Source organism: Toxorhynchites rutilus, chromosome 2 (genome assembly GCF_029784135.1).
Source record: "Toxorhynchites rutilus septentrionalis strain SRP chromosome 2, ASM2978413v1, whole genome shotgun sequence".
Classification (NCBI taxonomy): Eukaryota; Metazoa; Arthropoda; class Insecta; order Diptera; family Culicidae; genus Toxorhynchites; species Toxorhynchites rutilus.
Window position 1 is genome coordinate 189,088,124 of NC_073745.1, and position 119,973 is coordinate 189,208,096.

General features: G+C 38.9%; 2 protein-coding genes and 1 long non-coding RNA gene across 7 annotated transcripts; 1 reads left to right on the forward strand and 2 right to left on the reverse strand.

The window, feature by feature from the left end:
• Positions 1 to 16,563: 16,563 nt before the first annotated feature.
• LOC129771439 (TBC1 domain family member 31) lies at positions 16,564 to 82,270 on the reverse strand. The gene is made up of 9 exons (XM_055775073.1): positions 82,093 to 82,270; positions 44,265 to 44,378; positions 44,059 to 44,207; positions 42,528 to 43,741; positions 28,021 to 29,113; positions 17,615 to 17,817; positions 17,289 to 17,477; positions 17,050 to 17,160; positions 16,564 to 16,662 (listed from the first exon to the last, which is right to left on the reverse strand). Exons 1-9 carry the CDS (start codon positions 82,188 to 82,190, stop codon positions 16,585 to 16,587), a joined length of 3,249 nt encoding a protein of 1,082 aa, XP_055631048.1. The 5' UTR covers positions 82,191 to 82,270; the 3' UTR covers positions 16,564 to 16,584.
• On the forward strand, positions 82,265 to 113,402 carry LOC129771444 (uncharacterized). The gene is made up of 3 exons (XR_008742375.1): positions 82,265 to 82,314; positions 112,498 to 113,011; positions 113,075 to 113,402. It is a non-coding gene; the product is annotated as an uncharacterized LOC129771444 (long non-coding RNA).
• LOC129771441 (uncharacterized) lies at positions 86,919 to 105,807 on the reverse strand. Of its 5 annotated transcripts, none has more exons than XM_055775077.1 (6): positions 105,664 to 105,804; positions 105,186 to 105,596; positions 87,913 to 88,040; positions 87,562 to 87,849; positions 87,374 to 87,497; positions 86,919 to 87,300 (listed from the first exon to the last, which is right to left on the reverse strand). In XM_055775077.1, exons 2-6 carry the CDS (start codon positions 105,226 to 105,228, stop codon positions 87,155 to 87,157), a joined length of 729 nt encoding a protein of 242 aa, XP_055631052.1. In that variant the 5' UTR covers positions 105,229 to 105,596; positions 105,664 to 105,804; the 3' UTR covers positions 86,919 to 87,154. The 5 variants fall into 5 exon arrangements, with proteins under 5 accessions (XP_055631052.1, XP_055631054.1, XP_055631053.1 ...); XM_055775079.1 differs by having other exon boundaries at positions 105,186 to 105,334; positions 105,664 to 105,803; XM_055775078.1 differs by having other exon boundaries at positions 105,186 to 105,367; positions 105,664 to 105,803.
• Positions 113,403 to 119,973: the final 6,571 nt, after the last annotated feature.

Below are 119,973 nucleotides of genomic sequence, written 5' to 3' on the forward strand. Positions count from 1 at the left end.
ACCAAATACATTTGATTTCGTAATTTTTCAATCAAGTGTAATTAGCTGGAGAGCTTCTGAAGATTATTCTTTCCCATCAGTAGGATATTTTCGTATCCAATATTGTATGCGCGCGCAACGGAAAATGTTTCGTATCGCGAAAATTATATAATTTTCAATCGATTATTGCTCAGTCGCCAAAATTTTCCTACTCAGAGAGTTCATTCTCCTCTAGTTTGCCTTCCAAATTACCACACCTTCTCTCGATTCAATCACGCACGAAAAGCATACTAAAATGATATTCTAGTGGTGAAACCCATTCATTTTTCGTGAGGCGTCGTGCACAAATTACGTAACGTGATAAGGGGGGAGGGGGTAGATGTTGCGTTACTTTCTGTTTATTAGAGATAGGAAATTGCGTTACGTAAGGGGGGGGGGAGGGGGTAGATGTTGCGTTACTTTCTGTTTATTAGAGATAGGAAAGTGCGTTACGTAAGGGGGGGGGGAGGGGGTTCAAGATCCGAATTTTTAGCGTTACGTAATTTGTACACGACGCCTGAGGACATCGACAAGACAACATCGTTACTGAACGAGCTGAATGGCGAGGGATCGAGGGATTCATTACCTGGCCTGACCTGACCTGAAATGCAATCAGTTTGTTTTAACTGTGAGGGAGCGCAGAAAAGCCGATCGATCAGAAGCAGAAGAGAAGGTGACCAAGAGAGTATCAGCATCGAAATACGGTTCCTCGGGAAGACATCGAAGCAGCCGCCACACACACACACATACACGTGCGCAACTCTTTTCATTTGCTGGTTATCGAGAAGAAACCTGGAAAGAAATGATCGTTGCTGAAAAATAATCTGCCAGTTCCCCTGGAGTTACATTTTGGAATTGAAAATTACATTCAAGCGAGTTTATTTTAATGTTTTCTTTCCATATAATACTGCGACCACATACATTTGGTTTTGTGATTTGTCAATCAAGTGCAGTTAGCAGGAAAGCTTCTGAAGATTATTCTTAAGAACAAGGTTTTTTGTATCCAATATTGGATGCATAAAACCTTGAGCCTCCAACGTAACGCTCTCGTTTTTGAAGTCACCCAAATATTTATTTATTCATTCATTCAGGATGGATTTAGATTCAACTTCAAACAAATGATCTCTAAATCAACGATAGTCCTACGTCATCCTTGCGGTTATACCATAGATATAACCCACTTCCTGTTTTTTTTATTCTTTATTTGAGAGGCTTTCAGCCTCCTGGGCTGGTTCGCCTCTGTAGCGAGGTGCACTCCACTTTGCTATGTAGGCAGTGTCAGTTCGTTCCATCACTCAGGGAATAAGTGATAGTCGCACCAGGACTTGGCATATCCCCCCACGAAGCTATGACTTCCTTTATGAAGTTCCTTACCTGTTTTGGTTCAGCAGACCAAATCTCGTTAGGCATAAGATTGCCCTATCCAAGAATTCGCAGTCTTCGCTGAATTAGTGTACAGCATTGACACAGTAAATGTTCCGAAGTCTCAACTTCGAAATTGCAGAAACGACAGTTATCATCTGCCAGTTTTCCGATTTTGACGTAGGACTACGTCTTTCATTTCTATACCGGGGTGTAAAATCAAAGTTTCGAAAACGAAAGCGTTACGCCGGAGACCGAGATTTTGAGCGTCAATAGCTCTTAAACAACTGACCGAAATGGTATGATAAACACTTCATTCGAAAGATAAAATGTCTACGCGGTATATACTTGTTACTTTTTCATCCAAAAACTTGTTTCAATTGCCTTAAAATTGCTTTCAAAACAGGCTATTGAAATCACCAATCGGTATATAAGCGAGCGCCGCTCGGAAATCCACTCAGTTATAATTGAACAGCGATTGGAGCATGTTGTCGCTGTTCTGGTGAAGCTGACTTCGTTCATCATGAAAGCGCTGGTGCGCTTATCACCTGACCTGACCTGACCTGACCTGACCTGATCTGACCTGACCTGACCTGACCTGACCTGACCTGACCTGACCCTATGTTTTCTAACCATATAACACTGCGACCAAATACATTTGCTTTTGTGATTTTTAAATCAATTGCAATGAACTGGTGGTTATCGAGTTAGCATTAACCACTGGTGGGCTTCGAGTATCGAAGAGAATCTGGAAGGACGTTATCGTTGTTGAAAAATAATCTGCCAGTTCCCCTGGGAATTGAAAAAAAAACATTCAAGCGAAAGAGTTTATTTTGATGTTTTCTATCCATATAACACTGCGACCAAATACATTTGGTTTTGTGATTTTTCAATCAAGTGCGATCAACGTAAGACCACGTCTTTCGGGATGTTTACCCAACAATTTCTCAAAAGAGAAATGGGTGTTCTGAGAAAGGATGAGCGAACTCAAAAATAATGTAGACTAATTTGATGCAACAGATATTTTGTCTATTGGAAATGTAATACAAATCACATCACAATACAAGCAATGTATTATGCATTATACAACTTTCGTGTGATTGCTTTTTTTGACGTAGGATTACGTCTTTCGGGAACATATTGGGGCACAAATTGAAAATCGAAAATCGAGCACATCGTGAAAATTGTCCAATTTTAAACGCTTATTGCTCGGTCATTTCATGATGGATTGATAAAATTTTCGCGTCAATCGATTACGGCACTCCATAACAATTCTTTATATTGAAGAAAATAATATATGTCATGAAACTAACTATCTAACAATTGAAAAATCTCAACCCTTATCCTAACGGAAATACCCATTTCTGATTGGTCGAAATTTACGACACATGCGGCGGGTTCCTAACATAGCCATCAAAACCGAGCTGCCTGGGGGAATTCGGCATTGCAAATACATAAAAGTAAGGGGAGCTTTTGCACCCACCGAATTGTATTCCCTAACAAAGACATCAAAACCAAGCTGCCTGGGGGAAATCGGCATTGCAAATACATGAAAGTAGGGGGAACTTTTGTTCCTACCGAAATGTATTCCCTTACAGAAAGCTTTCCCCCAGGCATTTGACTTTAGCGTCTGATCCCTCCCTCGCAACTACCAACGGAGGTTCTTGCATCGATCTGACGTTCACCAGGAATGCGCGAGTGGAATGTAAGAGATATTGCTCATACTTCTCATACCACAGACCTATTCTCACAGTACTGGAAACATAAAATTGTGGTATGTTTTACAACTTACACAAAGAAATTACTGTTTATTCATTCATTCTCCGTATATATTTTCATTATCTCATACATACAGAACGCAGGAGCTCGTTCAGGCCAACAGAAGGCGGATTCCAACATATTACATTCCACTATCGTGATATCGAATCACCCAAGGACTAATCACTGGTGGAGTGAACAAACAATACCTAACAATCAAACAAAACGGCTCTTTTCAGAGCCACCAAATCATTATCAAAGAGTTTAACAATAAAGTTTCTCAAACGTATCCAAAATCAGCATGTGGCAGATAGCCTAACGTAATCCTACGTCAACTATGCGGTCGTGTCTCAGACACAACCCTTCTGTGACTTTTGCTAAATATTGTGCCTTCAACGTAACGCTCTCGTTTTCGAAGTCCCCCAAATATTCATTTATTCATTCATTCAGAATTGATTCAGATGCAACTAAAAACAAATGATCACTGAATCAACGATAGTCCTACGTCACCCTTGCGGTTATACCACAGATATAACCTACTTCCTGTTTTTGCATAGCTTCTCCCTTAGCGCATATGATCCCTTTTCATGCGGTCGATGTGAGTTCTGTGTGTTTTTCTCCGGTTATCTGATTCGAAGCAGCAAGAAATATTCACTCTATGCTCTCAGTCCGAGAACCATCTGTTTTTGACCTATACGGATACGGAAGTTACCTGAACGAAATCAGCTTGCAAAACTTTTCTCTCCCTCCATTTAATTTCTTTCGGTCGTTTGGATTTTTTTATGAGTGATTTAGGCAACAAAATGTGAAAAATAAAGAAGTTACCCATTCAACAATCCTAAGGCTTCAAGAAAACCGGCGAAACCACTCGTTGGATGTTTACCGAAACACACATCTGCAAAGGATATAATGATGTGTCAGAGATAACGTAAATATTGCTGGATTAGTATAGTTACTAGAGTGTACATTTGGGAAATACGGTACCTCATCATTTGCATGTGGACTTTTACAGCAAGCAAAAATGAAAAAAACTACCACCTACATTCTGTCAATTATATACGGGAAATTTGTGTTTTTAAAGAAAATGCATCATCTAAATTTATATTATCTTCTGAAGCAATACAATGAACAGTCCAGTCATTAAAACACTTTTCATAGCTGTATTCAGAGATTATCTTCACTTAACGCAGCGAATTCGTTTTTGTCTACAATGCTGTCAAAAAAGGGTCCCACGAAGCGGTAATTTGAATTTCGAAAATATGAAAAGTCACACCCATGTCTCGTCGCCAGTAATGCTTTGGATGAACGTGGAATAAGAACTTGATCGTTATAGTCTCTTCAGCCACTTGATTGCAATGAAATTTTTGAAGAACACTAGTCGTGCTGCGACTTTTGTCATCTCCAAAACATTAAACAAAATCTGACGAAAAATCGTGAGAGATATTAAATTCACGGGCTAGCTCTCAAACTTCAATGACGATTTCCGAGCACCATTTAATTTATTTTGTTGATGTATTCATCAGTTGAAGAGGTGAATGGTCGCTTCTAACGTGGCAAATCGCTTATCTCTTCTTGGCCGTCTTTGAATGCCCGTGTTTTCAACATAATTAAATCACCAAATGTATTTTGAAATGTTTTCAACGTTTCGACACAATAAATTCTGTTTGCAACACAAGATTTCACACAATATCTTTAACCAATACACTCTGTCCAACTTCTATAAGACCAGGTGATGATCTTGCTGATTTGTGCCATTGTAAACAAACAATGCTTCAATTTATATTCTAGTGTGTGACTACCATGACTACCATACATTGCATGATTTTCATATGTGTATGTGCAAGCACTGAGTGTAAACGAATGTTTTTGCATTTTTCAAGTGTCAAGTTTCTATAAGACCAGTTACATGTTCGGTTATTTTAGTTGTTTTGATAAATAAATCTGGAAAATGCCGAAGGAAAAAGTGCTCGCGAAGAGACAAGAAAGACAAATCGATGCATTTTACTTGCTCGTCGAATTGGACGATTCCATCAAGTAGTGCTCAATTATTTGACGAATCCTCAAGGAAGGAGAGAGCTCCACGTAATTCGAAGCTCTTTGACCGGAACAAGCGGGAAATAGTTAGAACAGTTTCGAATACCTCAAAATCGCTTATGAAAATAAAGCAATATTTCAATGACGGGTTACAATTCTCATGTTTTGGTAAAAAATTCTCACGTAAAGAGGGCTTGAGAGGTTAAAGCTCCAAATGTTATACCATCTAACATTGGGAGACGTCTGAGTTTTGTCAAAGCTCACATGAAACAACAGTGGGACATGGTATGTTGTGACAGAGAATGTTTCCAAAAGAAAACATTTTGCTATATACCATAGCGAAAAGTTTTTCAATGTATAGGTTACCTTCACTGACGAAAAAAAAATGGTATGGTCCTGATGGTTTCAACGAATACTGCCGTAATTTACGGAAGAAGGAACAGTATTTTTCAGCTAGAAATTTTGATGGAGGCTCGTGTATGGTTTGGGCGGGGTTCTGTGCAACCGGAAAGCTCAAGATAGCTTTCACATCATTCAAGGATTACATACATGTTCTGGAATCCTCTCTCCTACCGTTTTTACGTGGATATCTTCACAAAAAAATTCATATTCCAGCAAAACAATGCTACTATTCATACCAATAAGGAAACTAAGCAATGGATTAAGGACCAAAAACTTTTTTTAATGGCCGGCTCGCCCTATAATTTTTTGACGTAGGACTACGTCTAACCTTTCAATATTTCGCCCATTTCAATATTTCGATGTAAAAAAGTGTTCAGTTTTTGAACGTTAATACCTCTTTAATTTAACGATGGATTTTGGTTCCTAATACACGAATTAATAGGAAATATCCTCAGCAATTTTTGTATGCTCTACATTACTATTTTACAGTTCATTTAAAGCTCAAATTGATGAAAATTGGAAGAAAGAAATCCCTACTTTCCCATACATTTTGTCTGCACTACCGCAGCAAACAGCTATTCTTTACAAGCTACCACAGGAACGGGCGAAACGCAGGGACAAGATGCAGACGAGTGGGGAACGTAGAAGAGATTGTGTATATAGGCGGTCGCTACAACTTAGACTATATGACTATATAAAGAAAGCGATGATGGTGCTTCGAGATGGAAAATGAAAGGTGGGAAGATTTTTAAATCTGTGACGTAACAGATTTTGTTTATGCATGTTACTTTTCTTATAATAGTCCACTACATAGGAAAAGTGTTGTTATTAAAAGTAAAAATAAGCAGATGAAATGAACGAACTAATTTTTTTTCTCTTAAATCAATGTTAGCGTTCAAAATCATAAAAGCTGACTGTTTCAGCAGAAACTGAAATTTCAGTATTATTGAGATATTCTAATCTTAATTTCAAATCAATTTTACTTCTCGTTCATCGAACAAAAACGTAAATGAACAAAGTCAGAGTCACAGAATCTTTTGTTCCTTTGACGGAGAAACATTTGACAGTAGATGGGAAAAAAGGTTGCAAGTTTTTTTTCATGTAAAATGCGCCTGAAAAATAAATTTAATGGACCGTATGACCTAGATTGAGGCGAAAAGTTTTCCGCTTCTGTCTTAGTTTTAGACGAATGAAGTGTTCAGCACCCTAATTGTGAAAAAAGTAATTACAATTGCTGACAATAGAAAAACTTCCATGAAGTTGCTCTAAAACCCAAACAGTGTAGACAATAGAATACTATTTCTGATATAATAAGAAATCAAAGAGAAAAATAAACATTTTAGTTCGTGACATGTTCCGGTTTTTTTTTAATGCGAAAAAAGATGGGTGGGTAATGTCGGGGACATAACCGGAGTGACGTAGGACTATACAAAGGGGACAGCTTTTGTTAAATATATATTTTAATAATATTGTTTTATTTTCTTCTCCTACGTGAATACCTACCTATCTACCTGAAAAATGGATTAGTTTACTGTTTACTCTTTATGAATATGTTGATATGAAAAGAACCTTTGGTGTTGTGTTTTTGTTATCACTCGATATTCCCATCTTATTCGGTTAAACCTTCCTGTTTAGCTATTGCGTTTGCCACTCGCCACAGCTTTCACAGTTGGAAAATTTCTTCCCATCCAGCTTGTGACATGTTGTTCAGTAAATTACATTTAATGCGACGTGCCGGAGAAACACTTTGCCACTCACTGAAACTAATTGTTGCCTTGATGAGCGCCGAACCGAAGCTGCTCTGTTCTTGATGCGGGTTTTCTGATTGTCGTGAGCAGCTTTGCAAGCCAACTCGAGCACTCCGACGGCCGAAGCTCTATAATCGCTGTTAGGTATACTGGTGCTCCGGGACCAATCCGTTCGGCCTAGTTACTCTTGCGGAGCAATCAGTGAATGCGACCAACAGGGAACTGGAGAGAGACTTTGCCTTTCCCTTAACTTGTCCTCCTTTGTTACGTCCACGATGCCGATGCCGTACAACCACACGGGTTTACGGTTTGAAAGAAAATAAGATATTTTTTTGGGGTCCGCGTGTTTTATACTCAAGCGGTACACACTCACAGGATAGAGACAAATCGGCAGACTCAGCCAGAGGGGCGAGTCCAACGAGACGAACGAATGAGCGTTACAAGGGAGCGATGGCAAAAAAATACATTAGAGGCGAATGAACTTCAAAGTTTAAAGCCTCTTAAAAACAAAGAAAGAAAGAAAGAAAAATACATTCATTACGATTTGTTCGCTCGTTGGATTCACATGCAGGTTCCTTTTCAGGATCACAAAATTATTTTCAATCTAAAGAGTTTATTGTTTTGGTATCACACGATATCCCCATCTTGTTCGGCTAAACCTTTCTGTTTAGCGATTGCATTTGCCACTCGCCACAGCTTTCACAGTTGGAAAATTTCTTCCCATCCAGCTTGTGACATATTTTACAGTAAATTACATTCAATGGCACGTCGCATTAACACCAGTATCGGATTGGAGGTAATTTTAACCTGTAATTGAACATTTGCACTGTCATCGCAAATGTTCAATTACAGGTTAAAATTACCTCCAATCCGATACTGGTACAGTGTCGACTTTCAATGTGGGGTCATAATTTGGACCCCGAACTCTATGTTTACAAAAATGTCCAACTAAATATGTCGCATTACAGGTCCGTCCAATTAGCTAAATGTCGAGATAAGTGTAAATTACTGTACTTTCAATCTAGAAGCAATTTAAGAATTGGTGAAAATCAATAAGCTCAGAACAACTGCCAAATTCACATACTCATCATATCCTGGCAAACAAATTATGAAAAAAACCAATTTGTGTTTTATTATTATTTTGGATATTGTTTTAGAAAGCATTGAACTGTATTTCATAAACTCTTTTTTGGGAGGTTTAATGGCCCTGAAAAGCGCCTTGTTTTATGGAATGGTTCCAATTTAGAAAACTTAGTACTCGTGGTTTTGAAAAAAAACATTTCGAACGCCCTCGATGCCGCCTTGTTCTGGATTTGTTCTGGATCAAAGCAGTTTGTATAAAGAACAAACTTTTTTCTTCTGCTACCTGATGCCGTTTTGCGATTGCGTTTGCAACTCGCCACTCGCTGCAACTGCCTGTTGTCTTGATGTCCACCGAACCGAATGTGTTCTGTTCCGAATGCGGGTTTTCTTATCGTCCCGAGCAGCTTTGCCAGCTAACTCGATCACTTCGGCGGCCGAAACTATATAACGCCGGCTAGGTGGACTGGTGCACTGGTACTAACGTGCTCGGCCTAGCTACCCTTGCGGGGAACTCCAGATCAACACGGTTCGAGCGGGATTTTGCCTTTCCCTTCATTTTCCTCCTTTACCATGTCCAGACATGGCTGCTTGGGTTGGTTTGTTGATGTGTTCTGATGCGAAATGATGTGGTGTACGGTTTGAATGAGAATGATCGTTACGGCAGCGGAGCGGGGATTTTTAAGCTGACTGGCTGGTAGAGAATTACGCATGTGTGAGACTGCGACCAATGTTTCGTTCATTTTTTTCTTTTTCCTTTCCAATCGTGCTTCATTCTATTTCGCTGCTGCTCTGGTTGCCCGTTTTGGCCGGTACGATTTGAGGAACACAAAATGGACCAATCAAAAATGGGCAAATAGTGCATTTTGACAATGCTTGATATTTTACAATTATTCAATTATTTATCTCAAGAAAAATGATATGTTATTCGTTATGATAGATGCGTAGATATATTTCCTATCAATTGATGCAAAAACTTTTGCGATCTATTGAGAAATGCTCGAGTTATAAGCGTTCCAAATCTTCCTTTTTTTTCCTACTTGTTCAGTGCCTTGATTTCCATTTCACCCCCTATATCTTCCGGTTAGACGTAGTCCTACGTCAAAAATATATTTTGGAAATATGTAATTAGTTTCTGTATATCCTCTTTCACATTTATTCGCTAACACACTCAATGTTGTAACATTTGAGTAACTTGTAACTCTTAGGATTTGGGATAGGGCTCTCAGGGTCGCTTATTCATTAGCCCAAAGAAGCCACCTGCTAAGCCCACGAGCCGCTCTAGCTCAAAGGCTAGGCAGTGTCAGCACACCTACTTCCAACTAAATGAGGACGAGGGCTGGCGACTCCTTTTGAGTCCGGAGGACGACAAGGTTCACGGGATAGTCGTAGTGGAGAAAAACAATTATAGTTTTTTCTCAGACTATACAACCTTAAATTTATTTTATTCTTACACCCCACTCTTTCTCTTCCTGTTTTTACTATTTCCTCATTATTTCCTATCTTTCTTTAATTTATTTTATACGTGACGTCACATTCGATCATGCATGATACTTGCGGTAACTGTGGTGTGGGCTCTCAGTGTATCCCTAGGGGTATGGGTTTAATGGTGCAGCTGTCTCGTGAACAGACTACAGATGTTACACCATCTGCAGGTTTTCACCAGCGTCTCCCCGCAATGGCGAACAGGACAAAGATGGTGGGGTCCGCGTGTGCCTCTGGTAGCCGATGACTGCTGCAGCTAAACAGCTACGAAATAAACCGCATAAAAAAAAGTCCCGCTGGACGGACCTGTCCAGCGTATTAAAGCGTTTAAAGAGACACCAAACCACAAGTTACCTTTTTTTTTGCTTCTTTTTTCCTTCTCTTTCTTTTTTCTCTGATCTTTCTTTCTCTCGTATAATTTACTGTGAAACAAAACCAACTGTTACTAACTTTTTCTACTTTCATATTTCGATTAACCTACTATTTCATCTATCAGTAATCCTTCACCACTTCCTATCACTAGCTTCAAAATTTAAAATTTGATTTGTTCCGGCACGCACTTCTAACTTCCTCAAATGTTTTAAGTCGTTTGCCGGCACTGGTCATTTACCGAGCTTTTTCTTTTCCAGCTTTTTGTGTGGGGAAACAATCGATTTCTTTTTCTCTGCCCAGTTGGCAACCCCGTTTGATGACGGTAGGTCAACTGGACAGTTTAACGCGGTGGGTATTGCTTACCCAGGACTCAAACCATTTGTAAAAGGGTTAAATACTCACAAGTAACCGGCAATTAGGACTGAATGTAAATTATTTCCTGTTTTCTGGATTTGGGTGGAGCTCAAATGGCGCTTGGAATCAACGGTTATAAACTGACTGGTATGCCTGATATGTGAACTTCCAATCTTTCAGGCTACTAATACAATCAAAGTTTAACACAACCAAAACCCGTGAATTTTTCCACCTTCTATTTTTCATCTCGATGGTGCTTGGCCTTATTCTATCGCCGGACGCTGATAGTTACCAATCAATTGCATTAATTCAACATGCACAAAATGTTATGGCTGCGATATAATATTGAATGTAATGCAAAGTGTCCGCATTACTGTAAAAGAGAGTTGACTCGACTGAAATTTTTTCAGTTTGGCCTTCAGAAACGAAATTAATTGGAAGAGAACCGCATAATGCATAGACGTGAGTGTGAGCTTTCCCATCTCACATTCCAATAAGATTAACGGGTTTCCAAGTGGGCGCGCTACATACGGATACGGATGATTTTAATAACCTGTTTTCAAAACTATTGAAACAATTTTTCGAGTCAATAAATAGTAATCATATAACTCTTGGACATTTTATCCTTTGTATGGATTGACTATCATACTGTTCCGTTGATCCGAAACAGAAGTATTAACGCTTAAAAAAGAAATGAATTCTTTCTTGGAATTACTCAGCAAAAATAATGCCCTTTCCCGACAATTAAAAACGACAAACGGTTGCGGCATTCGCACACAAATAATTTTATAATGCAGCTTTCATTAAAGTGATTTCTTCTATATGGGGAAGTATCCACTAGCATATATTTCGTATTCGTCATTATCAAATCCATAGTCGATGGCACCCATCGGTATCGAATTATCATCGACACCACGATTTTCGCTAATAACTCCTTTCAGTTCGGTCTGCAGAAACTTTTCTGAACTCTTAATTCATCAAATTTTGTGTCCCTGAAAAGGGCCGTCGATTATAAGCTAAGGTAATAAAGACGAAAGCGGAAGCACGACTGTTTAAGTACGCTCTCCTCGGATACGACGAGCCAGCTGGATGTCCTTGGGCATGATGTGACGCGCTTTGCGTGGCTTAGCACACAAGTTGATATCTTCGAACAGACCGATTAAATATGCATCACTTGCCTCCTGCAGTGCCATAACGGCGGAAAACTTTAGAAGCGCAAGTCGGGTTTGAAGTCCTGGGCAGTTTCACGAACCAAACGCTGGAAAGATAGTTTGCGGATCAGCAATTCGGTCGACTTCTGATAGCGACGAATATTACGCAAAACGACGATTCCCGGTCGGTAGCGTTGTGGCTTCTTCACACCTCCTGTGGCTGGTGCACTTTTCCAAACTGCTTTCGTGGCTGTTTGAGAGAAAATAATGACGAAAGGTAAGGTAAGGTATTGTATTATAGAGACTTTAAACTTTTGCAGTTCATTCGTCTCTAGCCTTGAGAAAGGCTCTTTGAAAACTCTACTCTACTCCAGCGCTACCACCTCCACCCTCTTGCCTTGAGAAAGGCACTCGATTCCTCGCAGTCCAGCTCGTCCAGCAACGATGTTGTCCAGTCGGTGTCCACACAAAGAATGTGATGACGAAAGGAAGGAAGGAAGGTCTTGTATTATAGAGACTTTAAACTTTTGCAGTTCATTCGTCTCTAGCCTTGAGAAAGGCCCTTTGAAAACTCTACTCTACTCTATTACTCTACTCCAGCGCTACCACCTCCGCCCTCTTGCCTTGAGAAAGGCACTCGATCCCTCGCCGTCCAGCTCGTCCAGCCACGATGTTGTCCAGTCGGTGTCTACACAAAGAATGGATGACGAAAGCAAAGGAAGCGTCGGTTTTATTCTGAGATAGAGTGGATCGTATACCCGACCCTTTTCACATTCTTTTCATTGTGTTTGTAGCTCAACTCCCATCATATAAAAGAGAGCGGTGGTTGTGCTTGGCCTTTCATCAGAGACAAATGAACTCACAGAGTTTAAAGTCTCTCTTATTCAACATCGTCATCGTCGTCACTTGGTCTCACATAGTGATGTCTAAATTTTTCATTTATTCGATTATCGATTAATCGTTCGGACATTTTTCAATATTCGATTAATCGAGCGAATATTTATTTCTTGTAATAACCACGTATCACTTTGTCATTCTGGTCGCGTGGTCTATCAGGTTGTCGATGATAGATGGTTGGATAAAAGAACTATATAGCCTAATTCTTAACCTAAAAATGCATTAGTCTTGAGAAAAATTCTTTCATTCATTAATCGCGATTACAGTGGCAATTATTCGATGTATTCATATTTTGATTTTAAATTATTCGATACCAAATTACTCGATTATAATTTCAGATATTCGATTATTTGAATTAATCGAACGATTAACCGACGTCTCTAGTCTCACAGTGCTACTGACATCCAACCGAGACGGTCATGTTTTTAGCGCCTTTCCGAAAGAGATTCATAGAAAATAAAGTTTTCCCTTAAGGCGCGTCCACATTATGCCGAATGATACTGATCGGCCTGTACCAGGCGGCATATTCGGTTCGTTATGTAATGTGGACGCCACATCGGGTGCACGAAGCCGAAGCCCCATCGGATGTACGAAGCTGTCACGAACACACGGAGCACAATGTCGTCAACGCTAATTTACTTCGTTTTGTTTTGGTTCGACTTTCTCGAACCGGACCCACTTGTTTCGGGTTGAGTTCGGTTTGTTTCGAGTCGGTTTTTAGCACGTCGGCAAGCCCGGGCGGTACGTCCACATTTAGTCGGCTTTACCGGGCGGCCAAGGCCGCTCGGTGTAATGTGGACGCGTCTTTACAACCGATGAACAGCTTTTTTCAAAGCTAATTTCGGTCCTAAATACAGCGTTACTTTTCAGCAACAGTTCGTTCGGATACCAGGAAAGGAGGAGGCCGCCTATAAGCCCCTTAATGGCAATTAAGAAAGTTGGTCCGGTTAGATTGGCCGCTTGGACCAGCAGTTTTTTTATCTCTTGTGTATCTCGCTGTTCGCAGTTTTCTCAGCATCGTTTTCCCACTACTGTCGCACGATATTGGCGCCATTTTTTCGCTCTTCAGCCCGCATCAGAATATGAGGTGAGGAAAGAGGATCTTCTACTTCGCTTCGTACAACCGCTGTAGCGGCCTTGAAGCTCGCGCTGTCGGCGTTTCCGTTTTGGGGCACTTTACCTGGCCCCTCTGCTTTTTCATTGCCGGACTTAAATCGATGCCTGAAGGTTTTTCATTCCCCCGCCACCCCGCTGCCGTTGAGTGGTGCTCACTGGAGAAGGCTTGTTTTGCCTTCGGTAAATAAAAAGAAATTTTTTCTTCTTCTGTGCATAGGAGTTAGCAAAAGCCAGGACGCCCAGAGGCCATAGTTTAGAGATTTTTCCAGAACATATCCTAAACAAGTGATTGATATTTTTAATACTTTAGTGACATTTTGTGCACAAGTGACATTTTTTATACCCAAGTGAAATTCATCAAATGATTCTCAGCAAGTGCTTTTCCGCCAGTGAATTTTCCATTGCTCTTCCGCAAGTGTTTTTTTTCCGCCAAGTGATTTCGGTGTTCGATTTGGTAGCTGCGTCAACTTTGTTCCCCGCCGTTACTGTTCTCCGCGTTTTCGTCCCCCGCTGTTGTCATCCCCCGACGTCCAACGTACTTAGTATAAGCGAATTCAATTTTTTTCCACCTGGCTGTACTTCGGTATAGCCAGCCTTTTATCATGGCTTCCAGCAGCTCCGGCGCCGGAAAGCCAACCAACATTTACAATGGTGTTCCCATCACCAGCACTTCCCCAAAATGGGCTGATCCCTTTGGAGGAAACTTACAAATTTTATTGCTAAGAGCAACTGAGGATAACATTCTTCCACCCAACCCTTTTGTTGTCTCGAAATCGATCAAAAGTGTGATCGGTGATAAATTCATGGATGCTAAACCACAGCGTGACGATAAGAATCGTCTTCAATATATCCTCCAGATACGTGATGTTAAACAAATTGAACTTCTAATGGGTATGAAGTCGTTTTCATGCCAGAAGAAGACCTTTTTACTGAGCTGTCTGAACAGAATGTGATCGGTGTCAAAAGAATTTTTAGATACGATCCAATTAAAAAAAAAGCTAAAACACAACTCCAAAGATTCTTTCCAGAACCACCAACATGCTCATAAAGAGTAAACAGTAAACTGATCAATTTTCCAGGTAGATGGGTATGTATTCACGCAGCATAAGAAAAAAGAACAATATATTTAAAGATATATTTATCAAAGGCTGTCCGCTTTGTATAGTCCTACGTCACCCCGGTTATGTCCCCGACATTACCCACCCGTCTTTTTTCCAATGTTCAGTTGGACCGCGCAGAAGCCTCGTTGATACGAAGCTTTCATTTTTTCCAGAAATGCTACAGAAATAAGAATTCATCATAACCACAGAAGCGTGTCAGGAGAACACTTATATCACATAGAACAGTCATTCCAGTTTTACATCAAAATACGAAATCAGGTATTTGAAAACGGGAGTAGAACCCCATGTATTGGGTTGGGAGATAAGTTTTGTTATGAATTGTTATGAAAACTTTCAAACACTCACGTTTTCTTAATAAGCGAACGTTCAACGTTCTAATTGACCCTTTACAATTTCCTTTTACTATAAATTTCCTAGTACTTCTACCAAAACTCGTCATTACAATATTCTGGTTTTTTTTTATTTTTTCGTGATGAATTTTAGTCTGATGTCAATGTAATGGGAACGACGTCTCCATCTAATGGGGATAAGGAACCGAGGCTGCCAGGCAAGGCAAGCCAGGTCGGAAGTGGCGGCCTCTCGTAAACAAACCTGTGCCATCGATTGTCCAATTAGTTTGAAACATAGGAGACGATCTTCAGTCAAGCCCGACCGAGCGTTAGCTAGCGTCGGACGGCATACGTTTGCCTTTGTGGTCTTTACTATGGAATATATCATTCATATTTCAATGCAAAAACTAATAAAGGAACTTTTCTATCGGGTTGTGTTCAACTGGTTTTAATTCATTTTCAGAACAATTACCAAAATTTCTATTCTGTTTTGAATATTTATTTCTTCCTCATTCGGGATTATTTACCATTCGGGTAAATTTCTGATCCAAATAAAACGTATTCGAGTGACCTTGCTCCTCGTAAAATAATATTTTTATCTCCTTCCATTATCTGTTCTTTTTATTGTTTTTTATCATATTTCAATACCTCATTCTATAAATTTTATTGCGACCGCTTGAAATTGACAGCTTTTTTCTACGTGTATGGTCTACGTGATTCAAATGACTGAATGATGTTTAAAATTTATACAAAATTAATAAAAAAATATATAAATATTTTCATAACATTGAAAAATATAGTACGCAACGCCTTTTATTCTCTTTTTTGCTCTACCCACGAAGTATACTAGTTTTTGGATATCAGTTAATGTATGAATGTGCTCATTTTGATAAGGCTTATCATCGTAAATCTGAGTTGATTTTCAAAACAAACAAATTTTCCACTGAATTTTCACTTAATCGAGTTCGGTGGTCTGTGAAAATTAATTTTAGGCAACTATTAGCAACAACTACAGAACTAGTAGAAAATTTGATTACTAGTCTACATCTGGAAATTTTGGAAAAATTGTTGGAAAATCAAGGAATATCGGGATTTTTTCGGCTTTCGAGTAGATACCCTAATAGAGTTTCTTAGTGATTTCATATTTCCAATCGTGAAACGATACTCTTTACAGGCTGAGAAAAGAAGCTGATACGGCTTCGAAGTATAAACACAGATGCATAAAATTTATGGTTGCAGACTAATAGATAGGTACAATAGCCTCCCTAGAATCTGAAATATAGGGCAATGTGACGGAAAAAAGAAAAAATGTGCAAATCATTTTTTTATTTCATTTATTCTGAGAAAGATCATGTCATCACGTCTCATCTCGTTCAGTCACACGAAGTAGCGTTTCCAATTGGGATTCCAGATCTTTTATCTTTTTTTCGTAGTGCTGCAAAAAAAAAACAATATGTAAACAACGCACGCTCGTAGAATGTTCTTAGTTTTGCGAATTTCAAAACTACATATGAAAACCTGATCAAACGGTTTGCACGGAACATTTAGGATTACCACGTTAAGTCTCTATATGAGATGGAAAAATTCACTGTAGCGTTGATTTAAAATTGAAGAACCCCACTTTTAACTTGCTCCACTTTCAGTATCACCATACGGTGCAAAATTAAATTTAGTTTCATCTAGTAAATAGTATAATAAGCATTGTACCCAGTAATACGAATACAGAAATAAATCATCTAATCTAATTCTCATTTCTAAACAAAAAAAATTACAACCACATTTAAAACAAAATCTAATATTTCAAAATAACGTTTCAACAAACCTGCATTGATGTCAAGTTCGACGATGAGTTCATCTCTGATGCGAAACTGGATGCACTAGGGCTTTCATTCACATGGTTAATTGTATACCTGTTTGACTCGCAATTAGATGCCTGTGAGTACAATATAAGGTAAATAGAAATTAAATTTAAAAAATGTATCACTTGATCAAATTGGCAACAGTAATTGTAACTTTAGACGAATACCATTTTTGTCAATGAAAAGAATTTTTTTTTATTACCTGTCCGATATCCTCGTAAAGTATCTGCTTCCGTCGTTCCAACTGTTGAATAGCTTGTTGGTATCGCTGCTCTAGTGGACGATCATCCATCGATTTCACATTCATTTCAAACTTCCTGGACAATAGGTCCATTTCTTGCAGCTTTATGCCCTCTTGGGCAAACAATAGGTCAGTGTCATCGTAGCGCTTCTGTGGAAAAAGTGGATAAATTTCTAGTTGAAGCTAAATTTTACCACATAAACCTTCCCAATCAAAAACTGATTGGGATGTTTTATCATATCACGTTTCCAATTTGCGACCCTTTAACAAACTTTCAGACCACTTACCCCCCGTTCTATCGTTCTTAACAATGCCTCCAATTCTGACTCCCGCGCGGCAGCACTTTTCCGTAGCATCGCGTGGCGCGTTTCCAGCAGCATCTCCTTTTCCTGCTCCCGCAGCTGCTTTTTGTGCAGGAGAAGCAGCTTTCGTTGCAACTCAATTCGTTTTTCTTCGTCGGCAATAGCTTTCTCGAATTTCCGCTCAACCTCTGTAATATGAATGTAAATTATCATCAGCATGCAGATACGGGTATCTGAATCTATCGAAATATGTTTATTTCTGCTACATAACATGATTAGTATACAATGTTAGTGCAGCTTTACACCACATTCATCAAATACGTATTTTCCACGCTTACACATTGTTTATCAGAACTTGAACTTGATGGACTGAACAATCCTCAGTTATAGTGGGATATCAACATTCCAGGATTAGCATAAATGTACCGTTTATATACCGAACATTCAAAATTTAGGTTGTATAGTTTGTTAAATGATTGTCGTGTAGACTAGGTCACAATTAAAGCAACAATCAGCCATATTCGACATCTAAAGATGTACGTTTTATGGTAACCTTCAACGGAAACGATTATTGTGATTTCACAAACAAACTGAAGTGTTGCGCAAATTATAGCAAGGGAAAAATTAATGCCGAAAGAGAACAAACCAAACACGTTAGTGTTCAAAAAGTGGCGGTTTGGGGGACTCATCAATAATTTATCAGGAGTGAGTATTGAGTGTGTATTCGTAAAATTTCATATGCGATTCGTAAACATAACCACGATGGATCGATAAAAACTTAATCATGAGTATTCGATTAACGGCTGGCTCGCGAGCATGCATATTTAACGTTTAATTGAACAGGGGTGTCTGAGACAAAAAATGTTAAGTTGCAGCATTTGTTTATGTTCGAATAATCATTTTCATTAACATGAAATTTCATATTAATAATTTAACGTTGAATAAACCTATATTCCATTCATTAAGTAACGCAGGTTCTTCAAATCTTGTAGGGTTCTTGGACGGTTCACATAAACGCGGGATTTTAAAAAACCCCATAGAAAAAAATACGGGTGGGTAATGTCGGGGACATAACCGGAGTGACGTAGGACTATACAAAGGGGACAGCTTTTGCTAAATATATATTTTAAATATATTGTTTTATTTTCTTCTCCTACGTGAATACCTACCTATCTAACTGAAAAATGGATTAGTTTACTGTTTACTCTTTATGAACATGTTGGAGGTTCTGAAAAGAACCTTTGATGTTGTGTTTTTGCGTTTTTTTACAAACTTTCTCAATTTTTTCTCACTATCTTATAGTTGTTTCTTGATATTTTTCAGAAGGCTTTGTACTTATGAAATGTTCAACGCCGGGCATCTTTTTGGCGTAATTTAAAGCCACTTTTAATTCGGAAACCATGCATGGGTTTGTGACAACTAAACGATCAATTTAGAAGACCCCAACCACCAATAAGTTCATAAACACAATAAATCAGTTCATATTATGTCACTTTAGAATGCATTGACATTGTTAATAACTTTTAATGGTTTAATGGCCCTGAAGAGCGGTTTTGCCACCAAAGCAGTCTGTATAAACAAACTTTTTCCTTAGCGTAAGAACACACTGGACGGCTCTCCCGCGCGGATTTCGCAATGACAGACCGCCGCCGGGCCTCGATAATGGAATGTAAATGATATAAAACACACAAGGCGGGGCGGGTGTGTACGGTTCCAAAATCACTGTTGTACGGTTCCTCATTCGCTGTGGTGGCTCAATGGAGATGATGCACCGCAACGGTTTTGTGAGAGTATTAGTGTTTATGCGCTTTTGAAAGGTGTAAATAAAGCAAGGCATTAATAAATGTACCCTCAGGTGAGCCAATACATAAAAACCACTCTGCGGTCATGTAGCTGCGAATACTCGAATTCCATCCAAACTGTCGAGAAATGCAATATTTCAGACGTCTGTGATCAACTTCTCTCTCTCTCTCTCGCTCAAGTAAATATCCCCTCTTCCGTTTCCCACCATTCTGTTTTCATATACCGCCCCTCTAATCCGCTTACTGACCAAACAGTTGTACCTTGTACCATAGACTCGTCTTGCATGCGTCTATAAAAATATAATAATGGCAGATAGTAAAACCGCCGAAAGCCGCTGAATGTGTTCTACATCAAGCTCCTGCTGCGACTTGTCATTGCGAAAATCGCGCGGTAGAGCCGTCTAGTGTGTTTCCACGCTTATTCTACCTGCTGCCGTTTTGCGATTGCGTTTGCCACTCGCTAGTTGTTGCCACCGAACCGAATGTGCTCTGTTCTGTAGGCGGGTTTTCTTATTGTCGTGAGCAGCTTTGCAAGCCAATTCGAGCACTCCGGCGGCTAAAACTCTATAACCGCTGTTAGGTATACTGGTGCTCCGGCACCAATCCGGTCGGCCTAGTTACCCTTGCGGAGCAATCAGTGAATGCGACCAACAGGGAACTACAGACCTGCACGGTTCGAGTGGGACTTTACCTTTCCCTTAAATTGTCCTCCATCGTCCACGATGCTGCTTGTGTTGCTTTGTTGATGTGATGCGATGCGATGTGAAACTATACCATACAACCACACTGGTTTACGGTTTGAAAGCAAATGAGATAATTTTTGGGGTCCGCGCGTTTTGTACTCTAGCGCACAGGTTAGAGACAAATCGGCAGACTCAGCCAAAGGGACGAGTCCAACGAGACGAACGAATGAGCGTTAAAAGGCAGCGATGGCAAAAAAATACATTCATTACGATTTGTTCGCTCGTTGGATTCACATGCAGTTGCTTCTAACAAACACGAAGGCACCGAAGACTGGTGGAATAGCGGAAAAGCCGCCAAAAAGTTCGGAACGGCGCAGAAGAATATCTCGGAAACCGACAAGAAGGAGAAGGAATCATATGCTATCTACATCATAAGGTGCTGAAGCAGGTTCATTTCGACACCGGTTTCTCATCGAAGGCGATAAGCGTCATGAGCTTCGTCAATGCATCTTTGAGTGTATCGTAGCGGAAGCCTCGCGTCTGACCCACTACAATAAGCGGTTAACTATTTCGGCGTGGGAAATTCAATCAGTCTGTTGCTGCCCGGTAAACTTGCATGCGGTTTCCGAAGGTACCAAAGCGGCGACGAAGTATACCAGCACCAAGTAAAGAGCGTTTTCCGACTGCTGATTCGGAAGCAAACCCTAAAAAAGGTCCTTTTCAGGACCACAAAATCATCTTTAATCTAAAGAGTTTATTGTTTTGTTATCACTCGATATCCCCCTTGTTCGGCTAAACCTTCCTGTTATCGATTGCGTTTGCCACTCGTCACAGCTTCCACAATATATGGACATAATATGGACCCCGAACTCTATGTTTACAAAAATGTCCAACTAAATATGTCACATTACAATTCCGTCCAATTAGCTAAATGTAAATTACTGTACTTTCAATCTAGAAGCAATTTAAGAATTGGTGAAAATTGAATAATCGGGAAAGTCTCCAACCAGAATCGGGAAAGTAAGCTCAGAACAACTGCCAAATTCTCATACTCATAATATACTGGCAAACAAATTATGAAAAAATCAATTTGTGTTTTATTATTATTTTGGATATTATCTTAGAATGCATTGAACTATATTTCGTAAACTCTTTTTTGGAAGGTTTAATGGCCCTGAAAAGCGCCGTGTTTTATGGGATGGTTCCAATTTATAAAACTTAGTACTCGTGGTTTTGAATAAAAAACCTTTCGAACGCCCTCGATGCCGCTTTGTTCTGGATTTTCCACCAAAGCAGTTTGTATAAAGAACAAACTTTTTTCTTATGCTACCTGCTGCCGTTTTGCGATTGCGTTTGCCACTCGCCACTCGCTGCAACTGCCTGTTGTTGTCTTGATGTCCACCAAACCGAATGTATTCTGTTCTGAATGCGGGTTTTCTTATCGTCGCGAGCAGCTTTGCCAGCCAACTCGATCACTTCGACAGCCGAAACTATATAACGGCGGCTAGGTGGACTGGTGCACTGGTATTAACGCGCTCGGCCTAGCTACCCTTGCGGAGCAATTGGCGGATACACCTACGGGGAATTGCAGACCAACACGGTTTGAGCAGGCTTTTGCCTTTCCCTTCACTTTTCCTCCTTAGTCATGTCCACACATGGCTGCTTGTGTTGGTTTGTTGATGTGATGTGATGTGATGCGAAACGATGTGGTGTACGGTTTGGATGTGAATGATCGTTACGGCAGCGGAGCGGTGATTTTTGAGCTGACTGGCTGGCTCGAGAATTACGCATGTGTGAGACTGCGACCAATGTTTCGTTCATTTTTTTTCTTTTTCTTTTCCAATCGTGCTTCATTGTATTTCGCTGCTGCTCTGCTTGCCCGTTTTGGTCGGTACGATTTGATGAGCACAAAATGGACCAATCAAAAATGGGCACATAATGGATTTGGACAATGCTTGATGTTTCACAATTATTCAATTATTTATCTCAAGAAAAATGAAATGTTATTCGTTATGATAGATGCGTAGATATATTTCCTATCAATTGATGCAAAAACCTTTGCGATTTATTGAGAAATGCTCGAGTTATAAGCGTTCCAAATCTTGCATTTTTCCTACTTGTTCAATGCCTAGATTTTCATTTAACCCCCTATATCTTCCGGTTGAACGTAGTCCTACGTCAAAATGGAATAGAATGAAACCACAGTTGCGAGCGAGCTGGCAAGCACAACACAATGAGTGAACATCATTAATACCTAAGGCGGCGGTGACACTGGATGCAGAAAAGTGGTCGTACGAATTGTATGCAATATTGAAAGTAAACCACTACATTGAGTTGTATTGGTGTGGTTACATTGCTTCCTCCTTGCTTCGTTCGAATTCGTCAGCTTCTATCGAACAAAATTGTTTGTTTCTATTCATACCATCAAATTTTCGTGCGTACTCCGAGCAAATGTCACCTTACCCTAATGCTGATTTCACACACATATACACACACAGCTCGATTTAAGAATGGAATGAATGGAAGATATTGCAGGGCAATTTCTTTAACATTCACTACGCCCTCGAAGAAGAGGAAGCCCTCTATATCAAAGTGTGCTACGACAAAGAAGGTGCCAGCAGCATACGGGAAATGTTTGTGCTAATGTGGATGTGGAAGAGTATCCAGTATTTTGGAATATGAACATACAATGCATTTATTTAAATACAACGTATCATTCATGAAAGTATGCTTTCAAATCCCAGCAGTAAAACTTCACCGTTGTATTTCTATCACGAGTTTGGGAAGCGAAAATGACTCTACTGAATTTTCAGTTGGAATAAACACACATTCAAGACGAAAATTATAAATGGAAAATAACTTTTCTGTATCTAATATGTAGGTCTACAGTGAGTGTCTGGTAATGATATCCATTTAGCGAGGCATATTATTCTTTATAAGTTTACCAGGCCCGAAAGCAGTTTTAACTTGTTCAAATTTGAAAGGAAAATTTTTACTTCTGAAGTATTCAAAAAAAAAATAACTAAAACGTTATTTAAAAAAAATCGATGCATTCTAAAATAATGTCCAAAGCAATGTTGCCACACGTACAGATTTATCTGGAATGGTACATATTTTTTCGTTATTTTTGATACATATTATGTACGGTACATAGTACAGATTTTCGTCAAAAAGTACAGATTGGTACAGATTTTTTCCATTTGTGGAATTTCTTACATTTGCACAAGGAAATATTGAGATACATGACGACTTTTACGCCGCAATATCGCTTGGTGCTGCTGATCTTAAAAGCATTAACAATGCTGATTGATCAGTTCCATAAAGATGAAATTTCTTACAAGGATCGTCTGAAAGAACTCGCGTCGGACGGTGCTTCGTATGTTTTTCCCCAGATCAACAGATTGAATCTTTTGTTACGGGCTGAAAAACCTGAATTCACGATGCTACATGAAGAGCTGAAAATTTTTCAATTTTATCATTCTCACTAATATCTGCGAGGAATCTTACGTTGTTTCAATGTCCAATGCTATTAAATATGAAGATCAATTGAAAAGCGACAAGAATTTTCGGTTGGAATAGAGGCCGAAGAAATTATCAGAACAACGGACAGTGAAAGGCAGATCATTTCAAAGGATATTTGTCGCAGGTTTTCCGTGGAGCTGATCAAACAAATGAGAAAAAGATTCGATTTCGATGATTCTACGCTCAAGTCTACAACAATGTTAAATCCCAGAAAATTTTCCAAATTGACTAGCATTAACGTTGTGTTAGAAGCGTTTCCAGGATTCTACAATGGGAATGTACAAGATGTGGAGGATTATTCTGTAGCATAAAAATAAAATTAATCCGTAAGGAAATCACAATTTCAGAAAACGAGCATGTGCAGGATTGGTGGACAAAAATTGGATGTCTAAAAAGAATTGTCGGTTCGCTCGCCTTTTCGGCGCTTCGATGCCTTGTTTGTAACGTTCTCACTATGCCTCACTCCTCATCAACTGTCGAGCGATTTTTTCTGAATATAATCAGAACAAAAATAAGCTTTGAAATCGGTTCAGCAACGATACGATGAACGCTATTTTGAGATCAAAGGATTTGGTCAAACATCGTGGTGGCAGCTCGAAAATTTTAAAAAATTATAATATACGATCTAGATTCAAAAAAAAAACTATGTATAAGCATCATCATACACACGAATGACTTGCAAATGTAAATGTAGTATTTGAGTGAATGAATGAGTATTTTTGAATGCTAATAAAAATTTTTTTCTCTACAACGAATATTTTTGATGGTACAGATTTTTGGGGAAAAAGTACAGATGAGAAAGATTTTTGACCCCTCTGGTACTGATTTAAATGTGGCAATATCGGACGAAAGTGATAAACAAACGGATTGAATAATATAATTCCGTAGTTCTACGTCGAAAATGCGGTCGTATCCTAGATACAACCCCTTACATTTTTTTATTACGCACAGAAGCTAGCCGAAAACAGTGCCAATTCAATCGGGAAGAAGTGATACAAGTAACTTCACGGGTAATGTTGAAGAAATCAATGAATAGAGAACAAATCGCTGCTATGACACTGTGTACACATTAGATAACGCTAAAAATACGGATTTTGTACCCCCTCCAGTAACGTTACGCAAGACATCCCCTAACACATTGTAAGTAACACAGCCTCGACCCGTGACTACTTCATTTATTGAACATCATCATATCTTTATTCAATGAACATCAACATATCTTGTTCGAAGATACTTAAATTCAACATTCAACAACTATGGTAACGTAATGCTACATCAACTATGCGGTCATGAATCGGATATAACATTCCAAGTTTCTTGTTTCTCGAAAACAGGACATATAAACAAACTTCAAATGAAATTCAAACGCAATTCAATTCTTTTCTTTATTTTTTTTCCAAAGAAATCAGGAAGGTCTGAGCCTAGAGACACGGACGAAAACTTGACGTAAGACTTTTAAGACAATTGCTACAGTTTTTGTAACTGTTCAGAGATTCGTAAATTTAACTCACTCGAAACTCCAAATGGTGGCCCTAGACCGTTTGTTATATGAACTAAAATGAACTTCAAACAGGTTGTAAGGTTGGTAGTGATAGCAAAAACGCGGAACCATTAATTAATAATACTTTCTATTTGCAATAATAAACTCATGAGGAAAATCTCAGATGGATTTTCCAACATCAACACGAAAAACTCGACATTCTCTAGTTTTCTTGTATAGATGTTCATAAATGTCCATAAAAATTCTTATTTATAGGAAATCGGGGGTTCAGAAATTTTTTTTTGATGCAAGATGTCTTAAATTTGCATGAAACGTCGAGATCTAGTGTCACCTCGAAAAATTTTTTCGTCACAATTCGACACTCTGGGACTTCGACACTGGTTTTTTTTCGGAATACGAAACGAAAAGTTTGGTTGTGGGGGTCAATAAAAATAGTTATCTCGATTTTTCATTCGGAACTTGCTACGAAATATTGATTTGCACGATAATATACCCAATGCTCATTCGGACTTCATTTACTGGTGTACAAACGTTAAAATTTAGTTTTTTTTTGAAAAACAAAAAATCACGCAAATCGAGGTTTAAAAAAAATTGATGCCAAATGTCTTAAAATTACATTACTCGTCGTGATTTACAGCTATCTCAAAAAATGTTTTTTTGGCACTTGGCCGTTTTTCCGTCTGAAAAATCGGTTTTTGAAAAAAACCATTTTTTTAGATAACTGTAAATTTAAGACATTTGGCATCAAATTTAAAAAAAAAACCCGATTTCCGGTGATTTTTCGGTTTTCAGAAAAATCAAATTTTAACATCTGCGACACCAGTAAATGAATGCATACGAATACGAATGAGCTAATATTTTGCATAGGGTATATTATTGTGCAAATCAACATTTCGTAGCAAGTTCCGAACGAAAAATCGAGATAACTATTTTTATTGGCACCCTAAACCATACTTTTCGTTTCGCATGCTGAAACAAAACTAAGTCCCAGAGGCCGATATTTTACTAGATCTCGACGTTTTATGCCATTTTAAGACATTTGTCATCAAAAATGTTTTTTTCGAAAACCCCGATTTCCTTTATTTTCCAATTTTTATTTCCCTTGAGTGATTTTCGAGTTTCAAAAAACCCAAACTTTAACCGCTTTGCCCACTCTCCCTTAAGTCCGATTGAGCTGAAATTTGGCATAGGATGTTTTTTCGAGGTTGTGAACATTTTGTATAGGGTAACTTTTTGAAATTTAAGGGTCGATTTTTTCCCATACATTCATTGGCACCCTAACGTACACGCATTAGACTTAAAGCAATAGAGGCGAATGAACTGCAAAGTTTGAAGCCTCTCAATAACAAAGAAAGGAAAAAGAACTCAAAACAACGACAAAAATGATTATGTGCCATAACTTTCACTGGTTAATTAAGTATTTAGAATTATTATTTTATTAACAAAGTTAAAGTAAATACTGCTAATAAATTAATGTAGTCAAACCATGTTTTTAATTATGTCTCAAAAATTTCAATGAGTTATTTTGTTATAAACCAAGTTTTTTTTTTACGCGTGGGATACATACCTCTTAAAAAAAACCACGTTAATTGGAAAATCCGCGTAAAATAAACCGCGTTAATTCGAAAATCCGCATAAAAAAACCGCGTAAAAAACCGCGTTAATTGGTATATCCGTGTAAAAAAACCATGTCACCTAATGATAGATATCAAATGGGACTATCCTTACGTAGAACGGAAGAAAAAAGTTGATTGTTACTCGCTTCCGAAAACGCGTAGTTTTTTTTCCTGCAATTTCGTTGGTTACTGGTAGCTATAGTTCGGTTTACCTCACGAATGAGGACATCTGGTAGACGGCGCCAGTGGTTGTGCGGTTAACGTAACAGCCTCACAATCCGATCGGTCTGGGTTCAATCCCAGCTGGCGTCGTTGAGATTTTCTGAGGCGAAAAATCTCTGGTTACGTCTTCCTTCGGAGGGGAAGTAAAAGAAGTTGGCCCGGCTCATGAGTTGTTGAGTCTGATAGGTAGGAACAGGTGGAGTCGCCTCCTTGATGTCGGTGATTGGCACTGAAGTGGTGGAAATAGGCCGACGAAAAATAAGCGAAGATAAAAAAAAATGAGGACATCTGCTGTTGCTAGAAGATTCCTGTGTGATGTGTACACTCTACTGCCGAGGCACGTGCAGTACCACTGTTGGGCCGTCCAGAGCTAAGTAGACAGGGAAATCCATTCAAGAATCGCTGCCCGTAAAAACCCCGCCCCGTTGTACAGCCCGCTGAGGTACCCGTTACCAAATACCTAAAATCCACGTAAGAATCGTAGTAAGATGCAGCACTAATTTCTTTCATAAGCGCTAAGCTCCGTTACAAGCACTAATTACTATAATATGCTCTGTTAATTGGAAAATCCGCGTAAAAAAACCGCGTTAGTTGGAAAATCCGCGTAAAAAAACCTCGTAAAAAAAATTCCCGCGAAAAAACCGCGTAAAAAACCAGGGTGTAATTTATATTGCTTTAATGAGAAATTATTTATTTTTCTAATATTCGATATCCGGCCGGATAGTAGGTCACTATCCGGTATCCGACCGGATAGCGAATATTGCTCGGATTAGCCCGAACCGGATAGTAACCGGACATCCGTTTCATCTCTAAATTTTATACAACAAATACCACGTATATATTTGTATTCAAAAGAAAACCAAAATAGTATAACTCGAATGGCCACTCTTTGGGTTTCAAGTATTGTGGTGCCAAAATACATCAAATCCATTCTTCAAATATCCTAAACGATGAAAAACCAACTCAGAAGTACTAATAATCCAAGTAGATCGCTTACAACTATTGACCAATTAATTACCTAATATCGAGTGAAAGCCATACCCACCTTTCATGCGTTTTTCATGCTCCTCCTCCACCAGACTGTCCCTCATTCGGGCTTTCAAGAGGTGCTCCAATTTCTCCATCTCGACAATTTTAGTTTCAAGACGCTGTTGCTGTGCCTTCAAATCGGTTACCTCTCCTGCCTTAACATCAATAAGATGTCTGGGAAAGTTGCTAAATTTGCTGTACGTGCTCCTGGCGAGTTTTTCATCACGATTTCCAAGCTGATTGAGTTCGTAGTACTGATACGATGATTTATTGCGTCCGTCTAAATTAATATTTTTGTCCAGTTGTGTGGCACTGCTGAGTGGAACGAACGATTTCATATAGTATTTGGGATGAACGCTCTCGGCACATTGTTCCATTAAATTGTATGAACTTTTCAGCAGTCTATTGATGGCTATCAGTGCTGGTTCGTGGAAAAAAGCGCCAATATCTTTTTCAGTGGCGCAATTCATAATTGTTGTCCTATGGCTGGCATTGTACGCTACGACGAAAAATATCATGAAAAACGATTCGTTCGAGAGCAGATGATCCCAAAGCAGTTGCCACTGATTGGCGTCGAAATTTTCCGCAAATGCTGTCTCCATCATCGTTAGAGCATATACCCGCGATGAAATATTGCGATCACGATAGAAATTCATCAACATGGGCTCGTACTCGCACAGTATATTTTCTATCATGCCTAAATAATTGAACGGCTCCAGTGGAGCAAACTCGAACCACAATTGGCAATGGTTAAGTAAAATCGTGGCCACGATTTCGAAACAACTAAGCGAATCGCTCTGATACATCCTAGCGAAAGGCCACACGAAATATGGAATGAAATCGCACTGTGCGAAAACTGCTGACCAATAAGCAAGACAGGATACTATTTTTTTCAAGTTCCGCACCGTACGTACTCCCAGACGGGCAAATTTATGATCGTAGTCCGCCACGCAAGAATGGTGTCCCTGCAGTACCAACGCATTGAAGCAATCAATATTTTGTGGCAATACCAGCAGTGTGCGCCAAATGGTGTTCCGATGCTTCTCCGGATACTCGCCGAATTCCTTCAATATGGGAAGCAATCTATTTTTACCAAGAGTTTTGGAAATCTGAAAAGAAATCGATCCATCAATTCGTTATAGATGATTTATGAGCGATGTCTTTCGTTTGCTTCTCAATCCAATTAAACCGGAAAGACGTTTTGATTTTTAATTCTTACATTTCCACAGGATAGTTTGGGTATGAACGTTACGACAGAAGGTCCGGATGGGTCGAACACAATTAAATTCCGGGACCCAAACTCTTTTCAATTTGTTTCACCTCTCAAACGGTTACTGGAGAATGTCATATGAGAATATTGACAATTCATGACCAATTCGATCCGAGTATCACCATCCATAAAGATGGGCTATTCTACACGATACTGTGTCGAGTCACAAGCAGAGATGCCAACCTTTCTGATTTTTTTTAGGATTTCCCAGGTTTTTTGGCACGATCCCTGATATCCTGACAAACACTTAATTTTACCTGATTTTAATGAAATGGTCCTGATTTTTCCTGATTTTTGTAAATATAATGGGAATCCTGAATTGAAACTGTCATAATAGCCTACAAAAAAAGCTCTCCGGTCCGTTTTTGTAAATTGCTTACACTTTCTTTAGTGTATTATCTATCTATGAGAATATGTAATAACGTTTGCATTAAAAAAATGGACAAAAATTGCCGATTGTTCATGGGTTTACCTTCACACGCACTGACGAAATTACCCACACAGCATCAATCATAGTACCCCATGAGTCAGCAGGAAAAATTTGACAGCTCTATCAGTCGAACTCTAACCGTGATGGCGAAAACAGTGAAGCTACTTCGTTCAGAATTGTGCGCGTTCAAAGAACGGTACCCCGCCGCGTCGAAAACGGACATCGTGCGGCACTTTGTGGACGCCGGATACGCCCGTTCTACAATACCTTGGCACTATTGGACAACAATCAGAGCATCGAAAGAAAGCCCGGTTCCGGACGTCCGAAGACCCTGAGCGACAAGAAGCTCCACAGGATACTGAAGAAGAAGATCGAGGGAAAAATGGCTACATCGCTACGTGCGTAAACAGTGAAAAAGTACTTGGCGAATATGGACATACATGTGAGGAAGCGGAAGTTCCGTCTCGGAGCTGCAGACAATTACGCAGTGGCAACGGCTGAATAAGATGGCCAGACGTGTTGCCATCCAGGGTGAGACGTGTCTCACCCTGGATGGCAACGACTGGCAGAGCACTTCGTGTTTTACTTCCCCCACGAAGGAAGTGAGCTCCGAAGTGAAGCGAACCCGCCCGACGTCCTCCAGATGCGTCCCATCGAGAATTTCGGGGCAACCCTGAAGCGTAAGATGTACTCCAACAATTTAAAGGCGAATGAACTGGAAAGTTTAAAGCCTCTTTAAAACAAAGAAGGTAAAAGGTCCAAAAATTTGGTCGCGAAAGCTGAGAAGGAATTGATTTGAAAAAAACGAAGAAATAACTCGAAAATATTCCTATACGCATGTTTTCGTCCGCCATGGCAAATGTTCCGTTTAACTGCCGGAAAGCCGCTCGCAAGGGCGTAGATTTTTTTGATGGTAAGCTAATATAATTACCTTCCATACGAAATTTATCAAACTCAATTATCTGTCTTAGTTTTTTTTATCACCATCCGAAAAAAGTCCTTGTTTTAATGCAAACGTTATCTAATACAGGCCATTCAGAATTAACCAATGTTTCATCGCCGTGTTCCATCAGGGTAATGTAAAACTTCATGTGTCTTCGTCAACATGACAAATTATGGGGTCTTCGTAGCGTTGGTTGCGCGTTCGCTTAGTAAGCGATCGATCGTGAGTTCAAAACTCAGGGCCCTCATTGACCATCTTTGTGTTGTTACAGAATAACTACGTCCACGCAGCAATCATCAGCGATGGAGATCGATCCACGGTTGAAATAAGATCGTTTCACTCATGCAACTGCTCTGCTCTGCAAGACACATCGAGCTGCTGTTCTATAAATAACTCAACAATGATCAATCAACTGTCTCCGCTGTCCGGTCTAACTGGATAATGGAAGAACAGAAGGAAACCTCTTACGCCTGAATGGCTGTGTAAATGTGTACCATATGCAATGGTATAGAAGCGAATACTATAACGCCGAAAAATGGCAACTGTGTAATGTAATGTGCTAATTATAGATATGATAAACATGTGACATGTACACGATTGAAAATTCGGCTCTGTTACAGCTAATGATAAAAAAAACATGACAAATTATTTAGGAGTCTGATTGGGAGGTGCCCCCTCATAAGCTAAACTATCCGGATATTGCACCTTCAGATTATCACAGTTTCAGGTCCCTGCAAAATTCTCTCAAGGGAAAAAAGCTTCGACTCTACACCCTAACTAGCGTTGATAGAAAGCATAGCATCCTTGGCAGAAAAGATGCTTTTCCGTTAGCTACAGGGTAAAATGCACAAATGTAAGTATCTGTTTTTAAGAGTATTGAAATGTTTGTATGCATGGGAGCAGACACCTCATTCTCTCAGACTGAATGGCAGTTAGGAATTGTAAAAAATTATAGAAAGTTGTGTCCAGGATACGACCGCATTGTTGACGTAGAACTATGCTGTTATTTTCAATAACTATTTAGTAGAATGAATGATCGCCCTGAAATGATTTTTTTCTATTGTGGAATCAGTTGACGATAATTTATTGATGATTCATTCTTGCCCTCGCAGAACAATACACTAGCTGATGCGACTATTTGTTTCATGTAAATGCATTGAAAATTTACCTCGAACGCTATTCTGGTGAACTTTTTCAAAAATGACATAGACTCGGCTACAGTCGATTATATACTTGTTGCACCAGCACCATTATTCCACATATCATAACTACATCAATGTATCTCTGGCACCACATGGAAACAACATCAATGACGTTCGCCATAGCATGAATACAGAGCTATACATTAGTGGCTTGAAGCTACTAGGAATATAAACACTTGCACTATTCTCAAAAGAAACGCTTCTGTTAATATTACTGGCCTCGAAAAAAGTTGCATTACTTTCTCATGCTCAAGATAAACGCAGCCTTCATCCTTAGTAGAGAAAGGTTGGCTACTGGCAAGCGAAACCAAATCCAGTGTTGAAAAAAATCATCTTCGCTAAGCTCAAATGCATAGATTTTCGGGCTAGGTTGCATCGAAAACATATATATTCCAAACGAAAATCAAAATGACAGATCCAGACAACCAGCGAATATGAGCAAATGAACTTGTGTTCTTCAATATGTTTTGAAGTTTATTTTTCTACCTAGTGTCCTTTTCATCTTAATTCTTCAAGATGCCATAATTGAATATCATTTTATCAAAATGAATACCAGCTGTTGTTTACTTTTAACATGAGGCAGCCGTGTGCGGTTGGTTTTTATTTATGCTGTTGTAACCGTCTCGCCAAACAAAATCATGCTCGGTTTCTTGCAAAGTTTGTTTCATCGAACTCTGGCGTTTTTGTTCTCTAAATGGTCCAGCTTGACTAATTTTTTGACGTGGGACTACGTCTAACCGGAATATATGGAGGGTAAAATGAAAACCTAAACACAGAACATGCAGGAAAAAATGAAAGATTTCGAATGCTTATAGCTCGAACATTTCGTACTGGATAGGAGAGATGTTTGCATCACTTGATAGGGAATATTTCTACGCATCTATCGCAACTAACAAAATGTTGTTTTTCATTAGATAAACAATTGAATAACTGTAAAATATTAGGTATTATCTAAACGCCCTAACTGCATCGTTTTGATTGACCCGATTTACGGTTTCCCTAACACAGCCATCAAAACCAAGCAGCCTTGGGGAAATCGGCATTGCAAATACATGAAAGTAGGGGGACTTTTGTTCTCATCGAAAAATGTTCCCTAACACAGAATTTAAAACCAAGCAGCGAAATCGGCATTGCAAGCACACGAAAGAGCCTAGAGGCGAGTGAACTGAAAAGTTTAAACCCTCTTAAAGCCAAAAAGAAGAAAAAGAACACACGAAAGTAGAGGGAGCTTTTGTTCCCACCGAAATGTGTTCCCTAATAGAGATTTCTAAACCAAGGTGCCTGGAGAAATCGGTATTTCAAATTCATGCAAGTCGGGGGTATTTTTGTTCCAACTGGAATGTGTTTCCCTAACACAGACTTCAAATCCATGAGGCGTGGGGAAATCGGCATTGCGAATTCATACAAATCGGGGGTATTTTTGTTCCGATTGAAATGTGTTTCCCTAACACAGACTTCAAAACCGAGGTTTCTGGGGAAATCGGCTCTGCAAATAAATGCAAACTGCGAGTACTTTTGTCCTCGCTTGCCTTTGTGCAGAGTGGAATATGTCTGTCCTAACATGATCTTCTAAACTTAGGAACATGGGAAAATCGTGCAGCCACTAGAAGCGAATGAACTTCCCAGTTCCAAGCAAATTCGAGATTCGAGAAGTATGTACACTTTTGGGATGTAAACTTCAGAGGGAAATGTAAAATAAAATAATCGTTTGATAATTATTTTTTTTGTCTTTATTGGAAAGATTTTCAGCCTTAGGCTGGTTCATCAAACGTTTGATAATTCTTCCGTACATATATTTTGTTCTAGTCATCATACCAAACGTAAAAGGTCCGTCATTAAATTTACTTGTAACGAAGAACAATCAATCACAATAAATGAATTGACTTTACACGACATTTGTTCATTTTTTTCACTCACAGAGCAAATATATTGAACTCAATTGAATTTGGAAACTGTTTCATTCAATCAAGAATTTAATCAATATAAACGAATGATTGCTAAGCTAAGGTAGTTCCACGTGAACCTTGCGGTTATATCATAGATATAACCCACTAATTTTTTTTTTATTTTTGAATTTTGACTCAAAATAAATGCCAGAACGAATATCGTTTTGAATGTGATGAATATAAATTTGTTGCTTTTGATATTCAAAGTATAAATAACAGCGAAGGTATGAACCCCACTCAATGCCGCATACATTCATTATAGCAAATTTGTTCATGCATCAGCGATGTGAACAAAATGAACTCGTTATCAATATAATGAGGGCAGTGTGATTCAAGCTGAAAAAAAATCATTTACACTTAAATAAAATCATATTCGTTACTCGTGAATATTTGTTGATATTCTAAGACACTGACCAAATCCAGAACGACATATACTTTTCTGTTAATATTGCCTGTCTAGATTAACTTAGCTCTCATCCTTTGTGGAGAGTTTTGCTATCGTTATGCGAAACCAAATCACAGGCAAAATTCTAGAACATTTATTTTCTAGGTGAGCCTTTTCTTCATGTCCTTTGTTCACGGAGCCTTTGAATCTTACGATTTCCCCTTCGTTGCTCGTCGATTAGTTGCTCGTTATTGACGGCAGGGGTAGAAAAATTCACAAATCAGCAGAACAAATGTATGGGAAAATGGAAACGCTTATAGTTTTCATGGATGCTAACCATTTGCACAACAGGGGATTGTGATGTATAGCATATCAAACAAATCTTAGGGAATTTCCGATTCCTTGGTATGTAAATCGCCAAAATCCGTTCGCGGCAAAAATAGTTTCTAACGTTAACTTTATTTCATAAAAACGTTACCGGTTTTCTGATATGGCACCCCTAATGAAAGACGTCGTTCTACGTCAAAAAAAAGTCACAGGAGGGTTGTGTCCGAGACACGACCGCATAGTCGACGTAGGATTCCGTTAGGCTATCTGTTGATTTTGGATATGTTTGAAGAATTACATCGTTAAACTCTTTGATATTGATTTGGTGGCTCTGGAAAGAGCCGTTTTGTTTGGTTGTTGAGTATTGTTTGTTCACTCCACCAGTGTTTACCGAATGATGATGACAGAAGGATGGTAAATAGTCGTTGGATGGTGCGTATCAGATAAAAGATACCGAAGTGGAACGAGATATGATGAAAACCGCCCTCTGTGATCCTAGACAAAATGCATAGATGAAATAAAAAATAACTCACCAATATAATATAAGGTAGTTATTGATACCGAACACAATTATCAATATTTCTCATCAGTAAAAACATGTTACTTTAATATAAAATAAATTTGAAATGGAAAGGTAATTTTCTTTTATAATTTCTACTTTCTGAGTGTTTATTCAACCCAATGCGAATTTAAATTGGACTAACAATAATGCTATACTATATGTAGAGCATATGGGAAATCACTTTTTCTAATATTTCTTTACTTTTCGAATTTTTCTCGCCGTATAAAATTTGCTTGGGTGAAAATGAACACAACAAAACAGACAGCTTAAACCAAACAACCCGTTCTCAAGCGGGAACACCCCTTGTTTTTCATTATGAAAATTGAAATAAATCGTTTCATATATTAAGTCATTTTTAGCGCAACTGCTTCCCTATGCAATTTTACACTTACACGATCGGTCATTGATATGAAATTTCAAGAAGCAACAAACATCAAAGTTCCAAATTTGCATTTTATTTGCTAGAATTAATCGTATCACTCACCTTACTTGCAATACCAAGATGCCCCCGACTTGCATATATTTGCATGCCGATTCCCCCAGGCAGCTTGGTTTTGATGTCTCTGTTAGGGAATACATTTCGGTGGGAACAAAAGTTCCCCTTTCTTTCATGTATTTGCATGCCGATTTCCCCCAGGCAGCTTGGTTTTGATGTCTCTGTTAGGGACCCGCCGCATGTGTCAATTTCAACCAATCAGAAGTGGGTATTTCCGTTAGGATAGGGGTTGAAATTTTTCAATTGTTCGTTAGTTAGTTTCATGACATATATTATTTTCTTCAATTTAAAAAATTGTTATGGAGTACCGAAATCAATTGACACAAAAGTTTCATCGATCCATCATGAGATGAATGAGCAATAAGCGTTTGAAATTGGACAATTTTGACGATGTGCTCGATTTTGGACTTTCAATTTGTACCCCAATATGTTCCCGAAAGACGTAATCCTACGTCACAACAAAAAATGCCAAACAGGGATTGAACCAATGCCGGCTGGGTTGTAAAGCTATTCCTCACAACTACGCTATCCACATGACCTCTGGTGCTGTCATACCGATGCTTGCGAATATTACACCACATTATTATGAAATTAAATTGTGACTTGTAAGCGGAAGAGAGTTATTTTTTGCTGAAAGTAAAACGGAGAGCGTATTTTAACGTGCAACCTCACCTGCTGATTTTGGAGCATAGGACAACTATGCGTAGAACGGCAGTATATATTATACACAAACTCGCCTCTCGCTTGAGTAAATAATGTACCAGTATGGGTAGATATCATTTTTATGATATTTTTAAGCTCATTTAATGATGTTCCAGGATGTCAAAAAATGTGCTAAAAATTAATTTTTGTGACAACATAAACTAGTTTTTATGTAGCATTTTTTAGTTTTCGATGAGAAATCACATTTTCTGTGCGGAAATTTAAGCTGCGTGAAAGATTGCGAAAGATTTTGGAGCAAAATAAAATTGAATAAATGTAAGTCTGCCTATAAAAAAAGATGATTTTTTTCTAAAGATGCTTACTAATGCTTGAATTCATGAGTTCAATTCTCACTCCCGACATTCTTCCAAAAATGGATGAAAAAAATGACGAATTCTCCGAATGTATGGAAAAAGTATTTCGCCTTTCATGTTTTCGAAAAAGGCTAAAAAAATGAAGGATTCGCCGCAGAAAATCGGAACATGGATTCAAAAGCAGATTCACGAAGAGGCTTCCGTTCATCAGCAAAGTTTATAAAGTTAAGCGCTTAAAATTTGCTCGGTCCTGGAGACGTATCTATTGGACCGACGAGTCAAAATTTGAACTTTTTAACAAGAAACGGCGTGAACGGTGGTGACGGAAGGCTTAGGGGTCGTCATTTGCAAGCTACGATGAAGCATGGAGGTGGTAACGTGATCGTGTGGAGGTGTTTTTCTTCGTCTGGAGTGGGCAATCTAGCTCAAATCGCCGGTAAAATGACTGCTGACGTCTACATTGACATCCTTAACCTTCCTATACTCACGCATAGGTCTGACAGATCGAGAATCAATAAGGTGGCTGAATTAAAACTGAATGAAGTCAAAAAAAAAATATTTCCCGGAGTTTTTTCATTCAATTGTATCTTTTACTTTAAACAAATACCAACCTGGTTTGTAATATTTAGGTATGTACATCTTCGTAATTTCATAAAAGTAGGGGAACAGGCTTGAGAACTTATGAAAACTAACGTTGAGATTAGTAAAACTTAACAATTTATAATTTTCCCATAATTTCAGGAACGGGCGGCGGCAATCCAAATAATCCGAATTAGCGCTGCCGGCGCCAAGCGAATATTTTTTTACGAAACGTGCGAACGTTAAAGTGTTAACAATTTATTAATCCTCCCATCATCATGCACATTACGATTACCATCTACCTCGTCCGTCCCTTACAGCTTTGTATACTGTAGTCCTCACATAGATTTAGTTCCGCAATTTCATGCACAAGTCTAAAATCCAAGTTCGTGTTTGTATTTAGAATATTCAACTCAAATAACAGCTTGATCAAAAAACGATAGGTGTGTTAGAATGTTCTCCAAATGTCTTAAATAGTGTGAAGCGAAGCGAACCTCATTTTCTGCATTTCACATTTGGGTGACACTACCAACATAAGCAGTCGACATAACATATTTTTGGTTGCCGGAGACAATTAGCTTTGAAGTAAAAAATGCAGCTGAGGAATGTCCTTTGCGCGTAAAGAAAGCCTACGGCGAACATGTACCATCGAAGACTATTTATGAAGATTGATTTACATTTGCTTCATATATTTCGAATGAATCGCTGCAGAAATCTGAAACAACTGTTGATGAATGAAGAGCTTAGGGTCTGTCCACATACCACGTGAACAACTTTTAGGGGGGTAGGGGGCAAGAAAACGTCCACACTTGTCCACGGAGAGGGAGGAGGGGGTTTAGACTGAGTCCACGTGGACAGGAAGATTTTTTTTTCAAATACAATTACCTATACATTAAAAATCTAATTAAATAACACATATTCAAGAATATCAAAACTCTCCGTATTTATCATAAAACCGCCTGCCCAGCCAAACGATCATATATTTTTTCTCATATCGTTGATCTTCTCCTGTGAAATCTGTATTATAAAAATATCTCACGTAAAATGTGAATGACCAAGCTATTTACTATGATCGAACTTTTATAGTTACGGGGTACACACAGACCCTCATAGCCCAAACCAGTTAAAATTCAACAATTCCGTTATGATTGAGATTTCTCGATACGCGTAAATGATTTTTCATCGAATGTTATTTTCTATACAGTTCGTTATATCTCGAGAACAGTTAGTCTTCGGTTAATATGTCTGTGTAGTTTTTCATACAGAATTCCAAAGTATTTTAATTACATCAACTTGTAGGAATCAATATTTACATTTTCATGAGTCGTCAACTTAAAACAATTGAGCCAGTATTCTGATAAAAATATACGTGGAATTAGGTATCTGATTCGGAATATTTCAGGAGGTGATATAGGATCATATTTGAAGGATTTTTTTCTTCTACGCACATGGTTTATTCTCAGCTAGCACAGCTTTCTTGAGTTCTTGAGATTTTCTGAGCCCTAGTTTTATTCCTTGAACTGGCTCTAAATTAGAAAGTACGCTACTTTGAATGATTATGCTGCTCATTTGAAAGATTTTACTGTTTTACTTGTATACTGTAGTCCTCACATAGATTTAGTTTACAAATATGTTAGTTTTAAGAACTATTTTCAATAAGAAGCTCCAGATATGTTGTTGCCTATTGGGGATGGTACACAAATTATCTCACACGCAAAAAGGGGAGATTACAGGGTATAACTATATTGCAGACACGAGAAAGTGGGAGTAATTTTTGGACCAATTTAGCTTGATCCCTTTTTTGACATTCATTTTGCTAAATCCTTTGCCGTTTCTACATAGGGTAAATGATCTTGGTTTGTCCAGTTTAGGGTGTTTTTACGCAACTAGTAAATGCAAATCGATTTTTCTTCATGAAAATCACATATAATCAATACGAGTTTGAGTTTGTTGAAAAGCCCCAAGTCTCTAGTTGCTAATACTATCATAAAGCGTTGAAATTATTCAAATTTTTATGTTTTTTTGCAATTTTTTTAACGAGAAATTATTATCATGGTTTGACCACCTCTAATAATAGTTTGTCCAAAAAATGATCATGGTTTGTCCGGTTTTAGAAATCACTGTTTTTGAATGAAAAAAATCGAATTTTCAAGTAGATGTTGCATTTATCATTGTTTGAGTTTACTGTCATCATATTGATCCGTTCATAATTTAGGCTTTCTTCAGAATATTGCCTTTTATTGGGCATTTTAAAAGTATTCACCTCAACACATTCAACATAGAGAAACTTTATTTCTGCCATGTGCGAAGGACACAATAAACAAACTGCAGCGCGCCAAGCGGTTGCCATAGAAATCATGTGAACAAAACAACATTAATTAATTGGACAACTCATGATCAGAATTGAGGTCATCGAAATGCGTTAATTTAATGGTTTGGCTATGAAAATCTGATACAAATGGTGTGCAAGCCTGATGTTTACAATATTTGTGAGTGTTATAATCCAAAAAGGGCTGAATACGTGCCAAATAATCATGTGGTGATTGATTAAAAGTTAGCTCAAATGAGGGGCGCATTGGCATCAATAGAAAGTCTTTTTTATCATTTTTTAAAACATGTAAATCCGTAAAAATATACTATAAAACTACTGTAAATCGTGGAAAAGACTATTTTATTTCTATGTTTTGAAACATTCGAATACCTGATTTGACAAAGGTGTGCTGAATTAGAACATTCAAAACAGTGGACAAACCATGATCGTATTTTCGACTCGACAAACCAAAATCATTTACCTTACAAGCACAAGGCATACGACAAACGTTGTTCTGAACTAAGACAAGACGTGACAACTGGCTTCTTACTCTTCTTTCTGCATTTTCGTCGACCAAGTGCTAGATAACAGGAAAGCAAGATGTGAAGGTTGCCAAATGTTATAAAATTTTGGAAGATTATTTTCCAATGAAAAACATGTGTTCTTCATATCATGTACTTTCTGAGCTGCACCATTTTTTTGTGTTAATTCTTCAACCGAATGTCACATATTTCAAACAATAAGTACTTTCCTGTTATTTTGGTATGCAAAAAAATTGAATGTGAAGAGATAAAGAAAACTAGAAAACGTAGATTTGATAGTAGGAGTATATGTTGAAATACATGAATTAAATTCATAGTTCATTTTATTTATCAAGAGATTATGGGCCTTACCGTTTACACTTCACGATGAAATCGAAATGAACGACGCGCCATTAAATTTAGTTTCACGAGTTAAAGAAAATTATGGGTTTTCAGATAGAATGAACCCTTTTCAAATAGAAATTATGAATAAAAATTAAATTTTCCGTATCAAATTAGTATGAATGTGAATGTGAATGGAAAACTTTGCTTTCTTCATTTGGTGAAATAATCTCGTACAAAAATTGTATTTGAAGATAATTTTATATTATAATGATAAGTTTTAGTGAGAATATCGGAAAGTGTATAGAAAATAGGTCAAGTTAAGGAAAGAAAGACGTGCTTCAAGTAAATAAATAACGCCAAGTAAAAATGTTTATTCAGATTTTAGCAATTTAAAAGTGCCTTCGGACTGAGTAGTAAGGCTTGTTAAAAACTAATTTCGTATCCAGATGTCGGCACCGTATCGTTGTTATTTGTTATTTGATCCTAATTTTATTGCTAACTGCTTTACTGTTGGAAAATAATTGAATGTTCTTCTCTGCTAGGCCGCTGCTATTATGCTATGCTAGATGGCAAGAGAATCACAAAAAGATGTAGGGTGGAAATTCCGATGCAATGTTTCCCTCTCTTCAGGAACTGAGCACCGGACGTAACAGAAACGAAAATATACAAAGAATCCATAATAGAAAATTTCGCTAAAATGAAATGTGAATGCAACTATTATTCAATTTTGAATATATTTGGCAACACTGTGAAAATGTTGGAAATCCCATTTTTGTATATTTATCTTTGTCAATTGTTTTCCTCATCAACCAATCAGAAGCCGAGTTGCAAGTGGTCCGAGTTTGACAGAAGAAGTGGTCCGGAATCGGCCCCCTATTGTCATGTCTCGTCTCAGGTTCTGAATGGTGACGACATGCATCAATCGCTGACTAATCATGTAATAGAATTAAAAACAGGTAGGGGAGGTGTGGGTAAGACGGACAGTGGAGGTAAAATGGACAGGTGGTGATTTGTACAGTTACATTATGAATTTAAAATTTCTTTTAATAAACCCTTTCTACAGTTTATTCTATCATAAACTCTATAATAAACTAATGAATACTGATCAAAAGTGGAAAAGGGAAACAAAAAAATTGATCTGATTTCTGCGGCATCGATATTAAGCATTTTGAGTAGTTTAATTTCAAATTTCAATTCACTGATGATTATATTTCGGTTTGTAACTTTACAGAGAAGCGATATTAGGTATGTATAGAAAAGTAAATTCATTTTTGAGTAGAAAATTTAAATTATTGAAGTAATTGTACTGGTGGAATTAAACGGACAGTTGCCTGTGGGAGTTAGATGGACTGTAAAAAGTCTGTTTATTCAATTCTCAAAGAAAGCCCTGCGTCTATAAACAGAAATTAAATTGCCAAAGGTAGACTGTCTAGAAGCTGTCTACAACCAAAAGCAAAATATTCGAGTTTATGTCCGTTTATACTGCTGAAAAGCACAATATCGATTCTAGGTGGATTAATTCCATTTTTTCACATTTGTGATGAATTCATACCTTTGTTGATTGAAATTATTTCTCTCACGAGCGATAAACTTATACGCTCCATAAATTACAAACCTGTCCATATTCCCCCCAATATATGTCCATATTACCCACATTGAACAAAATGTTCTACTTTTCGGTCTATTTTAATTTAAGTAAAAAACATTAAAAGCCACTTTTTTGTAAAACATTTGGCCGATTATTTCGAAAAACAGTATGTTGAATTGTAATAAACTGCATTCATGTTTTGGGAAACATGGGTTTCCAACGATACAATTGAAGATCTTCTTAACATGTCCGTCTTACCCCATTTTCCCTAACTTTTTTTATATATTTTTGGAAACGCAATAGTTTGCTTTCAAAGAACTTTTTCAACGATATAAAAATGTTTTGGGATCAATAAGTAATAAACATATAAATCGGACACATTTTATCTCTCGAATGATGTCGTTATCATACACTTTCAATCAGTCGGTAAAAAGTATTAACGCTCAAAACATTGTCAAACCTAATGCTCTCGTTTTCGATACTTCGAACTTACACCCCAATACAAAAATGAAAGACGCAGTCATACGTCAAAATAATAGTATTTTCCTAGAAACGCATATTTCGCATTGCCCAAAATGCCAAAAAAAACTCAATGGAATTACCTTGTCATGAATCTCCCCTAATCGCCTAGCAAATTTTATTTTGCTGTTCCTCCGGTAAATCGACCAGCTTGGTCCAGTTGTTCCCGATGTAGAAGAAGCAACCGTGAGTGGTGGCGTGTATGAAGAAGTAGTAGGTGATAGTGTTGTGAAATTATCCTTCGACAGAATCTCTCCTGTTAGCAGTTGTGTAGACAAAGTTCGGGAAGCTGTGCTTGTCGGACGCGAATGTGTTTTTCCTGTTTCCTTCGTTGTCAAATGATGTAATTTATTCACATTCGCGACACACGAATGGCATTCCATACTGTGCAAGAAAATTTCTCCACTTTTCAACACCTGAGCTAGCATTTTACCATTGCTAGAGAGCCGAAATTTATAGCATTTGTTTTCTGAACTGTGAGCAATGTAACTTCTGCTGCCATCCTCCAAATTCATTAGCAGCAAATCACTCTCAACCGTTTTCGCCACAACACAGAACGATGTTTGGGAAACCGAATACTGTTCCATGTGTATGATTTCGAATTGCGTGATGAAGAGACTAGAATACGCAAATACTTTACATATTTGCCACACATCGCTGGAAACTACGATCAAGGTATTGTCAACGCAATTCAACAAAATAAACCTTCCGTTTTTAGTGAATTGAGCCGATTTCACATATCCTTTCGAATGCTTGTCGCTTGTGATAGTTTTAATAACTCGATTAATTTCATTGTTGGAATTAATTTCACTGTCATAAACATTCTTCCCATATATGTCCGAATCAATAAAGTTTATTTTGTGTTTTTTCAAATAATTATCCTTCATCTTTCTCAGATCCATCTGTTTCACAAGTGTGAAGTCACTCTTCCAAACCCTAAGCTTGCCGCCCATTCCGCAGCCCACTATCAAATCCGATTTTGGAACCCATTGTATCTGAACGATGCGTTCCAGTGCATCTGTCGCTCCATAATTCAACTGATGCACTTCTACGAAATTCCGCATCTCATACAACTTCGCACACTGTGAAGTTGCCACCAGGAACAGCAAGGTTGCGTTCGTGCTCGATTTAGCCTTTTTCAGCTTTTGTTTGCCGATCGATTGAACTGATATCGACGGTTGGCTCTTTCGCTGCTCTTTCAGATGCTGTTGATAGTGCACCGCACGCTGAATTGAGAAAGATATTCGCTCGATACACGTGGAATGAGCTTTAATGCGGATCAATTCACTGCCAGTGTCTGTGTAGAAGTAAATGATAAAAAATCAATCAATTTGAGTGCTACATAAACAACTGCTTCAAATCGAAACGCTGCGTGGCTCAACAGCACTCGGGCATCCATATAAAATCTTAAAGAGATCCTGAACATAAATATGTGACTATTTTACTCTCTCTGCTAAACCATCATAATCACATTTGTTAAGTATTTAATTGTGAAACGTAAGAGAAAGTTGATTGAATTTAGAATAAATTGATTATAGTAAGTTTATAACTAATTTCAATGTTGAAATCTAAGGATGTGCAGTGAAAGCAAACAACTCACAACACTTTACTTACCATAGTTTATAACAAAGAGATATCCTTCCTTATTCCCGAGAACTATGTCGGTTGTTCCCGGAACACACTCCACAGCGGTGATATCTTTGAAACGCTGGTGTAATAGCCAATATTTGGTCTCCGCGAGATGAAAAACAAACAAATTTCCTCTGAAATATAATTGTACTGACCAAATGCTTCGGAAGTGTAAGTGTTGTTCTCCAAACCTGTGATCAACTGCAGTAAGGTATTCATTCTCGTGAGAAAAGCAAACGTTGGTGAACCTTATCCGCAAGATTTTCCCATTTTGAGAAATGGTGTGATGAATGTTCAGCAACAATCTGTAAGTAAATGAGCCAATAAAATACAAAGTTCACATCCGCAATTTCATGCACAAGTCTAAAATCCAAGTTCGTGTTTGTATTTAGAATATTCAACTCAAATAACAGCTTGATCAAAAAACGATAGGTGTGTTAGAATGTTCTCCAAATGTCTTAAATAGTGTGAAGCGAAGCGAACCTCATTTTCTGCATTTCACATTTGGGTGACACTACCAACATAAGCAGTCGACATAACATATTTTTGGTTGCCGGAGACAATTAGCTTTGAAGTAAAAAATGCAGCTGAGGAATGTCCTTTGCGCGTAAAGAAAGCCTACGGCGAACATGTACCATCGAAGACTATTTATGAAAATTGATTTACATTTGCTTCATATATTTCGAATATTTCGAATGAATCGCTGCAGAAATCTGAAACCGATTGAGAACGCCAATCTACAACAACTGTTGATGAATGAAGAGCTTAGGGTCTGTCCACATACCACGTGAACAACTTTTAGGGGGTAGGGGGCAAGAAAACGTCCACACTTGTCCACGGACAGGGAGGAGGGGGTATAGACTGAGTCCACGTGGACAGGAAGATTTTTTTTTTCAAATACAATTACCTATACATGAAAAATCTAATTAAATAACACATATTCAAGAATATCAAAACTCTCCGTATTTATCATAAAACCGCCCGCCCAGCCAAACGATCATATATTTTTTCTCATATCGTTGATCTTCTCCTGTGAAATCTGTATTATAAAAATATCTCACGTAAAATGTGAATGACCAAGCTATTTACTATGATCGAACTTTTATAGTTACGGGGTACACACAGACCCTCATAGCCCAAACCAGTTAAAATTGAACAATTCCGTTATGATTGAGATTTCTCGATACGCGTAAATGATTTTTCATCGAATGTTATTTTCTATACAGTTCGTTATATCTCGAGAACAGTTAGTCTTCGGTTAATATGTCTGTGTAGTTTTTCATACAGAATTCCAAAGTATTTTAATTACATCAACTTGTAGGAATCAATATTTACATTTTCATGAGTCGTCAAACTTAAAACAATTGAGCCAGTATTCTGATAAAAATATACGTGGAATTAGGTATCTGATTCGGAATATTTCAGGAGGTGATATAGGATCATATTTGAAGGATTTTTTCCTTCTACGCACATGGTTTATTCTCAGCTAGCACAGCTTTCTTGAGTTCTTGAGATTTTCTGAGCCCTAGTTTTATTCCTTGAACTGGCTCTAAATTAGAAAGTACGCTACTTTGAATGATTATGCTGCTCATTTGAAAGATTTTTTTTTTGCGTAGAATGCAGTTGTAAAACATTGAAATTAATGGAACCAAGTAACAATTTGAGGCAAAGAAGAAACTTAAAATTTTGTATTCTTAATGAGATTTTTATGAATTTTCCAAAAATGCATGATAAACAGGATTGTTTCTATCCCCCAAATTGAAGCTCTCCAACCACTCTACAATTCCTTTCTTGACTCCACACCTTTATCCTTCCACTAATCTAAATGTTTCACAACAGAATTTTTTTGCAAAGTTTCCTACAATGAAAGCAATTGAATCGTGCTCGTGCAGTGTACTTTTTTGGATTAAAGTCAATTTAAGGCAAAAAGGCGGATAGCAGGTTTCAAAGCTAGTTTTTTTGAAAAAAATGAGCAAATTAAAAAAAATGGGGTTGGTCGGTCAGCGGCTGATTAGTTTGGCGTTGAATTGCTCTCTAGTAAACTGTTCGAATTTTATAAGTGATGTTTCGATAAGGAATTAGGAACTATATAAAACGATTTCAAACAACTTGATAAAATTCTCCCGACTCATGTCCAATCACTGTTCGTTAGATGCACTACTCTTCCGTTTCAATCTTGCCAGCAGCAATCTCTGCGTTTGTGGCCAAGGTTATCACGACATCGAGCACGTTGTTTGGTCGTGCGAGGTGTATTTGGTCGCCAGATCGAATTTAGAAAACTCCCTTCGGGCCCGAGGAAGACAGCCCAATGTGCCGGTGAGAGATGTGTTGGCTCGGTTAGACCTTGATTACATGTCCCATATATATATTTTCCTTAAAGCTATAGATCTTCGTGTGTGATTGTCCCTACATCCTTATACCCTCCTTTCCTTCCTTTGCGGGTAATTCGTCCCCTTGCTATAAATAGAATAAGTTGAAATGTAAATAAACTATAGATATACGAATAGATTTAAGAATTGAGTGTTCATCAACATTGTTACCATTTTCCTTATATCCCATCCTTCTCCTAAAAATATGTCACCCTTCTAAACTCGAGTACACCGCGAGTAATCGGTTTTCCACCTTACTAACCATAGATGTACGAAAATTGTTTATATACATATAGTTTTAAAATTATATTTAAGAATTCGGCTCCTTTAAACTTAAGTAACTGAGCCTGTAAAAATAAACGAATTAATAAAAAAAAAACTTGATAAAATTCCATTCTGTATTCCGTTTGAGTTGTTTTTGCAGGTTTCTTTTATTTTCTGTTCTGTTTGTTTTTGTGCGCTTCAAAAACTCGAAAAGTTTGGCACTAATGACACTCTATTATGACACAATATACACTCTACTTCAAGGATAGTTGTTGCTACTACCAATATCTCAGGAAGCTTTAAGATTTGCAGATGGAATAAGCACACTTCTGAAATAGAGCTGTAAACGTAAATAAACACAAAAAACTATGCCTAAAAAATTATAATACGTACAAAATTCGAGTAAAACGATGAAATGTAGGAAATTATTTAAACTTTCATTTAAAAATGCCAATTTTTTTGAAAAAAAATGTCTCTGAAAAAAAAATTTTAAATATTAAATTCATTTTTCTCAAAAACGTATTTTATTTAATTCTCAAAAAAATAGATATGAATAGCTCAACAAGTCACCCATACATCGGAAGATGGGCAATATGACAGGGAAAAAGGTTTTCAGACAACAACTTTTTCATGTTTTTCTTTGAAAAATTACCATTAATTCTTAATTCGTAACATTTTTATATATAAGCTAGCTGACCCGGCAAACTTCGTCCCGCCCAAAATTTGTTTTTTGTTATGAATACCTTCAAACATTCACGTTTTCTTGCTAAGCGCACGTTCATGAGTCCAATCGCAGAACTGTTCATTGATTGATCTTCTAATCGACCCCGTTGAATTTACCTTTCACTATAAAATTCCTAGTGCTTCTACCGAAACTCATCATTATAATATCAGATTGTTTTCAGACACAATAACATGTTTTTCCGTTACATGGAATAAATGTTTGATACAGAAAATATGATAGAATAAAGACAGACCCCTCCCCTCTTTCCCCCTTAGAGAGGAGGGAGGAGTGTTTATTCACCACAGACGCAGAGAATGTCTGAAAAAATAAAATAATGGTCGATGGGCAGTGTTTCAATGAACCCTAGAGCATAGTATATCGCACCCATTTCTGCGACATACACCGAACAAGGATCTTTGAGTTTGAAAGAGGCACTGGAATTTTCATTGAAGATGCCGAAGCCAGTGGACCCGTTTATGTATGAACCGTCAGTAAAGAACATTTTATCAGATCCAACTTTCCCATATTTTTCCGAAAATATCGACGGAATAACATTGGAGCGTAGGTGATCTGGTATTCCATGGATTTTTTGACGCATTGACAGAGAAATGACTTTTGTCAAAAATTTATTACTTTTAAACTACTGAACCGATCTAGATGATCGGCATGTCAAATTAAAGCCTACTAGCTAGCCTTTTTTGAAAAAATAACACACTTGCCAATTAATTGAATTATAGTCACATACATCCAGTCTAGTGACATAGAAATATTGAACGAAAACTGAAAACATGTTAACTTTGAAAAATCATAACTTAAAAATGAAAAATAACACCTCTCTGGTATTCGGATATAATATGTGAAAAAATCTCAGCTTTCAGGAAAAAATATTAAAAATATGGCGCCCTTGGTCCCGAAACGATGTAAACTATAAAAAACAAATATAATCAATAATTATGAAAACAAAATCCATTTTTATTCAGAGTGTAAAATTTTTTCAAACAAGACTAGCTCATTGGCTTTAATTTGATATATCGATCATCTGAATCGGTCTAGTAGATCAAAAGTTATGATTTTTTGTTGTGGAAAAAATGGGAAAAAATGATTTTTTGAACCACAGGTTAACTTTGAAAAATCATAACTCAAAAACGGAAAAAATGCCTTCCTGATTTCGAGATATGTTATTTGAAAAATCCTCAGCTTTTCATAAAAAATATAAAAAAAATAGCGCCCTCGGTCCCGAGACTATGAAAACTATAAAAAACGAATACAATCAATAACGACAAAACCAAAACCTGTAATTTTTGCAATGAATGACTAGCTAATTAGTTTTAGTTTGATATGTCGACCGTCTCAATCGATTCAGTAGTTCACAAGTTATGAATTTTTGAAAAATGTCATTTTTGGAAAAAAGTGGAAAAAGTCGATATTTCGGATCAACCTAAAATAAAAATGGGCACCCTAATAAAAAAATAAAAAAAATACGGGTCTAATGTTTTGCGATAAAGAACAAAACTACCACTTTTCACGAAAATCTGAGAACCACTATATCGGTTTGCCATGGAATGGCTGTATTTTTAGGCGTTATTTGTATTTTTTTAAATAAAAAAGATACAGTGATTTACCTCTAACTGGACATACCGAGGCACAACTCAGTGTCACATTAGAGACGATTGTGACCTATAAGTGGGCATATCAGTAAACACAACACAATGTCAAAAACATGTTAAAACAGGATAATCATTGGAAATCTAGCAAATAACAACTAGAAAAGTGTGCAAAATACATAACCTGACTTGAGTCCGTGGTAAGATTGACAGTTAAAGAAACAAAAACAGGTAGTAAAATATAGAAAAAACAGGAAGTGGGTTATATCTATGGTATAACCGCAAGGGTGACGTAGGACTATCGTTGATTTAGAGATCATTTGTATGAAGTTGAATCTGAATTCAATCTGAATGAATGAATATTTGGAGAACTTCGAAAACGAGAGCGTTACGTTGGAGGCACAAGGTTTTATGCATCCAATATTGGATACGGAAATATCCTACTGATGGGGAAGAATAATCTTCTGAAGCTATCCTGTTAATTGCGATTGATTGAAAAACCACAAAACCAAATGTATTTGGTCACAATGTTACATGGATAGAAAACATTCAATTAAACTCTTTCACATGAATATATTTTGAAAATTCCCAAAGGAACTGGCAGATTATTTTCAGTAACGATTAGATATTTCCATATTTTCCTCGATACTGGAAGCCCACCAGTGGTTAATGCCAACTCGATAACCACCTGTTAATAGCACTTGATTGAAACATATTTGGTCACAGTGTAACATGGATAGAAAACATTCAATTAAACTCTTTCACATGAATATATTTTGAAAATTCCCAAAGGAACTGGCAGATTATTTTCCAGCAATGATTAGATCTTTCCGGAACTTTCTCGATGCTGAATGGCATCCTAACGGAAAGAGTTCTGCGCGTGTATGTGTCGATCCTTCGCCGTCCACCTCCTCCAGCACGTTAGGCAACGATGTTGTCTTGTCGATGTCCTCACGAAAAATGAATGTGTCTCACCACCAGAATATCGCTTAAGTATGCTTTTTGTGTGTGATTGAATCGAGAGAAGGTGTGGTTTACGATGGCAATTTGGAAGGCAAACTAGAGGGGAATGAACTCTCTGAGCTCGGAACTTTCGGCGACTGAGCAATAATCGATTGCGGGCGCATACAATATTGGATACGGAAATATCCTACTGATGGGGAAGAATAATCTTCTGAAGCTATCCTGTTAATTGCGATTGATTGAAAAACCACAAAACCAAATGTATTTGGTCACAATGTTACATGGATAGAAAACATTCAATTAAACTCTTTCACATGAATATATTTTGAAAATTCCCAAAGGAACTGGCAGATTATTTTCAGTAACGATTAGATATTTCCACATTTTCCTCGATACTGGAAGCCCACCAGTGGTTAATGCCAACTCGATAACCACCTGTTAATAGCACTTGATTGAAACATATTTGGTCACAGTGTAACATGGATAGAAAACATTCAATTAAACTCTTTCACATGAATATATTTTGAAAAATCCCAGAGGAACTGGCAGATTATTTTCAGTAACGATTAGTTATTTCCACATTTTCCTCGATACTGGAAGCCCACCAGTGGTTAATACCAACTCGATAACCACCTGTTAATAGCACTTGATTGAAACATATTTGGTCACAGTGTTACATGGATAGAAAACATTCAATTAAACTCTTTCACATGAATATATTTTGAAAATTCCCAGAGGAACTGGCAGATTATTTTCAGTAACGATTAGTTATTTCCACATTTTCCTCGATACTGGAAGCCCACCAGTGGTTAATACCAACTCGATAACCACCTGTTAATAGCACTTGATTGAAACATATTTGGTCACAGTGTTACATGGATAGAAAACATTCAATTAAACTCTTTCACATGAATATATTTTGAAAATTCCCAAAGGAACTGGCAGATTATTTTCCAGCAATGATTAGATCTTTCCGGAACTTTCTCGATGCTGAATGGCATCCTAACGGAAAGAGTTCTGCGCGTGTATGTGTCGATCCTTCGCCGTCCACCTCCTCCAGCACGTTAGGCAACGATGTTGTCTTGTCGATGTCCTCACGAAAAATGAATGTGTCTCACCACCAGAATATCGCTTAAGTATGCTTTTTGTGTGTGATTGAATCGAGAGAAGGTGTGGTTTACGATGGCAATTTGGAAGGCAAACTAGAGGGGAATGAACTCTCTGAGCTCGGAACTTTCGGCGACTGAGCAATAATCGATTGCGGGCGCATACAATATTGGATACGGAAATATCCTACTGATGGGGAAGAATAATCTTCTGAAGCTATCCTGTTAATTGCGATTGATTGAAAAACCACAAAACCAAATGTATTTGGTCACAATGTTACATGGATAGAAAACATTCAATTAAACTCTTTCACATGAATATATTTTGAAAATTCCCAAAGGAACTGGCAGATTATTTTCAGTAACGATTAGATATTTCCACATTTTCCTCGATACTGGAAGCCCACCAGTGGTTAATACCAACTCGATAACCACCTGTTAATAGCACTTGATTGAAACATATTTGGTCACAGTGTAACATGGATAGAAAACATTCAATTAAACTCTTTCACATGAATATATTTTGAAAAATCCCAGAGGAACTGGCAGATTATTTTCAGTAACGATTAGTTATTTCCACATTTTCCTCGATACTGGAAGCCCACCAGTGGTTAATACCAACTCGATAACCACCTGTTAATAGCACTTGATTGAAACATATTTGGTCACAGTGTTACATGGATAGAAAACATTCAATTAAACTCTTTCACATGAATATATTTTGAAAATTCCCAGAGGAACTGGCAGATTATTTTCAGTAACGATTAGTTATTTCCACATTTTCCTCGATACTGGAAGCCCACCAGCGGTTAATACCAACTCGATAACCACCTGTTAATAGCACTTGATTGAAACATATTTGGTCACAGTGTTACATGGATAGAAAACATTCAATTAAACTCTTTCACATGAATATATTTTGAAAATTCCCAAAGGAATTGGCAGATTATTTTCCAGCAATGATTAGATCTTTCCGGAACTTTCTCGATGCTGAATGGCATCCTAACGGAAAGAGTTCTGCGCGTGTATGTGTCGATCCTTCGCCGTCCACCTCCTCCAGCACGTTAGGCAACGATGTTGTCTTGTCGATGTCCTCACGAAAAATGAATGTGTCTCACCACCAGAATATCGCTTAAGTATGCTTTTTGTGTGTGATTGAATCGAGAGAAGGTGTGGTTTACGATGGCAATTTGGAAGGCAAACTAGAGGGGAATGAACTCTCTGAGCTCGGAACTTTCGGCGACTGAGCAATAATCGATTGCGGGCGCATACAATATTGGATACGGAAATATCCTACTGATGGGGAAGAATAATCTTCTGAAGCTATCCTGTTAATTGCGATTGATTGAAAAACCACAAAACCAAATGTATTTGGTCACAATGTTACATGGATAGAAAACATTCAATTAAACTCTTTCACATGAATATATTTTGAAAATTCCCAAAGGAACTGGCAGATTATTTTCAGTAACGATTAGATATTTCCACATTTTCCTCGATACTGGAAGCCCACCAGTGGTTAATGCCAACTCGATAACCACCTGTTAATAGCACTTGATTGAAACATATTTGGTCACAGTGTTAGATGGATAGAAAACATTCAATTAAACTCTTTCACATGAATATATTTTGAAAATTCCCAAAGGAACTGGCAGATTATTTTCAGTAACGATTAGATATTTCCACATTTTCCTCGATACTGGAAGCCCACCAGTGGTTAATGCCAACTCGATAACCACCTGTTAATAGCACTTGATTGAAACATATTTGGTCACAGTGTTAGATGGATAGAAAACATTCAATTAAACTCTTTCACATGAATATATTTTGAAAATTCCCAAAGGAACTGGCAGATTATTTTCAGTAACGATTAGATATTTCCACATTTTCCTCGATACTGGAAGCCCACCAGTGGTTAATGCCAACTCGATAACCACCTGTTAATAGCACTTGATTGAAACATATTTGGTCACAGTGTTAGATGGATAGAAAACATTCAATTAAACTCTTTCACATGAATATATTTTGAAAATTCCCAAAGGAACTGGCAGATTATTTTCAGTAACGATTAGATATTTCCACATTTTCCTCGATACTGGAAGCCCACCAGTGGTTAATGCCAACTCGATAACCACCTGTTAATAGCACTTGATTGAAACATATTTGGTCACAGTGTAACATGAATAGAAAACATTCAATTAAACTCTTTCACATGAATATATTTTGAAAATTCCCAGAGGAACTGGCAGATTATTTTCCAGCAATGATTAGATCTTTCCGGAACTTTCCCGATGCTGAATGGCATCCTAACGGAAAGAGTTCTGCGCGTGTATGTGTCGATCCTTCGCCGTCCACCTCCTCCAGCACGTTAGGCAACGATGTTGTCTTGTCGATGTCCTCACGAAAAATGAATGTGTCTCACCACCAGAATATCGCTTAAGTATGCTTTTTGTGTGTGATTGAATCGAGAGAAGGTGTGGTTTACGATGGCAATTTGGAAGGCAAACTAGAGGGGAATGAACTCTCTGAGCTCGGAACTTTCGGCGACTGAGCAATAATCGATTGCGGGCGCATACAATATTGGATACGGAAATATCCTACTGATGGGGAAGAATAATCTTCTGAAGCTATCCTGTTAATTGCGATTGATTGAAAAACCACAAAACCAAATGTATTTGGTCACAATGTTACATGGATAGAAAACATTCAATTAAACTCTTTCACATGAATATATTTTGAAAATTCCCAAAGGAACTGGCAGATTATTTTCAGTAACGATTAGATATTTCCACATTTTCCTCGATACTGGAAGCCCACCAGTGGTTAATGCCAACTCGATAACCACCTGTTAATAGCACTTGATTGAAACATATTTGGTCACAGTGTTAGATGGATAGAAAACATTCAATTAAACTCTTTCACATGAATATATTTTGAAAATTCCCAAAGGAACTGGCAGATTATTTTCAGTAACGATTAGATATTTCCACATTTTCCTCGATACTGGAAGCCCACCAGTGGTTAATGCCAACTCGATAACCACCTGTTAATAGCACTTGATTGAAACATATTTGGTCACAGTGTAACATGGATAGAAAACATTCAATTAAACTCTTTCACATGAATATATTTTGAAAAATCCCAGAGGAACTGGCAGATTATTTTCAGTAACGATTAGTTATTTCCACATTTTCCTCGATACTGGAAGCCCACCAGTGGTTAATACCAACTCGATAACCACCTGTTAATAGCACTTGATTGAAACATATTTGGTCACAGTGTTACATGGATAGAAAACATTCAATTAAACTCTTTCACATGAATATATTTTGAAAATTCCCAAAGGAATTGGCAGATTATTTTCCAGCAATGATTAGATCTTTCCGGAACTTTCTCGATGCTGAATGGCATCCTAACGGAAAGAGTTCTGCGCGTGTATGTGTCGATCCTTCGCCGTCCACCTCCTCCAGCACGTTAGGCAACGATGTTGTCTTGTCGATGTCCTCACGAAAAATGAATGTGTCTCACCACCAGAATATCGCTTAAGTATGCTTTTTGTGTGTGATTGAATCGAGAGAAGGTGTGGTTTACGATGGCAATTTGGAAGGCAAACTAAAGGGGAATGAACTCTCTGAGCTCGGAACTTTCGGCGACTGAGTAATAATCGATTGCGGGCGCATACAATATTGGATACGGAAATATCCTACTGATGGGGAAGAATAATCTTCTGAAGCTATCCTGTTAATTGCGATTGATTGAAAAACCACAAAACCAAATGTATTTGGTCACAGTGTTACATGGATAGAAAACATTCAATTAAACTCTTTCACATGAATATATTTTGAAAATTCCCAAAGGAACTGGCAGATTATTTTCAGTAACGATTAGATATTTTCACATTTTCCTCGATACTGGAAGCCCACCAGTGGTTAACGCCAACTCGATAACCACCTGTTAATAGCCGCGCGTGTATGTGTGTGTAGCGATGTCTTCCCAGGGAACCGTTTGTGGCATCACTCTCCTCCTGATAGATTCCCTTCTGGCCTAGGGTGCACAAACAGGCTCTTGGTGACACCGTTCATCCGCGCTTTCATGATAAATAAAGAGCTTCACCGCAACAGCGACAACATGCTCCAATCGCTGTTCAATTAGAACTGAGTGGATTTCCGAGCGCCGCTCGCTTATATACCGATTGGTGATTTCAATAGCCTGTTTTGAAAGCAATTTTAAGACTATTGAAACAAGTTTTTGGATCAAAAAGTAACAAGTATATAACGCGTAGACATTTTATCTTTCGAATGAAGTGTTTATCATACCATTTTGTTCAGTTGTTTAGGAGCTATTAACGCTCAAAATCTCGGTCTCCGGCGTAACGCTTTCGTTTTCGAAACTTTGATTTTACACCCCGGTATAGAAATGAAAGACGTAGTCCTACGTCAAAATGAATGTGTCTCACCACCAGAATATCGCTTAAGTATGCTTTTTGTGTGTGATTGAATCGAGAGAAGGTGTGGTTTACAATGACAATTTGGAAGGCAAACTAGAGGGGAATGAACTCTCTGAGCTCGGAACTTTCGGCGACTGAGCAATAATCGATTGCGGGCGCATACAATATTGGATACGGAAATATCCTACTGATGGGGAAGAATAATCTTCTGAAGCTATCCTGTTAATTGCGATTGATTGAAAAACCACAAAACCAAATGTATTTGGTCACAATGTTACATGGATAGAAAACATTCAATTAAACTCTTTCACATGAATATATTTTGAAAATTCCCAAAGGAACTGGCAGATTATTTTCAGTAACGATTAGATATTTCCACATTTTCCTCGATACTGGAAGCCCACCAGTGGTTAATGCCAACTCGATAACCACCTGTTAATAGCACTTGATTGAAACATATTTGGTCACAGTGTAACATGGATAGAAAACATTCAATTAAACTCTTTCACATGAATATATTTTGAAAAATCCCAGAGGAACTGGCAGATTATTTTCAGTAACGATTAGTTATTTCCACATTTTCCTCGATACTGGAAGCCCACCAGTGGTTAATACCAACTCGATAACCACCTGTTAATAGCACTTGATTGAAACATATTTGGTCACAGTGTTACATGGATAGAAAACATTCAATTAAACTCTTTCACATGAATATATTTTGAAAATTCCCAGAGGAACTGGCAGATTATTTTCAGTAACGATTAGTTATTTCCACATTTTCCTCGATACTGGAAGCCCACCAGTGGTTAATACCAACTCGATAACCACCTGTTAATAGCACTTGATTGAAACATATTTGGTCACAGTGTTACATGGATAGAAAACATTCAATTAAACTCTTTCACATGAATATATTTTGAAAATTCCCAAAGGAACTGGCAGATTATTTTCCAGCAATGATTAGATCTTTCCGGAACTTTCTCGATGCTGAATGGCATCCTAACGGAAAGAGTTCTGCGCGTGTATGTGTCGATCCTTCGCCGTCCACCTCCTCCAGCACGTTAGGCAACGATGTTGTCTTGTCGATGTCCTCACGAAAAATGAATGTGTCTCACCACCAGAATATCGCTTAAGTATGCTTTTTGTGTGTGATTGAATCGAGAGAAGGTGTGGTTTACGATGGCAATTTGGAAGGCAAACTAGAGGGGAATGAACTCTCTGAGCTCGGAACTTTCGGCGACTGAGCAATAATCGATTGCGGGCGCATACAATATTGGATACGGAAATATCCTACTGATGGGGAAGAATAATCTTCTGAAGCTATCCTGTTAATTGCGATTGATTGAAAAACCACAAAACCAAATGTATTTGGTCACAATGTTACATGGATAGAAAACATTCAATTAAACTCTTTCACATGAATATATTTTGAAAATTCCCAAAGGAACTGGCAGATTATTTTCAGTAACGATTAGATATTTCCACATTTTCCTCGATACTGGAAGCCCACCAGTGGTTAATACCAACTCGATAACCACCTGTTAATAGCACTTGATTGAAACATATTTGGTCACAGTGTAACATGGATAGAAAACATTCAATTAAACTCTTTCACATGAATATATTTTGAAAAATCCCAGAGGAACTGGCAGATTATTTTCAGTAACGATTAGTTATTTCCACATTTTCCTCGATACTGGAAGCCCACCAGTGGTTAATACCAACTCGATAACCACCTGTTAATAGCACTTGATTGAAACATATTTGGTCACAGTGTTACATGGATAGAAAACATTCAATTAAACTCTTTCACATGAATATATTTTGAAAATTCCCAGAGGAACTGGCAGATTATTTTCAGTAACGATTAGTTATTTCCACATTTTCCTCGATACTGGAAGCCCACCAGCGGTTAATACCAACTCGATAACCACCTGTTAATAGCACTTGATTGAAACATATTTGGTCACAGTGTTACATGGATAGAAAACATTCAATTAAACTCTTTCACATGAATATATTTTGAAAATTCCCAAAGGAATTGGCAGATTATTTTCCAGCAATGATTAGATCTTTCCGGAACTTTCTCGATGCTGAATGGCATCCTAACGGAAAGAGTTCTGCGCGTGTATGTGTCGATCCTTCGCCGTCCACCTCCTCCAGCACGTTAGGCAACGATGTTGTCTTGTCGATGTCCTCACGAAAAATGAATGTGTCTCACCACCAGAATATCGCTTAAGTATGCTTTTTGTGTGTGATTGAATCGAGAGAAGGTGTGGTTTACGATGGCAATTTGGAAGGCAAACTAGAGGGGAATGAACTCTCTGAGCTCGGAACTTTCGGCGACTGAGCAATAATCGATTGCGGGCGCATACAATATTGGATACGGAAATATCCTACTGATGGGGAAGAATAATCTTCTGAAGCTATCCTGTTAATTGCGATTGATTGAAAAACCACAAAACCAAATGTATTTGGTCACAATGTTACATGGATAGAAAACATTCAATTAAACTCTTTCACATGAATATATTTTGAAAATTCCCAAAGGAACTGGCAGATTATTTTCAGTAACGATTAGATATTTCCACATTTTCCTCGATACTGGAAGCCCACCAGTGGTTAATGCCAACTCGATAACCACCTGTTAATAGCACTTGATTGAAACATATTTGGTCACAGTGTTAGATGGATAGAAAACATTCAATTAAACTCTTTCACATGAATATATTTTGAAAATTCCCAAAGGAACTGGCAGATTATTTTCAGTAACGATTAGATATTTCCACATTTTCCTCGATACTGGAAGCCCACCAGTGGTTAATGCCAACTCGATAACCACCTGTTAATAGCACTTGATTGAAACATATTTGGTCACAGTGTTAGATGGATAGAAAACATTCAATTAAACTCTTTCACATGAATATATTTTGAAAATTCCCAAAGGAACTGGCAGATTATTTTCAGTAACGATTAGATATTTCCACATTTTCCTCGATACTGGAAGCCCACCAGTGGTTAATGCCAACTCGATAACCACCTGTTAATAGCACTTGATTGAAACATATTTGGTCACAGTGTAACATGAATAGAAAACATTCAATTAAACTCTTTCACATGAATATATTTTGAAAATTCCCAGAGGAACTGGCAGATTATTTTCCAGCAATGATTAGATCTTTCCGGAACTTTCCCGATGCTGAATGGCATCCTAACGGAAAGAGTTCTGCGCGTGTATGTGTCGATCCTTCGCCGTCCACCTCCTCCAGCACGTTAGGCAACGATGTTGTCTTGTCGATGTCCTCACGAAAAATGAATGTGTCTTACCATCAGAATATCGCTTAAGTATGCTTTTTGTGTGTGATTGAATCGAGAGAAGGTGTGGTTTACGATGGCAATTTGGAAGGAAAACTAGAGGGGAATGAACTCTCTGCGCTCGGAACTTTCGGCGACTGAGCAATAATCGATTGCGGGCGCATACAATATTGGATACGGAAATATCCTACTGATGGGGAAGAATAATCTTCTGAAGCTATCCTGTTAATTGCGATTGATTGAAAAACCACAAAACCAAATGTATTTGGTCACAATGTTACATGGATAGAAAACATTCAATTAAACTCTTTCACATGAATATATTTTGAAAATTCCCAAAGGAACTGGCAGATTATTTTCAGTAACGATTAGATATTTCCACATTTTCCTCGATACTGGAAGCCCACCAGTGGTTAATGCCAACTCGATAACCACCTGTTAATAGCACTTGATTGAAACATATTTGGTCACAGTGTTAGATGGATAGAAAACATTCAATTAAACTCTTTCACATGAATATATTTTGAAAATTCCCAAAGGAACTGGCAGATTATTTTCAGTGACGATTAGATATTTCCACATTTTCCTCGATACTGGAAGCCCACCAGTGGTTAATGCCAACTCGATAACCACCTGTTAATAGCACTTGATTGAAACATATTTGGTCACAGTGTTAGATGGATAGAAAACATTCAATTAAACTCTTTCACATGAATATATTTTGAAAATTCCCAAAGGAACTGGCAGATTATTTTCAGTAACGATTAGATATTTCCACATTTTCCTCGATACTGGAAGCCCACCAGTGGTTAATGCCAACTCGATAACCACCTGTTAATAGCACTTGATTGAAACATATTTGGTCACAGTGTTACATGGATAGAAAACATTCAATTAAACTCTTTCACATGAATATATTTTGAAAATTCCCAAAGGAACTGGCAGATTATTTTCCAGCAATGATTAGATCTTTCCAGAACTTTCTCGATGCTGAATGGCATCCTAACGGAAAGAGTTCTGCGCGTGTATGTGTCGATCCTTCGCCGTCCACCTCCTCCAGCACGTTAGGCAACGATGTTGTCTTGTCGATGTCCTCACGAAAAATGAATGTGTCTCACCACCAGAATATCGCTTAAGTATGCTTTTTGTGTATGATTGAATCGAGAGAAGGTGTGGTTTACGATGGCAATTTGGAAGGCAAACTAGAGGGGAATGAACTCTCTGAGCTCGGAACTTTCGGCGACTGAGCAATAATCGATTGCGGGCGCATACAATATTGGATACGGAAATATCCTACTGATGGGGAAGAATAATCTTCTGAAGCTATCCTGTTAATTGCGATTGATTGAAAAACCACAAAACCAAATGTATTTGTTCACAGTGTTACATGAATAGAAAACATTCAATTAAACTCTTTCACATGAATATATTTTGAAAATTCCTAAAGGAACTGGCAGATTATTTTCAGTAACGATTAGATATTTCCACATTTTCCTCGATACTGGAAGCCCACCAGTGGTTAATGCCAACTCGATAACCACCTGTTAATAGCACTTGATTGAAACATATTTGGTCACAGTGTTACATGGATAGAAAACATTCAATTAAACTCTTTCACATGAATATATTTTGAAAATTCCCAAAGGAACTGGCAGATTATTTTCCAGCAATGATTAGATCTTTCCGGAACTTTCTCGATGCTGAATGGCATCCTAACGGAAAGAGTTCTGCGCGTGTATGTGTCGATCCTTCGCCGTCCACCTCCTCCAGCACGTTAGGCAACGATGTTGTCTTGTCGATGTCCTCACGAAAAATGAATGTGTCTCACCACCAGAATATCGCTTAAGTATGCTTTTTGTGTGTGATTGAATCGAGAGAAGGTGTGGTTTACGATGGCAATTTGGAAGGCAAACTAGAGGGGAATGAACTCTCTGAGCTCGGAACTTTCGGCGACTGAGCAATAATCGATTGCGGGCGCATACAATATTGGATACGGAAATATCCTACTGATGGGGAAGAATAATCTTCTGAAGCTATCCTGTTAATTGCGATTGATTGAAAAACCACAAAACCAAATGTATTTGGTCACAATGTTACATGGATAGAAAACATTCAATTAAACTCTTTCACATGAATATATTTTGAAAATTCCCAAAGGAACTGGCAGATTATTTTCAGTAACGATTAGATATTTCCACATTTTCCTCGATACTGGAAGCCCACCAGTGGTTAATGCCAACTCGATAACCACCTGTTAATAGCACTTGATTGAAACATATTTGGTCACAGTGTAACATGGATAGAAAACATTCAATTAAACTCTTTCACATGAATATATTTTGAAAAATCCCAGAGGAACTGGCAGATTATTTTCAGTAACGATTAGTTATTTCCACATTTTCCTCGATACTGGAAGCCCACCAGTGGTTAATACCAACTCGATAACCACCTGTTAATAGCACTTGATTGAAACATATTTGGTCACAGTGTTACATGGATAGAAAACATTCAATTAAACTCTTTCACATGAATATATTTTGAAAATTCCCAAAGGAATTGGCAGATTATTTTCCAGCAATGATTAGATCTTTCCGGAACTTTCTCGATGCTGAATGGCATCCTAACGGAAAGAGTTCTGCGCGTGTATGTGTCGATCCTTCGCCGTCCACCTCCTCCAGCACGTTAGGCAACGATGTTGTCTTGTCGATGTCCTCACGAAAAATGAATGTGTCTCACCACCAGAATATCGCTTAAGTATGCTTTTTGTGTGTGATTGAATCGAGAGAAGGTGTGGTTTACGATGGCAATTTGGAAGGCAAACTAAAGGGGAATGAACTCTCTGAGCTCGGAACTTTCGGCGACTGAGTAATAATCGATTGCGGGCGCATACAATATTGGATACGGAAATATCCTACTGATGGGGAAGAATAATCTTCTGAAGCTATCCTGTTAATTGCGATTGATTGAAAAACCACAAAACCAAATGTATTTGGTCACAGTGTTACATGAATAGAAAACATTCAATTAAACTCTTTCACATGAATATATTTTGAAAATTCCCAAAGGAACTGGCAGATTATTTTCAGTAACGATTAGATATTTTCACATTTTCCTCGATACTGGAAGCCCACCAGTGGTTAACGCCAACTCGATAACCACCTGTTAATAGCCGCGCGTGTATGTGTGTGTAGCGATGTCTTCCCAGGGAACCGTTTGTGGCATCACTCTCCTCCTGATAGATTCCCTTCTGGCCTAGGGTGCACAAACAGGCTCTTGGTGACACCGTTCATCCGCGCTTTCATGATAAATAAAGAGCTTCACCGCAACAGCGACAACATGCTCCAATCGCTGTTCAATTAGAACTGAGTGGATTTCCGAGCGCCGCTCGCTTATATACCGATTGGTGATTTCAATAGCCTGTTTTGAAAGCAATTTTAAGACTATTGAAACAAGTTTTTGGATCAAAAAGTAACAAGTATATAACGCGTAGACATTTTATCTTTCGAATGAAGTGTTTATCATACCATTTTGTTCAGTTGTTTAGGAGCTATTAACGCTCAAAATCTCGGTCTCCGGCGTAACGCTTTCGTTTTCGAAACTTTGATTTTACACCCCGGTATAGAAATGAAAGACGTAGTCCTACGTCAAAATGAATGTGTCTCACCACCAGAATATCGCTTAAGTATGCTTTTTGTGTGTGATTGAATCGAGAGAAGGTGTGGTTTACAATGGCAATTTGGAAGGCAAACTAGAGGGGAATGAACTCTCTGAGCTCGGAACTTTCGGCGACTGAGCAATAATCGATTGCGGGCGCATACAATATTGGATACGGAAATATCCTACTGATGGGGAAGAATAATCTTCTGAAGCTATCCTGTTAATTGCGATTGATTGAAAAACCACAAAACCAAATGTATTTGGTCACAGTGTTACATGGATAGAAAACATTCAATTAAACTCTTTCACATGAATATATTTTGAAAATTCCCAGAGGAACTGGCAGATTATTTTCAGTAACGATTAGTTATTTCCACATTTTCCTCGATACTGGAAGCCCACCAGTGGTTAATGCCAACTCGATAACCACCTGTTAATAGCACTTAATTGAAACATATTTGGTCACAGTGTTACATGGATAGAAAACATTCAATTAAACTCTTTCACATGAATATATTTTGAAAATTCCCAGAGGAACTGGCAGATTATTTTCAGTAACGATTAGATATTTCCACATTTTCCTCGATACTGGAAGCCCACCAGTGGTTAATGCCAACTCGATAACCACCTGTTAATAGCACTTGGTTGAAACATATTTGGTCACAGTGTAACATGGATAGAAAACATTCAATTAAACTCTTTCACATGAATATATTTTGAAAATTCCCAAAGGAACTGGCAGATTATTTTCCAGCAATGATTAGATCTTTCCAGAACTTTCTCGATGCTGAATGGCATCCTAACGGAAAGAGTTCTGCGCGTGTATGTGTCGATCCTTCGCCGTCCACCTCCTCCAGCACGTTAGGCAACGATGTTGTCTTGTCGATGTCCTCACGAAAAATGAATGTGTCTCACCACCAGAATATCGCTTAAGTATGCTTTTTGTGTATGATTGAATCGAGAGAAGGTGTGGTTTACGATGGCAATTTGGAAGGCAAACTAGAGGGGAATGAACTCTCTGAGCTCGGAACTTTCGGCGACTGAGCAATAATCGATTGCGGGCGCATACAATATTGGATACGGAAATATCCTACTGATGGGGAAGAATAATCTTCTGAAGCTATCCTGTTAATTGCGATTGATTGAAAAACCACAAAACCAAATGTATTTGTTCACAGTGTTACATGAATAGAAAACATTCAATTAAACTCTTTCACATGAATATATTTTGAAAATTCCTAAAGGAACTGGCAGATTATTTTCAGTAACGATTAGATATTTCCACATTTTCCTCGATACTGGAAGCCCACCAGTGGTTAATGCCAACTCGATAACCACCTGTTAATAGCACTTGATTGAAACATATTTGGTCACAGTGTTACATGGATAGAAAACATTCAATTAAACTCTTTCACATGAATATATTTTGAAAATTCCCAAAGGAACTGGCAGATTATTTTCCAGCAATGATTAGATCTTTCCGGAACTTTCTCGATGCTGAATGGCATCCTAACGGAAAGAGTTCTGCGCGTGTATGTGTCGATCCTTCGCCGTCCACCTCCTCCAGCACGTTAGGCAACGATGTTGTCTTGTCGATGTCCTCACGAAAAATGAATGTGTCTCACCACCAGAATATCGCTTAAGTATGCTTTTTGTGTGTGATTGAATAGAGAGAAGGTGTGGTTTACGATGGCAATTTGGAAGGCAAACTAGAGGGGAATGAACTCTCTGAGCTCGGAACTTTCGGCGACTGAGCAATAATCGATTGCGGGCGCATACAATATTGGATACGGAAATATCCTACTGATGGGGAAGAATAATCTTCTGAAGCTATCCTGTTAATTGCGATTGATTGAAAAACCACCAAACCAAATGTATTTGGTCACAGTGTTACATGGATAGAAAACATTCAATTAAACTCTTTCACATGAATATATTTTGAAAATTCCCAAAGGAACTGGCAGATTATTTTCAGTAACGATTAGATATTTCCACATTTTCCTCGATACTGGAAGCCCACCAGTGGTTAATGCCAACTCGATAACGACCTGTTAATAGCACTTGATGAAACATATTTGGTCACAGTGTTACATGGATAGAAAACATTCAATTAAACTCTTTCACATGAATATATTTTGAAAATTCCCAAAGGAACTGGCAGATTATTTTCAGTAACGATTAGATATTTCCACATTTTCCTCGATACTGGAAGCCCACCAGTGGTTAATGCCAACTCGATAACCACCTGTTAATAGCACTTGATTGAAACATATTTGGTCACAGTGTAACATGGATAGAAAACATTCAATTAAACTCTTTCACATGAATATATTTTGAAAATTCCCAGAGGAACTGGCAGATTATTTTCAGTAACGATTAGATATTTCCACATTTTCCTCGATACTGGAAGCCCACCAGTGGTTAATGCCAACTCGATAACCACCTGTTAATAGCCGCGCGTGTATGTGTGTGTAGCGATGTCTTCCCAGGGAACCGTTTGTGGCATCACTCTCCTCCTGATAGATTCCCTTCTGGCCTAGGGTGCACAAACAGGCTCTTGGTGACACCGTTCATCCGCGCTTTCATGATAAATAAAGAGCTTCACCGCAACAGCGACAACATGCTCCAATCGGTGTTCATTTAGAACTGAGTGGATTTCGGAGCGCCGCTCGCTTATATACCGATTGGTGATTTCAATAGCCTGTTTTAAAGCAATTTTAAGACTATTGAAACAAGTTTTTGGATCAAAAAGTAACAAGTATATAACGCGTAGACATTTTATCTTTCGAATGAAGTGTTTATCATAACATTTCGTTCAGTTGTTTAGGAGCTATTAACGCTCAAAATCTCGGTCTCCGGCGTAACGCTTTCGTTTTCGAAACTTTGATTTTACACCCCGGTATAGAAATGAAAGACGTAGTCCTACGTCAAAAACGATAGAATTGTACATTAGAATTCACAAAAGAAAATATTGTATTGATTAAAATAATTATTCAAGCGGTATGGGAGATCCTATCCTAATTGTGGTGAGGACAATTTCTCATAGTCGTAAGAGTTCGACCCACGATTTTGACTACACAAAGAAGGACTAAACGTGAATTGATTACTTTAGCATACTATGTTTTCTAAAGTCAAATGTATTTCAAGAAAATAATAATAAATCGTTTCACAAACATTTTTTATTATCATTTTGAAAAGCATCCCGTCCGGTGGTCTATTGGCAATTTACAACAGGATGTTTAAAAAAATGTCCAAGGATCAAACATCCAATTATTCGTGTCGCATTAACACGTTAAGCCTCACGTCGGTCCCTGGGGACTGACACTGAAATGTTCGCCTTTTTTGCGCCGATCTCACCGGGCTGACAGCAGACCTCTCGTTCGGATAGTGTCGTCATTGGGAACGGCAAAAACAAAGTTCCAAATGATATTTAGTAAAGGCCACTATCGTTTCTCTGGGACCACCACGGGCCAGACGAAAAGTTCATTGTCGGTCCCCTATTTCGGTCGGAGCTTAACGTGTTAAAGGTCTCCCAAATTCTCGTATGTGAGACAGAGACTGTTAGAGGGTAATTTGATAAAAAGTAGTTAATACTAATAAATATGCAATGACAAATTATTCTATAAAATAAAAATGACTATCGGTTACTGAATAATTGATTAGTAATACTTAATTTTCTGTAAAATTTCATCAATCAATCTCGTCATTTTTTTCAAAATTGTCATTTATGAACATAAAAAGCATTTATTTTCCATAAAAATACACCCAAGATGATCATTATATTCCTCAACTAACTAGAAGTATAAAAACCATCTATTGGAAATATTGGCCCCTATTATGTAAATTGAATCGAACAATCAATTCGATCCCTATAACTTTCACACAGAACGAATTTTCGTATTTTCTAAAACGATAGAATCTTATTTTTCAGGCTTTATTGGCATTTATTTTAAGAAGAGGGTATTTTTTTTTTCCAAAATATATATTTTTATAAAGGCTCATATGGCGTTAGCCTCACGGGGCCGGGAGTTCAATACAATTTTTCTTATTATCTATGTTAGTAATATGTAACCGATTACTCGCGGTTGGCTCGAGGTTAGTATTACAAGTGTTTTCGTAATTCGGATGTTGCTGTCTCCAATGCTCTGTACGTGTGCCCGACACGGGATACTTCCTATTGGGATGCAGCTGACCATTAATCAGCAACGCCCCCCTAGTCTGTACCTCATATCTAGCGTGGTGCGTCTTTCTCGACTCGAGGAATCCAGGATAGAATGGTCACTAGCCGGCGCAATCATCAGTTCGTGTAGAGTTGTCATGAGCGGTACAACCTTTGGCTCTTGTTGAATGATCAGTGGACTGCACAACCTTTGGCCCGTGTGTCTGTAAAGAGTGTGTGTATGTATTGCCGCGACTAAGTAAAAGTTTATCGATCGGATAGGAGGGATATGAAACAGGGACACAACGAAGGAAACATCATTAAACGTTGACATCGGCGTTTCTGAGGAACAGGTATAGATGAAGCAGAAGATCAGGATCACGGCTACCTAAGATATCCCGGACGGGGATATCCGATTGTCTGCCTTGTGCTCTTAGTGCTCTAGAGAGCTGAGAGCGAGCAGCATGGAACCGGATACACGACCAGACAACATGCTCGATGTCGTGGTAGCCATCGCCACAATCACAAAGATTGTTTGCTGCGAGTCCAATGCGATAGAGATGCGCGTTTAGGTTGTAGTGATTGGACATAAGCCGAGATATCACGCGAATGAAATCACGACCTACATTCAATGAGAGGCAATGAGAGGGAACCCATGCTAAGGTAATCTTGAATAATTTTTCGACCAAAACACTCAATAATTGTCTTATTCTTGTTAGGAAATAAGATGAGCGTTTATCAACCTTCATTGAGCGGATTGCCTCTAATGAGCTGAGACTGTCTGAAAAAATAAAATAGTGGTCGATGGGCAATGTTTCAATGATCCCCAGTGCGTAGTATATCGCACCCAGTTCAGCAACATACACGGAACAAGGATCTTTGAGTTTGAAAGAGGCACTGGAATTTTCATTGAAGATGCCAAAGCCAGTCGACCCGTTTATGAATGAACCGTCAGTAAAGAACATTTTATCAGATCTAACTATGCCCCCATATTCTGCCGAAAATATCGGCGGAATAGAATCTGAGCGTAGATGATCTGGGATTCCATGGATTTTTTGTCGCATGGACAGATCAAAAATGACAGAGGAATTGCAAAAGTATGGGAAGCAAACTTGGTTGGAGATGCCTGGTGAAGGGTGCACGTCGTGGGTAAGGTACTCATGGTATAAAGACATAAAACTTGACTGAGGAGTCAGTTGTAGTAGATTTTCGAAGTTATCAATCACCAATGGATTCATGATCTTGCAACGGATGAGAAATCTGTAGGATAATTCTGTGAACCGAAGAGTAAGCGGGGGTACTCCTGCCAAAACTTCGAGACTCATCGTATGTGTCGAATGCAAACACCCCATTGCTATACGCAAGCAACGATATTGTATTCTCTCCAGCTTGAGAATATGAATCCTGGCAGCTGATCGGAAGCAAAAACTGCCATATTCTAACACTGATAATATCGTTGTTTTGTATAACTGAATGAGGTCTCCTGGATGGGCACCCCACCATGTTCCGGTTATTGTTTGGAGAAAATTGATTCTTTGCTGGCATTTCTGTTTCAAATACGCAATGTGTATTCCCCAGGTACATTTAGAGTCAAAATATACTCCAAGGTATTTGAAAAACATCGAGTGCTTGATCGTTTTGCCGGATAGGTGAAGCTGGAATTGGGCGGGTTCGTGCTTCCTAGAAAAAACGACCATTTCGGTTTTCTCCGTAGAGAATTCGATACCCAGCTTGAGAGCCCACGTGAACAGGTTGTTCAGGGTATCTTGCAAGGATTTTTGCAGAACGGCGGGATTAGTACCCGTGATGGAAATAACTCCATCGTCTGCAAGTTGTCTCAACGTGCAGTCTCTAGTTAGACAATCATCTATATCATTGACGTAAAAACTGTACAAGAGGGGGCTTAGGCAGGAGCCTTGTGGTAGGCCCAAAAAACTGTATCGAGAAGATTTCAAGCTGCCATGATTGAAAAACATGTGCTTTTCTGACAGTAAATTGTACAGGAAATTATTCAGAATTGGTGAAAGTCCACGATTATGAAGTTTCTCTGAGAGAATTTCCATGGAAACTGAATCAAATGCCCCTTTGATATCGAGAAAAACGGAAGCCATTTGTTCTTTGCGAGCAAATGCGATTTGGATTTCAGAAGATAGCAGCGCGAGACAATCATTTGTCCCTCTACCTCGGCGGAAGCCGAACTGCGTATTTGACAGCAAATTGTTTGTTTCGACCCACTTGTCCAAACGAAGTAGAATCATTTCTCTAACAATTTACGAATACAGGATAACATTGCAATCGGCCTATACGAGTTGTGATCGCAAGCCGGCTTGTTGGGTTTCCGTATGGCTATCACTCTCACTTGTCTCCAGTCATGCGGGACAATATTCAGCTCCAGAAACTTGTTGAACAAGTTCAGCAAACGCTGTTTCGCCAAGTCGGGAAGATTCTTCAACAAGTTGAATTTAATCTTGTCCGACCCAGGAGCTGAATTGTTACATGAGAGGAGGGCAATTGAGAATTCTACCATCGAAAAATTCTCATAATCGCATTGGAGCGGAATGTCGCGTACGACGTTTTGTGCAGGAACGGAATCGGGACAAACCTTTCTTGCAAATTTGAAAATCCAAAGGTCAGAGTATTCCTCACTTTCATTTGTATGGTTCCAGCCACGCATTCTCCTAGCCGTATTCCAAAGAGTGCTCATAGCTGTCTCCCTTGACAAACCATTGACGAATTTCCGCCAATATCCACGCTTTTTTGCTTTAATCAGACCTTTTAGTTTGGCTTCTAGAGCTTGGTACTTTCGAAACCATTCCACTAATCCAGTTTTCCTGAATTTTTTGAAAGCGGATGATTTTTCAAGGTAGACCTTTGAACACTCCTTGTCCCACCAAAGTGATGGAGGACGACGTCGGAAAGTGGTAGCAGGAACACGTTTCTTTTGAGCTTGAAGTGCGCTTTCGTAAATCAAACTCGATATAAAGTTATACTCTTCGAGTGGAGGAAGTTCATGCATTGAAACAAGTGCTTCAGATATTGTTTCTGCAAATTTTCTCCAGTCAATATTTTTCGTGAGGTCATACGCAATATCGACTGACTCACGAGAACCTGATTCATTGGCGATCGATAAAATTATTGGCAGGTGGTCACTACCGTGGGGATCTTGGATTACCTTCCACGTGCAATCCAGAGATAACGAAGAAGAGCAAAGTGATATGTCTAGCATGCTTGCCCGTGCAGGAGGGTTGGCTATTCTAGTTGCTTCCCCAGTATTCAAAACTGTCAATTTGAAGTTGTCACACAGTGACAACTAATATTAGGGTAGAAGAGGGTATGATTGAATGAAAAAACTCAAAAAAATATGTTTTCTTCGTCTTTATTATGTTTTAATAGTCATCTAATTCACGAGCAGGCATGTATCAGACGAATAACGAAGCAGACCAATGCGCGAGTATAGGAGTGTTAACAAGCAAACTAAACAGCTGGAAAAATATGTCGAAAGCTTTTATCCGACTGTTTCAAACAGCAAACTAGAACAAAATATGTAGATCTAACGAGCCAAATTTTGTTCAACCAGAATTACATAATAGGGCCTAATTAAAAAAAATAGTTTTATTTATTTTCGAAGCCTTTTGCCGGATGTTTCCAGAATTTTCAATTGGGCATTTAACAAATTATATGCCTGGATATAACATTAATTATTTATTTATTTTTTGTTACAATCAGATTGAAAATACTAAAACGGAAACTTTAATGAAAGAATATCTGCTCTTACAACGACTATGTTTTATTGAGGTTAGCATATAAAACACTTTATAAAATGATCACGGCAAAAGGTAGAATCCATTGTGTTTGGAGGTGACACTATCCTAGACCAGCTGGCGGGTACCTGGAAATACCTACGCGGGCGACCGGTAGACCGCGGACTACCGTTTGGCCATCCCTGGTCTATAAGCTTATGAACATTCGGTTTCGAACAAAAATACCTTCCACTACGATAAGAAACGTTGGTCTTAATACGTTTAAAAATTTCCATTGAGTAGCTGTAAAACCGTGGTACTCAACGTGTTAAACACAATTCATATTGATAAAAATGGATTAATTCAATATTTCACTACGATTCTGAATTTCCACCGTAGTATCAAGATGTTGATGAATTCATCATAGTCCACCGACTTCGGTGAACGTGAACGTAAAAATAGTCGAGAATTTAGACGTCAAAATATTTCCCCGTTCATGTTCACGTTCGAATGTCCCACGGCATTCTGGAAATTGTTCCACCGTGAACTGTAAAAGTATATGTTAAGCAACTCTCGCTTTTCAGTGAATATTTCCATATGGATGATATTTCATTTAATCGGATCTCTGCACGGGTTGAAGAACTTCGTTGCTTCGGGTTAATTCGTGAACAACTGCATATTTTATCCGAATTACTTTATTGAAGCTCGATGTTTATTTACTTCACTTTAACTGGCAAATTTTTAATATGAACGTGAACGTGAACAAAAACATTCTATTCATCACGATTCGCAATGTGGTCCACCGTAAAATGATCGTACCATTCCACCACCTGTTCATGTTTACGTTCACCGGAGTTCCAAACTAGCCTTAAGCTGGCTGAGCCGTTTGAATTTTCAAGAAAATCAGTCAATCAAATGAATGACTTCGTTATTGGAATTCAGTTATTGGGAACCTTTGAAGAAAAGTTGAATATCAAAACAAGACAGCAGGTATATAGAAAATCAATATGGATATCTTCCCACTGTTTGAGACAGAAAAATGTTGAGTTGTGTTATACAGTTTTGGCTCGTTCACCATCTTTCGTCATCGTTCACGTCACTTGAAAATCCCATCATCGCCGAACTTCTTGTTTTCTTGTCAAACAACTGGGCAAGGTGCTTTTTGTGCTTTCCAATGAGTTGAAATTCTTGCACTTCAATATTTTTTCCTGCGCTTTGAGCAAATAATAATCTGAAAATGCAATATCTGATAATATCGAGTGGAGTAGCACATCCCAGCCAAACTTCACGAATTTTTGCCGGGATGAAAATGAAACATGATGTTTGGCATTATCCTATTGGAACAGGCCGCCTATTATGTTGGTTTATTTTGGATGTTTATTCTGGAATGCTGCTTTTGATTCGTTCAGTTGCGGGTACTACTTGTTGAAATTTATTGACTGATTAGTTCATAGAAATTCATAATATGTAATTCCTTCCCAATCCCACCAGACACAAAGAATTAGTTTCTCTGAGTGAAGAACGGCTGGGGATAGATAATGGTGGTTCATTTTGCTTGCTTCAAAGATCTTCAATATATACAACATTTCAATTTAGCCCATATCGTACCAAGTGTTCGAAATATCGAACAGCAGCTTTAATAATTTATCATGGCTTCGTAAAATACCATATGGTTACTTTGTATCAAATGTTTTGGCATCAAATGATAGCTTAGTTTATTAGCTACCACTTACCATCAATTCCATTCAATTTTGTATAACTTTACTGGACAATAAATTCGATTTAAAGCAACTATGTGTGAAATGTCCATAACCTAACATAATCAAACAAATAACACCCAATAAAACACAAAAATATGTAAACTTTTCTACAGAATCACTTTGATAAAAGAACACACATTGGGATGTAGGAGAAAAACCATTCAATTGAACCTACTTCTACAAATAAGAATATTGCAGGTTTTGGCCAATTTTCGATTTTTACAGTTTTCAATTTTTCGTCATTTCCCGTAAAATGGAAGATTGAAAAACAAAATTTTGAACTATGGGGTTTCTTTGATGCCAGTAATCAAAATTATACCAATGTCTTTCGTGAAAGGACTATTTTTACAGCTGGGTACGAAATGGGTTAATATTACATTTACATTTCAACGAAGAGAATCACACACATGATCCTTTAAAACCAACAGAAATAAATCAATCGCTCTTAGTTAATGTTCGTTTCTCTCACAATACAAATTTCAGATTAGAAGCTCAACGACATGGTAAAATATGAAAGTCTGTTTTTATTGAAAATAATTATTGAACGTGTCCACGTGGACATTATCTATACCCCCTCCACCTGACAAGCGTGGATATTTACGTAACCACTACCCCCCTAAAGTTGTCCACGTGGTGTGTGGACAGCCCCTTAGTACTCGCGGTATCGCCCTGGAACCATAAAATCAATCGACCATAAAACAATTTTAACCAATTTGCACAAAGCTGGTTTCAAAAAGAAGCTCTATGTTTGGATGCTACATCAATGGCCATCAAAAAACATGGTGGATCAAATTTTCATCTGAGAAATCTTGGGCGAACGATATGAAATCGACCCAATGGATGGTGACTGAGGATAAGAAATGGGTCACATACGATGAATATTGTGTGAAAACGATCGTGGTCAAAGCGTTGTGAAGCAACTAAAATGGTGACCAAACTAAGATTAACCATTTAGATTCGAGTGTCGCCTGTAGACGCCATCCGCGCGATGAGCTGTGTGTACGAGCGTCATCTATAGACGACATCAGGGTGATACTGTATATCGATCACACCAGCGCGATGTGCATACTTTTCGGCGCAGTGCTGTGTTACTGCCGTAAAGAAAGGGTTAAAGGCGAGAAAAGTTCTTGTTGTAACGCTCAATGTAACGCATGAGTGAACCCACTGTCTGAAGCGATCATGATAGTTCGGCGATCTGTGACAATTGTGATCCCGATGACAGATTGTTTTGAAAAGAATAGAAAGTGAAGAGTAATTGTTGTTGTAAACGGAGAAATTGCGAGTGAAACTGAAGTTATTGAAGGTTTATTTGATAAATACTTACCAGGTTTTGAAATATAAACAATACTTACCTGTATCTGGTGTAGATTCCGTGCGGACGGGACTGCCGAGTCAGACGCTGGATTGTACACAGCTTTCTAAAGTCTTCGCTCATATACAAAAGGACTTTCTATTGTCAACTATACTGACGTAAGACCAGGGATGATTATCGGACTGGATCATGTCCGATTATTAACCACGTTGAAGTTACGAGAAGGAAGTTGCAATGATCCTGTCGCAGCTAAGACGCGCCTGGACTGGTGCGTATACGGAAGATTCCGTGGTAGTGCGAATTCGATCGAACAATTGAACTTTCACGCGTGTGGCGATATGAGCAACAGCCAGCTACATGACGCGATGAAGAAGTTTTTTTTCTCGTGGAAGAGGCTGCAGTGACCAAAAAACTGGAATCAGAGTCTGCAAACGGGCGCTGCAAATCCTAGAGCAGACAACAGTTCGAAAGGAAAACCGTTGTGAGACGGGACTGCTTTGGATAATGGATAATCCGATATTTCCAGAAAGCTTCCCGATGGCGATGAAAAGGCTGTTGCTTTGGAGAGAAAACTGACACGAGACCCGGTGCTTTAAGCGAAAGTAAAGGAGCAAATCAGAATTTATGAGGTGAATGGGTATGCACATCGAGCGACGGTGGAAGAAATCGAGCGAATCAAATTCGAAGCGGGTTTGGTATCTACCATTGAGGGTAGTAACCAGTTCAAAGAAACCCGAGTGAATTCGTCTGATGCGGGACGCAGCAGCTAAAGTCAATGGAATATCGTTCAACAACATGGTTTTTTGAAAGGTCCAGACTACCTCACTTCTTTATTTGGTATCCTACTGCGCTTCCGTGAAAGAAACATCGCGATGTGTGGGGACATTCGCGAGATGTTCCATCAAATATTAATTCGCAAAGAGGATAAACGGTTGCAGCGATTTGTATTGATGATCCTTCAGAAACGGCACAAATTTGGGTGATGGATTTCGGTGCTACATGCCCTCCATCGATAGCACAGTTTGTAAAGAACAAGCACGCTCTCCAGTATTCCGATTCCTTCCCGAGGGCTGTAAACATTACAGTGGACCATTACGTGGACGACTGTCTCTTCAGTGTAGACACAGTGGTTGAAGCAGTTTGCAGGCAGCGATGTTGGGAGCTCGATTATTGCAAATGGTATGTTCAGCCCTCACACTAAACGTTCTGTAAACGTATTTTGTGGACAGATTCGGCAACTGTGCTAGCGTGGCTTAAATCTGAAACTCGGCGTTATCATCAATTTGTGTCATTTCGAGTTGGAGAAATCTTGTCGCTCACCAAGATGGACGAATGGCGTGGGGTTCCGGACCAAGTTTTGACCCAAGTAGCCGGTGGTTTCAAGGCCCTTCCTTCCTGAGTGATCCTGAAAAGCAGTGGCCGATCATAAACAAGAATATTTCATCTGATACAACAGAAGAGCTCCGCGAAGTAGTCCTACACCACTCGAGGGCTGAAAAAATGATCATAGAGGTGGAGCGTTTATCGAATTGGCATCATCTATTAAGAGTGATGGCTTTTGTATTCAAGGTTGCGTCGGTCAGCAAGAAAATCTCCAGAGACAACGGTGGTTGCTTGAATGGAGAAGAATTGAGTAAAGCAGAAACAGCATTATGGCGTCAAGCCCAATTCCAAGCGTACCTAAATGATGTAGAGTGTTTGTGCAAGAGACAGGGACTAGAGAAATCAAGCTCCTTCTACTCGTTTGCACCATTTCTGGATGAAGAGGGTGTTATCAGGGTTGGAGGTCGTATAGGAGAAGCGTCACTGATTCCGTACTCAACGCGTTACCCCGTAATTTTACCGAAAGGCCACCGGATTACCATTCTCATCATTGACGGCTACCACTGAAAATTTCTCCACGCGAATAGCGAAACTGTATGTAACGAAAACAGGCAAAGTTTTTACGTACCTAATCTGCGTACACTTCTCCGGAAAGTGAGCCGAAGTTGTCAGATGTGCAAAGTCAAAAAGGCGATACCTGCTCCACCATTAATGTCTCCGCTTCTTTAATTCGACTGACTCCGTTCACACGCCCGTTCACCTATGTGGGTGTCGATTACTTCGGACCTTTGGAGGTTAAAGTTGGGCGGAGCGTTAGCAAAAGATGGGTGTGTCTATTACATGTCTCACCGTACGTGCGGTACACTTGGAAGTCTGTCACAGTTTGTCTACGAACTCTTGTGTGATGGTTTTCAGGAGGTTCGTGATAAGACGCGGAGCGCCACTAGAAGTCTACAGTGATAACGGGACCAATTTTGTAGGAGGCAGTCGTCAGTTGAAACTGAAGTTAATGAAGGTTTGTTTGATAAATACTTACCTGGTTTTGAAATGTAAACAATACTTACCTGTATTTGGTGTAGATTCCGAACCTGCAAAAACCTGCAGAAGACGAAATAATTGAAAAAATGGGTGGGTTATATCTATGATATAACCGCAAGGTTGCGGGGGACTATCTTAGCCTATCGTTTGTTTGTATTGATTTACTTTTTGATTGAATGAAACAATTTCCGAATTGAATTCAGTTTATTTGCTTTGTGAGCAAAACGATTGTATAATGTCATGTGAGGTCAATTCATGCATTTGGATAGATTATGTTCTTCGTTACAAGTAAATTTAATTACAGTCCTTTTACGTTTGGTATGATGACATCTTGGTTTTGAAGTCTGTGTTAGACAAACACATTTCAGTCAGAACAAAAATGCCCAAGGAATTGCATGTATTTGCAATGCCAATTTCCCCACGCTCCTTGAATTTAAAGTCTGTGTTAGAGAAACATACAGTAGAACCCCGATTATCCACTAAATAGTCGGGCTAGATCACCGCGTATAACGAAAATCGCGGATAACGTAATAAAGGACTAAAATGAGGTACAAACACGAAAAAATATATTTCAGCATGAAAACTATGTTTAATCAATACAGAAATTGTTGAACCAAACCCAAAACGGTAACGGTAACGGTATTGAATTAAAGAGACTTTAAACTCTGAGAGTTCATTCGTCTCTAAAAACAAAAGAGCAAGACTCTACCACTCACTGACAAATTTCGGGACGGTTTATAGAATTACTAAGGAACTCGGATTCGCGGATAATCGAGGTTCTACTGTATTTCAGTCGGAAGAAAAATACACCCGACCTGCATGAATTTGCAATACCAATTTTCCCAGACACCTTGGTTCAGAAGTTTGTGTTGGGGGAACACAATTCAGCCGGAACAAAAATGCCTCCGATTTGCATGTATTTGCAATACCAATTCCCCCACGCTCTATGAATTTGCAGTCTGTGTTAGGGAAACATATTTTAGTCGGAATAAAAATGCCCCCAACTTGCATGTATTTGCAATGCTAATTTCCGCACGCTCCATGGATTTGAAGTCTGTGTTAGTAAAAACAGATTTCAGTCGGAACAAAAATACCCCCGACTTTCATGTATTTGCAAAGCGGATTCCCCCAGGCACATTGATTTTGAAGTCAGTGTTAAGGAAACACAGCTCGGTTGGAACAAAAATACCCCCTACTTGCATGTATATTTGCTAAGCGGATTCCCACAGGTACATTGATTTTGAAGTCTGTGTTCGGGAAACCGTAAATCGGGCCAATCAAAACTAAGCAGTTAGGGCGTTTAGATAACGCTAGACATTTCACAGTTATTCAATTGTTTATCTAATGAAAAATAACATTTTATTAATTGCGATAGAAGCGTGGAAATATTCCGTATCAATTGATGCAAACATCTTTCCGATCCAGTAAGAAATGTACGAGTTATAAGCATTTGGAATCTTTCGTGTTCTGTGTTTAGGTTTTTATTTTACCCCCCATATACTCCGGTTAGACGTAGTCCCACGTCAATAGCGCGTACCTGTAAAAAAGACGGGTAGGTAATGTCGGGGACATAACCGGAGTGACGTAGGACTATACAAAGAGGACAGCTTTTGCTAAATATGTATTTTAAATATATTGTTTTATTTTCTTCTCCTACGTGAATACCTACCTATCTACCTGAAAAAATGGATTACTTTACTGTTTACTTTTTATGAACATCTTGGGGGTTCTGAAAAGAACCTTTGGTGTTGTTTTGCGTTTTTTTTACAAAATTGATTCTTGATTTTTTTCTGAAGGCTTTGTACTTATTAAATATTCAACGCCGAGCATCTTTCGGCGTATGAACATATCGTACAATCAAAATGATGGATGTGATAGGGAATGCATAGATGGTCATCAGCTCATTCACTATCATATATTTCACTATTGAGCACATAACCGTACCTTAAACTGTGGTTTCGGAGACGAATGAATTGTAAGATTTGTAGTCTCCGCAAACAAAGTAAATAAAAATGAAAAAGAACTGAGGTTTTGGAGACGAACTCTACGATCTGTCGAGAAATAAACGAGCTATAAGCGTTCTGAAAAACCAACAGTAAATACAGGGACGGATGACCTTTGGATTAAAGTCCTTTAAAATAAGAACAGAGCAGCAGGAAATACATAGCTCATCATGTTGCTCCTTAGTTATTTTTCTATACAATGCAGATGTAACGTCAGTCAATTTTCAACATCAGTTATCAACCAAAGAAAGCAGTTCTTGCTACCGAGAAAATTCGTTAATGCCATCCTGCATACCTCCTGCATGTGAAGCCACTTTTAATTCGGAAACCATGCATGGGTTTGTGAAAACTGAATGATCAATTTAAAAGACCCCAACCACCAATAAGTTCAAGAACAAGCATAACCAAAATAAATCAGTTTATATTATATGTCATATTATGTCACTTTAGAATGCATTGGTATTGTGAAAAACTTTTAATAACTCTTCTTTGAAAGGTTTAATGGCCCTGAAAAGCGCCGTGTTTTACGGTGGCTGGTTTTGCCACCAAAGCAGTCTGTATAAACAAACTTTTTCCTTCTTCTACTTGCTTCACTCGCTGAAAATAGGTGTTGCCACCGAACCGAATGTGCTCTGTTCTGTAGGCTGGTTTTCTTATTGTCGTGAGCAACTTCGCAAGCCAACTCGAGCACTCCGGCGGTCGAAATTCTATAACCGCTAGGTATACTGGTGCTCCGGCATCAATCCGTTGATGCGATGTGATGTGAAACGATGCATATACAACCACACTGATTTACGGCTTGAAAGAAAATGAGATATTTTTTGGGGTCCGCGCGTTTTGTACTCTAGCGGTACACACTCACAGGATAGAGACCAATCGGCAGACTCAGCCAAAGGGGCGAGTCCAACGAGACGAACGAATGAGCCCTAAAAGGCAGCGATGGCAAAAAAATACATTCATTACGATTTGTTCGCTCGTTGGATTCACATGCAGGCTAAAAAGGGTCCTTTTCAGGATCACAAAATTATCTTCAATCTAAAGAGTTTATTGTTTTGTTATCACTCGATATTCCCATCTTTTTCGGCTAAACCTTCCTGTTTAGCGATTGCGTTTGCCACTCGCCACAGCTTTCACAGTTGGAAAATTTCTTCCCATCCAGCTTGTGGCATATTTTACAGTAAATTACATTCAATGGCACGTCGCATTACCACCATTCAGTGTCGGATTGGAGGTAATTTTAAACTGTAATTGAACATTTGCGATGACAGTGGTACAGTGTCGACTTTCAATGTGGGGTCATAATTTGGACCCCGAACTCTATGTTTACAAAAATGTCCAACTAAATATGTCGCATTACATGTCCGTCCAATTAGCTAAATGTCGAACTAATTGTAAATTACTGTACTTTCAATCTGGAAACAATTTAAGAATTGGTGAAAATTGAATAATCAGGAAAGTCCCCAACTATCAATAAGCTCAGAACAACTGCCAAATCCACATACTCATCAGATCTTGGCAAACAAATTATGAAAACATCAATTTGTGTTTTATTATTATATTGGATATTATTTTAGAATGCATTGAACTGTATTTCGTAAACTCTTTTTTGACAGGTTTAATGGCCCTGATAAGCGCCGTGTTTTATGGAATGGTTCCAATTTAGAAAACTTTGTACTCGTGGTTTTGAAAAAAACCATTTCGAACGCCCTCGATGCCGCCTTTTTCTGGATTTGCCACCAAAGCAGTTTGTATAAAGAACAAACTTTTTTCTTCTGCTACCAGCTGCCGTGAAACGTTTGCCACTCGCCACTCGCTGCAACTGCCTGTTGTCTTTATGTCCACCGAACCGAATGTGTTCTGTTCCGAATGCGGGTTTTCTTATCGTCGCGAGCACCTTTGCCAGCTAACTCGATCACTTCGGCGGCCGAAACTATATAACGCCGGCTAGGTGGACTGGTGCACTGCTGCACTAACGCGCTCGGCCTAGCTACCCTTGCGGGGAACTCCAGACAAACACGGTTCGAGCGGGATTTTACCTTTCCCTTCACTTTTCCTCCTTGGCCATAACCAACCATGGCTGCGTGTGTTGGTTTGTTGATGTGATGTGATGCGAAACGATGTGGTGTACGGTTTGGATGAGAATGATCGTTACGGCAGCGGAGCGGGGATTTTTAAGCTGACTGGCTGGCTCGAGAATTACGCATGTGTGACACTGCAACCAATGTTTCTTCATTTTTTTTTCTTTTTCCTTTCCAATCGTGCCTCGTTGTATTTCGCTGCTGCTCTGGTTGTCCGTTTTGGTCGGTACGATTTGAGGAGCGCAAAATGGACCAATCAAAAATGGGCACAAAGTGCATTTGGACAATGCTTGATATTTCACAATTATTCAATTATTTATCTCAAGAAAAATGAAATGTTATTCGTTATGATAGATGCGTAGATATATTTCCTATCAATTGATGCAAAAATCTTTGCGATCTATTGAGAAATGCTCGAGTTTTTTTTTTATTTTTTATCCCATTTATTTATTTAAGGCTCATTAGCATTTTAGCTGTAACAGAGCCGAATTTGAATCGTGTACATGTCACGTGGTTATCATATCTATAATTAGCACATTACACAGTTGCCATTCGCCAGTATTCCTTCTATACCATTACATATGGTACATTCACACAGTAGCCATTTAGGCGTAAGAGTTATTCTTTCTGTTCTTCCATTATCCAGTTGGACCACCGGACAGCGGAGACAGTTGATTGATCATTGTTGAGTTATTTATAGAACAGTAGCCCGATGTGTCTGGCAGAGCAGAGCAGTTGTATGGATGAATCGATCTTATTTCGACCGTGGATCGATCTCCATCGCTGATGATTGTTGCGTGGACGTAGCTATTCTGTAACAACACAAAGATGGTCAATGAGGGCCCTGAGTTTTGAACTCACGATCGATCGCTTACTAAGCGAACGCGCAACCAATGTGGCTACGGAGACCCCCCTAATGCTCGAGTTATAAGCGTTCCAAATCTTGCATTTTTTCCTACTTGTTCAGTGCCTAGATTTTCATTTCACCCCCTATATCTTCCGGTTAGACGTAGTCCTACGTCAAAAGAAACTAAAACACTAAATATATTAATTACCTGTAAAAGAAATTAAATCGAATAATTAATTACAGCTTTGTAGCTGCTAAGTGAGCAACTGGAGGAAGGTGTTTTATTTCACCGGGTCGCGGGAACAGTTCTACTGTGTATTTGGTGGGACTTGAAAGGAATGGTTTGTTATGAGTTGCTTCCGTATGACCAAACGTTAAATTTAGAACTCTACTGTCAACAACTGGACCGTTCGAAGCTACCGACTGATCAAAAACGGCCAGAGTTGGATAATAGAAGAGGTGTTGGATTGTGACTGATTGTTGTCCCAACCTAATATATGGATGGTCTTATCATTATGAAAAACACTGTAATATCAGTTGAATACCAATGAAATTATTGAGGGAATGGAGAAATTAAGACCCTTGTGATCACACTATCTCTCTTGCACGAATCAGCCACTAATTAGCACTTAGTGACCTGACGGGCTCACCTAGTACCATAGACCCGCCTTGCTTTGAATACCAGAAATACTTTCAACTTCATTTCACAACCTCCTATGTTGTGAAATAAAATTAAGAATGTATGAGTCGCTTATTGATCAATATTGAATCCCCTAGACGAACGATTATATTGCACAAACCAAAATATTGCGCCATAATATCGAACGTCTATGGGCCGCTTAACACAAGTTACTCTAACATCTCACATCATTCGCCGCACAGAATAAGGGGGGAATACTTTTCTATTAATCTTTTTAGTAATCAGCATAATGATGGCTCAAGTGCATTAAAAAGCCATTAAATCTGCAGGTACCAGCAGAGTAGCTGATAACTCTGCAAAAAGAATTCACATTCTTTTTCAGAATCCAAACACATTTAAGATAAACCTTGTCTAGATTCATTCAGTTTAGCTAGTTAAGAATGATTCTTTCTTATGCTGCATCTATCAGCACCTACCAACGGATGGCGCAGACACAACTTGCTAAGCACAGGCGAAGAACCCCCTGTCATTAAATTATTTCAGGACCCATCCAGACCAACTAAAACTTGAATATATACAAAGTGGAGTACGACTATTACCACTTGTAACATATTCTAATACAGCATTTAAGGAGCAAAACCATTTCAATCATTGTTTCTCGGTTACTTACCCATCATTATTATTACTGAAGGAAAATTTCTGTTTTTGAATAGCGAACTTTTGTTTTGTTTTTAATTGCATTGCACTTTCATTGTCACAAATATCCATTTTTAATTTGAAACAATATCAAACCCTTATGGAAACCACTAACCGATTCGTATTTAAACTTTCCTTTGCTGCACAGAATTGCGACTGTCACAGCAGTGTAGCGTCTGTTGCCATGGTAACAAAGGTAGGTAAACGCATACGGCCATAGATGCATTTCGAATTCTTATAAGATAATGTAATCATGCTTATATGAAAGAGACAGTGGGACAGGTGAGATTCAATTCTAGAAGTATAACAAAAATTAATAGTGATTTATTTTGTTATAAAAGACCTTCACCCTCTGACAAACAGGGCATCCTCTCGGGTGGAGATAACGTTATGTTGAAAATATATCTTAAATTCCTTTAAACAAATAATACTTCTTTTTTACGAATTTGATGCGTAAATTCTTTTCAGTTCAGTTCATGTTTTTAACCTTCCTATACCCGCACATAGGTCTGACAGACCAAGCATCAATGATGTGGTTGAATTAAATGACTATTAAAACTGAATGAAGTTAGAGAAATAAAATATTTAAACAGTATTGACACTATTGAAGACTTCGTGTTCATATTGGAATCAAACTAAACTTTCCGTGATTACATCTCTTCCCTCATGATGTGTATGAAACTCATAATTTTATTTTTCGTATCACGAAGCAATTCAAATCCTAATCAATTACAAATTAGTTCATCCGAAATTCATTCAATTTGTGTAACTTTATTTGTCGTGCAATGAGCCACTTAATATCTCTGGTTTTTAAAAAATCTGTAAGCTGAAACGTTTGTACTTTTTGGTTTTACGAGACCCTTTTTATTTCAGACTCAATCTAAGCAAATATCGATTTCCCAGAGCTCCAGTTAATTATTTTTTGAATGAAAAAACCTATATCCAGCAGTGCGTTTCAATGTTACACTTTCTATCTTGACTGTCATCTTCACGTTATATTCTGTCGCTTTCAAATAGTTTAAGTTTAAGTTCGATAACTAGTTGGAAGTATTAAAAAAAAAGACGGGTGGGTAATGTCGGGGACATAACCGGAGTGACGTAGGACTATACAAAGGGGACAGCTTTTGTTAAATATATATTTTAAATATATTGTTTTATTTTCTTCACCTACGTGAATACCTACCTATCTACCTGAAAAATGGATTAGTTTACTGTTTACTCTTTATGAATATGTTGATGGTTCTGAAAAGAACCTTTGGTGTTGTGTTTTTGTTATCACTCGATATTCCCATCTTGTTCGGCTAAACCTTCCTGTTTAGCGATTTGTTGTCACTCGCCACAGCTTTCACAGTTGGAAAATTTCTTCCCATCCTGCTTGTGACATATTTTACAGTAAATTACATTCAATGGCACGTCGCATTACCACCACTCAGTGCCGGATTGGAGGTAATTTTAACCTGTAATTGAACATTTGCGATGACAGTGGTACAGTGTCGACTTTCAATGTGGGGTCATAATTTGGATCTCTATGTTTACAAAAATGTCCAACTAAATAAGTCACCTTACATGTCCGTCCAATTAGCTAAATGTCGAACTAATTGTAGATTACTGTACTTTAAATCTGGAAACAATTTAAGAATTGGTGAAAATTGAATAATCAGGAAAGTCCCCAACTATCAATAAGCTCAGAACAACTGCCAAATTCACATACTCATCAAATCCTGGCAAACAAATTATGAAAACATCAATTTGTGTTTTATTATTATTTTGGATAATGTTTTAGAAAGCATTGAACTTTATTTCCTAAACTCTTTTTTGGAAGGTTTAATGGCCCTGAAAAGCGCCTTGTTTTATGGAATGGTTCCAATTTAGAAAACTTAGTACTCGTGGTTTTGAAAAAAACCATTTCGAACGCCCTCGATGCCGCCTTGCTCTGGATTTGCCACCAAAGCAGTTTGTATAAAGAACAAACTTTTTTCTTCTGCTACCTGATGCCGTTTTGCGATTGCGTTTGCCACTCGCCATTCGCTGCAACTGCCCGTTGTCTTGATGTCCACCGAACCGAATGTGTTATGTTCCGAATGCAGGTTTTCTTATCGTCGCGAGCAGCTTTGCCAGCTAACTCCATCACTCCGGCGGCCGAAACTATATAACGCCGGCTAGGTGGACTGGTACACTGGTACTAACGCGCTCGGCCTAGCTACCCTTGCGGAGAACTCCAGATCAACACGAGCGGGAACTCCAGATCAAGGTTCGAGCGGGATTTTGCCTTTCCCTTCACTTTTCCTCCTTTGCCATGTCCAACCATGGCTGCTTGTGTTGGTTTGTTGATCTGATGTGATGCGAAACGATGTGGTGTACGGTTTCGATGAGAATGATCGTTACGGCAGCGGAGCGGGGATTTTTAAGCTGACTGGCTGGCTCGAGAATTACGCATGTGTGAGACTGCGACCAATCTTTCGTTTTTTCTTTTTCCTTTCCAATCGTGCTTCATTCTATTTCGCTGCTACTCTGGTTGCCCGTTTTGGTCGGTACGATTTGAGGAGCACAAAATGGACCAATCAAAAATGGGCACATAGTGCATTTTGACAATGCTTGATATTTCACAATTATTCAATCATTTATCTCAAGAAAAATGAAATGTTATTCGTTATGATAGATGCGTAGATATATTTCCTATCAATTGATGCAAAAACCTTTGCGATCTATTGAGAAATGCTCGAGTTATAAGCGTTCCAAATCTTGCATTTTTTCCTACTTGTTCAGTGCCTAGATTTCCATTTCACCCCCTATATCTTCCGGTTAGACGTAGTCCTACGTCAAAAAAATTTCAAACAAAAATTCAACTCTAATCAATAAATGGACATGTTTATTTTGTTGAAAGTGATTGACCTTCAGAAGCATAGATTTTTTTAAACATTTAGTGAGTGAAAATATAGAAAGCTGCAAAAAATCAACCTATCGATTTAAAGCATACTGCGTAGATAGGGGCAATATGACCAGGCGGACGAAATCGGCCATCCTTCGTTTGGACTTGTTATTGAACCAATAACACTTATTGTATTAGAAAAACTCTTATTAAGTATCTCCGTGAAAACTTTATTCAAATTCAATTGTTTTATAAAGATATTGAAAGAAATCTCACACTGACTGATTATCACGAAACCCACATAAGAAAAGCAGTCAACAAAATAAACTCTGTACGCTTCATACTGAAATATATGACTCTGCTCTTAATATCACTTCGTACTGGTATTATTTCGGAACATTTCCACTGATTTATTGCGCTGCTTTGCCGTTTCATGTAAAAGATCAGCTCATTTTTATTGAGCGTAAATGTACGGGGCGGAGTGGTCATACCTGTTTGGGGCAGTATGACCAGGTATTTTTCCAACATAACCTGTCAAAATTTTTGAACATAGTTGGAAATAGCTAGATGTGAAATCATACGGAATTATACCAGATCATCCGATCGTAAAAAATGGCTACTGACCAGTTTGAACGCGGCAATCGTAGCAGTGAAGAGTGGCACGTTAGTGCGACATGCAGCCTTAGTGCATTGTGGCCCGCGAGAAACACTTAACACGTTATTCACGTTGTGCAGATTTTACGACGGAGCAAGAGAATGAGCTTGTAGATTATATTCTCTCTATGGAACAACGGTTCTACGGTGTTATGACGAAAGAAATTCGGAGGCTGGCATATGATTTGGCCGAAAGAAATGGTACTCATCACCCTTTCAATAGCCAAAAGCAATTAAACGGAATAGATTAGTTGGCTGGTTTTGGAAAGCGCTACCCACAACTCTCACTTCGGACACCAGAAGCAACTTCCGCCGCCAGGGCACAAGAGTTTTGAAACGCGTTGCAGTCGGGAAATTCTACGATTTACTACGTACGGGAAATTCTACGATTAGTACGTACAGCAGAAATACAACATTCCACCAGTAAGGCAATCAGACGTTGATGAGACATCAGTGATTCCAGTAACTATCTTTTATCGATAGGAGAAAGAAGTAAACTAAAAATTATTATCTTCATTCAACAGGTGCAGACCGAAAATTCCAAAATCCTAGCAATGCGGGGAAAAGGCTGATGATCGCTGGGTGCTATGCACGGAATAACGATTATAGAATGTTCCACAGGACACCCTAGGTTGCTACTGTGGGACACAATTCAGCTCCTCTACGGACGGCGATGGATGGAATCAATGCTATCAATGCCACTGACTGCACAGATATTCTCTGTTTCTGCTTTGAGTAACGTAAAATTGCAGTCCAATCACTGATCATATTGCCCCGCATGGTGGACCATTTTTCCCCGCTCTCGATCGAATAAATGGGAACACATTTTTAAAAGTGTAAATTTTCCACAATAAACCTTTTCAAAGCATATTCATACAATGTACATCGACCAATAAGATTTCAAATCGTGAGGTTTTAACATGTAGCATAATTTAAAAATGTTCCTACATGATTTAGGGCGTTCCGTTCTTAGGGGGACCATATTGCCCCTGTCTACCCTATTATAGTATGTTTTTTCGGATATCAATAATCAAATAATGTTTAAAAATTTTCAAAAGTTTTTTTTTTGTTTTCAAGCGTCCAAATTATTCTTATAACAAGTCTTAGCCGACAATACGCGTTCGAGCATTGCGACTGTATATGAATATAAATATATGAATGAATACATGAACATATGATATGGGCTTTCACATCTTGCTGGCTATTAAACTGGAAAACGTGTCCTTTCCAAGAGATCTGTTTTGTCATGAGACGCGTTTGAAGTGAAACGAAGTATGTATGCGAGCCCTAAGTTTACTTTATCAGTTGACAAAACCATTCATCTGCCAATACTTTTGGTCAATACTTAGTGTGCTAAATTATGTTATGCTTATTTCGTTCACGCTTGTCTCACGGTATTTACAAACTATCAACTATAATACATTATCAACGTAAGTTTTAAAGTTATCACAAGAAAGTCACGTCACATTTTCCTTACTTTCTCGAAAATAAAAACACTAATACACGCGAATAGTTAGTTGCAACAAAATCCTGTGCGCTGTTCGTCCGCGTGTGCTATATGGTCTCTGCTCCAGGAAGGTGTTTCCAAACGACCGGTGCCATCCGTTAACACGTTGTCGCACTCAACAGGTATGCCCATTTGCACAACTCCATTCATACCTGGCAAAAACAAAAACGGGTTTTGAAATATTTGTGGAATGCGGTATATTGTGAATCAGATTTAAAGACTAACCGCTTGCGTATCCTGAGAGCACAAGTGAATCCGAGGACTCGTATCGCTTTAGTGACGGACAAATTTGTTCACCAGACATTTTGATCAATCCTACAGCAATAGATATAAATACTTGTTCTATTCCCTGAAATGTCAAAACGTAGACTAAATAACCACTACTCAGGATCACAAAATAATGCCAGAATAACCTGATCTTGTAATGCTGAGGTCTCAAAATAATTTCCCCCGATGGAGGTCGCATAGAGTGAAGCCTCTTCCCGGGAAACTGCCCGCTTTTCCTCCAGGTCGAGCTTGTTACCTACCAGAGAGAGTACCATCGGCTCCTGGACGTTTCGCTGGAGTTCCTGAACCCATGATTTGATTTCAATGAAAGAATTGTACTGCGTCAAATCGAATACTAACAGCGCGGCATTCGCATTGCGGTAGTAGAGAGGAGCCATCGCCTTGAATCGTTCCTGGCCAGCAGTGTCCCAAACCTAGGGAAGTAATCGATGATGACTTGGAAAAAAAATCAAGAAAAACTGACAACCGTTCCGCACCTGCATCTTCACTTTGAAATCTTCCAGGTTGACTTTACACGTGAAAAACGAAGCACCTATTGTCGGTGATACCTCCTTTGTGTACACATTCGAAACATATCTAACAACCAGACTGGTTTTGCCGACGCCTGGAAGAGAGAACAGGAATTATTTCATAACAGTATAACTATTCCAAAAGTCCTATTCGAAACATAATTGCTTTATATACATGGGGGGGTACTAAAATAAAACAGGGATAGGTATATTCAGGATTTAAATAATTATCATTTTTTCCAATACACACAACTTCAAATGTCCAACTCCAATCCAAGACGGAGCAAGCACCCATTTAGTAATGGAACAAAAACGTTTGCGTGTATTTTGGATTGAAATTGTCATGTTCAAAAGACGTTTTCGATCTACATTGGGGTTTCCTTTTTTTCAGGAAAAATACAAAACAAAATATCCGTCACGGTTTCGAAGGAATTCTCTACGTTTTCATAACTGCCCACTATTTCTCAATTGGCCTAAACTGAAGCCCGAAGTCGGCCTTCAGATAGGTTTCATTGTCTATGAGCAAACACTCCTCCAGTCGTCAGCTGATCGTACAGCTTCCGGGCCCCGGGCTTCCGGGCTTCCGGCTTCCTGGCTACAGTATTCTGTGTGAGAGATCAGTTTAGTTCTTTGCTGTCTCGGTAAACCTTCCCGGACACGAACTCCTATATAAACCTATATAAAAGGGTCTGAGCCTAGGGGCACAGACGAAAGTTTGACGTAGGACTGTGATTGTTCACAGTTGTTTTTTAAACGTAATTCTTTTCTTCTGTTCTGTTATCTGTTATCTGTTAGTTTAACTCTTTTGAAACTCCAAATAGTTGCCCTGCCCGGCCGTTTGTTATATGTACTCAAAACCGTAAAACGGTTTGTAACGAAAAAAAATGAGCATCTGGCAGGAAGTTTAACTGTATAACTAAAAATGATTCATGAATATCAGTGTGACACATAACAGGATGGAATGATAGATGAAGTATATGTGGATCGGTAAACAAAAAAAATTATATCGTCATTGATTACATTAGTTATGTCATTACCTTTGTCTGGCTCCCTTCACATTGCTCAATTCCGGGTAACGAGAGGGCTGACTCATTAGCAAAGGTGGGTGCGATTGAAGGCGAAATTTATCAGCGTCAAATCACCTTCAATGAATTTTATTCTTTAGTTCGTAAAAATACCATCGCTAACTGGCAACGTAAGTGGAACGAAGATGAATTGGGCCGGTAGCTTCATTCGATTATCCCTATGGTTAGCCTCAAACCATGGTTCAAAAGTCTGGACTTGAGTCGGGACTTTATTCGCACCTTCTCCCGACTCATGTCCAATCACTGTTCGTTAGACGCGCTACTCTTTCGTTTTAATCTTGTCGCTAGCAATATCTGTGCTTGTGGCCAAGGTTACCACGACATCGAACATGTTGTTCGGTCGTGCGAGGAGTATCTTGTTGCCAGATCGAATTGAGAAAACTCTCTTCGGGCTAGAGGAAGGCAGCCCAATGTGCCGGTGAGAGATGTGTTGGCTAGGTTAGACCTTGATTACACGTCCCAAATATATGTCTTCCTAAAAGTTATCGATCTTCTTTCTTTCTTTCTTTGTTTTTAAGAGGCTTTAAACTTGGAAGTTCATTCGCCTCTATATCGATCTTCGTGTCTGATTGTCCTTATATACTTATATTCTGCTTTTCCTATTCCTTCGCGAGAAATCAAATCCCTTCTTACTAACAATAGAATAAGATGAAATGTAAACACATATTAGATATAAGATAGGCTTAAGAATTGAGTGTGATGAATGTGAGTGTGAACATTGTCAAAATATCCTTATACCCCTTCCTTTTCCTGAAGAAAATATTGGGGAAAAAGAAATGTCGTATATTGTGAATATATGGCAACACTTAAACATATCTTGTGTTATTGGGTCATACTATACGGCTATTCAAAGACGACAATCTGTGCTACAAGTGTCGTTTTGACAGTGTTGTGATTGTCCTTTTCAGTCTCAAGTTATAGCGCGTCAAAGATGGTGTCCACGAAGCAAGAAATTCGCCATATTTTTCGTTTTTACTACCTGTTTTTAAAACTGCAACGAAAGCGGCCGAAAAAATTCGTGTAGTTTATGGACCTTATGGGATGCTTTATTTTTAATGGAAAGCAATGATATTGTGATTTCTTCCCATTGTCTTATTCTTATTATTAGTCTTATTCTAAGGCATCGGAAGCAGTAACATTTCGGTGAAATAATGTTCGTTTGTAGACTATCACAACCAAGTCGTATTGGTTCTACTGTTCAATCTATCATAGAAGGAATTGAGTCATTGAGAATTTTGAATATGAAGATTATTCATATTTCATTTCGTTTAATTTTTGTGATGCGATGTAATGTCGATCTCATTAAGACCTCGCATGATAATCGCTGCCATTCTCCTAGCATTGATATCATTTTTCGCTGTACAATTGCCAAAATTGCCGCAGCCCGGAAGACACTCGCTTAACATATTAAGGACCGCTTACGAGTTTTCTCGTGTTTCGCGTTCCGTCTGTTACAGATGGATCACGAAATAACCCGTGTTTTCTACACTTGATGGTTAAATCTTTGGTTTGCCAAGAATGAAACATGGCCTACCGATGGCTCGCCTTCGTTTCATCCACACCGAAGGAATCTTGCATGAAACTGATGATGCATGAAATCTTGCATCCGATTATTTTAACATAGCACGAATTATTGCACTCAATTTGGGGTTCATACAACATCATGGGAACGAAGTTGAAAGAAAGAATGCATAATACATGATTTACATTCGTATCCGCTCGCAAAACATACCTCTTCTATTTGTTAAATTACTCACTTATTTTATTATTTCCACTGTTGATGTCTCAGGCGAAAAAAATGCTGGATAAATTTGCCGTCTAATGATATATATTATAACATATATAGTAAGAATTATTCTGCGTAATATGCGTTTCAAAACAATGTTAATAAAAGTTACATTTTTCGTAGAGTGACCCCCCTATACAGAAATCAAAGACGTAGTCCTACGTCAAAACGGTTAAACGTTTCTTTGAAGGTTTTTCTTTGAATAGTGCATTATAGCACTTCATAGCACATTTTGCATTCATAAAAAAAACTATAGGAAGGTTGTATCTGAGACACGACCGCGTAGGGCGTAGGGCGTAGGACAGTAAATATAATAAACTAGTTTATCTTTTCGGATATTAGTTATTTAAGAATGCATCAAAATTTCATAAATAACTCTTTAGTAGAAAGTTTCGTATACACTGAAAAGGTTTAATGGCTTGCGTAGTTTTGTAGAATCAGTAGTTTTTATCTTTCGAATAAAGTGATTATCATACCATTTCATTTAGCTGAATTATTGACGCTTAAAAGAAGAATCGATTCCTCCTCGGCAAACCAAAGCCCCGACAATTGGACACATCGTTGCTCCGGAGCAGAATTATAAACGCTTAAGAAGAAATTGATTCCTCCTCGGAATTATACAGCAAACATAAGCCCCTCTTCCCAGCAATTTGAAACGACGATCGATTGCGGCATTCATAAACAAATAATTTTATAACACTGCTTCCAACAATATGATTTCTTTGATATGGTGAAATATTCACTACACCATATCAAACACTATCAAATCCATAGTCAATGGCACCCATCGGTATCGAATTATCATCGATATCTCGATTTTCGCTAAATGCTCCTTTCATTTCGGCTGCAGAAACGAAATTGAATTGGAAGTGAATAGCATAATGCATAGGCGTGTGAGCGTGACCTTCTTCATCTTACATCGCAATACGATTTAATGGATTTCCGAGTGTGCACTAGCTTATATACGGATTTATGTGATTTCAATAGCCTATTTAGTTTTCGGGTCATCAATTAACAACCATATAAGGTCCAGAAGTCCAGACGCTGAACCCAATTTTCGACGACGAAGTTCATCAATCGTCGCTGGCTTGTTGGCATAGACCATAGACTTGACGTAGCCCCACAGCAAATAGTCTAACGGCATCAAATCGCACGACCGAGGCGGCCAATTGACTGGGCCATTACGTGAGATAACACGCTCACCAAACTTGGTTTTCAATAAATCGATTGTTAAATTCGCTGTGTGGCTTTTGGAGTCGTCCTGTTGAAGCCACATATTGTCCAAGTCCATATTATCCAATTCGAGGCGAAATATTCAGTTATCATTGAGCGGTAGCGATTCCTATTCACAGTAACGTGCCGGTCTTCATCATCCCGGTAGTAGTACGGCTCAATGACGCCGCCGGACCATAAACCGCACCAAACCGTATTTTTTCGGGATGCAATGGTGACTCATGGAGTACGTGTGGATTGCTGCCTGACCAATAACGCATATTTTGCTTATTGACGAAGCCATTCTGCCAGAAATGAGTCTCGGCACTGAAGATGATTTCTCGATGAAAATCCGGATCATTTTCAAGTTGTTGCTCAGCCTAATTCACGAACATACGACGCTTCTCATGGTCAAGCGACTTCAGTTCTTGCGTCAATTTGATCTTGTAAGAATGTAGGCCATGATCTTTTCGCAAAATTCGTCACAACGAAGTCACAGAGATGGCCACCGCTTGAGACCGACGTTTGAGAGACTGATTTGGATCTTCCTCAATTGATGCGCTAGCGGCAGCAATATTCTCGACACTACGGGCACTACGGGCACGAGCAAATTTCAATAAGCTCGACTCGTTGTTGAATCGTATATATTTCCATTATGAAATGGCAAATCTTACTGAAAAGAAATGTCAAGAGAGCGGGAAAAAATATGGCGTCGTTTGCTGTCCCTATCGGTCTACTTTTGTAGCGTCCCTATTAAAATACCCTTTATTTTACGCATGGAAGTCCAAAAGTTGAGAGGGGCTTTTCCATTAACACCAAATGTATGAAAACATGCATGAGGAATCGGTTGTGCTATACGACAAATTTATGATGCTGTGATGTTTCACGTTGAAAGGATAGCAACGATATTTCTGATATTTTTGAAAAAATAGGGAACATCACGCTTCTCAGTCGTCGTTCAACTCAAGCAAAATTCACAAACAATTTATTTATTTGAGGTATTGGCAATCGTTTCTATTTTTTTTTGTTCTAGCTAGTAAATTATGTTCTAAGAATTACAACAATAGAACTACAGTCGAACTCCGATTAGCCGGGGTAGCCACAACCACAACCGGCGTAGAGTTGTCATCACGGAAGCTATGGAAGAGCTGAATCTCGTAGTGTTTCCTAACGGCGATGGACCTTAGCTTTTCCATCCACAACCTGCGGCCTCGTTTGCTTTGGTGGAGACACTCGTACTTGATAGGTAACGATCACTACCTGACTATTATCCGCACAGACAATAAATACTGATCACTTATCGCAGCCCGGCTAACGGTTGAATCACTTGAGCGACAGTAGATATCTATCTCGAATGGAACTTCTAAGTTAACGACCGGGGTTATTCAAGTTCCACCTTACCTATACAATGTGCCCTATAATAGAGATCGAATTGACTTTGCTCGTCCAGCTCGTCAGCTCTATTTTACTATGATATATAACGAGCAAAGTCGATAGCATCGACCGAGTGAAAGCCATCGATGCAACTGTCAGATTTTTTTTAAGTTGTTGGTTTGCTTGTTGCATACCTACAGAGTTATTTTGTTTTAGTTAGCGTCCCTGACATTTCCTTTGTGAAACATTTCAGAAACGCTTTAATATATGCAATTTGCAACACAAGAAATTCGAGCTCAGTAAAAAGTTATCTCGATTTACAAAATACGAAATTTCGCTCGGGGTGATAGTGATTGTATCGACTTCTCGGTTCGATTTATCAGGGCGTTGCAAAAATTTTCACACAGGTACATACTATAGGGTACCGAGTGGCCTGGATGCATTGCGTTCACAGAGTGGTCTGCGTAAAAGAGGTACACGATAGCACGCATAAAGGCTGGAATGCAAGACGGAGCACAGTCTCGCAAGCCTACAAAGCAAAGCCGTCCGTATCATTTGCAATTGTTATGGGCCAGTTGTTAATATCAAAACATACAGGAAGTGGTATGCTAGGTTCCGAAGAGATAAGACTTACATGGACTTGCCGTGGTCATGCCGCCCACATGTTATCGAAAATGTTGAGCAGGTCTATGATGACGTTAGGGATAATTCAAGGCAGTCAATGAGGGCGTTGGCTAGAAGATATCGGTGTTCAGCTGCCACTTTGACTAGAACGCTTCTTTCCATTGTTCGCAGAATGGGCTATCATCCATTTAGAGTAGATGCGAGGATACTACAGAAACGGATTGTGCTGTCTAAAGTTATGCTGGAGAAAAGCGAGCGAGATAACTTGCTTTCCAGTCTGGTAACCAGTGATGAATCGAAAATTTCGAACGTTTCCCCAACGTAGCTTTGAAAGCGGCAGTCCTAGCATTCCCCGATATGTTCAGGACAGCCATGCAGAAGTGTCTAGACGAATGCTACTTTCCGGATCGATGGAAGGTACAACAGCTAGTACTACTGCCCAAGCCAGGAAAGACGCCGGGTGGTCCAGCATCGTATAGACCCATATGCCTGTTGGACACTCTTGGGAAACTTTTGGAGAGAATCATCCTTAATAGGCTGACGGAATTCACGGAGGGAGTTCGTGGACTGTCCGATAATCAATTCGGATTTCGGAAAGGGAGATCCACGGTAGATGCCATTCGCATAGTGGTCGAAAGAGCCAACAGAGCATCCAAACAGAAGCTCAGAGGAAATCGATACTGCGCAGTGATAACGATCGACGTTAAGAACGCGTTCAATAGTGCCAGCTGTGAGGCCATCGCGACTGCGCTCCACACGATGAAAGTCCCAGACTACCTGTGTAGAATACTGAGAAGCTACTTCGAGAACCGTGTGCTGGTGTACGAGACAAACACGGGCCAGGCGCAGATTAAAACTACGGCGGGAGTTCCGCAGGGCTCTATCCTGGGCCCATCGCTCTGGAACAGTATGTACGATGGTGCGATGGTACGATGGACTAAAACTGAATCTGCCCAGAGGTGTGGAGATCATTGGCTTCGCGGATGACATCGTTATTCTCGCGACGGGGGAATCTTTGGAACGGGTCGAAATGCTCGCGACCGAGTCGATAGACATGATCGGAAGGTGGATGCAAAGTGTGAAACTGCAGATAGCCCACCACAAGACGGAAATGCTGATTGTCAGCAACCGCAGGGCGGTGCAACGTGCAGAAATCACAATTGGAGAGCACTCGATAACCTCGAAGCGAGACCTAAAATACCTGGGGGTGCAGATCGACGATCGACTGAACTTCAACAGTCACGTCGACTACGCTTGTAAAAAAGCAACGAAGGCAATCAATGCACTGACACGAATCATGCCCAACAACTTTGGCCCAAGCAGCAGTAAGAGGTACCTCTTGGCTAGTGTCTCCTCATCGACACTACGTTACGGTGGTCCAGCCTGGATCGCGGCGTTAGAAACTCAGCGGAACACGAAGAGGCTGAATAGTACGTACCGGCTCATGGCGATGCGAGTCGCGAGTGCGTACAGAACCGTGTCAACAGAAGCGGCCTACGTCATAGCCAGGTTGGTCCCCATAGACATCATCTTGGCGGAGGACAGCGAGTGCTATAGGAGGAGGGGAACCAGAGGAATCCGGACGCTAATGAGGGCGGAGTCGATGGCTAGGTGGCAGCAAAAGTGGAGTGCGGCGCAAAACGGCAGGTGGACGCACAGGCTCATACCGACACTAATGGGCTGGGTGAACAGGAAACACGGAGAGGTAAATTTCCATCTAACGCAGTTTTTGTCTGGTCATGGCTGCTTCAGGCAGTATCTGCACCGGTTCGGATACGCAAGATCGGCTCTTTGTCCGGAGTGTGGAAATGTAGAGGAAACACCGGAACACATCGTATTCGAATGTCCCAGATTCACCACAGTGCGCGAGGGGCTGCCTACCCTTCATGCTGGGAACATCGTGGAGGAAATGTGTCGTGACGAGGGCACCTGGAACGCAGTAAACAGTGCAATCGTACATATCATGTCCGAGCTACAGCGGAAGTGGAGGACCGACCAGCATACGGATAACGCCTGACCATAAGAGATGAACAATCGAGACGGCTGTAGTACCGGATAGTCCCCCCCCCCGAGAGCCGCCGTGACGGAGTGCGCGTCATGTTGGAGGGCACTACCTAATCGGCGCTCCGCTGGGAAGAGAAATCCTGCGAGGGTGACTGTGACGGGGCGCGCGTCAAGTTGGAGGGCGCTTCCTAATCGGTGCACGTCTCGACAGGTAATCGGATACTGCCGCGAATGACTGAAAAATGCCTGCCTGACAACGCCTGATCGTGGCCTGGATGGAAGAACACCGCGAACGCTCGAAGGAGCGAGCATCAAGGATGAAACCATGATCAAAATGGTGCATACCCCACGAGAGTAGCTGTGACGGAGTGCGCGTCATGTTGGAGGGCACTACCTAATCGGCGCTCCGCTGGGAAGAGAAATCCTGCGAGGGTGACTAATCGGCGCTCCGCTGGGAGAGAAATCCTGCGAGGGTGACTGTGACGGGGCGCGCGTCAAGTTGGAGGGCGCTTCCTAATCGGTGCACGTCTCGACAGGTAATCGGATACTGCCGCGGAGAACAGCAAAAATGCCTGCCTGGCAACGCCTGATCGTGGCCTGGACGGAGAAACACCGCGAAGGATGAAGCCATGATCAAAATGGTGTATACCCCACGAGAGTAGCTGTGACGGAGTGCGCGTCATGTAGGAGGGCACTACCTAATCGGCACTCCGCTGGGAAGAGAAATCCTGCGAGGGTGATTGTGACGGGGCGCGCGTCAAGTTGGAGAGCGCTTCCTAATCGGTGCACGTCTCGACAGGTGAGAAATCCCGCGAGGGTGACTGTGACGGGTTGCGCGTCAAGTTGGAGGGCAATTCCTAATCGGTACACGTCTCGACGGGTAAATGGATGCCTGCGAAGAGGACATAAGCGCAGTGGAATGAAAAGCGAATAGAGAGAAAAAATGTTGAGAAAAAGGGAAGGACAACGTTAATCAGCGTTGAAAACTCGAAGAGTGCATGAGCACAGCCGCCCCCTGAAGTAGTCGCCTAGGTGTGGTCCCAGGGGGAATGAGGCAACGAGTAGAGGGCTTGGTTTTTGTGGGTGCGATCCCCACTCGACGTCTGTGTTAACCCTTCCCCGATAAGGCTGGTAGAGCGTTCCTCACCTCTATAAAAAAAAAAAATTCATTCGCATTCGCCGTATTCGCCCGACTTAGGCTCAACAGATTATCACCTGTTCAGGTCTATGCACAATCGTATGAGGAATAGAGAATTCAGATATAAGCAGAATGCCTAGACTTCCCTACGGAGTATTTAAGTTGCTGAATTCAGATTCATTCTTTGCTAGGGATATAGACCAGCTCAAGGTTAGATAGAGGTACTGTCGCGGATCACGTCACAGATGTTGGAAGAGAGGCAGAGCACAGTCTTTCAGCCTGCGTAAGAGGGGCATACGATAACACGCATGATACGGTACCGAGTGGCCTGCGTAAGAGAGATAGCACGCATAAAGGTTACATGCAATGCGCTCGCCGAATAGTGGAACGCAAGGCAGAGCACAGTTTCGTAAGCCTGCATGACAACCCGTTCATGATGAGGCATCTCTTCTGTGTGAAAATCTTCTGTGTGAAATCCTCTTTCGCGAGTTCGAGAACCTGAGCTCCTCTAGGACGGGGTTTTGGAATCGCACAGCGGAAATTCCAGATCCAGTAATCAGTGCGCCAACAACATCCAACTAGCGTCGTCTTCGCAATGCTTGCACGTCGTCGATCAAATCATCTGTTCTTCCAATCGTAACACTGCGGTGACGTTATTTTCAAAGCATTTGACAAGTTCTACAGGAAAACGACGAGTTGTGACTACGACATAATTGTTTTGACCGAAACGTGGTTGCGCCCAGACGTAGTAAACACTGAGCTTACATCAATCTACTGCATTTTTCGTTGTAACCGCAATGCTAACACAAGCACTCTACAACGCGGCGGCGGTGTTTTGGTCGCTGTTGAATCCGATCTTCGTTGTAATGCAGTTACGTTAACAAGCTGTACTCATCTCGAACAAATGGCTTTAGAAATGATGTATAGTGGAGCAACTGCAGACTCACCCTAGAAAATCGCTGACTTCTTCGCGGATGCGCAAGCAAAGGTTTCCAGAGGTGTGAAAGATGGCACCGATCACTCCAATCCACAGATCTGGTGGTGTTCACGCCATTAGCAACTACCGACGAATCTCGATACTATGCTGCATCACCAAAGGTTTTGAAGAACTCGTCCACGGGAATCTCTTCAATGCTGTTCGTCCACTGATAACTGATGCTCAACACGGTTTCGTGAATAGAAGGTCGGCGTTAATTTTGACACCAAACTGAAGTTTACCGAACACATCAACACCGTCATCCGCTGTTTTATCCGCTACGCCTTAAGGCAACTGCCATGGAATGATCCCACTCATCTTCCTGATTACGAGACTCGCTGTATGCACATCGACTTGGAAACTCTGTTGGCAAGGAGGACGAAAATTCAAAGTTTGTTTGTCTTTGATTTGTTGTTCGGAAACATCGACTGTGCGCAGTTAATCAACGAGATACGTTTCTATGCTCCCATCAGACAGCTCTTCACAGTTATCTCCAGTGACAAAAAAGTCCAATTTGGATGGTCCTGATGGTTGTTTCAACGGGTACTGGAGGGATTTAAGGAAGGAGGAACAGTATTTTTCAACCAGGAATTTTGGTGGAAGCTCGTGCATGGTTTGGGCGGGATTCTGTGCAACCAGAAAGCTCAAGATAGCTTTCGCATAATTCAAAATGAATCGCAAGGGCATACATGTTCTGGAATCTTCTCTTCTACCGTTTTTGCGTAACATCGTTGCAAAAAAATCACAGAATCTACATTGAGGGAAAGCGGAACACCACGATTGATGAGCTCAATGCCGCAATATCGAGAATATTGGAAAATATCGAGAAATCCGTTCTACAGAATTTGGTAAATACTATGCCAACACGAATTTTCCAGGTAATTAAACAGTTACCAACTATTGACATGTTAGATCTGCCGATTGTTTTGAATTTTTCATTGATAATACACTGGAGTCGCTTTTTACGCGGGGGATACGTGCCGCGTAAACAAAAACCGCGTAAATTCCAAAATCCACGTAAAAAACCGCGTAAATTCCAAAACCCGCGTAACAATAAACCGGGTGAATTTTAAAATCCGTATAAAAATCTAACAAACAGTGAATTATAAATTAAAAATGCAACTCATATTTTAACAAATGATTAACTGATTTTTTGTTGTAAAGGGTGTGTCACATCAAATTGCATCACAGAAAAAACGCTGTAGAAATTCGCCCAGTAGACCGATCCTTTTGAAAATTTTAGACTGTAAAATAAAAACTATTAAACAACTTTTGGCATTTTCTTTTTATTCATACTTCGAGCCCAAGCCTGTATGCTCGCACCTTCCTCTTTACCCAGTCCATAAGGTTCTGTACAACGTCAGGTTGTAGTTTTTTTTGAACAGAAATCCATTTTCTCTTGAAGTCCGCCTCCGATTTGACAACTTTTGGGTTCTTCCGGAGGGCCTGCTTCATAATCGCCCAATATTTCTCTATTGGGCGAAGCTCCGGCGCGTTGGGCGGGTTCATTTCCTTTAGCACGAAGGTGACCCCGTTGGCTTCGTACCACTCCAACACGTCCTTTGAATAGTGGCACGAAGCGAGATCCGGCCAGAAAATGGTCGGGCCCTCGTGCTGCTTCAATAGTGGTAGTAAGCGCTTCTGTAGGCACTCCTTAAGGTAAACCTACCCGTTTACCGTGCCGGTCATCACGAAGGGGGCGCTCCGCTTTCCGCAAGAGCAGATCGCTTGCCACAACATGTACTTTTTGGCAAACTTGGATAGTTTCTGCTTGCGAATCTCCTCCGGAACGCTGAATTTGTCCTCTGCGGAGAAGAACAACAGGCCCGGCAGCTGACGAAAGTCCTCTTTGACGTAGGTTTCGTCGTCCATTACCAGGCAATGCGGCTTCGTCATCATTTCGGTGTACAGCTTCCGGGCTCGCGTCTTCCCCACCATGTTTAGCCTTTCGTCGCGGTTAGGAACCTTCTGAACCTTGTATGTACGCAGGCCCTCCCGCTGCTTGGTCCGCTGGACGAATGAACTTGACAAATTCAGCTTATTGGCGACATCCCGGACCGAACTTCTCGGATCACGTCTAAACTGCTTAACTACGCGCTTGTGATCTTTTTCACTGACGGAGCATCCATTTTTGCCGTTCTTCACCTTCCGGTCGATGGTTAGGTTCTCGAAGTATCGTTTTAGTACTCTGCTGATCGTGGATTGGACGATTCCCAGCATCTTACCGATGTCCCGATGTGACAACTCCGGATTCTCGAAATGAGTGCACAGGATTAATTCACGACGCTCTTTTTCGTTCGACATTTTTCCAAATTTACGAAAAATTTACAGTGAAGCATGGCCAACGGGATCTATACACTCTTATCTGATTATAAGCGAAAGCTGAAGATATAATTCCTAAAAATTAAATTTTTACAGCGTTTTTTCCGTGATGCAATTTGATGTGACACACCCTTTATGCTGCAATCATGATATCTGAATCTCCTTTTATTGTCAAAATTAGAACCAGAAGCAAAATTGCACATATATGGTGACTTTAATCAAAATAAAGCAGACTTTCTAACTGACAACGAAAATGAATCCATTCTACTTCCAGTCGTCGGCGAAAATTATACTCTACAATTCATTTTCGACGAACTTGCTCTACTCGGTCTTAATCAAATAAACCTCGTAAAAAACAGTCAAAATACATATCTAGACCTTTTATTCACAAATATGACCGAAGACTTCTGTGTGTATAAATCCATGACTCCGCTCTGGAAAAACGAGACTTTCCACACAGCAATATAATACTCAATTTTTACGCAAAAAAAGCAAGTGCCTGCCGACTGTGAGTATGTGGAAGTGCCGGAATACAATAAGACTAATTTCGAAGCAATTAAATGTATTCTACGTACAATAGATTGGGAACATATGCTTAGTAATGAAGGAAATGTAAACCAATCTGTACAAAATTTTCACGAATTTCTGAATAACATAATGTCAGAACTCGTCCCGAAGAAAAGGAGACGTAGAACTCGCGAATACAACAATGTGGTTCAATCCACAAATAAAAAATTTAAAAAATCAAAAACAAAAAGCACACAAAAAGTATAAACTAACAGAATCGGATGAAAACTTTATTAGTTACCACCTTATTGGTCAAAAACTGAATTCGGCCATAAATATCGCATATGAAGAATATAATCGGAAGGTCGAATCTGAAGTCAAATCCTGTCCGAAGAACTTTTTCAATTACGTGAAGTCTAAACTTAAGAGCAATAATATTCCATCACGTGTGCATCTCGACGAGAATGTGGGTAGCACTTCGAAAGAAATATGTAATCTTTTCGGCAATTTTTTTCAGGAAGTCTATACCACATTCTCCGAGCAAAACCGTGACCGAAAGTACTTTTCATTTCTACCGGAATTTTCCAACAACATATCTGTGAACAGTATCACACATCAGGAAATACATAAAACACTAAAAAATCTGAGCGCATCGAAAGGCCTAGGTCCTGACGGAATTGCACCTGTAATCCTCAAGAACCTGGCTGACGAACTTACGCCTCCTCTTCATCTCCTATATAATATGTCTTTAAAAACTGGAATATTCCCAGACAAATGGAAACAATCTTTCTTAGTGCCTATCTTCAAATCAAGCTCAAAGTCTGACATCCGTAATTACCGTGGCATTGCTATTATCTCTTGCATTCCTAAATTATTTGAATCAATTATTAAAGAAAAAATCTTTCAACTCTCAAATTACTTGTAGACAACACGTTTTTTTTCCAATGCCGCTCTACATCAACTAACCTATTAGAATTCGTCACTTTTTTACTAAATGCAATGGACAATGGCAAACACGTAGAAGCCCTCTATACGGACTTTAGTAAAGCATTTAACCGAATCGACATCCCATTGTTAATCTTCAAACTGGAAAAAATAGGAATAGCACACAGTCTTTTGAAATTGCTTAACTCATATTTAATAGAACGCGAACAAATAGTTCGTTTCCAAAACAACCATTCAAACTCCATTAAAATCACTTCGGGAGTGCCGCAAGGATCCCATCTTGGCCCTCTTCTTTTCATTTTGTACATTAATGACATTTCCTTTATTATTAAGCATATAAATGTACTCATATATGCTGACGACATGAAGCTTTTCGCGGAAATTGGAAATGACAGCGACTTTGAAGCATTCCAGAATGAAATAAATGTATTCTACACGTGGTGTAAAAGAAAGCTTCTAACAACTTAATGCAAAAAATGTACTGCAATAACATTCAGCAGAAGCCCTATATTATTAACATTAGAATTAAGGAAAATGTATATATACTAGTAACAATACAGTAAGGAGCTCGGCTCCTTTAAACTTATGTAACTGAGCCTGTAAAAATAAACGATTTGAATAAAAAAAAAACATTCAGCAGAAGACAACAAACACCAAATATTGTAATATCCCTAGGAAACGAAACTGTAAAAAAGGTGTCATTCTTGACTCTAGACTCACATTTATTGAATACTACAACTCAGTAATAAACAAAGCAAATAGAGTGTTAAGCTTCGTAAAACGCTTTGCACATAACTTCCAGAACTCATATACAATAAAAACATTATACACCACATATGTAAGACCTATTTTGTTATACTGCAGCATTGTTTGGAACCCTTATATTGTCGCACACGAAGAATGCATAGAGTCTCTCCCCAAACAATTTCTTTTGTATGCACTTCGTAAATCGAACTAGACATCATTCCCTCTTCCCTCATACGAAGCACGCTGCATGCTCATCAACATACAAGCACTTAAAGAACGTAGAAAACATTCAATGCTTTTCTTTGTAAACGATCTTATTTCACAACGTTGTACAGTCAGCGGAATTGTTATCTGGCTTAAACTTTTATGTACCAGGACGTCAATTAAGAACAAGGAGCTTATTCCAAATAAAAGCATCTAGAACAAATTATGCAAGCAACGTTCGTGTAAGTCGCATGATGCTCATGTACAATCGTCATTGCGACAAAATTGACATCACAATGAATAGAGAACAATAGAAACATGTGCCGTGGAAATAACAATTAGGCGGCGGTGACACTGGATGCAGAAAAGTGATCGTACGAATTGTATGCAATAGTGAAAGTAAGCAACCACATTGAGTTGTATTGGTGTGGTTACATTGCTTCCACCTTGTTTCGTTCGAATTCGTCAGCTTCTATCGAACAAAATTGTTTGTTTCTATTCGTACAATCAAATTTTCGTGCGTACTCCTATCCAAAGTAACCTTAGCCTTAGTCTATAAGAAAACATTGTAATAACATATGTATGTAGTCTACATTTGATTGACGAAATAAATAAATAAATAAATAAATTATTTCTCAGCTACTAATCAGTGATACAATACAAACTCATTTCGTGAAAAGTCACATCAATTAGTACATTGAATTTGTACGCGGCTGATATATGCTGCGTAAAAAAACCGCGTAAATATCGAAATCCGCGTAATTCCGAAATCCTCGTAAAAAAAACCGCGTAAATTCCGAAATTCGCGTAAGTTCCAAAAACCGCGTAAAAAATCCGCGTAAAAAGCGACTTCAGTGTACTTATGAATGAAGAAATGGTCTTATAAAAACTGGACAGACGAAATTACCATATTTAAGCCCAATAAATGAACGAACTAATATTTGAATGAAATTTTCGTTAAATATACTTTATTCTAAGCATTCAACAATGTATGAAAATATCTTGTTGAAATTCTAACTGTTTGTGTTACAACAAAATATATTCAGGGTGGTCTTATAGTAGTTGCACAGAATGTATTATATTTCAACAATGTGCGCAAGGCAGAACGTAACCTTCGAGGTAACGCAAAGATCTTTTGGCGATTTGTAAATAGCAAACGTAAATAGATTTCCTTGCCTTCTTCTCTGTTTCTAAACGATAAAGTGACGTCTTTTGCCAGTAGTAAATCTACTTTGTTTGTAAAATACTTCATGAATGTATATAGCACGGAATCAATTTCGTCATAAAATGCCACTAATGTTTTGCGCTTCGTTTCAAGTGACGGATATTTAGTTTGAACTTTTTCCATCGCTGCCGAGGACGTTGTTTATGCCGTTCACAAAACCAAACAATCTTAATACCCTGGGTCCGATGGCATTCTTACTGCTTTATTGAATAAAATATTGTTTAGTAAAACAGTTTTGATATTCTCGCTGTAAATAAACGACATCACTCGACTGCTAACGGTGTAAGAATTTGTTTGCCAATAAAGGTCACCACAGACTTCAAAAATTTATTAATTTATCCGCGGAATAGTGTATTGATAACATGTCAATCATCATCCAGAAACATATTGCTATAAGCTATGTCCCTAAAACACTATCGGTCGATGAGAAGTCTGCAATCCGCCTAAAGTGACGCCAGCCATAAGTGTTGAAAATCAACATAATACAGAAAAAAATTAATAGTTCCACAATTTAGTATTCGATTCTGAACGTGTAAGAATATTATTTGGGATGACATACGTATATGTGCCTCTACCACGCACAACTTATTTTGTACACACGAAATACGTTTGCTACATCAAACCTTACGTTATCTTGATCCCAAAAAATGTTATCATTTTGCGAAAAACCACGTTATCCACACTTTTCTCCGCTGTTACTGATAACTAGTGCTGGAGTAAGCTGGGAAGAATTTTACTTATTTATTTTTCATTAAAAGTCAGTTATCATAGTTCATTTCTTCATGCATAGATGGATAGATTTTATTACGCCGTTTACATTTATTTTCTTTGTTTGAGCAAAATCACCAACACGTGTTATACGGCTTAATTTGGTAATTTGAAAGAAGATAGAATAAAGAAATGCAAGCTCATAGCTTTTAACTACCCAATGAAAGAAAACCGACTCAAAACTAAAACAACTGATCTGTTTCATAATTCTGCATAAAATGTGCACGTTTTATTGAAAAACTAAAATTGAAGCTCAATTTAAGCGCTTCTAACAGTATTAGAGCATGCCCGTAAAACCAACTGTACCAGCAGTAAATGCTTACCTTGAGATCCCAAAACGACAATTTTCGCTTCAATGGCCTTCATGTTTCACTATATTTCCTTTCGATACTTCAGTGCCGATTTATTTTTTCCTCTTTTCTACTGCTGCTACGTTGCGTTTTCGTTTTTCTTGCTTTTCCGCCTCGACTGCCTGTCCGAATGATAGGCAGTATTTATTATCCAACTGAAAAGTCGGTTGTATGATTTTATCATTGGAATGTCAACAGATTGTATAAAACAAGAAAATAGCAATGAATGCTCGTTCCGTTTTTTTTTTTGTTTTTCGCAAACACTTGTCAACATCCACCAAACCTTGCTGCTCTCCAAAAGTCCCTTTTCATATAGTAAAAGGAAAACCGTAGAAAGTATCGGGGAAACCCATTCGGTTTTTTTTTTCGTTTTCCCGTCGTGCTCTACTAAGTAAGGATTATTAATGTTCTAGTACAAACACCTGAACACGATCATCGTTTTGTTTCTTACTTTGAAACCGGTATAGAACTGTTCCCAATTCGTCCGTTATATTAAAATGTATTATGTTGCAGCCTAAACTAGGACTGAATTTCTCCACAACTTTCGAAACCAAAACTGCTGAATTTTCCTTTTGTCTCTGCACGTTCACTACGCTTAATGAATGGAAAGATGTAAACAAAGTTACTATCAAATTGCTGACAGCTATGGCAATGAATGTCAATATTGTGACCTTGTTCAGGGTACATTCATGACAAGGTAGTCTGGACTGACTAGTGCATCAGTACACTGAGAGGAATAGATAGTAAATACGACGAATTTTTTGGTACATGTTACCAATTCTCTAGTCATTTTCTACCCTACTAATCATTGGTACATATCTGAGAGAGAGGAGCCAGCTGAATGACAGATAGATTGTTTTCTTCTTATTCTTCTTACGCATCATCATCAAGAAAATTCCAATCTGACAATTTCAATCAAGCAAGTTGTTGTCATTCATTTGTGAGAAAAGTGTTCAAACTTGACGTGAACCTTTGTTTGTGAGTACTTTTGTTCGTTTTTATCCCCGATTTGATTTTTGACGTAGGACTGTGTCTAACAGGAATATATGGGGGGTATAAAAAGGATCATGTAGAAAATAATAAAAGATGTACCAGGTCAGCCCACATCATGGCTTCCATCAGCATCGGCCCATTCCAACATTTTTTTTTTACTTTTGATAATTTCGATATAGTTGTTCTATAGAATTATTTCGATGATTACTAAAACAATATCCGAAATAAGAAGCAAACTGTTTTTTATGATTTGTTTGTCGGTGGAGATCTTTTGTGAATTTATGGGTGTTTTGGGCTCATTTGTGACTTTTTCCGATCTTTCATTCAGTTTCCGCTAATTCTTTCATTCTTTCACTCATTCTTTCACTGGTTCCAGTTTGATTTATTGCTGCAAGCTCAGTGAATCGATTTTTGCAATGTGGGCGATGATTGTATATTCTCCGATGCAATTTGAATATGCAACATATGTGGAATATATAAAATAAGTGCTAATCTTCCAATTAAAAGAGTTAACATTGATTTCTCTCAGGTGCATTTTGAGGGAATTTTGTTTGTGTCCGATGAAAATAATAATAGGTTGACTAAAAAGGATGCTGTGTCTGCAATTTTAACAGGCAGTGATCACGATTCGGATGAAGATGAGAATTATCTTACCAGTCTCTCGTCATCTTTACCATGATATTCCTGCCCATCACTGATGGACCATTCATATGCAAATTTTAAATTTGACATGCAGGTCGCTAATCAAGGCAATAGTATCACTGAAGATCCAATCGAATTGACCGATAGTGAAGGTGAACCAATTGGTCTTGTCCACAAAACAAAAAGGGTCAAGATTCTTTCTCCCCTTTATGTGTGATTTAATCTGTATACCATTTCCCATAGACAACATAACTGTCGCTTTCAAACAGTCGACATAAATGCAGCGCTCACTCTGCTCTCCCTCACAACACCCACTTCCCTTTTGTGACATTGATGAGTGAACATTGTTTGTGTGAGTGTCGAGCCGGAATGAATTGTCTTTCTCAAGATTCATTGTACCCCTAATAAGTGCTCGAAAGATGTAATCTTACGTTGATCGAATAAATTACAAAAATAATGTATTTGGCCGCGGTATTTGATAAACTCTTTCTGAAAAGAACTGGATTTGATTTGCTGAAAACACTATCTTGTTTTCTCTCGTGTTGTGCGTTATGTGTGGCTATGGTAGTTTTTTTTTCGAAGCTGCTACTGATTTCTATGACTTCGGCGTTATCGGCTTGCATGCAGCGATTTTTGAAGATTTGTTTGACTTTTGCTTTCGGGCAGCCACACCAGCAGTATCAGCAGCTTTCTTCTTGCTGGTCGCCTTCTTCACAGTAGCAAGTTTGTTTTTTTTTGCATCAGTAACTGTTCCAAAATGATCTAACCGCTGTACAATTATAATTGAGTGGATTTCCGAGCTGGCACCTTATATACCTTATATACAGATTTTTGTGATTCCAATAGCTTACTTTCAAAGCAATTTTTTAGCTATTGAAACAAGTTTTTGGATCAATAAGTAACACACATATAACGCGTAGACATTTTATGCTTCGAATGAAGCGCTTATCATTACATTTATTTCAACCGGCGAAGAGGTTTCATTGCTCAAAATCTTGTTTCCCCAATGTAACACTCTTGTGTTCGAAGCTTTGAACTTACACCCCAGTATAGAAATGAAAGATGTAGTCCGACGTCAAAATTATTTTCACATAAAATGTCTTGCAAAAAAATGTCATGTTGAAATTTTCTACATATTTCAATACTTCCCCTTGGTTCACTGTGACTGGTTCGCGCTGACATAAGGGTGATCACAACAAAAGTGAGCTGGCTCCTCTCTCTCAGGTACATATTACGAAAGAAAAATCCCACATTCCGTTTTGACTGCCAAGATCGGGTCGATGAAATGTCAACAATCGACCTCAAATGCTGCCACCTTGCAATCGAGTTATCGACCTTTCATATGCATTCATCGAACAACTTGACACCACTTTTTCGCCAACATGTGCAAGGCGTCGACCTGCTTGCAGCGCTGCTTTCAGCACTGCTTGCTGCTTGTTTGTATTGGTTTGTTATTGAAAATGAAAAGGAAATACATTGATCGATTTTAATCATTTTATTGAAAAAAAATAATAAAAATCCATGTATAATAAAAATAAGGTATATAATGGAATCGGTGCATCCGGGTTGTCTGGATTGACGATTCAAATCCGACTGAGTACATTGATGAATACCTCCTTGTCCTTGATGACACAGATATGTGGCTGAGGAGGATTCTTCAATGTGCGTGAAGCACGGGATCTCCGATGGGGAAAATTGCTCGAAATACTATCGATGGCCAGGTCCTGCTGCTGTTACTGTTGATGCTGTTCCCCGGAATAGCACCCTGGACTTAAAGGATACTGCTGCGGGAAAGCTGATGCTGTTGGCTGGCGTGACAGAAGTGGAAATAAGCAATGTGGTGATGAGGGAAATCATCTTTCTCACTCGCCGATTGATTGAGTCGGATGTATTCATAGCTGAAACAAAATAAAATGATTAGTAAGTGAAAAGCAGAAATGAATTCCCTACTCACCAGTTGTATGATCCGGATAAAAATGCGAACATTAAAATTTCATGCGATTACGTTCGCTTACCTCGCCTATTTTCATTCTACTATACTACGGAATCAGTGCATTCGGGTTCCTTCGGGTGGTAATTCAGCTGAGCAAGTTGATAAATACCTCCTTGTCGTTGAGTTTTCGTGTCTGAAGAGGATTTTTGAATGTGCGCGAAGCACGGAACCTCTAATGGGGAAAGTTCTTCGCAATACCATACCATGGTCAAATTCTGCTGCTGCTGCTGTTGATGCTGTCCCCCGGCATTGCCAACAGGGGTTGGAGGTTACTGATGCAGGAAAACGGATGTTGTTGGCTGCTGTGATAGAAGTGGAAATCCGCACTGTGGTGATGGGAGAAATCATCTTTCTCACTTACCGATTGATGGAAGCAAACGAGTCGAATGTATTCATACAAACTAATGCCGTATCCAGATGTCGATACCTAATCGTCGTCATCGTGAATAGGTAACAGCGTTACGGTCGTTGTTAGGTCGATGTTAGGTCGATGTTTTTTTCGTCGATTGGATTGTGGGATGGTAGGCACAAACGTCAAACAAACTACGATTTGTTGGTCCAACATTGGTGCAATATCAGTGAAAATTTTACTTCTCATTTGTGAGAGATAATCATCAGGGATAATAAAAATGTTTTTTAATAATTAATTTTAATTTTAAAAATTCTATTTGATTACATTTAACTCCACATATTTAGAATACATAATAATAATAATATATAACTTATTCTATGAGCAGCGTACACGAGGAAAGTTCCCGTTCCTCTTCCTGCTGCATCGCTCTAGTTTGCATTATTTAGGGAGTGTCGGTAGCACCAGCCCATTTCATCCGCATTTTGTTCTCTCGTGTCTCTATGAAGAAAAGAAATACATATGTTAATAATATTAAATATGTATATATGTAATGAAACGTAACATCAACAAAATGCTTACCTCCGAATCGCTTCATCTCCAAAATAGAAATAGCGATTGCACAGTGCGCACATCACAGATGTTAGGTATGACAAAAAAACAAAGTTACTAATGGTATGAAGTAAAATCTACGAATCTCTGGTAGGAACGTTCATTGCGTCTGACATCGCTTTTACGCAATTTTGGTAATATTTACAAAACATTTGTATATTCTACCAATGTTTTGGCTACTAAAGATTTGGTAGCTGCTTTTACTAAACTATTTCTCCAGTGTAGCAGTGAGGCTGTGACGTATAGCTTTGCACAATCATGGAGCGGTTTGATAAATTTGTTTAAATAAGTGTCTTTCTTTTGTTTTTAGCTCAATGTATACATTTATTCATTGCCGTGTAGAGATAATCTATATAGAGTTTTTCTTTCTAATCAAAATCTAGGAAAAATTGTGGTTCGGTAATTCGGATTTTAGCTTCCTGAACCTCTCTGTAGCTCTTCGATACCTCCTGCCGCAGTGCTTGAATTAAGTTATCAGAACTGGCCAAACCGCTAGGTTTTTTTTTATTAAAGATGTTGATGGTGCTGCCCCCAATTTCCTTTGACGGAATATTCCTCTCGGGATAGTCATGTTTCGTCCCATTAGAAACTGGAACGATTCCGCGGATGTTATGGATGTTTTTACTTGATTCAACTCTTGCTTGATGTCAATATAAACCTTTCGGCGAGGCGTCCGGTTTTGATTTCTCGTTGCATGAAATCGTTGGCCTTTTTGACAGTAGGAACAGCTAAAACTAAACAGTTTGGTGTACTAATTGTATAATATGAATTTGGTTAAATTTAGCTGATTGTATCAGCTTTCGACGATATTGTACTTCCAAGCCATCGATATGGATGAAACAATTGGGATTGAAGTAAAGCGAGCAAATGTACATGTTTTAAGTATTGCTGCTTAGGTCCTGTACGAAGAATCGAAGCCATTTCTTTCGAATGGTCACATCCCTCGAGAATCGATGAAATTACAATTTGTGGGACATGTTTTCATAATTCGAGTTGGACTCGAGCCCGGGCATCGGTGACCAAACGCTCACGCATGCGGGTGCCACACATCGAGCCATAGAGTTATCTGAAAATGGCAATATTTTATAAATATCTTCCGTCGCAGTCGACCCGCCGTGTTGTTTCACCAAGCAGTGGACTGTATTTTGCTGCGATCATGTTTGTGCGTGTTCGAACCAAACTTTTCCACAGCCGCCCATGCGGCTGACACGCAAGGTCAACGAATATGGCAATCTCAACCAAAGTAGCAGTTATGCTACTTAGGAGAGAATGCGTTTCCACGGAAATGATTCCGAGTGGCCCAGTGCCGCGTGCGATGCGAAGCAAATGGAAAATTCCATTCGCTTCTTTGGTCCTGTTAAGGACCAATCCAAAACCAAAAACTATACCACGGACCGAATGAGGGATTAATCGGTTGGTAGCAAATAAGTAACTTAATCTTTTGTACACATTTTATTTACATCAAATTTACAAGATAAAATATTATCACTTTCTTTTAAGCTTCTTGCTTCCCAATGTTTTATCACGCGAAATAAACTTCTTTGCTTAGCGGCGGTTGAAACTCAAGTCTGGTCCCTGCACGCAGTGCAGTTTTCTTGCGCTCGCAATGCACTCTTCCCACGGGTGGGGCGTATGTTGGTGTTTGTGCCCTCGCGATCGCCCTTTCGTTGCGTTCCTTCCTCCACCATCCTGTTGGTCGTACTTTCAGTGCGCTGCGCTGAACGGTGGACTGAACACGCCGTATAAAGACCAGTTTCACAAAGCATCACAGAACAACACATCCAGGGTACTTACTCCGTTATTTTAACATTAATAGATCACTAACTTCTCTATCTCACGTATTATTAATGTATTTTCAAAAAAATAAATAGCAAAACACGTAATATTTGCAACAACATAAAACACTTATGAATTATGAATTACTTTGCGATCGCTGCCTTTCGTCGAAGCTAAGATGTAATATTTGGGAGCGTATAAGTCAGGAGTATGACTAAAACGTCCCTCATATTGCCAGTGTACCCAATATTGCTGCGATTCACTGACATTTTGGTTCTATCAATTACTGTTGTTTACAACTCGGTCCGGTTATATAGTCGAATAGTGGCTAACTTTAAACTCCATGTTGAATGTAAACACCTCCATGTGAAACCGAAATATGAAAATCGCTCATGCAGTTAGATATAAAGCATACTATCTTCGTGATTTCAACGATTTCAATCCCCGCAAATGATATGTTGGTAAACAAATGACGCCATATTGATTTTAATTTTGGGTAGCCTATATTCAATTGATATCTAGCCCCTGGTATAAGTGAATCGTGTCACTACACACTTCGAGTCCAGCTTACCTTGTCATATACGTACCCTGGACGTTTTTTACATTCTATCACTCACATCACGCGTGCACTGGAGAAAAACTTTAGTAAATGCAGCTACCAAATCTTTAGTAGTCGAAACATTTGTAAAATGTACAAATTTTTTGTAAATATTACAAAAGCTTTGTTAAACTGATGTCAGATGCAATGTTCACCCCTACCAATGATTCGTACATTTTACTTCATAGCATAACCTTGATTATTTTCATTTCTGGCAACTGTGTGTATGCAATCGCCATTTCTCTAATGGAAGCGAAGTGGTACGGAGGTAAACATTTGGTTGTATTATGATTCATTTTATCTAAATATTTTCCTTTTTCAGCTTAAAATCGTAGAAATCCATAGCAACGGTTTCACGCAGCCGTAAGTGTTCAGATACACCAGAGCCAAAAACGGCGGATGTCGCCGTGCACAATTTATTGATGATCCGATTATTGTTTGATCGTCGACACGGCAGAAAAAAGCCTAGCGCCAAACCAAGTCAACTGCCCCTACTGGCATGTTCCCTTCGGACAACAACATCAGCATAGGATCGGAAAACAACAGTCCACTGGAAAAAACTGCGATCTCTTCGAAGGTATTGCCCATGACAGATTCCACCGTGAAGAAGTATTTTTCTGACATCGAACTCTAGGGAGGAGGTATTGGAAAATCGAAAATAATCACATCTAATGTGCAGCGGTTCTAAGCTAACATGTGGCTGAGTGGAGAATTTCTTATCAAATTTAACAACAACAAGTACTACCAATTTTGATCCACAATGATCAATCCGCATGTGACTGAACTGAATGATTTTTTCACTGTGCAGCTTCCATTGGGATTTCCAGTAAAAATAGGTAAATGCTCAATTATTTTTAAAATATTTGGCACTATGTTACGCAATTCGTTCTATTTTATAGAAATACCGCTGTTCCATGTGTTGAACGCGGTTATCATATTTGGCAACGTATTCGAATAAGAGACACCCGTGACCAGTGTGAGCCACATCAAAGAAAGCGAAGAGCGTACGGCATGCATTATCGTGGTTTACTGTTTCGATGTCCCGTTTGAGTACGTACGACGCGATGTCGATTTCCAGCGTCAAATCATCTTCGAAGATGAGAACGAATCGATGCAATTTGCGATCCAGCAAAATTTGGCAAGTGTCCGAAAAAGCACACTTTTGAGTACTGTGATATCCAACTCGCTCGCTAAAAGCATGCAGGAAAAACTTTTCAATATTTTCTAAAAAATAGGAAAGGATTAAGAATATTAATAAAAATAAAAATATTTTAAATAAAAATTTTATTGAACCAATGGAGGGCCAACAAATTAGCCATTACTAAAGCCGAAATTGAGCCAACATTGGACTTACAAACCATAGTTTTGTTTGACATTTGTGTCTACAAAATTTTTTTCGTAGGATGTACCAATGATTAGTAGGGTAGAAAATGACTAGAGAATTGGTAATATTTACCAAAAAATTGGTCATATATACTAAATTTTCCTCTCAGCGTGAGGACAATACTTAAGCCGCATTAACACTAATGTTTAATGCACTCTCAGAAAAAATTATATATATGACGAGTTATTTGGTAAATAACACCAATGATTAGTCATTTTTTGCCGGACGAGTTATGTGTACATATTACGCGATAACCTAAAACGAGGCCAGACAATAGGGGGCGATTTAGGACCAGTTTTCAGACCAACTGCTGGTTGATCAGTTTTAAAGGGTTGTCAAGAATATTTGAAAATGCATTTCTACAAAATGTACTCTCGCACTAATTTTCAAGATAGAGCATAACAGAAAAATACAATAATACACAACAATTTTGCTCAACATCGTCCAAATGTAGCTATTCACAGAATATATAATACGAAAACATATGTTAGGGACTTAAAAAACAGTCTTCAGAAACTTTGTCTCATTTGGAAACGTGACGTCTCGAGTGGTTCGGCATCCCTGTTGCTCGCACTGGTTCAAAGAGTAAAGCCGGATTTAGACGTTGTGAGTTACTCGGTTGCGAGTAAACGTCAATCGATCCGAAGAATTATGAACGCACCCATACCACGAAATTTGACATTTGATTTGTATGTATGGAGCTACTCGTTCGTTTGAAAACAAAAAAAAACTTTGAAGTAGCTCGGCCATACAGTAATTTACATCTAATTCGACAAACCGAGGCACCACTCATCGCATTGGAGGCGATTTTGATCTGTATTTGGACATTCGCGATGACAGTGGTATTATGCAAGTCGCAGAAGCTACAAGCGGGCTGCCTCGTGATGAACTCAACTTCGATATTCCTCACGTTACAGAAGAGATGATGAAGACAGCTATGCGTAAATTAACGCTCTCGTATGCCGCTGGTCCTGACGGAATATCCTCAGCAGTACTGAAGCTTTGTGCCGATGATCTTTGCTCTCTGCTAACAACGTTAATAAATCTCTCTATTCAGCAAAATGAGTTTCCCAATATTCTTACATGTTTCCGGTGCACAAAAAAGCGACGCGATGTTGTTAATTACCATGGTATCACGTCATTGGGCGCATGTTCTAAACTGTTCGAAATTATCGTAAATGAATCCCTGTTTGCTTGTTGCAAATATTATATCGACATACAGCAGCACGGTTTCTACCCAAAGCGGTCGGTATCCACGAACTTGGTACAATTTACATTATTTTGTTTGCGAAGTATGGATTCAGGATGGCAAGTTGATGCTGCTTACATGGACTTCCACCCTACGAAGAGCCGTCTATTGAACATTCAATCACTTGCAGTTAAACGCAAGATCGCTCAAGCTACATTTGTTGCTAAGTTATTTGCAGCAGAAATTGACTGCCCTCCATTGCTGGCTCAACTGAATGGTATGAACCTGAAAAACCACTTCACCAACGTGATTTTTCGCTGTTGGAACCACGAAGCAGAAATTATGGGTTACATGAGCCCTTTCGTTCAATCTGCCAGCTCTTTAACGACAATTTCGGTCTCTTCGACTTTAATATTTCTGCCAGCAATTTCCGACAGCGGCTCCTCGATCTATACCGTACTGCTGGCCAACACAGATTAATTTATGTATTTATTCATTGAGACACCAATTGTCAATTGAATTTTACGAATTAAACAAATAAACAGTGTCGACTTTCAATGTGTAATTTGAGCCCCGAACTCAATATTTACAAAAATGTCCAAATCAACGTGTCGCATTACAGGTCTGTCCAATTAGCTAAATGTAAAAAAAGATCTAACTTACTGTATCTTTATTGTTACCAATTTTTTTTTTTTTTTTTATTGCTTAAATCTGCTATTGACGATTCCACGCAAAGCTGCATAAGCTCATGTGACACCTACACCATTAGAGCTCAGAACCACAAAAGTGATGATATTTGTGAATGGTAAGAAAGTTAGATTTTTGTATATTTACGATGGTTTCAACACGCGATTGGACCAAAGTCGCAGATAATCTTCGACATTTTGAAGTTTGAAAATGCATGCAGATTATGAGTACTAACTTTCGGACATTTTCAGAAGCTCATGCTGTGGATAATAGCGATATCGACACAAATGCCATAGTAGTGGTACAGTTCCTTTGAAAAAAATTAAAAAATAGCGATTAAATCGACATCACACTGAGTTGGTTAGTATTTGTTTATGTAGGGGATTCCGTTCGGTCGATATGAGCCGGATCTGCAGAATTTGTAAATTTAGTAAAAAAAAAGTTAATTACAAAGCTTATACCTAGCCATCCTAAATAACATCCTTACCATAATGAAAAATTATAATTTTCTAATATTTTCAGCGGAGAAAAAATACTTAAACCCGTGAAATTTGAAAAAAAAATCAAACGAATTCAAAACAAAAAAAAACAAAACCCCACCATTTTACTCGCTGCGCCATCTGGTTGTAATCTAACGATATCATCGATTGCTTCGTGGTGGAGGAGAGTTTTTTTTTAATGAGAATCAGAACCGAAGTGGAAGGGATGAAATTTTCGGTACCTGATGTCGACTGCTTGCAGATCAATTTACTTTACCAATGCAAATATATAAATAGTGTTATTAATCTTCTTCTCTCCTCCACCACGAAGCAATCGATGATACCACCCTGGGGCAAAAACAGGAAGTGGGTTATATCTATGGTATAACCGCAAGGGTGACGTAGGACTATCGTTGATTTAGAGATCATTTGTTTGAAGTTGAATCTAAATTCATTCTGAATGAATGAATATTTGGGGGACTTCGAAAACGAGAGCGTTACGTTGGAGGCACAAGGTTTTATGCATCCAATATTGGATACGGAAATATCCTACTGATGGGGAAGAATAATCTTCAGAAGCTATCCTGTTAATTGCGATTGATTGAAAATCACAAAACCAAATGTATTTGGTCACAGTGTTACATGGATAGAAAACATTCAAATAAACTTTTTCACATGAATGTAATTTTAAATTCCCAGAGGAACTGGCAGATTATTTTCAGTAACGATTAGATATTTCCACATTTTCCTCGATACTGGAAGACCACCAGTGGTTAATGCTAACTCGATAACCATTTGTTAATAGCACTTGATTGAGACATATTTGGTCACAGTGTTACATGGATAGAAAACATTCAAATAAACTCTTTCACATGAATGTATTTTTAAATTCCCAGAGGAACTGGCAGATTATTTTCCGGATCTTTCTCGATGCTGAATGGCATCCAAACGGAAAGAATTCCGTGCGTGTATGTGTGTATGTAGCGGCTACTTCGATGGTCACCTTCTCTTCTCCTGAAGGATCGGCTTCTCTGTGCTCCCTCACTGTTTCAAACAAACTGATTGCGTTTCAGGGCAGATCTCGATCCTTCGCCGTCGAGCACCCTCAGCAACGATGTTGTCTTGTCGATGTCCTCACGAAAAATGAATGCATCTCACCACCAGAATATCGCTTAAGTATGCTTTTTGTGTGTGATTGAATCGAGAGAAGGTGTGGTTTACGATGGCAATTTGGAAGGCAAACTAGAGGGGAATGAACTCTCTGAGCTCGGAACTTTCGGCGACTGAGCAATAATCGATTGCGGGCGCATACAATATTGGATACGGAAATATCCTACTGATGGGGAAGAATAAACTTCAGAAGCTATCCTGTTAATTGCGATTGCTTGAAAAATCACAAAACCAAATGTATTTGGTCACAGTGTTACATGGATAGAAAACATTCAAATAAACTCTTTCACATGAATGTAATTTTAAATTCCCAGAGGAACTGGCAGATTATTTTTAGTAACGATTAGATATTTCCACATTTTCTTCGATACTGGAAGCCCACCAGTGGTTAATGCTAACTCGATAACCATCTGTTAATAGCACTTGATTGAAACATATTTGGTCACAGTGTTACATGGATAGAAAACATTCAAATAAACTCTTTGACATGAATGTATTTTTAAATTCCCAGAGGAACTGGCAGATTATTTTCCAGATCTTTCTCGATGTTGAATGGCATCCAAACGGAAAGAATTCCGCGCGTGTATGTGTGTGTGTGTGTGTGTGTGTAGCGGCTGCTTCGAGATCTTCCCGGGGAACCGTTTGTGGCATCACTCTCCTCCTGATGGATTCCCTTCTGGCCTAAGGTGCACAAACAGGCTCTTGGTGACAACGTTCATCCGCGCTTTCATGATAAATGAAGAGCTTCACCACAACAGCGACAACATGCACCAATCGCTGTTCAATTTTAAGACTATTGAAACAAGTTTTAGGATCAGAAAGTAACAAGTATAGAACGCGTAGACATTTTATCTTTCGAATGAAGTGTTTATCATACCATTTCGTTCAGTTGTTTAGGAGCTATTAACGCTCAAAATCTCGGTCTCCGGCGTAACGCTTTCGTTTTCGAAACTTTGATTTTACACCCCGGTATAGAAATGAAAGACGTAGTCCTACGTCAAAACCAATGGCGGAACTCGTCCTCGTTGAACACCGGCATTAGATTGAATCCAGTGAGGTAGCGCTCCAGCAATCGATAGGTCTCTTTCAAATCCGCTTGCCGTATTTTGCGAAAACCGGGCGTTTGATCGTTCTCTGCATTGTCATGTTTCGTGAGATGAGAAAATGTAACCTGCAGCCTGCAACCATTTGATCAATAAACTAGTCTGCGAGAAATGTCTCAAGCAAAACCGAATTTATCTCAACCAGCCTCTTCGGATTCATAAACCGATGCCAGTAGCGACAAGAAGCGACTGGTTTTGGTAGCACAACGCCACCCGTGTAGCCCGCTTGAAGATCCCAGTAATATTCACCCTTCTGGTAATCTCTCGAATCACTATTGGAACCAAACGTTTCGATCGCAATTTCTTGTACACACAAGAAATTAATCTCAACCATTGTCGGTTTTTTCTTGTGTACATTTAGAGTACAAAGATTAGCCGAAATGACCTATCAGACGGCCAGACTTTACTCTTACTTCAGTGTCTGTGGCGGGTTTACATTAGGGAGACCTATAGCTATAGATGGATTTATTCACGCGAAAATATATGTAAACGGGTAATACACTTCTTCGAGGAATACATAACTTCTATAAATGGAATAAATTCCGACATATGTAAACGCTGGTGAATTTCTCACTGGTGAGAAATCACTAATGAAATAAAAAATAAAAAATATGAATATATTCATTATATAAATTCGCGCTAGTGTAAACGGTTGATGCGATATCTATGAATCTCATCATATTTCTTCACATGAATATATCACTAGTCCAAACCCACCGTTAGGGTGCTCATACACTGTTTGACCGAAGCCAAATATTTGACTCTTTTTGACATATAAAATTTGGTTAACGTGTACTGATCAAATATATTCTACACAAAACACGACAAGCAAATATTCAATTATAGGATGCCTAAAATATTTTTTCAGTCTGTTCTTCGAACCTGTCGGTACATGGTTAGGTTACCTTGAATATTTCAGTTGATTTTTTCCATGTCCGGTGTTTGATATTGTTTACTACTGTTGAAAATTGAAGAGTGGCAAACAAAATAGTGTTTGTACAAATATCAAATCAAACCTTATCTGTCAAAAAATATCAAATATTTGACCTCTGGGCAAACAGTGTACGGCCACCTTTAGGAAAACATATTCCGGTCTGCACAAATACAAGCTAGTACAAAAGTACTCGCAGCTTATATATATTGGGTTGGGGAAAAAGAAATGTCGTATATTGTCAATATATGGCAACACTTAAACATATCTTGTGTTGTATTTATCGCATCGGGTCATACTATACGGCTATCTAAAGACGACAAAGTGTCGTTTTGATAGTGTTGTGATTGTCCTTTTCAGTCTCAAGTTATGGCGCGTCAAAGATGGAGTCCGCCAAGCAAGAAATTCGCCAAATTTTACATTTTTACTACCTGCGAGGTAAAACTGCAACACTGCGACATAACCGGAGTGACGTAGGACTATACAAAGGGGACAGCTTTTGTTAAATATATATTTTAAATATATTGTTTTATTTTCTTCTCCTACGTGAATACCTACCTATCTACCTGAAAAATGGATTTACTGTTTACTCTTTATGAATATGTTGATGGTTCTGAAAAGAACCTTTGGTATTGTGTTTTTGTTATCACTCGATATTCCCATCTTGTTCGGTTAAACCTTCCTGTTTAGCTATTGCGTTTGCCACTCGCCACAGCTTTCACATTTGAAAAATTTCTTCCCATCCAGCTTGTGACATGTTGTTCAGTAAATTACATTTAATGCAACGTGCCGGAGAAACACTTTGCCACTCACTGAAACTAATTGTTGCCTTGATGAGCGCCGAACCGAAGCTGC

What these genes read in the sequence shown, in the direction of transcription:
- LOC129771439 (XM_055775073.1), bottom strand. Translation starts at nt 82,190, where the DNA reads ATGGATATTTGTGACAATGAAAGTGCAATGCAATTAAAAACAAAACAA. An exon ending in TTCAGTAATAATAATGATGG is followed by an intron (nt 44,379 to 82,092) that starts GTAAGTAACCGA and finishes ATTTACTTACAG; the next exon opens with ATTGTTGCTGAACATTCATC. An exon ending in CGAACTTGACATCAATGCAG is followed by an intron (nt 16,663 to 17,049) that starts GTTTGTTGAAAC and finishes TTTTTTTTGCAG; the next exon opens with CACTACGAAAAAAAGATAAA.
- LOC129771441 (XM_055775075.1), bottom strand. Translation starts at nt 105,228, where the DNA reads ATGAAGGCCATTGAAGCGAAAATTGTCGTTTTGGGATCTCAAG. An exon ending in TGTCGTTTTGGGATCTCAAG is followed by an intron (nt 88,041 to 105,185) that starts GTAAGCATTTAC and finishes TCTCTCTTCCAG; the next exon opens with GCGTCGGCAAAACCAGTCTG. An exon ending in ATTTCAAAGTGAAGATGCAG is followed by an intron (nt 87,850 to 87,912) that starts GTGCGGAACGGT and finishes TTACTTCCCTAG; the next exon opens with GTTTGGGACACTGCTGGCCA.